Genomic DNA, 143,841 nt, shown 5'->3' on the forward strand with positions numbered 1-143,841 from the left:
CAAACAGGGGCCCTGGTGGCACAGCGGTTAAGTGCTCAGTTCCGAACTGAAAAGTTGGTGGTTTGAACCTATCAGCCACTCCATGGAAGAAAGATGTGGCAGTCTGCTTCTATAAAGATCACAGCTTTGGGAACCCTATGGGGCAGGTCTACTCTGTCCTGTTGGGTTACTATGAGTTGGAAATTGACTCGACAGCAGGGGATTTGGAATGTAACAAACAAATGTGATTTTCTGCCAAATGTCCAGGTTTCTTTGGACTTGGACACTGTGACAGAGAGAGAGAATTAACACAGGTCTGGGGCAAGACTGTGAACACATACTCTTGCCTATGCCTGGTGAATGCAAACTGCTCCAGATACCCCTTCCTGATAGATACTGAAAGAATGCATTTCCTAGATCAGGGGTCAATAAACTTCCTCGGTAAAGGGCCAGAGGATAAATATTTTAGGTTTTGTGAGCCATATAACTCTATCACAACTCTGCCAGTGTAGTACAAAAACACCTATAAACAAAAACAGGCATTCAGCCAAATTTGGCCTGTGGGCTATAGTTTGCTGAGCCTCATGGTGTATTAATAGCCTCATACCAACACAACCAGAAACCCTGGTGGCGTAGTGGTTAAGAGCTATGGCTGTTAACCAAAAGGTTGGCAGTTCGAATCCCCCAGGCACTCCCTAGAAATCATATGGGGGCAGTTCTTCTCTGTCCTGTGGGATCATTACGAGTTGGAATAGATTTGACAGAGGTGAGGTTTTATTATTATTATTTTTTTAACCTACATAACTAGCTGTTACTTTCTAGGAAAAAAAAAACACACACACACACATTCTGCACAGCACTGCAACTGGAACAACTAACTTAAGTTTATACCACTAATCTCTGCCAAATCCCCCAGAACAAAGTTTTCTTTTGCCATCTTGGCAAAGGTAGGGAGGGATGCAGTTCCAGGGGCTTTTACTTGGCCTTTCTGCCAACTGCCAAATATTTCCGTTCTGTTCGTACATTTGGAAACCAGGAAAATGAAATTTATCCAACAGTCCACAAGAAATGTGGGTATTCTTTCCCCAGTATTTGATTAACTGAGTAAATGGCTCTAGGTCGTTTTGGGGAAGGACAGGGAAATCACTATTTGTGAGGTGCAGAAAGCAATCTGGCCTTTGTTCTTGGTTCCTGAGAGCTGGACCACACCTGAGGCAAATGAGGACTGATCAGAACAAGAGGGACCACCTAGGGGCAGATGTTGACTTGCCTTAGGAGGGCATGACGTTATCTATCATGGCTTCGTGGAGAGATTGATAAGAGCCTGGAACTCTAAGGCTTGGAAGAGCTCCCTGGTTGGTGAAAGACATCCATACATGGTAGGGTAGTGCATTCCTTTTTTGGGACACTGAAGCTTCACACTGAAACTACTCCCAGATCTCACCCTATGTGTCTGTTTGTATCTTTTTTTGGTTGTAATAAAGTTGTCGTCCTAAGTATGGTATATTCTCTGTGAAAGTTTGTCCGTCATTCCAGCAAATTAATGAACCCACAGGGGCTGCGAAAGCCAGCAGGGGCTGGCGTCTGCCTGTTTGCCAGTCCGAAAGAAGGTGTTCTTCTGTGAGCCCTGACCCAGCTCCGGGTGGCTAGGGTCAGAGATGGAGTGCCACTTGGGTGGCTGGCAATAAGAATGTAAAAGCGGGAAGGTGAGGACTGGATCCATTTCTACACTTTGAGGGCTGATTCATGCTAATCCTTACCGCACAGTTGGGAACAATGGTGGGATTTACCCACTTTGTCCCTTACTTAGTACAGAACTCTATAGACTTGCCAGAGTGTTGGAAGATCCTCCTTCATGGGGAACTGATCCCTTTCAATTGACAGGTTATGGGTTAAGAACTGTCCACAGTGACTTTCCACTGAAGTTACTGACTTCACCCTTCTTTTCAACCATTCTTGATCTCCCTTAATTACATATAAGTCAGTGCCCTCACTGGCTGCCCATTTATCTTGCCCCTAGGACCACCCATGTTTATTAGCATTTCCACTTTGACTTTGCTATCCATTATGGAAAGTCACCCACCTTGCTTCCCAGAGTTAAGTGCTGCCACCTGGCCTCTGCTCTGCAGGATCCTATCATCCCCATTACTACTACGGAAACCAGTTCTTTAACATCTCCTTCCATCAGCCTCAACCTACAGAGGGCAGCCACTTCTGAACTTCTCAAAGATGCTGGTGATCCCTTCACCAGTGCATTTCTTATTCCCTTTATAAAAAAGTTTTCTCTGGGCCTTCCTAAGGAATAAGAAACATAATCAGTTGGTAGATTCTCCAGTATTATATAACAAATTTATTCTTACACGCCCACTTCCTCTGATCCTTCCCCCTATGGCCTGCCGTCTCAACTGTGGGCCATTATTTTTCCAAAGCTTCCAAATGCCATCTCAACAAAGTACTTGAACCATCTCCTGGAGCCCATACCAGGATGTAAAATCCCAAGTCATAAGAAAATTCTTCTATTATCATGAATTCTGTAAGAATTAAATTCTAAACTCATGAAATCATTAGTACAACCAAAAATTTGTTTTCTAACATCCAGAATTTGGGGACAAAGGGGCATTCCCTTTAAAGTTTGAGAGCAACATAAACATTTCACATACAGATCAAACTTAAGCTTTGTACTATTTTTAAGCACCAGAGAAGGCTAGAAAAATGCTAGAGATGTCTTCGCAGTGACACATTCTTGCTGAAGAAAAACTTCTCTAGAGGCAACCGTCACGTAGGAAAGACCTACAATTACAGGAATTCATCATTTTGGCTAGGAGCTATGGAGAGACTGAGGGCTCCAGAGCGGTGCTACTCAAAGGTAGTTCACAGACTTATGCAGTCTGTGAAGAGTTTTGTACTAGTTCACAACATGATGATTAAGAAATTGAGAGCGTTTAAAACCTTTTTAGCGTTTTCACACTGCTGTAATATCCAAGTGCATGATGCTTCTGAACAGGGTCTGTCAAACTTGTATGGTGGGTTGCATACAGTGACTGAGCACTAAGCATGGGCAACAGGAACACATATCAATACACAAAGGATCAGGTATTTAAAAAAAAAAGCTAGTCTTTCACCACAAATAGTTTGAGGACTGCCCTAGAGTGCCAAACTTCATCCCTCCTCAAGTTCTAGGATAATTCAAATACAGTGTTTTTGGAATAGGGAGCAACCTGAGATCAACTTGTCTGTGTTAAATCAGAATAAAAACAAGCGTCCTGGCAACAAAGCTAAAGCGAACTACAGCACCTATTTAGATTCCTGGAATGAGCCCTGGCCAGGCCAGTAGAAGTGAGAATTTGTAAAACAAACAAATAAAAAACCAAACACACTGCCAGGGCAGTAGGCAAAAGATTCAAGGGTCGGGGCCCTTTTGTTCTTCCCTCCTTCTCTCTTGTCCAGTGTTTGGCTGGAGTTGTTGAGGAGGAAATTTTGGCCATTCAGGCCTCATGACCATCATCACAAGTCTGCCTCTACTTTTTCTCATCTAGAGTGGTGGAGTCTCAGCTTCAGACCTGGGTTCTTCCATGCTCTGGTAAGTTACACTAGCTGGACCTTCCCAAGCAGCATGAAGCATCAACAGCATTCACTTCCTTGCTGATCCCACAGAACACATGAGATCTTCAGGGTATGAAATGCCTTAACCCAGGGGAAAGTGACATGTCAGGAGCTCAAAGTGGCTCAGATGATGTATGTGAATTTGCTCTGGCAACAGTTATTTTCTGAGTGCTGAACCAGGAGAGCCAGCTGGTCTGACCAGATTATTCACCAACATATGGCAGCCAAGGGCCACAGAAATCACTGGCTCCTACAAAGAAGGGCAAGGTCAGCTCAAAAAGAAACAATTTAGAAAACACGTTAACAATGCATTACCAATATCAGCAATAGTAATGTGATATGTTAAAATACAATATCTGAAGGGCGTCCCAGATGGAAATATTCAGAAAAGAAATGAGGACGGATGGATATCAAGTCTTCTTTGCCAAATGACGTGCAGACAGAGCTGGGAAGGGAGGGGGAAGGCTCCCCACCACAAGGCACCAGGAGCCAGGCACTGCAATTCTACGAAAAACTAGTCTGCCAACATTCCTCACTCTGCAGCTTACAGAAGCTGAGGAAGGTCAGAAAAAGACCCAGATGAAGAACAGGCCACACTCCCCACTCAGAATATTTATTAGACGCTGGCCCACGGAGCCTGCAGGAAAAGGTGCCCAGGTTGCACCCCCTCCCCTTACCCAAGCCACCTCCCAGAATCCAGGGACAGGATTCTAAGGGAGTCAGAAGTCTTAAATAAGACAGAATGTATCTGGGGCAGGTCATTCATTCCCAGACCTGACACTACTGTTGTATGTTTGCCAGGAGGAAGGGGACCACTGCAAGTGGTGGGTGGACTAGATGAGGGGAAACAGGATGGGTTCTTCTTTGTCATAGCTTAGGCTTGGGAATAAATAGGTATTTTAAAAAGAGAGGAGTTAAGACAAAAGGCAGGGGGCAAAAGAAGGTCAGGAGCTGAGTTCACCTAGATCACAAAGCACTGTAGAAAGAACTAGGGCAGCAATTTGAGTTCGCAGGCTGGACCAGGGAATTGGGGCTCAGCACCCAAAGAGAGGAGAATCCCAGGGCTTCTCTCCCAACCTTACTGTGATTAGATGCATTCAATTAGTACCTTTCCCACCACAGAATGCAGAACAGTCTGAAGGCGAGAGGGCATGATGATGGAACTGCAGCTCCAGCCCAGGATAAGTACCTCCTCATTCCCAAAGGTCCTTCCCAGGAGAACTGTAGAAAACAGAGTCCTGGGACTTTGTTCCTGTTCCCCAGGTCCAAGACAGGGAGTAGAGACAAGGCACGAAGACCCTGCTTGTAAAGGTGAACATCAGTGTGGCCATATAACTATTTTGAGAGGAAGAAGAAGGCACATGCCCCAAAAGGAATGCCTTCCTCTGCCTGGCAGGTAGCTGGGCTTTTGCTAGCAGCAGAAACCACAATGGAGTAGGGCTAACAGAAATGACCTGTGGAACAGGCCTTATTCCCAGAAAGACAGAGAAAAAGCCCCTGCTGGCATGGCACAGTCTTGGGTGGGACGGCAGAGGGCAGTGGGCAGATCGCTCCTGCAGACGACGCTCCTGCCTCAGCTCCCAATGGCTCTGCTGACTCCAGATGTTCCCCATGGCTGGGAATCAGGGAGGAAAACGTGTGGTATTTCACATGATCAGACACTGTTCACCACTGGCACCTGGTAGGCCCGACAGATTGAGGGCATCCAGGTCAAAGTTGAGGCCAGGAGGCTGGAGAAGAGATGAAGGGACTCAGACAACTGCTCATATTTAGGGTGAGACCTTCTGAAGGTCCATCCCCAATAGCCACAGTTATCACCTTAGATGGAATCACTAAAGGGTACAGAATTCTGGAAACTAGGGATCTGATTAAAATCTAGGAGGAGAAAACATACTCACCATCTCCCCAGCCAGCTCTTTTGGGGGATGACCCAAGTCCTGTAGCTGGAAAATAAGAGCAACATGAGATAGGAAAAAACCCAGAAAACAAGACAGCAGCCCAGAAGAGGAACCTGAGCTCTGATCTTCGGGGCTTTCTCCTGAGGACCATGCTATGTGGCCTCTCTTGTGCTCCCTCTTCTGCCCAGCTGTGGCAGTGTGGCATCCCTCCTAGATGCCTCCTCCACTGAACACCCAAGCCGACAGCACCAGAAGGCAGGTGGCCAACAGGAGGCCTTACCTGCTGCATGAGATCCAGCACCATCTCAAAACGAGCCTTTTGAGTGGCCTCGCTGTCTGTGGGGGTCTCTGCCTCAAACTGCTCACATATCTTGCCCATGACACTGTGCTGCTCCTGATATTTTTCAAACTGCTCTGGAGGTAGAGATTCCCGGTGACTCTGCAACCATTCTGGGTACTGAGAAAACAGAGAATGGGTAGTTAACAATTAAGTAAACAACGAATAGGGAAGGGCAATGAGAACAATACTTAAAATATGGAGAGGAGGGTAGCACTGAAGGAAAAAGCCAAATAACTTAGTTCAGCATGAGAGGTAGCACTGACTCCAACCAGAGCCCCTGGCTATGGTCTACAAACCATAAAAGTTTGGCAAACTTTTCATGTGAAGGGCCAGACAGCAGGTTTCATGGGCCACATACAGTCTCTGTCACATATTCTTCTTTGTTTTTTTTTTACAACACATAAAAATATAAAAGCTTTTTTAGCTTGGTTTGCCAACTTCTGGTCTATATTACTCATTCTGCACTTAACTGCATGTTGCTATCTGTCACTAAAAAACATCTAGGCCTATATTTTATCTCCAATAAAACTATAAGCTCTTTAACTACAGAGCTCATCATTTAAACTCTTTTTAAATCACTTACGGCACAAAGCCAGTGCTGAGAACCTATGCAGTATATTCTCACACGAATCACTGTTGGAGAAATAAACGAAGACACAAATGCAAAAAGAGGTCGATGAGACTATGACCCAGAGTCCTGAGCCGGTCTACAGAAAATGAGAGCTGAGGGGTTTCCCCTCTTACTCCAGAGATCCTCAGCATGGAAACTCTCATCTTTCAGAGACATAACTCCCCCAACCCTACACATTCCACATAAATGAAGGAGACAAAAAAAGCAGAGGGACTTGTGCATTCAAGTTAGTCTCTCTCTAGAGGCCCTGAGCACACAAAGTAGCCCATAAGAGTTGATACGAGGCAAGGGAGGAGGAAAAGCAGAAGCGGACTGACAAACCTTTTCTGTGATCTCCTTCAGTGACGGGTACAGCACATCCTTAGACAGTAGGTTCTGCATGATACTCTGCATGATGGGGAGGAAGCTCCCTTCCCCGCCCCCTTCGGCCAGGCCTAGCCCCTCCATGGCCTTGTTCAGCTCTTCCTCCGACATGCCTGAATTCTAGAGAGGACAGGAGAGACGGTGAGCATACTGCCTTCTCAGGATGGCTTACCACCCTTTCAGTTGGGAAAGTAGAAGCCCAGGGAAGAACGATTTAAACTTGACTGTTTCAAAACAATGAGGCAGGGACAGACTTGGGATGATACCCCAGAGTTTTTGTCTTTTGAGACTCTGGTCGTGAAGGTGTCCGGGAGTGGGCCCCATGTGGTCCCCTACCTCTAGCCTCTCACCTGAAGGTCAGTGGCATTTTTGGCTAGTCCACTTAGTGTCTCCTTTAGGCAAGAAGTGAATTCCTGTTGGGAGGTCGCATCACTGCCTAGGACAGACCAAAGAGCCAGGGTCATTTGGGGTTTTAACGGTCTGCCTGGCTAGACTAACACAGTTGTCAGCTTTGGTGAGGAGCATTTACCAGTGAATTGCTTATCATTCTAAAGCTTCAAAGTCTATGCTTATCTTCATGGTCATTTTCATAAATCCGTATGGACCATGCGTCAGTTTATTCTCCATGATGATACCCAGAATAACAGTGCAACCTTCGAAACGGTCAGTTTTGAATCATCTTTCCTATTACTTTCCAACCTATCTCATCTCTTTCATTAAGTAGGGTTCCCACCTCTCCTCCCATCTCCTCTCCTTATCTTTACCCCACAACAGTGACACTGTGATTGCTATCAACCTTACTAAGAATTCCAGTGTTCTCAAGCAGCATGACTTGAACATATTTTCAGCTGTCTGGGGTCCCCTCCTCACCCACTCTTCCAGCGGCCTCTGAGAGCTTTTGGAACTGTTCCACCAGGTGGGGCTCTTCCTCAGCCAACTCCTTCATTGCCTTCTCGAACTCCGCAGTGGCTTGGGAAGCCAACTCGCTGTCGAACAGTTCCTGGAAAAACTTCTCTTGGGAGGCAAAGAGAGCATCCTGCAGGAGAGGTTGGGCAAAATGTGTCTCTTACTTGGCACCTCACTGCACCTGGCCTGTGGCAGAAGCTACAGGCAGTGGCTTTGAGAAATGCAGTGCCTCCCTCCTACGTGCCTCCATTGGAAGTTCTAACTACGTCTCCCGATGAGGACATCAAGAAAGGCATTTGGCCACTGAAGGAAGGGTATAGACTGGCATACCAATCTAACCATTTAAACCTGCTCTTTTCTCAGAGAACGTCCTTGAGATCCCTCCACTCAACCTGAAGTTTGTTTTACAAAGACTGAGACTTGCAGGAGCACTCAGCAATGTGATGCCAAGGCACCCTTTCCCACTCCCCTCCGGCCCACAGGGGCCTGACCCACCTCGGTTCAGACCTGTATAGCCCTCCCCTCCCCCTCCCTTAATTGGGTAGAATTTATACTTTTGCAGTGTCTCCTGGAGATCTCTTCTGGGGCCCGGAAGCATCGGGGGCCAAGGTGGTAGGAGGGGCTGCTGGGGAGGGTTTGGCCTTATCAAAATCATCAAGAGCACCTTCAGAGACAAGAGACATGGTGTGTGTTGGGGATGGGTGATGGAGAAAGGCTGGATGGTTTCTGAGCATTAAAAGAACAATTTTTCAAATTGCCAACTTCTCTAAATTTTTCTCTTTCTGAGTCTCCACCTCCCAGTCCATCCCTCAATAAGCCTCCCACTTTTCCCCCATTACTTAATTTAATGTAATCAAAAAGGAAGAAATCTCTTAAGGTGAAACAAGCAAACCGGTCTCAGACCTGGGAGGAAAGGGTTAAAAGGGCAGAGGGCAAAGTACATCTCCATTTACATTATGCCTTCCTTGCCACGCCCTAATGATTCCCTGTAAAGCCTATAAAAATATCCAACAGGAGCAGGGAACATAGAATTCATTCTGGAGCCCTAAACGGAATGACCTTTGGCAAGAAAGCAGAATTCAAAAGATATCCCACCCAGCTTTCCTTTGGTCCTGGTGCTAGTACAAATTGAGGGGCTCCACGTTGCACTCCATGGGAGGACATTAAACCCTCTTCTCTTAGCCTCCAATTTAGCCTTCCCTCAGCAAAGCTTCTAGGGTTCCCTCTTGCCCCACCTCCGCAATTCACAAACAGTCGCCTGGCACTCCCAGTTTCTGTTCATTTTTCCACCTTCCCACATCTCTGTGACTGGGCAAGACAAAAAATTCACCTCTGGGTCTCCACCACCACTCTGCTTGCCAGGCCTAGGGGGAGGGCACTGGCCTCACTCTGGGCAAGAAACCAACACAGGGCCAAGGAAGAAAAGAACATCCACCGTTTTTCAGGAGAGTCAACTGGCTTGCTTTATAAGCCGGCTCACCCTCAATTTCTCAGGAAAAACAGGAAAGTAGTCCGCGTGAGCTACTGACGTGATGTAAGAACCGTAAAGGAGACTAGTGAGGGAAGGGTGATAGGACTAGGAGGAGGACAGAAGTGTCTTTTGCGTTAAGGATAAGACAGGGGCACTGAAGGACGCACTACGGGTTTTTGAAGAGTTAATGTTAGCAATCCATGACTGTCGGTTTCGTTGCCCACCGCGGACAGAATGCTGGGCTGGCGGGAAGTTAAGACTTCACGAACTTCTTAATCTAAAGCAAGAAGAGTTTGAGAGGAATCGAGGAATCCTGTTCTGTGGGTTACCGTTCCCCCTCCGGCAGGGAGATCAACTGTCTGGGCCATTAGGTCTGGGCCATTGGGGGCCAAAGATGAGCTCCTCAACTCCTGCCGCGAAGGTGACCCAGAGATCTTCTTCGGGGTCGCAGTTAGACCTCCGTCCCCGTCCAACCCTTGGAGACCCGCTCCCTCTCCGCCCCGGATATTTCAGGCTCATTTAAGCCCCGGAATGGGTCCTCACACCCGCCCCCTCCGGGCCTTTCCCATTACCGGGTCTTACTTTCCAGAAGCTCGTCCAATTCGCGATCAGCCTCGGCCCCAACTCCACAGTCTCCCTCCGCGGCGGCCATCTTGCTACCTCCGGCTTGCCGTAGGGGGCTGGGCTCTTCGGCACCGCCCACTCGCCCGCCCCCGTCCGCCTTGTGCAGCCAGTAGCATTGTTGGTAGGCCGGAGCCGCCATTTTTAAAGGGACAGGAAGCTTTGCATGGTCTCATGGGCTGGGAACTGCTGAACTAGCGCGAGGGCAATATATTGTGATCTTCTGCCAGGTTTCTTATTGGCCTGGCCTCCTCTACTTCAACTTCCCACATACCTAGAGAAGTGATCTTTCATTACTTCTTCCCAAGCTGTGGGTAGGCCAGATTAGGACAAGCTCCCTACACCTAACCAGAAGCTACCCATGTATCACCAAGAAGACAATTAGAGTGCATAGAAACCCACACTATTTTTCCCCTCACTTCCTTTGATATTTTACTCAACTGCCATTTCTCTGAGACCCCCTTCTGTGGCCTCATTGAATAAAATTGCAATCCCTCCTACACATACACATGTATACTTCTGGGTATATTTTTCTCCTTAAGACTGAGCACTATACCGAACCAAATACCAAACCTGTTGTCATCGAGTTAATTCCAACTCATAGCGACCCTATAGGACAGAGCAGAACTGCCCCATAGGGTTTTCCAAAGAGCGGTTGGTGGAGCAGCTCGTGTATATGAACTGCCGACCTTTTGGTTAGCAGCCTGAGCTAACCACTGTGCCACTAGGGCATATTATATATATACTTTTTATCTTGTTTATCGTCTCTTGCCTCCCACCACACTTGAATTTAAGCACCATGAAGGCAAGGATTTTTGTCCGTTGTCTTCTCTGCTGGATTCCCAGCTCCTAAAGTATTTAACAGGCATTCATTGGCCACTCTTTGCTCTCCCAGACCCTTAATTAGGCCGCTTCTGTGCCAAATCTAACGGACATCTCTTTTTCCTATTCTTCACTAGAACTGTTGGACTAACGGACACAAGGCCACGTGTAGTAATTCAAATGTAGTAAGAACTCAATGTTAGTTGAATCAGGCAGAAAAAGCAACTCTGGCATCTGAGACTGAGCAAAATGGCAATTCAAATGTAGTAGTAACAGACCTGATCTAGCCTCTCTGGCTTTCTCTGTCCTATCTCCTTTTCTCCATATGGAACCCAACTTCCAATGTAATTTTGAGTGCGGAGGGGAAAGCTCAGATAGAGATGATTCTGGGCAACTCCTATTCAGATCTGTCAGAATGCAACTCCCTCAGAGACGAAACTATTTTATAACTCAGTATCTACCATTGTTTAAAATCCTGTGCTGGGCACAGTGAAGGATATAGAGATAAATCAAGAACAGCTCCTGCCCTAAAGTAGCTGTCTGGGGATTGGGCTGAAGGCAGTAGTAAACATATACACAGTAAGTATGACACAAGGTGTCTTAAAAGCGATAAAGTTTATAAGGTGTTATAAAGGTTAAAAGAAGGGAAAAATCACATCTATGTTAAAAAAAAAAAAATCACATGTAACTCACTTCATCTCTTTGGCCCTTAGATTCCCAAACATTTGAGTACTGTGTGTACTTACCTTTTCCCTTCTCGGATATGGCACAGACTTGTTAAAGTCATACCCCTGCAAAACCTGTTTACTTCCAAGCAAGCAAGTGGTGTCATTTAGGAGAAAACATTCTAAACTAAGAGCCAGAAGACCTAAATTCTAGTCCCAACTCTGTCACTAAATCACTCTGTCCTTTTGAAAACGCTTCATTAATCTAGGACTCAGATTACGAATATCTAACATTGGAGTTGGTACTCTAACACCCTATTCAAACACCTGTCACATAATTGATTCCAGGCTAATTTTCTCATTCAACGCGGAACTGCTTATACATGTGTCTCTAATATGGCTTTATCAGGCATGTATGCTAAAAGTATAACATTTTGTCCAACTACAAGTTAGTACTCCCATTGTGGTAAGATAAGCACCTTAATATGGTAACTACTAGATGATAATTGAGAATTAAGAGACTCTAACAGCATGATTCTTCCTTTGCAGTATCTTTTAAGCTTGTTTCTGCTTTTCTATTTTACTGTTAAGATTCCTAACACCTCAGCTCAGTATTTACTCAACTCCTGGTTGCTCCTTCTTTCTAACATACAGTGAACAGTGTTACAAAACAATATTTTACAGCATTTCCTTGACATCACTCTTATTTAAGAACTGAATGACACTCCACTGTTTATTGGCCATCTTCAAATTTTCGTCGGGCATTCACAATTATTTCACTTACGTCCACTTTGTCTCCTCAGTTACATAAGCTTCAAGAACTGGGGTCTGTCAATTTTTTTCATACCCCTCAGTTTAGGCAAATGTTTATGTTCCGTGCAAAGTTAATTTTATAGTCATGCATTGCTTAACATCCATGAGACATTCTGTGAAACAGGATGTTAAGTGATTTGGATGTGGTACAAACATGCCTAAATTGCGAGCCATAGCATTTACTGATTTCCCACCTTCGTGTTGTTTAATGACTTTTGTTTTGCTTCCAAGTTGATACTTTTCCTTTGCCTGTTGCTGCTGCTATCGCTAGCACTGGTTTTGCTGCGTTTGGGAGCCATGATACACTTCACAGTAGTATTTTAGAAAGAAAATTAAATAGAGATAACGCTACAACACTCAAGAGATGCACAATACACGAGATTGGATGCTGCTGCCTCTGAGTCGAAGCATATGCTGTTATACCATCAACTTTTTATTTAAGTAGGGAAAATTCATGTTAAAATAACAACAGAAAGTAAAGTACAGTATATATGTAAGACAGTAACATAGACATTTATTATGGCTATTAAGGCATAATGTTATTATAGATTACATATGCACCGTACCATTATACCCTGGCAGCACATACACTTTGTATATAAAAGACATGAGATATACGTTACCTGCGGGAAGCTGTTGCGATCTGGTTACCACTACTACATCTTGTTCTCTGATCCAGACTTCTGAACTCTATTATAACCTCATGGGACCACGGATGTATATGCAGTCGGACGTTGCCTGAATGGATGTTATGCAGTGCATGACTGTAATTTAATTTTTAAACTTACAAAAAGGTGTCTTTTTTGACAAACGAACTTGCCTGTTTACAAAAAGAATGTTTATAACTTGAGAAAGTGTTATCAAAGTAGTATACAAAATTTTAAGAAGGCAGGGTTAGTTTGGGTGTGCTTTATATTAAGTGACTCTTAGTATAAAGGTAAAACATATAAAGACTTGTGTTCTTTGCGGAAATCCTGGTGGCGTCGTGGTCAAGGGCTATGTTTGCTAACCTAAAGGTCAGCAGCTCGAGTCCACCAGGCGCTCCTTGGAAACTATGGGGCAGTCCTCGTTTGTCCTATGGGGTTGCTACGAGTCAGAATCGACTCAACGGCAATGGGTCAGGTGCTCTTTGAAGGAAGAATTCCACTCTTAAGAGTTTATCTCCATGTATACTTCCCCCACTTGTACAATGTGTGTTCAGGTAATTCATCGCAGCACTGTTTATAACAGCAAAAGAATGGAAATGATTCCAATATCTACCAACGTAGGACAACTTACATAAATTATGGCATATCATATAATGTAACACTAGAAGAGTACAGCTCTCTAATATGCTGATATGGAAGAATCTCTAAAATATGCTAAGTGAAAAAACAGGGTGCAGAATTGTTAAATAGGATGCTTCCATTTGTACATAGAAGAAGGATAGGAAAGAGCATGTATCTGTTTGTATATATATAAGAAATCTCTGGAAGGGTATAAGCAAGCTAGTAACAGTGGTTACCTGTTTTGGGAAAGGTGAAAGGAACTAGGTGGCTGGAGGAAGGGGTGGGAGGAACAGCTGTCACAGTATAGCTTTTTACATTTACTGATATTTGAGCTATGCAAATGTATTGTTTATTAAAAACATTAAAAATTTAAAATGGACATATTTTAATCAAAGGCACAGAACATCACTATTTACTGAATTAGTCTCATTACTGGACAAGCAAAATACAATATTGCCAAAGTAAGCACCGTAATATATACGTGTACTACTAATGACTCTTACATATGCGTGTTACATATAAAACACCTAGAGCAGTAACAGGCACAACAAATAATGGCTGTAATTAGCATACCTGAAAGACCGCAGTGAAAAATGGAATAGAAAAGCTACCTGCTGCCTACCATTCTTAGCTTAGGTCTATACCTCACATACATCCTATGAACAATTTATGCTTCTTTTTTTTAAACAGTGGTATTAGTTGTTTTGTAATTAAAAATAACTATTGCAAGAAAGATATCTCCTTTAGTGAGGCAGCTGCATGGGGTGAGGAGAACCTGAGAGGGTCCAGGAAAGAAATGGCAAGCCAAGAAGCTCTTGTAGAAATCTATTTTATTTGGTATGAGAAACAAAATATGAGAACAATGGTTGTAAAGGACAAATCAACATAAAGGGGTATACACTTCTGGAAAATCAAATGGTTTCCTCTCAGACCTTAAATTTCTAGGCACACAGAGGGTACCTACTTGGGAGGTTCAATGCCCAAGAAAATGGGAGAATGGCTAAGAGTTTGGGAGAGTTGAGTAAAAAAATCATATCTTATTACATTCCACTCCTTTCTAGCAAACAGGATACAAAGATGCTGGGAAGGGGAGGGACAAATATTGAATGAATGAATTTACTAAATGAATGCTCATCACTGAATTTTCATTTGTTTCTTGAAAGACCTAAGCTGGGAGGGCCAGGCCAACTATGACCACAACTGTAGTCACCATGAGAAGATGAGAGGGCTTCATAGGCAAAGAAGTCAGTGTTAGACATTTTGATTAGCCATAATAAAAAAGAAAAGTGCACTGGGCTTTAGCATAGGGAAAGCCAAATGTCAATAATCTGAGGGGTAGTTGGGAGTAGGGGGACATTAGAAGGATGATAGAGGGGCATTCTCTGGAAGGAAAATATGATGACTCCCCTATGCACAAAAAGGGGACCCTAGCGAAACTGCAGAGGACTGATCCTTAGACCAATCACATCTTTGCCAATCTCTGTAACCTGTGGAAGAGGAAAGAGAGGGAAAAGTTAGGGATCTGTGAGGGTGGGAAGCCTAGAATGCTGATTCCCTCCACCCCTCAATGGACACCGTAGACAGGTGTTTGCTATTTATTGGTATGGGGTAGTGGCGAAGTTCTAGTTTTCTCCATTATCACTGCCTAAAGAAGCTAGGGCCAAATCCAGGAGAAAAGACCACCATGCTTCTTTGTTTTTCTCTTCCGAAATATCCTAGAGGCATTTCTTGAGGTCAGTACTTACTGTAGTCACCCTGCAGATTTGACCCTGGAACTCAGGGGAATAGCAGGCCCCACTGAGTGGACACTTCTCTACTGGCTTTCCACGGTAGATGGGCCGATAAGATGCAGCACAAATGTCAAAGGGGTTATGCATGTCATAATTGAGCTGGTAGGCATCCGTGGGGTTCTTCTCACATGCAGACAGGATTTTTCGGGTCTAGGACAGGGGAAGAGTATTTTATTAAAGAGGGCTGAAAGCTGTACACAACAACTCAAATGATCTCATCACTGTGGTTTAGCAATCGTACTATATGGGTACAGGCCCCACCCCCGGGAGGGATAGATCTAAAGGGATAACAATCGCTATTTCTGCTATATCCAGCTTTTCCCTTCTCAGTACCAAAGTGGCTCATGGACCTAGACCCACACTCTACTGAGTCTGGGTATTATCAGGGTCAGGTCCTAGAAAGGGTTAAAACTGGCTTCCATGCCCACTGCCATTTGGAGGGCATAAGAAATGGGATATTGTTATGGATTGCATTGTGTGTCCCCCCAAAATATGTGCTGTAAATCCTAAATCCCTATACCAGTGGATGTAATCCCATTTGGGAATAGGGCTTTCTTTGTTATATTATTGGATCATGTCACTGTAGGGTATATCACAAGCCCATCACCTTTGAGATATAAAAAGAGAAGGAACTGAGGAACAGAAGCTAAAAAGAGACAAGGACCTTTCCCCAAAGCCAACACAGAGAGAAAGCCTTTCCCTAGAGCTGACATCATGAATTCAGACCTCTACCCTCCTAAACTGTGAGAAAATACATTTCTGTTTGTTAAAGACACCCACTTGTGGTATTTCTGTGAGAGCAGCACTAGGGAACTAAGACATGTATGTGGAGATCAGTGGCGAATGGGACATCTGAAGCTGGAGGACAGATTGGGGTTTTTTCAGATGCAGTGGAGCTACTCTATGTTTCGGGTGACTCTCACACTGGTGCCACGTCTGAGTAAGTTATTAATTCAGTTTCTAGGAATAAAAGGAGGCATCAGGTCAATAACTAGACGATGGTGTTCTGGTGGCTTTTTCGTTGACTGTTGTGCCTTGTTTCAGAGGCAAGGACCTTGGTTTCTGCTCCCTCCATGTAAGAACAGATCTGGTTCCCCTAGGGTCACTGAAGGAATACCTGTTGAGCCACCTCGGGCTTGGGCCCAAGCTCCAGCAGGCGCCGAGCAAAGGTGGCAGCTGTCTTGAAGTTCTTCAGTTTGAAAAAGAGGTTGAGGGCTGTGCGCAGCACCAGGATCATGTGCACAGGCTGCAGGTTTGAGTGAGTGAAATAGGCTGCCATCTGGTGGACAGAAAGAGGAACACATGCCAGGTTGATAAAACAGCTGGGATAGATCTCTTACAAGATGCTACACATGCATTTAAAAAACAAAAACCAGGACTGGCTATAAAACGGTTCTCCCAGATAAAGAGCACTGATAGGATGATGAAGCAGGGTAAAAAAAAATGCAGCCCCGCTCAAGGAAACAGGCCCACACTCTCTGCTCCAGACTGAGTTTGGAATTACGAAATTCAGACCTAACAGAGGGTGAAGGGGAAGATGTCTCGGTAGTGCTCAGAGGCCCACAGCTGTTACCTCACAAATGCGCTTCTGCTGTTCTAGAGTTTCCTTGGGCAGCTTTTTCCTTTCTATTTCCATGGACAAACCCACAATGTACTCACGACAAATGGTGATGAGCTGCTGGGCCTGGAGAGAGGGGTATAAGAAGGTCATGGTACAGAGGCAAGAATGTGGGGGTATCCAAACCTGGGACAAGTGCTAGCCCCTCCTACCTCTGCAATCTCCTGTTTGTTATCCACAACAAGGAGTGGCACACTTAGTAGAATGGAGCGGAATTTTTCCACAGCCTCCTCAAACTTGCCAACTGTGGTGAGCTGGTAGCACAGCTGCAACCGTTGGATGAGGTCATTAAGCTTCAGGCCTACAGCTGGAACACCATTTTTCAACCCTGCGTCTTTCCTGGCAAGGGAAAAGCAGGAAGAAGACAGAGGAGAGTAAGTAGCCAACTAGGATTCAACTTCGTTTTCAGGCAAATGTGATCACAACCCTCTACTGTGGAAGTAGCTGGGAAATGGGATGGAAGCAGGTATAAGCCAAACCTTATAGATGGTGAGCCAAAGATCTTTTCCTACTAGGAAACCCCAGCTCTGGGAGAATTTTAAATTTTGAGGCTACCTTCTGAAATATCTACATGACTTGGAAGAGACAGAAGCAAGGAGCAAGGGGCCTTACCAATTGCGATTAGGGTAGCCATACATGGAGGGCAGGCAGGGCAGAGCCTGATAAGTGGTACGGCCCCGGGCATATGTCTGCAGAAATAATTGCTTGTAGGGGGCAAACTGGGTTACTCCAACCTGGTCATGAAGGAGCTGGAACAAGAGGAAAGCAACAAAGATTTTGGTCCCACCGCTTAAAAACTGATTATGGGCAAGATATTTAAATTCTCTGTGCTTGTTTCCTAACCAGTAAAATATACTTAATTATAGGATTTACCTTGCTTAATAATACTTATAAAGCATTTAGGAAAGTGCTTGGCACACAGTAAACATTGTTGCAATTATTATTACTGCTATTACAGCACAGGGCTCTTAGTGTTCAAAACACACGTCTGTTCTGGAAGGGGTGCTGATCTCACCGACGTCAAGCCAGGAAGCTGGCTGTGTGGAAGACGGCTGGAAGGACCTGCCTGCAGAGATCACTAGGCCAAGTGGAACGCAAGTAAGAGGAAGGCCTGTGAGGCAAGTATATTTAGGCCAAGACCAAGGGCTTCCATGCTAAATACACACCTCCTGTGTATGTGTATCTGGTTAAGACGAGTTAACCACCTCCCTGGAACCCTCGGCTGAGCTAGGCATACTCAAGAGGAAGAGTCAAGTTCACTTTAAGAAACTCACCCGCATGGCTGTTTCAAAAGAGCCTGCCAGGATGTGATCAACTGGAAGCTGAGAGTTATTGCACCAGATCTAACAAGAAGCAGAAAAGCCAGCCCACGTGAAATTTTGTTCTCTCTCTTCCCAAACTATCCTACTGTACGCTCACAGTAGAAAGCTGACACTGTTGACACACAAATCAAGTATTAGCCAGCTCAAAAACGCTCATCCCCAGGGCTGTGTCTTCCTGCTTACCTGAGTTGGGCTGGTTCCCTTGGTGGGAGGCACAAAGAAGCCATCCTCAGCTCCACCACCTGCCCCAGTGGGTACGTCCTAGGGGGAAAAACCGAAAAATTGAGTCATTTTTTAAAGCTGTTCAAGCACTCAGTTCTGATGAATCCCAAACACAACCCATTGCCTTATTCGCGGCCTCCATCGTGGAGGCGGGTGGTAGTTATGGGAGAAGACCCTGAAAACAGGAACAGCCTCACCAGTAACAAAATGAGGTACAAAAGCTCCAATTCAACAAAAAAAAACCTGCTGCCTTTTCCTAAGCTGTCTCTGGTACAACCCTGATTATGTCATTTTTCTTTTTCTTTTTTGTAGCACCATTTACTGAGTACTTACGGTATGCCGCAGTGCTAAGCTGTTTATATACATTTTCTTCTCTGACTCCCTACAAATCTGGAAGGTAGGAACTATGAACACATTTTATGAAATACAACTCTAAGTTGCACAACTTGCCAAGTCACACAGCTAATGACCAGTAGAGTCAGAATTCAAACTCAGGGCTTCCTAACTCCTGAGACCACTGTTAGGTCAGTGCTTATCTAAAATAGTACTTGTCCTCTAGAATCTCATCTTTTAGCCAAGAGCATCCTTTTGAAAATTCATTAGTGTGTTTCAGAAGACGCAGTTTATCTGTTTGCTAGGCTAATAAAATCCAGCCTCATTAAATCTGGTAAAGTGAAAGGAAACAGGAAGGGGCAGTAGCAGAGAAGATGTCTGCTATGGCAGCGATGAGAAATGGATAATAATGTAGTTTCACAGCTTGGGTTACCAGACCAGGTAGGTGGAGAAGTGGCTCCAGATTCATTAAAATCACTGTGCCGGGCTTGTGACCGTCCACACACAGTTCTGAGGTGGCATGTTGCCCTTTAACAGGGTTATCTTCCCCACAACAGGTGCCCTTGATGTTAATTTCAACCACCTTTACCAGTATAAACACGTAGATGCACCTCTTCCAGGTTAACTCTCTTATATCAAATGATGCTGTATATTAAATTATCATCCCATTCCATCTACAACATCGCTGGGCAACAGAACTTCTTTTTCCAACTTTTTATAGGTGTCCAATTTATTGACAGCAATTATAATAATGCAGCCCTACCCTTAATCATGTGATATTTCCATCACTTTTAACACCCCCTTCCCCCCTGCCTCCTACCCCTGGTAACCACTAATAGACTTTGTCCTCTATACATTTGCCTTTTTGTCTTTTTATAGAAGTGAGTCATACAATTTTGTCCTTTTGTGATTACTTATTTCACTCAGCATGTCTTGAAGCTCCATTCATACTGTAGCATGTATCAGGATTTCATTTCTCCTACTGACTAAGTAGTATTCCTTTGTATGTATGTACCACATTTTGTTTATCCATTCATCTGCTGATGGGCATTTAGGTTACTTCCACCTTTTGGCTGTTGTGAATAGTGCTGCAATGAACACTGGTGTACAAGTCTCTGAGCCTCTGCTTTGAAGTCTTTTGAGTATATGCCTAGCGGTAGAATTGCTGGGTCATCTGGTCTGGAGACCTGGTGGTGCAGTGGTCAAGAGTTCAGCTGCTAATCAAAAGGCCGGCAGTTGGAATCCACCAGCCACTCTGTGGAAATCCTGTGGGGCAGTTCTGCTGTGTCCCATAGGCCGCTACAATCAGAACTGACTCAAAGACAATGGGTATGGAAGTTCTATTTTTAGTTATTTGAGGAACTGCCACATTGTTTTCCATAATGGCTATCCCATTTTGCATTGTCACCAGCAATGGATGAGGGTTCTAATTTCTCCACATGCTTACAAGGACTTTTTTTTTTTTTTTTTTAATCTTAGCCACCCTAGTAGGAGTGGAATGGTTATCTCATTGTGGTTTTGATTTGCATTTCTCTGATGACTAATGACACTGAGCATCTTTTCATGTGTTTGGTGGCCATCTGAACGTCCTCTTTGGTGAAACGTCTATTCACATTCTTTGCCCATTTTATGATTAGGTTATTTGTCTTTTTAACTTGTCAAAATTATATATATAGTTATTAGATTCTTGTCAGATATATGTTTTCTGAAGATATTCTCCCACTCGGTAGCTTGTCTTTGCCTTTTTGGTAAAGTCTTTTGGTGAACAAAAGTTTTTAATTTTTATGAAGTTCCATTTATTTATTTTGTCTTTTGCTCTTTGTGGTTTTGTGACTATATTAGATAATCCACTATGAAAAGTTAGGCCTGGCAGCATTGTCCCTGCTTTTTCTTCTAAGAATTTTATGGTTTTAGTTTGCACATTTAGGTCCTTAATCCGGTCTGAATTTGTTTTTGTGCAGGGTGTGAGGCATGGGTCCTACTTCATTTTTCTGCATGTGGAAATCCAATTTTCCCAGCATTTATTGTCGAGACTCTTTCCCCATCTAACAGACTTAGCACCCTTGTCAAAAGTCAGCTGACTGTAAATTTGTGGGTTTATTTCTGGATTCTCAATTCTCTTCCATTGGTCTATGTGTCTATTGTCATACCAGGCTATTTTGACTACTGTAGCTATGTAGTCTTATTTTTTCAATGGGAGATAAGCATCATAATAGAGGTAGGTCCTAGATCCCTTCCTCTCTGGGTAACTCAGGATACGTGGAGGTGAAAAGGCCACTAACCCTAACTTGTTTTTCCTTCTTTACAACAGGAGATAAGCACGAGATTAGAAAGAGGGTCTAGGTCCCCTCCCTATTAGGGGCCTCAAGATATTGGTAGGAGGTGGGGGGTGTAGGTAAGGCTACCTACTTCTAAAGGGAGAAGAAAGGGAGAGCTCACAAGGCTAAGAATTCCACATACCAGCTCAGGGGGAAGGTCCAGATCCTCTTCTACATCCCAACCACCTCCTTCTTCCTGTCCTTTGCCATCATCCCCCAAACCTTCTGTGGCCTCCACAAACCCATCTGTAAGGAAAATTCAGACTCAAAACAGCTTTGGACAGTGACACAATCTTAGCCAAAAGAAAGCAAACTCTTGGGATTCTTGTTGACTCCCAGGATCTGGAAGAGCTGCCCTACAACCCAGTCCCCATCCACGGAGTCCATCTCGCAAGAACAGCCCTAGAGAGCCGCACTCTTACCTTCATCCAGCTGCAGCTCTGCATCCTCTCCCCAGCCCTCAGTACCAACAGTGTCAATGTCAATGTCAGCAGCCAGTGCTCCCCCCTTCCCTACAGAGGGAGGAAACGGAGAGGAACTGGTTATCCCAGGCAAGTCTGAGATATAGCCTTCTCAGCAGGCAAGGTGTATCCTTTCAAAGGTGCCAAGGTAATGCCCACTGTTTTTATTATTTATTTTTGTGCTGTGCATGTGTAAGTGGGCCTGACGCTTGGAACTCTGGGAAGCTTTTATTATGCTAACTTGAAGTAGTTTCACAAATAGAAGTGAAATGGAAGCAAATGTCTTTCCTACTACTCAAAATCAGCTCTTAAACCATCTTTGATGCCCCAGCTTTTAGCTACTACCTCTTGGAATTTTTTTCTGATGTCTTTCCTAAGCTATCATCGCTACAGTGGTCCACTGTCTTTTACTTAGTTCTCAAGATCATCTTACCACCACACACTGACAGAGTGTATTACAAGTTATATAAGTTGTCATTAACATATTATTTCATTTCCACAACCACGACCTACAGAAGCTGACTGAGCAGGTAGTATTACCATGAAATTAAGGAAGTTGTCCAAGGAAATTCAGCTGGTAAAGCAATAAATCTGCAACTCAGATTTGGATCATCTAAGATTAACTCTAATAGTTTTGTCAGCATCATACTGCGTCTATGAAAAACATTAATTAGCATCCTTTTTAAAAATGCTTTGCAACTTTAACACATTATCCAGTTTTCGCTAAAAGTCCTTCTAATCCTTTCTTGATTATAATTCATGGTTTAATGCTTTGGAGTCATGCAAAACTGGGTTTGATCTAGCTCTACCATTCACTAGCTGGGGGGACTTGGGACAAATTACTTGCCTTACTTGCGGGGATTAAATGGGATAATGCTTACAATAAGTGAAATAAAATAAAATAGTAGCAAAGGCTTGGAATCTACAAGTATACAGTATATCTGCTCCTTCCCCACCTTCATTAAATCTGACTTCTTTCTAGGTTTCATTTCTAATCTTTTTATCCTTTCACAGTTCTCTGAGACTAATTTCAGGTTTTTGAGAAGGGAAAGAAGATAAAAGCTCCCTGCCACCTTTTATCTTTCTGTACATGTACCATACTGGAAAAGACTCTAGTTGGGTCAGAAGGGAAACCCACCCTCAAATCAAGATGTTGGGTTACAGTTGGTAGATTTTTTTTTTTTTTTTTGGTCTAAGGAGGTTAGGAAGAAACTTCTAAAAGATCTCTTATTGAGAGAGCCCTCAATACTTTATCACTTATCATTCAACCGTTTACTTGTTAGCTCTACTTCATCTAGTCCCAAAGAAAGATGAAAGGTGGCTTATCAGAAGAGGTCGGCAGTTCAAATCCGCCAGGCACTCCTTGGAAACTCTACGGGGCAGGTCTACTCTGTCCTGTAGGGTCGCTATGAGTTGGAATTGACTCGACGGCAGTGGGTTTGGTTTTGGTTTATCATAAATAAGGCTCAGATACAATGAAACTGAAATGACTAAACCACTGATAAAAAGACAAGTTAGGTATTTAAAAAAGGGTGGTGTTGGAGGAGGAAATGTAAATAATAATTATACTAGAAGGGCAGCTATATTTAAGGTGCTTGGCCAAAAAAAACATCAGAAACAGACTGTCTCCCCACCCCCACCAACACCCCCCACCCCTGCTTTTCTTGACTTCTATGGATTCAGGTTTCTGTGTGTGTGGTGGGGTGGAGTACACAGGGCATGAGGACACAGGTAGGTGGGAGGGGACGGAGGGAAGAGCAAGACTGGGACTAAAATCCCCGAGGGTCTGTGTAGGCCCTTACTTAGGAGAAATAACTAGTAGACATATCCAAGAAAACAGGACGAGAGGAAAACAGGAGGTGGTGGACGGTGGTAGCACGCATCATTTGTGGCAGCTGAATTTGCACCGTAAGACTGAATGCCATGAGTGATAAAACACTGAATGCAGAGTATGACTACATCTATGGTAAAACCTAAGGAAGTGCACCAAAATGTTAACAGTGGTGGTTAGAGGCATGGACTAAGAGGCTGTCCCCTCTATTTCCCCCTGCTCCAAATTTTCTTTAACGATTTCAAAATGCTATTATTTAGTTTTTAAAGGACTGTGCCATGACTCGTTGACATGTCAGTGCTCCATGAGGCTTCACACAGAGAAAAAGACAGATGAAGTGAAAAGCTAATGGTACCCAATGGGACAGTTCATCCAAAAACAAATCACAAAAACAACAACAACAACAACAAAGCTATGAGAGAAATGGGTACTCACCTTTGCTGGCAATGGAGCCTTCAAAGAATCCTTTGGACACAGTCAACAGCGGCCAATTGGTATCCAATGGCATGATAGGTGCAGGTGGCTGGAGCAGCTTAGCATTAGGGTCGATGTCTGGGATCTGAAAGGTAGAAGAAGAAATGAGGGTAAAAGTAAACAGCTCCTAGGATTCATGTAGAGGAAGATTATGGACCTTCTTTTGATCTCTTTTGTTTCTCTGCCTTTCCCAGTAACCAGGTGGGAGGGTGAAACTGTCCCAAGATCTGAGTCATTCCCACAATCAGAGACACTCCCACAATCAGAGACACTCATGTAAGCAAAGACTCACTGTCTCCTTCTCTGGATCAAATGTCTCCTTCAGGCTCTCAGCTTCTTCATCTAAGCCATGGGTAGCCGCTGTGAGATACGCTAGTGACTCTGCAGAGAAAACAGACTTTGTGGCATAGGCAGATACATTTCCAAGAGAATGCTGCTGTGATAGGCAGCCTCTGAGTGATCCCTGCCTCCTGGCATTCATGTCCTTGCATTATCTCCTCTCCATGAGTACAGGCTGGACTTACAGACTAGCTTGTAATGAATAGAATATGGCAGAAGTAGTAGGATGTGACTCCCAAGATTAAGTTACAAAGACTATGGCTTCCACCTTCAGTACATTCTCTTGCTCATTTACTCTAAGGGAAAACAGCTGCCATGTTGTAAACTGTCCTATGGAGAGGTCCACATGGCAAGAAGCTAATGTCTCCCAGCCAAAGCCAGTGAGGACCTGAGGCCTGCCAACAGCCATGTGAAGGGGCTTAGAAGTGGATCTTCACTCAGGTGAGCTTTGAGATGACTGTGGCCCCAACCAACACTTTGACTACAGTCTTATGAGAGACAATGAGGCAGAGGCACCCAGCTAAGCCATTCCCAAAACTGTGAGATAATATACGTTTGTTGTTCTAAAGTCACTAAGTTTTGGGGTAATTTGTTCACAGTAACAGAAAACTATTACAGGTGCTTATCCTTAAGTTCTATCATCAGTGTTGATGAGAACCTTGGAATCATCCTTGACTTCTCTTTCACATTACACATCCAGTCCTTCAATAAATTATGTTGACTCTACCTTCAAAATATATCCATTGCTCAGCTCCACATGCTAGCACCTCAGGCCAAACCACATCTTTCACCTTTCTTGTTCCCTGATATATCTCATATGCTAGTATAATGCATGATATCTAGTGGATTCTCAAAAAATATCCCTAGAATACGTAAATGAATAAATGAGTAAATGAGTGAAACCTCCAGATTTGAAGTAAAGGAATAAAATTAGAATGGTACCTAACCAACTACATTTACTAGATCATCTGCTCCAGGACCTTATAAAATTTCCTATCTACCATAACCATTAACTATTTTCCTAAAGAGTCTTGGCAAGACTGAATATTCCGGCAGCACCACCATTTGGCTTTGAAGAAAGTCTTCTGAGCACGGCAGGAACGTGCTCTCTTGAAAACAATGCACAAGGAAAATCCTTTACCACTACACATGAAAAACTCAACATGAAGAGAAAAACACTACCTAAGGCCCCAAAGAGGCTGGTCAATCCTGATTAGATACTCACTCTGCCCACAATTCTTCAGGATCCGCACTCGCTCTGACACATCGCCCAGGTACAGGGCATTCTGATAATGACCGCTCATGTCCTTTCGAATCTCAGCTGTACGAAGTCAATAAGAGACAACCAGTTATGTCTTCTCTCTTAAGCTCTTTCTTCTGTTCACCTCCCTCCTTCCCCTAAGCATCTCTCTTTTCCCATCCTTTGTTTCAGAGGCCTCACCAATCTTCATCATTTTGCGAAGTTTCTCTAGGTTGCCGGTAATAAGGTACAGGAAGGAAAGTTTGTCAAAATTTTTCGTGCGCTGGTAGCACATTTCAACAATCTGGTGGTTCCCCTGTAGTAGGGCCACTTCTCCCAGCTTTTCCCAGCAGTTTTTATCATCCAGTGCTTTGGCAGCTTCCAGAGCAATCTAAAAAATACCCAGGATCAGAGTTAACAGGTTGGAAGATACTATGACTCAAAACCAGGAGTTCTGAAGTCACAGCAATTGCCTCTAAATAAAACTCCCAAGGAATTCCCTAAACTTTTAATCACTCTTTGCTTTTAGTCTAATTCAGTCTATTAAAAATCCTCTCAATAAAAAGTCACTTTACAAATCAATAGAAGGACACAGATGCAGAACTGAATCAATGGGAGACAGAATCAGCAAAATAGAGCACAAAACCCTTGACACCAATTTATTTACAGAAAAATCAGGAAAAAGAATGAAGAAAGCCTAAGAATTATGTGGGACATTATCAAGAGAAAAATTTTACCTGTGATCAGAACTCCAGGAGGATTTAAAAAACAAAAAAAAAAAAACCCCACATACAGAAAGATTTGTTAAAGATTTGCTAGTAGAAAACTACCCTAATATCATGAAAGATAAGAATATATACATCCAAGAAGCTCGATGAACCCCATACAGGATAGATTCCAAAAGAAAGTCACCAAAACATATCATAATCAAATTTGGCAAAACCAAAGACAATGAAAGAATCCTTGGAGCAGCTCAGGAAAAACAAAAGGTCACGTACAAAGGGGAACCAATTAAGACTAAACTATGCTTACTGGCAGAAACCATGCAGGCAAGAAGGCAATGGGATAACATATATAAAATCTTAACAGAAAAAAATTGCCAACCAAAAATTATACACCCAGTGCCGCCGAGTCGATTAAATACGATGGCGACATTAAGACATTTCCAAATAAACAAAAATTAAGGGAATTTGCAAAAACCAGACCAAACTTACAAGAAATATTAAAGGAAGTCCTCCAGACAGAAAACCAAAAACATCACACAACAACCTGAGACTAAGACACAGGGCAGCATCAGCCAGATATCAACTCAGAAAAATAATTCTTAAAAATAAAAAAAAAAGCTAAGAGACTGAAAACAGGGAACTGGAGAAGTCAATCTGTAAATGACGACACCAAAACAAAAAGGAGTAATAAGTAGTGTAGTTATAGAACTTTCATATGGAAAGGAAGTCAAGGAGATATCAAGAAATAAAAGACTGCTTTAAACTTAGGAAGGTAAAGGTAAATTTCAAGGTAAACACAAAGAAAGTTAACACATCTACTCATCAAAATTAAAAAAAGACAAAACAAAAAAACAGAGACTCAGTAAACACAAAATCAAGAACAATAAAAGAAAAGAAAATTCACAAAGAACTCAACACAGAAATTAAGTGGAACGAAGAAACTGTCAACACTACACACACACACACACACAAACTCATACCTATCGATAATCACACTGAATGTAAATGCTTTAAATGCACCAGTAGAGAGACAGAGTGGCAGAACGGATTAAAACAACACGACCCATCAATATGCTGTCTACAAGAGATATACCTTAGACACAAATACAAGAAACTGAAAGAACTGAAACCCAAAGAACTGAAAGAAAATACATGAAGCAAACAATAACCAAAAGAAGCAGGAGTGGCAATATTAATCTCTGATAAAATAGGCTTTAAGCAAAATTCACCACAAAACGTAAGGGAGAATTAAAGGGTCAATCCACCAAGAGGACATGAACACAATAAATATATGCACCCAATGACAGGGTTCCAAAATACATTAAAAAAAAAACCTAACAGCACTCTAATAGGAATAGACAGTTCCACAATAATAGTAGGAGACTTCAAATCACCACTTCCACTGAAAGACAGAACAACTAGACAGAAAGTCAAAGATACAGAAGATCTAGAGGCCACAATCAGCCAACTTGACCTAACAGACATACATAACACTGCATCAACGACAGCAAAGTATACATTCTTTTCCAACACACATGGATCATTCCCCAGAATAGACCACAATTTAGGCCACAGAGCAAGCCTCCATAAAATCCAGACCATCAAAATAACACAAAGACTTTTCTCTGGTCATAACGATATAAAGGCAGAAATCAGTAACGGGATCATTGAGGGAAAAAAAAAGAATCAAGTACATGGAAACGGAATAACATCTTGCTTAAAAACCACTGGGTAACAGAAGAAATCAAAGATGAAATAAAAAATTCCTAGAATTAAACAGGATTGAAAATACAACATACAAAAACCTTTGACACACAGCAAAAGCTCAGAGGTCAATTTATAGCAATAAACGCACACACCAAAAAAGGGCCAAAATCAAAACATTAAACCTACAACTTGAACAAACAGAAACAGAGCAACAAAAGAAGCCCACAGTCACCAGAAGGATGGAAATAATAAAGATTAGAGCAGAAATAAATGAAACAACGAACAGGAAACCAATAGTAAGAATCAATAAGACCAGATATTAGTTCTTTGAAAAGATCGATAAAATCAACAAAGTACTCACCAAATTGACAAAAGAAAAGCAGAAGAAGCAAATAATTCAAATAATGAATGAGCTGGGTGACATTACAATGGAACCAATTGAAATAAAAAGGACCATAACAGAATACTATGAAAAACTGTACTCCAACAAACTTGAAAACCTAGAGGAAATGGACAAATTTCTAGAAACATACTACCTACTCTGAACTAACACAAACTGAGGTAGAAATATTGAACAGACCCATAACAACAACAACAAAAAAATCCTGGCCCAAACGGCTTCACAGAGAATTCTGCCAAACACTCAGAAACGATCTCACACCAAGAGTGCTCAAACTATTTCGGAGCATAGAGAAGGAAGGAATACTCTGAATTCATTCTATGAAGCCAGTATAACCCTGATACCAAAGCCAGGCAAAGACACCACCACAACAACAACAAAAAAAGAAAACTACAGATCAATGTACCTCATGAATATAGAAGCAGAACTTCTCAAAAAAATTCTAACCAACAGAATTCAACAGCATCTAAAAAAAAATAATGCATCATGACCAGGTATGCAAGGATGGTTTGACATTCAAAAATCAATGAACGTTATTCACCACATAAATAAAACAAAAGAAAAGAATCACATGATCCTCTCAATCGACACAAAAAAGGCACTGAGTAAGTATCACACCCATTTCTGATAAAAACTCTCAGCAAAATAGGAATACAAGGGAAATTCCACAACATAATAAACACCGTTTCTACAAAACCAACAGCTTACATTCTCAACAGAGACAAGCTAAAAGCATTCACTTGACAATGGGAACCAGGCAATGATGCCCTTTGTCAATACTTATTCAACACTGTGCTGAAAGTCCTAGCTAGATCAATAAGGCAAGAAAAGGAAATAAAGCGCATTCAAATTGGTAAGGAAGAAGTACAACTATTCCTATTCGCAGATTATGTGATCCTATACACAGAAAATCCCAAAGATTCCACCAGAAAGCTACTGGAACTAATAGAGGAATTCAGCAAGGTAGGAGGATATATGGTCAACATACAAAAATCAGTTGGATTCCTGTACATCAACAATGAGAACTTTAAAAGGGAAATCAGAAAAACAATACCATTTATAATAGCTCCCCAAAAGATAAAACACTTAGGAATAAATCTAACCAGAGATGTAAAACACATTTACAAACTACAAAACACTATTGCAAGAGACCTAACATATATGAGAAAATATACCATGCTCAAGGACAAGAAGACTTAACATTGTAAAAACGTCAATGCTACCCAAAGCAATCTATAGATATAATGCAATCCTGATCCAAATTCCAACAGCATCCTTTAATGAGATAAAAAAACTAATCACCAATTTCATATGGACAGCAAAGAGGCCCCAGATAAGTAAACCATTATTAAAGAATTACAACAAAGTAGGAGGCCTCACACTACCTGATCTGAGAACCTACTGTATGGTCACGGTAGTCAAAACAGCCTGGTAGTCCAAAGGACTAATGGACCACAGTTACCATGGCCTCCACCAGTCTGAGTCCAGTACAACTAGATGGCGCTCAGCTACCACACTGACTGCCCTGACAGGGATGATAATAGAGTGTCCTGGACAGAGCTGGAGAAAAATATAGAACAAAATTTTAACTCACGAAAAAAGACCAGAATTACTGGCCTGACAGAGACTGGAGAAATTCAAAAGTATGGCCCCTGGACACCCTTTTAGCTCAGTAATGAAGTCACTCCTGAGGGTCACCCTCCATCCAAAGGTTGGACAGGTCCATAAAACAAAATGAAACTAAAGGGGCACACCAGCCCAGGGGCAAGGACTAGAAGGCAGGAGGGCTAATAACAGGGAACCCAAGGTCGAGAAGCGAGAGTGTTGACGTGTCATGGGGCTGTTAACCAATGTCATAAAATAATATGTGTAGTAACTGTTTAATGAGAAGCTAGTTTGTTCTGTAAACCTTCATCTAAAGTATGATCTAAAAACAAAGGAACAGCCTGGTACTGGTACGACAGACACAGACCAATGGAACAGAATTAAGACCCCAGATGTAAATCCATTCAAGTATGGAAAGCTCATCTTCAAGAATGGGTCAAAGTCCATTAAAAGGGGAAGTGACAGTCTCTTTAACAAATGGTGCTGGCAAAGCTGGATGTCTATCTGTAGAAAAATGAAAATAGGACCAATATCTCACACCATATACCAAAACTAACTCAAAATCAACCAAAGACCTATAAAACTATAAAGATTATGGAAGTAAAAAATAGGGACAATGCTAGGGACCCTACTATATGGTGTAAATAGAATACCAAACATAACTAAAAATGCACAAACGGCAGAAGACTGTGACCTTCTAAAAATTAGACACTCATGCTCATCAAAAGACTTTGCCAAAAGAATAAAAAGAGAACCTATGGACTGGGAAAAAAATTTTGGCTATAAACCATCCAACAACAGTCTAATCTCTAAAATTCATATAAGACTTCAATACCTCAACAACAAAAAGACAAATAATTCAATTAAAAAATGGGCAAAGGATATAAGAATACACTTCACCAAAGAAGACATTCAAGCAGCGAACAAACGCATGAAGAAATGCTCATGTTCATTAGCCATTAAAACAAAACAAAACCATTGCTATGGAGTCGATTCTGACTCATAGCAACCCTAAAGCACAGAATAGAACTGTCCCATATGGTTTCCAAGGAGTAGCTGGTGGATTCAAACTGCTGACCTTTTGGTTAATAGTCAAGCTCTTAACCACTGCACCACCAGAGCTCAATAAGCCATTAGAGAGATCCAAATCAAAACTACAATGAGAGAACATCTCACTTCGACTACACCGGTACTAATTTAAAAAAATTGTTGGCGAGGCTGGGGAGGCTAAACTCTTATACGCTGATTGCAGGAATGTAAAATGGTACAACCACTATGGAAAAGATAAGGCGATTCCTTAAAAATCTAGAAATAGAATTACCATATGATCTAGCAATCCCACTCCTAGGTATCATACCCTAAAGAAATAAGAGCGGTGCCACGAAAAGACATGTGCATACCCATGTTCATTACAGCTTTAGTCACAATAGCAAAAAGATGCAAACAACCTAAGTGCCCACCAATGGATGGATGAATAAACAAACTGTGGTACACACACTATGGACTACTACTATGCAATGATAAAGAATAAGGACGAATCCACAAAACATCTCACAATATGGATGAATTTGGAGGACAATACACTGTGTGAAATAAGTCAATCACAAAAAGAGAAATATTATATGAGACCACTATTACAAAAAAACAAGAAAAGGTTTACAAACAGAAAAAAAAATTCTTTGATGGTTACCTAGGATGGGAAGGGCAGGGAGGGAAAACTACTAACTAGACAGAAGACATGTGTTAATAACAGTGAAAAACCAAACCAAACCTGTTGCCGTCAAGTTGATTCCGACTCATAGTGACCCTATAGGACAGAGTAGGACTGCCTGATAGAATTTTCAAGGAATGCCTGGTGGATTCAAACCGCTGACCTTTTGGTTAGCAGCCGTAGCACTTAACCACTACACCACCAGGATTTCCAATAATGGTGAAGGGAAAGGTAATACACAATATGGGAGAAGTCAGCACAACACGACCAAGGCAAAGAAACACACTGAGAGAAGCTCAAGAATAAAGGGCAACTGCTATAATTACTATGACATACAATCCTGCAACAACAGTATTAACAAACAACAATCTAGAAATGGATACATAGGTAGATAGGTATGATAAAGGTGTGTGGGAGGGTGTAAGGGAGCACACCCACATGCAGATATCAGTTTGACTGTGGATATTTCTACATACATAATTGTAGGTGCTGCATGTATATTAGCACAGGCAATAGAGCACACAAGAGGCACAGTCATGGAAACTTCTTAGACATAACCCAAAACCTTGAGGTTCCTAGATAAGAAGGCAAAGAACCATACTCTCCAGGGACATCTACGTCAATTGGCACAACACTGTACATAACAACAATGTTCAGCATGCTACTTTAGTGATTAGCATCTGGGGTTTTAAAAGCTTGCGAGCAGTCATTTGAAATACAACTATTGGTCTCTTCCCATCCAGAGCAAAGGAGAGTGAAGAAAACCAAAGACTCAAGGGAGCAATTAGTCCAAATGACTAATGGACCACATGAAACCACAGCCTACACAACCCCTAGACCAGAAGAACTAGGTGGTGTTCAGTTACCACTATAGACTGCTCTGGCTGGGATCACGACAGAGGGTCCTGGACAGAGTAGGAGAAAAATGTAGAATAAAAAATCAAATTCACAAAAATGAGCAGACTTACTCGTCTAACAGAGACTGGAGGAACCCCCAAGACTATGTCCCTAAGACACCCTTCTGATCTGGAACTGAAGCCATTCCCAGAAACCACCTTTCAGCCAAACAATAAAATACAATAAACAGTAATACCCAAGAGGAACATGTTCCTTAGAACAATCAATTACACGAGATCAAATGGACAACATTTGCCCAAAAGCAAAGATGAGAAGGCAGGAAGGGGTAGAAAAACCAAGGTAAAAATGGGGAGAGTGCTGGCACATTGTGGGGAATGTAACCAATGTCATGGAACCCTTTATGTACAAACTATTGAATGGGAAACTAGTTTGCTTTATAAGCTTTCACCAAAAAACACAATTAAAAAGTTTAAAAATATGTAAAATTAAAATTAATAAAAGAATATATAAAAAGTCACTTTAGATCCATGAATAGAAGAATCATATCACATTATCCTCTACCTCAAAAATTTACTACTACTACAATATTACCTCCTAAAAAAAAATTCCACAGGGTCAGTTCTTGCTTAGCTACCTTATTTCCTACTTGCCAGGTTTGAAAATCCAAAGAAGTTTTAGGAAAGATGGAAGAAATAGTGAAAGAAGGGTGTTCAGAACTAGAAATTTAATTTTAGGAAGCCCTCTCCCCATTTAAAAGTAATGCCTATAGACTCCGGCCGGACCCCAATGAATAAGTACCCCACCACCTAAGTAGTCAGCAAGATCAAGTGGCAAGGAAGTAAATGGAATTTTTCAAATTCCATGATATCTTTCTTCTATCTCAGAAGTTACTGAATCCATTCATTACTAACAGTAGTGGAAACACTGTGGCAAAGCAAAGACAGAAAAGGCAGAGTTAGACAAAGTAACAAGAAAATGGCACAATTTAACAATCTAAAAAATTTCAAATTCTATTATACTGGCTAAAGAAGCAAACTCAGGATAATGCCTTCTCAATGACACCCTAATCACTCTCAAAACAACACAGGGCTTGTGACCATATTTCTCTCACCTCAATGTTTCCACACTCCAGTGCCAGGCTAAAGCGAGTTTTCTCATCCTTGACGAAGTGCAGTGCCACTTCAGGATAGCCCTTCTTCTGGAGATAAGCAATGATGGACTGGCCTACCAGTTTGGCATTCCTCACCATGTGCAGCACCTAGAAATTTGCGGTAGGGCAGTGAGTAGAGATCACTGAGGAAAAAAAAAAAGCAAGTGCTGCCCCTCTCAATACTCCTGGCATGCTTCCACACTTCATACCTCATCATATTTCCTGTTGATCAGGGCCAATTTGAACTTGAACTCAGTGGGATCAATGGTGAGTACCCGAGGACGACACTCCCTGTCTAGGCAATATACATTGTTGCCCTTCACCCGTGTGACGTAGATGGGTAAATCCAGAGTTCGGATGATCCCGTGGTCCCTAAGAACAGGGTGTAAAGGGCACAACTTGCCGTAAATGAAGGGAGAGGGCTAGAACCTGTGGAAAATCCAGCCTGTAAAGAAATGGAACAAGTCTAGGGCATAGCCTTTTATCTTCTCATTACCCTCTTGTCAAGTGCCATATGAACAACGGTACAGATAAGAAGTGACTCAGAAAAGAGCAGAACTAAATGCTAATTTTATTTATTTTATTCATTTGCATAAAGTGTGGAAAATCCAGCAAATGATATGATCCTTCTTCATAACTGACTACTATAGGAGCTGAGTAACAGACATGGGCCTAAGAGTTAAATCCTAAGTTTTGATATACAATCAGTAGGCCACTGCAGATAGTTAACTCCTTCCTTGCAGGCTATAATTAAAGCAGAAGAGGGGTAGATGTGAAGAATTCTGACATATAAAGAAATCGTGGAAAGCAGAAAATATTCTGAACTAAGTGATGACAAAAATATTGCAAATTAAAACTAATGGGTATAGCCAATGGGTATACTTGATAATTTATAGCCTTGTCCACGTGTACTGTATTAAAAGAAATACTGCAAATTAATGGGCTCTGTTTTTTTTTATCTGCATATATTAGGAGAAAGAATAAAATTTAATGAGCATCTATCTCAATTAATTTTACTATTCCTTTTAAAGTCAACCAAAGAAAGTACTTAGAAGGAAACTGCAGTCAATAACAGAAATCAATGAAACAGAAAACAAAACGTAATAGAGAAGTTCAATAAAGCCAAAAGTCAGATAAAATTAATAAACCTCTCATGAGGCTGATTAAGAAGGTAATAACAGAAATGAAAAGGGTAATATTAATATAGACTCTGTAGAACAAGAATATGAATAACTTTAACTGTTCAACTTCCCTGAAAAATAAAATTTACTACCATTGACTCAAAAAGAAAAGAAACCTTCTACAGTCTTATAAAGGAGCCCTGGATGCACAATGGTTAAGCACTTGGCTGCTAAGCCAAAGGTCAGCAGTTCGAACCCACCAGCTGCTCCATGGGAGAAAAGACCTGGCAATCTACTCCTGCAAAGATGGCAATCTCGGAAACCCTAAGAGGCAGTTCTACTCTGTCACACAGGGTTGCTATGAGCTGGAATTGACTTGACGGCACACAACAGTCCTATGACCACTAAATAAAATAAATTAAATCAGATGAAAATCCTCCCTCAAAGAAAGCCCTAGGCCTGGGCAGCTTTGCTGGCAAATTCTATCCAATATTCAAGGAAGAATTAATTGCAACCTCATACAAATTCATTGAGAGAAAAGAGAAAAACAAGGTACACTAATTAGCACAACCAAAACCAGATTAAGGACAGAAAGAGAATGGAAATCACAGGGCAATCTCACTTCTCAACACAGGTGCAGAAATTCTGAACAAAATTTTAGCAAACTGAAACTAGCCACACTTAAAAAGGGTAAAATATCATGATAAAGTTAGGTTTGTATTAGGAATACTATGTTGGTTTATATTAGACAAAAATCAATATAATTCATCACATTAATCAAAGAAAGAAAAAAATCATATGATTTCCTCAATAGATGTGGAAGAGGTGGCTGATAAAATTCAATGTTCATTCAAGATAAAAACTCAGCGAGCTAGAAATAATAGCAAGGAAATTTCTTCTTTTCTAAATTTTATTTTGTTGTTGTTGAGAATATACACAGCAGAACACACGTCAATTCAACCGTTTCCACATGTACAATTTACTGACATTGATTACACTCTTTCAGTGGTGCAACATTCTCGCCCTCCTTTTCTGAGTTGTTCCTCACTCATTAACGTAAACACACTGCCCCCTAAGGATCCCATCTTATCTTCTGAGTTGCTGTTGTCAATTTGGAGCCCTGGTGGCGCAGTGATTAAGAGATCGTCTGCTACCCAAAAGGTCGGCATTTTGAATCCACTAGCCACTCCTTGGAAATCCTACAGAGCAGTTCTACTCTGTCCTATAGGGTCACTATGAGTTGGAATCCAGTCAATGACAATGGGGTTGACAATCTGATACCATATGGACAGCTCATAAAAAAGTATAATGCAAAACTGCGGTTCAGAACTCAAATTCACCTAATAAGACCAGACTTAATGGTCTGACTGAGGCTGGAGGAACCCCCGAAGCCATGGCTCCTGGAAGCTCTGTTAACCCAGAACTAAAACCATTTCCAAGCCCACTCTTCAGACAAAGATCAGAGTGGACTATAAAACATAAAATAATCATCCTGAAAAACATGCTTCTTAGTTCAAGCAGACACACGAGACCAAATGGGCACTTCTATCTGGAGACAGGATGAAAAGGCAGGAATGGACAGCAACTGGTTCGATGGGCACAAGAAACTCAGAGTGGAAAGGGGGAGTATGCTGTCAAACAACAGAGATTGCAACTAATGTCACATAACAATGTGTATAAGTTTTTGTATGAGAAATTAACTTGAGCTGTAAACTTTCACCTAAAGCATGATTTAAAAAAAAAGAGTATAATTCTCAACCCCACCCCACCCCCTTCAAAAAAGCCATTGCCTTCCAGTTGATTCCAACTCATAGTGACCCTGTAGGACAGAACAGGACTGCCCCATAGGGTTTCTAAGGAGTGGCTGGTGGATTTGAACTGCTGACCTTTTAGTTAGCAGCTGATCGTTTAACCACTGTGTCACTAACCCAAAAAAACTCAGTGCCGTCAAGTTGATTCCGACTCATAGCAACCCTATAGAACAAAGTAGAACTGCCCCATGGAGTTTCCCAGGAGCTCCTGGCTGATTCGAACTGCTGGCCCTTTGGTTAGCAGCCGTAGCACTTAACCACTATGCCACCAGGGTTTCCACTGTGCCACTAGGGCTCCTTAATGCTCAAGACAGACCTTTTTTCCTAGTTAAGCTATTCTTCGGTTTTAAGATGACTTCAGGGAATATTTTTGGTTTACTGTTTAAAGATTATCTCAGGGCAATAGTTTCAGGGGTTCATCCAGCCTTCACGGCTCCAGAAAGTCTAGAGTCCATTTGAATTAGAAATTCCATTCTGCACTTCGCTCCTTTTGATGACGAGTCTTCTATGGAATCCTTGGTCAGTAATGGTAGCTGGGCACCATCCAGTTCTTCTGGTTTCAAAGCAAAGGAGGCCACTGTTCATGGAGGCAATCAGCCACACATTCCATGTCCTCCTCCTATTCCTGACTCTCCTTCTTCCTCTGTTCCTCCAGGTGAATACAGACCAATTGCTGTGCCTTAGATGGCTGCTTGCAAGCTTTTAAGACCCCATGCACTATGCAACAAACTAGGAGGTAGAACAAACGCACTAAACATGTTACTAGGCCAATTAACTAGATATCCCATGAAACCGTGACCCTCAACTTCCAAAACAAGGAAGCAAATGTCATGAAGTGTGTGGTTGTACATAAGCAGCCTCAGCAGCTACTCTTTTTTTTTGGTAGTTGTATACATATTACAACACAATTTTTGCCAATTCAACTTCTTGCAAATGTACACCTTAATGACAGTATTTACAACAATCTGCTGTGCAACCCTACCCTTAATCAATGTCATTTTTCCATCATTGTTAACCCTCCTTCTCCCCCGCCCTCCTGCCCCTGGTAACCACTAATAAAACTTTGGTCTGTTTGCATTTGTCTTTTCTTGTCTTTTTAGGCAAATAAGGTAACATAGTATTTGTCCTTTTCTGACCGGCTTATTTCGCTCAGCATAACGTCTTCAAGGTCCATCCATAGTGCAGTATGCATCAAGACTTCATTTCTCCTACTAGCTGAGGAGTAGTATTCCATTGTATATATGTACCACATTTTCTTTACCAATTTACCTGTTGATGGGTATTTGGGTTGTTTCCACCTTTTGGCTATTATGAATACTGTTGCAATGAACACTGGTGTACAAGTCTCTTTTTGAGTCTCCACTTTCAAGTCAATTCTCCCACATCCTCATCAACATTTATTATTTTCTGTTTTTCTCTTTTTAATCTTAGCCATCCTAATAAAAAAAAACAAAAACAAAACATTGATACCCATTGCCCTCCAGTTGATTCTGACTCATGGTGACTCTACAGGACAGGGTAGAACTACCCCATAGGGTTTCCAAGGAGTGGCTGGTGGATTCGAACTGCTGACCTTTTGGTTAGCACCTGAGCTCTTAACCACTGCGCCACCAGAGCTCCTCAACCATCCTAGTGGGAGTGAAATGGTATCTCATTGTGGTTTTGATTTGCATCTCTCTGATGGTTAATGATGCTGAGCATCTTTTTATGTGTTTGGTGGCCATCCCCTTTGGTGAAATGTCTATTCAAGTCCTTTGCCCAATTTTATGATTAGGCTATTTGTCTTTCTAAGTTGTCAAAATTTTATATTTTTGGTTATTAGATTCTCATTGGATATGTGGTTTCTGAAGATACTCTACCAGTCGGTAGCTTGTCTTTTCATTTTTTTTTTTGGTAAAGTCTTTTGATGAACAAAAGTTTTTAATTTTTACGTCTTTTGCTGTTTGTGCTTTTGTTATTATATTAGATAATCCACTCTTGAAAGCTGGGCCTGACAATGTTGTCCATTTTTCCATCAAAAATTTTACAGTTTTAGTTTGTTTATGTAAGTCCTTAATCCATTTTGAATTTGTTTTTGTGTGGGGTATGAGGCATGGATCCTGTTTCATTTTCTGCGTTTGGAAATTCAATTCTCCCAGCACCATTCCTTAAAGAGACTCTTTCCCCATCAAGCAGGCTTAGCACCCTTGTCAAAAATCAGTTGACCACAGACATATGGGTTTACTTCTAGACTCTCAATTCTATTCCATTGGTCTATGTGTCTACTGTTATACCAGTACTAGACTGTTTTGATTACTGTAACTATACAGTATGCTTTAAAATCAGGGAGTGTGAGTCCTCATACTTTGTTCTTCTATTTCAATACACTTTTAGCTATTCGGGGCCTCCTGCCATTCCATATAAAGTTGAGGACTTTATTTTCTATTTTTTGTGAAGAAGGCTATTGGAATTTTGATCAGGATTGTGCTGAATCTATAGATTGCTTTGGGCAGTACTGACATCTTAACAATACTAAGTCTGCTAATCCATGAACATGGAACATCTTTCCATTTATTTAAGTCTTCTTTAATCTCTTTCAGCAGTGTTTTATAGTTCCTACTGTATAAATTCATGTCTCTGGTTAGATTTATTCCTAGGTATTTTATTCTCTTAGATGCTATTATAAAAGGAATTGTTTCCCTAATTTCTCTTTCACATGTCTCACTGCTGGTATATAGAAACCCAACTGATTTTTGTTTGTTGACCATGTACCATACAACTTTGCTAAATTTCTCTATTAACTCTAGAAATTTTCTTGTAGGATACTGGGAATTTTCTACATATAGGATCATATCATCCAGGATTAGAAATAATTTTACTTTTTCTTTTCCAATCTGGATACCTTTTCTTTTTCTTGTCTTATTGCTCTAGCTAGGATTTCTAATACCATAATGAATAGTTGTAGTGAGAACGAGCATGCTTGCATTCTTCCCGATTTCAAGGGGAAAGCTCTAGGTCTTTTTCCATTAAGAATAATGTTGGCTGTTGGCTTTTCATATATGCCCTAAATCAGACTGAGGAATTTCCCCCCCTCTATATCAATCTTCTTTAGGATTTTCATCAAGAAAGCATGTTGGATTTTATGAAATACTTTTTTCTGCATCCATTGTTGTTGTTAGGGGCCGTCGAGTCAGTTCCAACTTATAGCGACCCTACATAAAACAGAACGAAACACTGCCCAGGCCTGTGCTGTCTTCACAATCATTGTTATGCTTGAGTCCACTGTTGAAGCTACTTTGTCAGTCCATCTCATTGAGGGTCTTCCTCTTTTTCGCTGACCGTCTATTCTACCCAGCATGATGTCCTTCTCCAGGGAATGATCTCTCCTAATAACATGTCCAAAGTATGTGAGACATATAGTATCGTCATCCTCGCTTCGAATGAGGATTCTGGTTGTAGTTCTTCCAAGATGGATTTGTTTTGTTCTTTTGACAGTCCATGGTATGTTCGATATTCTTCGCCAACATCATAATTCAAAGGCATCATTTCTTTTTCAGTATTCCTTATTCATTGTCCACCTCCACATGCACACGCGGCGATTGAAAACACCATGGCTTGAGTCAGGCACACTTTAGTCCTTAAAGTGACATCTTTGCTTTTTAACACTTTAAAGAGATCTTTTGCAGCAATCTGTCCAATGCAATGTCTTACTTGATTTCTGCATCCACAGAGATGATTCTGTGGTTCTTTTCCTTTGTTTTACTGATGTGGTGTATTACGCTGATTGATTTTCTAATGTTGTACCATCCTGCATTCCTGGAATAAATTCCACGTGGTCACAGTGTATGACTCTTTTAATATGCTGTTGGATTCTGTTCACTAGCAATTTGTTGAGGATTTTTGTATCTACATTCATAAGAGATATTGGCCTGTAGTTTTCTACTTTTGTTGTTTCTTTGTCTAGTTTGACTATCAGGTTCACAGAATGAATTAGGGAGTATTCCTGCCTCCTCATATTTTGGAAGGGTTTAAACAGTATTAGTGTTAAATCCTATTTTACAGAATTCCCCAGTGAAGCCATCTGGTCCAGGACTTTTTTTTTGTCGGGAGGATTTTGATCACTGATTCGAGCTCTTCACTTGTTATGGGTCTGTTAGGACTTTCTATTTCCTCTCGAGACAGTTTGGGCAGGTTGTGTGCTTCTAAGAATTTGTCCATTTCATCTAGGTTATCCAGTTTGTTGCCATACAGTTGTTCACAATATTCTCTCATAATTCTCTTTATTTCTATCAGGTCAGCTATGATGTCCCCTCTTTCATTTTTTATTTCAGTTATTTGCATCTTTTCTCTGTCTAGCTAAAGGTTTGTCAGTTTTATTGATCTTTTCAAAGAACCCACTTCTAGTTTTATTGATTCTATTGTTTTTGTTTTTGATGTTATTTATTTCTACTCTGATCTTTGTTATTTCCTTTCTTCTGGTAGGTTTAGGCTTAGTTTGTTCTTCTTGTCCTAGTTCCTAGAGTTGTCAAGTTAGGCTGTTAATCTGAGATCTTTCCTCTTTTTGTACGTAGGCATTTATCGCTGTAAGTTTTCCTCTGAGTACTGCCTTTGCTGTACCCCATAAATTTTGGTATGTTGTGCTTTCACTTTCATTTACTCTAAGAAATTTGTGATTTCTCCACTGCCCTACAGGTAGTTTAATAGTATGTTATTTAATTTTCACATGTTTGAGTATTTTCCAAGTTTTTTTCTGTTACTGATTTCCAGCTTTACTCCCTTGTGGTCAGAGAAACTACTTTGTATGATTTCGATCTCTTTAAATTTATCGAAACTTGCTCTGTGACTTAAAACGTGGTATATCCTGGAGGATGATCCGTGTGCAATGGAGTAGAATGTATATTGTCCTGTTTTTCGGAGAAGTGCTCTATATATGTCTGGTAAGTCTAGTTGGTTTGTAGTGTCATTCAGGTCGTCTGTTTTCTTGTTGATCTTCCTTCTAGATGTTCTGTCCAAAATCAAAAGTGGTGAGCAAGGAAATTTCTTTATACAGGAGTATCTATAAAAAATCTAGAGCAAACCTACATAACAGCAATACACTAAAAGCTTGCCCTTTAAAACTGGGAACAAGAAAAAGGTGTTTGTTATTACAATGCTTACTCATCATTGTATTGTACCAGACAACCCAGTCAGTGCAGTAAGACAAAACAAGAAACAATATATACATAAATGCATGCATATATACATACACATACATATACATATATATTTTATATACACACACATATATATAAAAGTATTAGTCCTGGAAAAGAACAAAACTCTATTCACAGATACTATGATTTATGAAAAATACCCAAAAGAAAATACAAATAAATTAACTAGAATTAATAAAAGTTCAAGGTTCCTGATATAAAATCAATTTAAAAACTCTTGGTATTTCTAAATATCAGTACAATGAAATTTTTGACAAACTACTATTGTGAAACAAAAAATTAATAACAGATATCTTACTTTGATTTTAAGGAGTTTTTTCTTACCCACAAAATCAAATATTAACACTAAAAAAAGCCTAACCCCAAAAGCTGCTCTGCAGCATTGTAAATTTCTCTTTTCCGGGTAGAAAGGGGTAGTCAATAACAAAAACATTACATCCTGATTTAATCAAAAAGATGGTGGGCTTCTGTAATTTAAATTTCAAGATGCATAGCTGCAGGTGGGTGGGTGGAGCCCAAATCTTTTTTTTTTTTTGTCATTGTTGTTGAGAATATACATAGCAAAACATACACCAACTGAACATTTTCAAGTTGTACAATTCAGTGACACTGATTATGTTGTTGTTCGAGTTGTGCAACCATTCTTACCCTCCTTTTCTGAGTGGCTCCTCCCTCAATAACAAACTCACTGCCCCCTAAGGATCCTATCTAATCTTTGAGTTGCTGTTGTCAATTTAATTCCATATAGATAGTTCTTAAAAGAGCATGATGCTCAAGGCAGAGATTTTTGACTAGTTAAGCTGATAGTCTGGTTTTAAGGAAGCTTCAGGGGATATTTTTTAAGTTTAATGATTATCTCAGGGCAATATCTTCAGGGGTTCAGCCAGCCTCCATGGCTCCAGAAATGCTGGAGTCCATTTGAATGTGAAATTCTGTTCTGCATTTTCCCAGTTTTAACCAGGATTCTTCTACAGAAGCTTTGATCAAAATGTTCAGTAATGGTAGCTGGGAACCATCCAGTTCTTCTGTTCTCATGGCACAGGAAACAGTTGCTCATAGAGGCCATTAGCTACACATTCCATTTTCTTCCCCTAGTCCTGATTCTCCTTCTTCCTTTGTTGCTCCAGGTGAATAGAGACTAACTGTTGTGCCTTGGATGGCTGCTTGCAAGCTTTTAAGACCCCGGGCACTAGGCAATGAATTAGGAGGTAATTAAACACGTTATTAGGCCAGTTAACTGGGATGTCCCATGAAGCCATGACCTAAACCTCCAAACCATGAGGTGTTTGGCTGTATATAAGCAGCCTCAGCAGCTACTCCTTTTTTTTTTTTCTTTGCCAGTTCAATTTTCTACAAGTGTACAACTTACTGACAGTACTTAAAATAATTGGCTGTGCAACCCTATTCTTAATCGATTTAATCTTTCCATCATCGCAAACTGAAGCTCAGTAATCCGTAAGCAATACAGGCCAAACCTTCAGGAGTTACCTTTTTCATGCTAACTCTGTGACCATTAAGTACTTGGTCACTGTAGAAACTTGTATTCATTAAGAAAAAAATATTTCAAAGCTTCTGTGAAATCTCCAATCTTTAGGAGTTCTTTTTCATTTCCTACATGATGTAGGGAAACTCTCACTCCCCCAGTTTGCAAATTGTTCATTAAATTATAAAACAATCAAATATAATATTATAGTTTTGAGTTAATTCAAAGGTTTTTTTTTTAATTGTAACTGGCCTACTTTGAAACACTTGTTTTTAGAAGTGAAATGATCTCCCTGAACGCATACAGAATGCCTGCTTGGAATAAACCTTCTGCTTTCATGTCTTTGAGTCTGGATTAGTTTTAACACTATCCATTTACAAATAGCACCAAAACCTATCAAGCGCCGAGGAATAAATCTAACCAGAGAAATACAAGATCTCTATGGAGAAAACTATAAAACTTTACAGAAAGACATTTCAGAAGACCTAAATTAGTGAAGAGCTGCCATACCATGCTCACAGATTAGGAAATTTAATATTGTAAAGATGCAGTTTCCCTACATTGACATACAGTTCAATACAATCCCAAGTGAAATCACAACAGGTTTTTTTTTTTTTTTTTTGGTGTATAATTTTGGTGTGGAACAAGAATTTTATTTGGCCTTTTGTCTCTGGGTCCTGAAAATAACCTTGGAATTTACCAGCAATCAAGATGCGTTTGTTTTCCTAAATAGCTAGGTAACACTTAAACACATGCAAATATAGTATGAGCCCTGAGGACCAAAACAAGTAAACTGAGCCTGTTGCCACCAAGTCAATTCTGACTCCCAGCAACCCTACAGGACAGAGGAGAACTGCCTCACAGCTTTCAAAGCTGTAGTAGTGAGGGAAGCCGACTGCCACATCTTTCTCCTGCAGAGTGACTGGTGGTTTCAAACCGCTAACCTTTTGGTTAGCAGCTGAGCGCTTAACCACTGTACCACCAGGGCTCCTCCCCAGGACCACACCTGGGGAATAACTTTCGGAAGAGAGGGGGGCATGATACAATCAACAGCGTGCACTGATTCGATCAATCATGTAGATGTAATGAGACACCAATCATGTATATGCAGAGGCCCCAGTCCCTGAATAGGGAAGCAGTTAGGCTCTCTGGATTGGCAAGAGGAGAGGTGTGGCAGATCTCTGAGGACAATGGAAGTCTAGCACCTGGACCTCTCCCAGGGCCAGGCTTGTACATCTCATTTGTATCCTCTTGTGGCTCTAGAAAAAGGAGCCCTGGTGAAGCAGTGGTTAAGCTGCTAACTGAAAGGTTGGTGGTTCAAACCCACCACCTGCTCTGCAGCAGAAAGATATGGCAGTCTGCTTCCGTAAAACAGCCTTGGAAACCCTATGCAACAGTTCTACTCTGTCCTACAGGGATGCTAAGAGTGGGAATCAACAGTAGTGTGTTTAGTTTGGTGTTGGTGGTTATACAGAAAAAACTGTGAAAGCTGGAACCTGTGCAAGACAGAAACTATCAGAAAAGAAAAACTCAAATATTTTTCAGTAATAGAGAGTGATAGAAAAGCGATACGGCTGTACCCTGTCTAAGTCAGAAAACTTCTGAGACCCAGAAAAACAAAGCAGTCCTGTCGAGTTCAGGCTCTCACACGTTTCAATGTATTAAAGTTGTTATAATAAGTATAGACGATGCTCTATGAGTTCTATCAGTTGTTCTACTGAGTTATTGAACCCACTGGAGGCAATGAGAACCTGCAGAGACTGGCATCTGCCTATTGGCAGTCTGAAGGACAGACTCCTAACTTGTGTGTTTTGACCTGGTTCAGGGTGGTCAGCCATGAGGTCTGATCTAACTCTGGGTGTTTAGAGTCAGAGAAAAGTGCCAGGTAGGTGGTGTCAGAGATAAAGTGGTAAAGAGGGGATGCGAGTTATCTTTGCATTTTGGGAATCAGCCTTATGAGATTTTTATTAACATAATTTCACAAGTTGATTCTATAATTTATGTGACAGTGCAAAATTTAGGTAAAAATAGCCCAATAACTTTTGATGGATTACAACAAAGTGAGAAAGATGGGAGGATGTGTTTAACCAGATATGAAGATTTCTCATAAAGCTGTAATATTTGAGACAGTGTGGAATTAGAGCAAAGACAGACAAACAGACCAAAGAAACAGATCCCTGCATGTCTGGAAAAACTATTTACATAAGACAAAGGTAGCACACCAGAACAATGCAGAAAGGATATGCTTTTCAGTAAGTTATGCTGGGGCAACTGAGTGTCCTTCTGGGAAAAAGTGAAATTGGACCCCCTGTCTTATATCATACACAATAATCAACTTCAGATAGATTATAAACCTAGACATAAAAGATAAAACCATAAAGTTTTTACAAGAGAATATGGAAGAATACTTTTATGATCTTGCAGTCAATAAAGATTTCTTAAATAGGACACAAAAGCCAATATCCATTAAAAAAAAAAAAGATTCTTAAGTTCAACTACATTAAAATTAAAAACTTCTGTTCATCAAAGGGAATCATAAAGAAAATCAAAGACTTACTACAGAATGGAAGAAGATATTAATATTTACAACTCATAGCCCTGAAAGAAGACTGGTATCAAAATATATAAAGAATTCCTACACCCAAAGCCAACTCTTCAGACAAGGATTAGACTGAACTATAAGATAGAAAATGATACCGGTGAGGAGTGACCTTCTCGGATCAAGTAGACACATAAGACTATGTGGGCAGCTCCTGTCTGAAGGGAAGATGAGAAGGCAGAGGGGGACAGAAGCTGGCTGAATGGACATGAAAATACAGGGTGGAGAGGAGTGTGCTGTCTTAGGGGGAAAGCAACTAGGAGTATATAGCAAGATGTATATAAATTTTTATATGAGAGACTGACTTGACTTGTAAACTTTCACTTAAAGCACAATAAATATTAAACAAACAAAAAAGAATTCCTACAAATTAACAAGAAAAAGACAGATAATCTAATTTAAAAAGGAGGGGGAAGACAAACAGAATTCATAGAAGAAGAAATTCTGATGGATGGCCAAACGTTTCATGCGCTCAATCACATTAGATATGAGAGATAACAACGTAAAATTACAAGACAACATTACACATCTACTAAATGGACAAAATAAAAGTCTGATAAAGCCAAGTATTGGCAAGGACAATGAGCAATGAAACTTTTATACAATGCTGTGGGCATAGGAACTGGTACAACCACTTTGGAAAGCAGTTTCATGTGACTTAATAAATGTGAAGATGTGCAGTCTATGACACAGTTAATTCTACTCTGAGCATATACTCTAGAGATATGTATGAATATTTGTACAAAAATACATGTAAAACAATTTTTAAAAAGGCATTGGTCATCATTTTGATCAAAGATTCTATATAAGAATCTTGATTAAAAGGGAGAAAATGCAGAACAGAATTTTCTGGAGCCATGCAGGCTGGATAAACCACCAAAACTATTGCCCTGAGATAATTTTTAAAACTTAAACCAAAAATATCCCCTGAAATATACTTAAAACCAAGCAATAGTTTAGCTTAACTAGTAAAAAACATGTGCCTTGAACACTATGCTCTTTTAAGAACTATCTATATGGGATCAAACTGACAAAAAACCAATGCTAAACCTGCTGCCTTTGAGTGGATTCCAACTCACAGTGACTCCACAGGACAGAGCAGAACTGCTCAATAGGGATTCCAAGGAGTGGCTGGTAGACTCAAAATGCCGGCCTTTTGGTTACCAAAATCAAACCCAGTGCCACTGAGTCGATTCCGACTCATAGCGACCCTATAGGACAGAGTAGGGTCCTCATTTCCAAGGATTGCCTGGTGGATTCGAACTGCTGACTTTTTGGTTAGCAGCCATAGCGCTTAACCACTATGCCACCAGGGTTTCCGGCCTTTTTGGTTAGCAGCCATAAAGATTAGGTAGGAACCTTTTTTTAGGAACCTAAGAGGGCAGTGAGTTTATGTTAATGGAGGAGGAACAACTCAGAAAAGGAAGGTAAGGATGGTTGTGTAATCGTAACAATGTAATCAGCGTCACTGAATTGTACGTGTAGAAAATGTTGAGTTCCTGTCTGTTTTGCTGTGTATATTCTCAACAACAAAATTAAAATAAAAAAAAAAAGCATTTTTTATAATAAGCACTAGGAATCATTCAACTGTTCCTTAAGAGTAGACTGGATAAATAAACTATGGAATATAATGGGATACTATACAACGAAAATAAATAAATTGAAGCTACAATATGGATGAATCTTCTAAAACAAAACATTGAACAAAATACAAAATAATATACTCAGTGTGATTTCATTTGCATAAAGTTTAAAATCAGGCAAAACTAAGGTACATACTAGGCAGTGGGGTTTTTTGGTCAGAATAATGTTATCTTTGAGTAGAAGAGGGAGGGAGGGTTATAATTAATAAAGATCACACAGCAAGGGCTTCTGGGGTGCCAGAATTATTCTGTTTCTGACTTGAATGTTGTAACGGATAGAACTGCGTCCCCAAAAACTATGTATCAATTTGGCTGGGCCATGATTCCCAGTATTCTGTGGTTGTCCTCCATTTTGTGATTGTAATTTTAAGTTAAAAAGGATTAGAGTGGGATTGTAACACCACCCTTACTCAGGTCACCTCCCTGATCCAAGATAAAGGGAGTTTCCCTGGGGTGTGGCCTGTACCACCTTTTCTCTCTCAAGAGATAAAAGGAAAGGGAAGCAAGCAGAGAGTTGGGGACCTCAGACCACCAAGAAAGAAGCACCGGGAGCACATAGGGTCTTTTAGACCTGGGGTTCCTGCGCAAAGAAGCTCCTAGTCCAGGAGAAGACTGATGAGAAAGACCTTCCTCCAGAGCCAAGAGAGAGAGAAAGCCTTCCCCTGGAGCTGATGCCGTGAATTTGGACTTTGAGCCTACTTTCCTGTGAGAAAATAAATTTCTCTTTGTTAAAACCATCCACTTGTGGTATTTCTGTTATGGAAGCACTAGATGACTGAAACAAATGTCAAACAGATGTTTACTATATAACTCTTCAGTATATTGCATATTTATAATTTATGTACTTTTCTTTGCGTTATATTCACAATTTTAAAGGAGTTGAAAAGAGAATGTTTTGATGCCCCCTAGCGCATACATGCTAGACAAGGCTTTACCACAAAGAAAGCTAATGGAAGACTTCAGTTACATCTCTTGAGACAGGACGGAGATTTCAAGAAGCCATGTTCTCCCACTCAGTACCCCATGCCATTTAACTTACCCAGTGGTGACGGCATATTTGATGTGGTTGCTTGTGGTATAGATAAATACCCCACTCTCATCCCAGGCCCCACTCTTGACACGAATGTTCTCATGAATGTTACACAGAGCCTCCAGTTTGCGGTTACAGATCACAATGGCTGTAAGAGGCAAAGGGCATGAGTGCTCTGCTGGATAAGGTGAGTGCAGTAGGCTGGCAGGGGTGGGGGAGGGAGGGGCTAGTCTCTGAATCAGGGGGGATATAATGAAGGCTTACCATGTTTGGCCAGTAGTGCTACATGGGACATGTCTGCTGACCAGATCACATATTTCACCTTGGAAATCTTCACCGATGCCAGAGTTCTAGGATGGAGAGAAAAGGGCAAATATGAGTTGGCGTGATTCCCTTGTCCCTGGTTATGGCCTAACTACTTCTCATTTTTATAGTACTGGAAACTGTAGTTTTAAAAATAATTCTAAATAAACATTCCCTGTAGTCACTGACTCGCACTTTGTGGCTGGCACTTTGCCACTTTCCTCTTCCCCAACCCCTTGGCCCTCACAACCATGTATTAGGGGTTTGTGTGTGTCTGTTTTTATCACTGGACTGTAAGCTCCTTTAAGTGTAGAAATTAACTGTTATTCATCTCTGTGTCCCTCTCATTCTAAGTCCCAAAAGCATTTTTTATTCAGAGCAGGTGCCCTATAAACAGATATCAAGTCCCTCACTGTAATGCTATGTGTATGTGGAGATGAAGAGTGACCATGGAGGGAAAGAGTGGCCAGACAACGCCTTGGAGCTATAGCACAGGAAGTAGCCAAGTCACAAGGCAAACTCACTTGGGCAGGGACTGAGGGGAGGGATGAAGCTCCTAATCAAGATGTCCACTCTCCCCCACTGCATGCCTGTCTGCTCAGGGGCACCTGACCCATTACCGCTTCTGCTGTACATCAAAGAGTATAATGGAGTCCGCGTCTCGAAGCAGGAGGTTGCCTGTGCCAGCATAGAAGATCTCATCACAGTTGGGCACCTGTACCTTTTTGGTGATCTCGTTCTTTAGGTTCTTGATTAGAAGCTGAGATGAGTTTTAGAAGGTGGGGTTAAGAGAGGAAGGATGTGCATCAGATGGTGACAACTGACGCCATCCCTCAGCAATTGTTCCTCAGCTTCAATAAACTAAGTACTTTTTTTCCTGTCCGAGTCAGTCCCCATTCCAGGTTAGCCCACTCCAACCAAGATCCTCTCTAAGAGCCCCTGATATCACATTGTTTTTTTCCCTTCAATTCACACACCCTGAGAAATCCAACCAAAGCCTGGGTTCCTCGATCAACCAGAGAGAGAAAACAGTGTTTCTGAGGCTTACATTTTTGTTAAGTATTTTCTTGAGAGAGCCTTGCTTATCTTGTGCTGGAATCTATTACATTTCAAGTGCCAAAGGAGGTGGCAAGATAAGGAGGGGGAGGAGTAGGCATCTACTCCTCATCCAGCCCACCCCCGTATCAAACCCAATGCTTTTTTGGCTCCTGTGTGACTTTAGCTTGGTTCTTCAGCCCAGAGACACAGTGATTATCCTCCCAATCAAACCCATTTTGAAGCCTTTATTTGGAACAGAGATTGGGGTTAGGGGAGGGGTAGAGGTAGAAGCGCAGTATGGTTACAGCTGCCCAGGGCAGAGCAGGAAAAGAACCGGGCTCCTTATTCTGCAATACGTAGGCCACTGTCACTACATGAGCTAAATTAGATTCCCGGTTTAGTCTTAACTCACCGAATGCATCCGATCTAGGACAGCAAACCGATTTCGAGCAACCCAAACGGCTGTCAGGCCTGAGGATCGCTTCCCTTCAGGGGCTAAGGAAGAACAAAACCAAGGGGCGGGAGCATATGGTGAGCCACTGGCAGGTGACAGAGTCAGGTGCCATGGAGATGCCAGTCTTGCTGGCTGCCATCTTGGCTTTGCCAGTTCAGCTGCTTCCTAACTAATTCAGCCGTAACCTGAGGCTATTGTTGAGTGACTTTTCCCCACCAGTCCCTCCAAACTCCAACCCTCACCTCTGCCAAGCCTCTTTTCTCTAGGCCAAGTGTCTGCATTTCAGCCAACACCATGTACTGGCAGAAGGGCCGCCCATCTTGGGAGACAGCACTCTCAGTCAAGCTAACGAGCAGGGCCTCCCTGGCCAAGCTGCAGCACAGCAAGCTGCCTGCAGTGTCCTAGGGCCTCCTATCAATAGGCCTCTGAACAAGCTGGAGGAGACAGAGCCCCCTCCCCAGGACGCAGCTGCTCTGCTGCTTTTAACATGCAAATGGAGACCTCCTAGTAGAATGGGGTGGGACCGAGCCCTCCCAACTAAATCTTGACAGGGCCAGCTCAGTGTTGAACAGTATTTAGCACCAAGCTGTTGCTCCATAAACATCAATCAACCATTCTAATTATCCTGAAGCGAGTTATGAAATGTTCCTCAGTTCCCAAACATCTCACTGGCTGATCAGAATTGTGAAATGGACACTATTCTCTGGGAACATTCTAGAAGGCTAAACTAAAGAAGGCACTGAAATACTTTTATCTCAATATCTGCAGGCAATAGGACAGAACATGCTGACCAGCCTTGCCCAGTGCTCCTCTGGGACCTGGGGTAAAAGGCAATTTATGAAGCTAATTACAGTGAAACCTATGAGAGCCAGAACTCCACAGAACTGCCTTGTTTTTCTGGGTCTCACAAGTTTTCCACCTTTGATAAGGTGCAGTCTTACCACTTCTCTACCTCTCCTTTGAACTGAGAATATTTTGAGTTTTCCTTCTCTGACAGGTTTTCACCTCATACTGGTTCTGGCTTTCGCAGGTTTTACTGTATTATCACAACCAACGCGTCCATTTTCCACGGGCTGGGAAACCACACTACTCAAGCTTTTGCTTTGTCTCTCTTTTCTGCTGCCCATCTTTGGGCTACACTTTTACTAACTACCAAAACCAAAACCAAACCCACTACCACTGAGTAGATTCTGACCCATAGTGACCTTATAGGACAGAGTAGAACTGCCACACGGGGTTTCCAAGGAGCAGCTGATGGATTCAAACTGCGGACCTTTTGGTAAGCAGCCGAGCTCTTAAACACTGACCACTGCCTCAAAGGAGGGAGAAGGGAAAATAAAAGTGGTAATAAAGTAAACCTAAGGTATTTTAAACTCTATCAGTTGTAAACACATTTAGGGAAAAAGTAAAGGGGTGGGTGGGGAGGGACCAAACCACAAGATTTGGTCAGAGATGGCTTTAATTCATTAATTTATAGGAGAGACTTTGGGTTATGGATACCAAATACATACATATTTTCTCTCCTTCTTGTCACAATTAAAAAGAGAATGAACTGTATCAGGAGAAATAATGATACAGTGGCGCTCACAAAGAAGAAAGAGTCAACAAAATATCTGTCAGGATTTGTCGATGGGGTCTAACATATGAAACTATGCTATTAAGAAGGGGACCGGAAGGATAAACCTCTGGCCTGATGGTTTGTATAAACCCACTAGTAGAAGTGAGCTGAAAGAGTGTAAGAGTCCAATCTAGTCTGAGAATCCATTTTGTCAGCAAGTTCTGACAGTAACAAGGGACGGCGGTGATGGGGAGATAGGCAGGGGTCTCAGCTGGATCCGGGGGTCCCAGCTGGGGTTTGAGGCTGTTAGCAGCCTCGTCTTTCTGACACGCAAAAGGAAGCAAATCGGATCTGGATGCGGATGGGAGAGAATAAATCCCTAGTCACAGGATGAGACATTCCAGGATTGGAACCACATTTTTAAATAAATGAAACTACCAGGGTGAAAGTCATCTTGGCTGACAATAAACGAGGATAACATGCTGTGCTGAAAGAGAAAATGGAGAGTTTCTAATAACTAAATTATAAAATATATATATCTAGCTGGGGTAATAAAATGAGGGAGGAACATGAATATTTCACACCCTGGTCGCCTCTGATGCAATTGTCAGCAGCACCTGCCAAAAGACATGAGTGATGTGTCCATGGCCTGGGGATGGGATGTAAAAAACTTGAAGAGGAGTGATGATGTGGGTGAGGAGAGCGGGAAGCAGAGTGGGGTAGACAAAGAGAATGCCTACCATCAGGATTCTGGGAATCAGCATCCTTGGGGATGGTGTACAGGTCATAAGTGCTATTCTCTAAGTTGCTGGCTCTCTGTAGAGGAAAGGAGGAAATTAAATTGTTAGTGAAAGGCAGCCAAGACACCAGCTTATTTTGACAGACAAAACAGCTGCATTACAGAGACACCAATCTGAAGCTGTACTTTTCTCAACCTTCACTCAGAGGTCATTTGAATGTTTCCACATCTAAGAACTATAGGGCTGTTTGCCAAAGAACACAGCATTCATGTACTTTATTTATTCTCCAAAGACACTGGTATTTAGATGAAAACAAGGAGTGCTGTCAATCCCACAAATTAGTTGACTAAAACCCTGATATCCTGGCACCCCTCCGAGTATACGCATTGTTATGGATTGAACTGTGTCCTCCCAAAATGTATGTTGGAGTCCTAACACCTACACCTATGGATATAATTCCACTGGGGAGGGTTCCCTTTATTATGGTAATGAGGCCCTATCAATGTGGGGTTATGTCCTAAATTTACCACTTTTTGGATTATAAAAAGAGCAGATTAGATATAGAAGCAAGCACAAACTGGGGAAAATAGATGCTGTCTTAATTATCTAGCGCTGCTATAACAGAAATACCACAAGTAGATGGCTTTAACAAACAGAAATTTATTTTCTCACAGTTTAGGAGGCTAAAAGTCTGATCTCAGGATGCCAGCTTTAGGGGAAGGCTTTCTCTGTCAGCTCTGGAGGAAGGTCTTTGTCTCTTTTAGCTTCTGCTCCTGAGTGATTTTCATGTGGCTTGGCATCTCTCTTCCCCCATCTCTGCTTCTTTTGCTTGCTTGTTTAATCTTTTTTATATCTCAAAAGAGACTGACTCAAGATACAACCTACATGAATCCTGCTTCATTAACAAAACAAAGTCAACCCATTCCCAAAGGGGATTATAACCACAGGTAGAGAGGTTTTTTGGGGGGACATAATTCAATCCAAAACAGATGCCACGTAAAGATGGCCAAGGGACAGACAGACACAGGGGTTACAGAAGCTGATACAAAACAGGATCTTCCCCCAGAGCTGACAGAGAAAGCCTCCCCCTAAATCTGGTGCCCTGAATTTGAACTTCTAGTCTCCTGAACTGTGAGAAAATAAATTTCTGTTCTTTAAAGTCACCATTGTGGTATTTCTGTTACAGTAGCACTAGGAAACTAAGATACTCATCAACTTAAAAATCTGCTTGAAAGAAAAAAGACATCCAGTGGGTTTAATGAAAACTGCCAAGAGGAGAATATGGTACTCATAGATGCTGAAGGAGGACTGGGAGTAGACACTGGAGGTCAAATGGGGAAAGACAGGTTTTCGTTCTTGGCAGCCAGGGCACTAAAATTAGAATGCTATTTTCTTTTTTTTCCAATTTGTGTGGCAAGAACTAAGGAAGGCTACCTGATGATCCTAAAGGCAACTCCACTGAAAGGAACCTCCCCACCATGGCAGTTCTCCTATTTTTATCCAAATGGAGCAATAAAGACAAGCATCCCTCTTGCATAGAAGAGATACAGTCCTAAACATTCTCTCAAATCATTCTTAGTGATCTGGGTCATTCACCGCAATGTTCCATTAAGTTCAGAAGTTATTAGCCGTAACATGTTTATGACAACTGAAGCCTATCTGGTGTGAGCCTGAGTGTCTACTGTTAAAAAAAAAAAAAACTGTTAGCTCTCTCAAAATGACCATTAAACAGCTTCTAAGAAGTTATTACAGATTCACTAAGGGCATGAGAAAGAGACGACTCAAAAATGGAGAGATTTTAGGAAGACTCCATGGGTTACTTACCGTACACAGGAGAACTGCATTTTCTGCAGGATTGTATGACATATTGAACACTGGAAACTTGGAACCACTAGAGATATACAGAGAAAAAAAAGAAAACAGGGAAGGGGCATAAGGACAGAAGGAATATCCTCTATTTATCCTGCTCCTCCTACCTTTCCAATCTTTAGTCATATATACATCACTTCTATAATCAGGAATATAAATAAATATTGCATTTATACTCTTTCTTCCTTTACCTTGGAGACTTCCCTCTCTCAGCTATGAGTAAACAATAGTTTGAAAAGCCAACTCTATTACAACTCATTATTTAACAGGAGGTAAGGTTAGGATTCACTATAGTGAATCAGACTGGTTCTGCTTGGGTACAAATTCCTACACATAATTGCAGTGGACACCATAGGGCCGCATGATGTGATTTGTCTCTGGCTGGCTTGTCCTGCCCCTTGGAGTGCTCACATAAACCAATCTTTTATTGTAGTGATGCTGGAGGGTGGATAGCAAACCCTCATGCCAAAGTTTGCCACCATGAATGTTTTAGCACGCTGATGCAGCTGGCTTTCCAAGAGGACAGCTCCTTTTGCCAGGCATCCCAGAGGTTATCATCTCCTCAGAGTTAAGAGTTTCCAGAGACATATATTCTGGTTCAGAATTGTACACATGTTGTTGGAAAGCAAAGGAAGAGTTACAGAAAGTGATACCAAATAAAAGCAGAAAGCCTGTCACCAAGTTAGGCTGCTCTCTACCAGAACACTCTCCAGGTCTGTAAGAGACCTGGCAGACTATGGGGGTATGATTTCCTCTCCACAGGGTCACTAGCATTCTCAATTAGGGAATTCCCATTCTACTCATACCACCTACTTGCCCACCATGCTCTTAGGGTTTAAACTGAGCAGCCTTAGCTGTGGAGATCCCATCTGTGACGAGATTAGATTCAAAATGTTCTTAAAGAACAGATCCAGTTTGTGGGTATTGTACCATGGTGATGGATGAGAGGGTTTGGAGAGAAGAAGTTAATCAGATTTACCTCCGTAACTGCATAACAGCAACATCTTTGGAGCTATTGAAATCCAACTGACGCAAGAACCGGTCCTTGACATAATGCAGCATGTTGCCATGAACAGCATAGGCTGGCCGTTCCCGTTCCAGTTTAAACACAATCATGCCACCGTCGTGTCCTGGGGCGCAGGAAGGAGAGAGAGAGAAAAAAAAATAGCTGTAGGCAGGAAAGAAAGCTAGAAACAGGAGACATATGACGACTAAGCTTGGGCATGTATGCTAAAAACAAGACACTTGAACACATCCCTTATTGGCCATCTTTAGTCAAATTCGTAGAATCTAGTCAAATAAATCTAAATCATTTCCTAATACTACATCACACTGCCACAGTTAAAACATTCCCTCATGTGTTCTGTGTTCCCCTACCTCTTGGCACAAACCTGTATTATAGCACTTAGCACCTCGCACCTTGTTTAGGACTACCAGCCTCACTAGACTGTGAACTCCCTGGAAGCAGAAATTACAGTAACTCCCAGACCCCAGCACACAAGAGCATACAAAACATCTCCTGAATGAATGGATATTAGTTTAAAAAGCCTTTCTCGTTTTTTAAAAACGTTTTGCTTTTTCTCAACTAGTATCATCCATCCCCTAGAGAAACCTTCTGTCCTTGTCCTCCTGAAGTCCTGTCTCCATAGTAAGCCAGACTGCATCACGCCCCCGCTCAAAATCTTCTAATAGCTTTTCATCCATTCAAAATAAAATCCTAAGTCCAGACGACGGCTGGCAACACAATGCCCAGTCTAGGCATGGTCTCACCCCGTTACTTAGCCCCGTACCCGCTGTGCCCCAACTGGCCTCTGTGACGTTCCTCGGACACACTGAGCACCTCTCATATCACTGCCTCGTGTTTGCTGTTCCCGGTGGTTCCTTCCCCTTCACTTTCCTGACCACCTGATATGAAACCTCAGTCTCTACATTCATCCTTTTCTGTCCCCTACTTTTGATTAGTTATCTTTCATCGCACATCATTTTACATATTTATTATTTTATTGTCTATCTCCCTCCACTAGTAATAAAAGCTTACATAAAGATAGGACTTTGTTTAATGCACTGCTATTACACCAGCACCCAGAACAGGCCTGGCACTCAGCACGTATTTGCTAAATGAATGAATAAATCTCAGCTTCTAGTTCCCTCTAGTCTGAGAACTCCAAGTGTACAGTATCAGGCTCCCATGTCTCCCGGGAACCAATCACAGAGAACTGGCTTTATCGTTAATTGGATCTTGATGGAGAAGGGAACACTAAGAGAACACAACTCCAAGAAGATAAAGGGGAAAACAAGGAGAAAAGCTCCAACTAACTGGCTCTGAGAAGTCTACTTCTCATGCTAACCTGCTGTGCATTTACTGGAGACAAAGCTAATGGAGAATCATTCTTAAGTCTCATAAACTCTGAACTAAAGCAAAGGAAAAAAAAAAGGAAATGGCCCTTACCTGCAGCAAACAGGTTGAGGTTGGGGTGGGCAGCCAGGACCCAGAATCGATCATGATCCCTGCGGAAGGTCTGAACTCCAGTCCTAGAAAAGCAAAAGGTACACAGAGAAGAATATTCATTTCCTAGGAATCTTCAGCCTGTCACACACAGTAACACTGAGTGCTAAACTGGCAAGCTGATTAAATAATTAAACCAGGGACAGTAAATTTCACAGCCTAAGTAAATGTGTTATTATAGTTAGTTCCCACAGAATCAATTCAATTCTACCAAAGAACAGAAAGAGATGACTTTAAACGGGCCATACTGTTTTAATATTTCAATTTCCCCCATGCATCATGATTTTCTACTACGCTGTTTTGATTTCAGTTTACTTCTCTAGCTTCAGAATTAGAGGGAGGAGCGAAGGAGAAGAACATGCTTAAATTTAGAAATTTGAAGTGATCTAGATATCAGTCAACTTGACTAAAAATTTGTAAAAATGCTAGCTGGTCTCCAGGTCTCTTCAAGTTTTCAAAATATTTGATTTGATTTTTCTAGGCTTGATGATGAAGATTGATAAATAAAAATATACTAATCTCATTTAAAAAAAGAGAGTGAGAGAGAAAAATGGGTTCTCCGCTGGAGAACATCACACAACATCAGTAAGGTCCTTACCGCTTAGACATATCCCACACCCGGATACTCTTGTCCTCAGAATTGCTGAGGATCAACTCTTGGCGAGGGTGGAAGACAGCACAAGATACATTGTTGTAATGGCCTCGGCAGGTATCAACCTCCCATGCCTTTGATTCTGAAAGACGAAAGAGAATTAGGTCATCTGTAGGTATGACACCCTCTTTACTAAATGCTAGGTATGACTACAAAACGCTAAAATCAGTATCTTCTTTCTGACAGGGCAATCCTTTTCACTTAAGTCTCTTAACCTTCGCATAGTTCTTTTGTTTTTTATTCTGACCCTGCATTCTCCACCATCACCCCTCACACTGTTTTATTTGTCCTGAAAGCCTTAGTCCCTAGCTGCCATTCCAGAATAAATGTAAGCTCCGTTAGGCAGGGCCCTTGTCCGTGTTAGTCATTACTATATCTCCAGAGGCTTGAACAATGCCTATTACAAAGTAGGTGCTCAATAAAAATTTGTCAAATGAACAAATTAATTAATTCTTACCCTTAACCCTGCTCATATGCCTCAAAATCAGGATGTCATCAGAGGAAAAAAAGGGAAAGGGGGCAATTCTATGCTCCCAGGATTGGCATAAGATAACCACCTAAGGTAGGAAAATAGGTCAGAGTCCAAAAGACTTCATGAGTTCACCTTGCTGGCCAGAAGTCAATGTCTTAGACGCCGCGGTAATAATGTCACTGGTTCACTCACCGTTCATGCGCCAGATCTTCACTTGACGGTCATCTGCCCCAGATACAATAAGGGGCATAGTGGGGTGGAAAGCGGCCCAATTTACTCCACGATCATGGCCCTATGGAAAATCAGAAGTGTTTCTTCTAAAATGGCTTTACAGTTGCTGACTCAAAGCAAATCAATGAACCATGCTGGTGGCTCTAAAGATGTTGCTGATTTTTACTCTTTATGTGGAAGTCTCAAGGGACTACGCTGCTCTAAGATTCTGAACAGGAGAGTCTCCGTGTCAATCCATCCGATATTACCCTCCAAATTCTCATGGGAATTCCCAGCCCTTTCTATTCTCAAATTCAGCTTCATCTGCATTTGAGATACACTGGTTTTTTTTTTAAATTTTCTTTTAGTTTTTGGTGAAAACACACATCAACCCATGCTCCTATTTAACAATTTCTACATATAGTGTTTGGACGCTTTGTTTACATTCTTCACATTGTGCCAACATGTCTCCTTATTTCTGCTCTACTTGTTTCACCCCCACTCATTTAGACTCGCTGCCCCCCTAAACTTCTCATCCATGCTTTAGAGTTACTGCTGTCATCTTGTCATTTTTTCTTAAGCACAATAATTAAGGATGACATTATTCACTTTTTGAGCTAAACTGTTTTTTTGTTGTTGTTGTTAAAGATGACTTCAGGGGATGGGCTTGTTTCAAGGTTTGAAGTATACTACCTTATTTTATTACTGGTCTAAATTATATCTTATTTCTGCAACAAATTATTAACATCTCAAGAATAACAATTATTTTTTCTTTTTTTATTGTACTTTAGGTAAAGGTTTACAGAACTAGCTTCTCATTAAACAGTTAGTACACATATTGTTTTATGGCATTGGTTAACAACCCCACAACATATTGACACTCTCCCTTTTCAACCTTGGGTTTCCTATTACCAGCTTTCTTGTCCCCTCCTGCCTTCTAGTCCTTGCCGCTGGACTGGTGTGCCCCTTTAGTCTGGTTTTGTTTTATGGACCTGTCCGACTTTTGGCTGAAGGGTGAACTTCAGGAATGACTTCATTACTGAGCCAAAGGGGTGCCCAGGGGCCATGCTCTCAAGGTTTCTCCAGTCTCTGTGAGGCCAGCAAGTCTGGTCTTTCTTTTCTTTTTAGTTTTTATTGTGCTTTAAGTGAAAGTTTATAAATCAAGTCAGTCTCTCATATAAAAATTTATATACACCTTGCTATATACTCCTAGTTGCTCTCCCTCTAATGAGACAGCACACTCGTTCCCTCCACTCTCTATTTTTGTGTCCATTTGGCCAGCTTCTGATGCCCTCTGCCCTTTCATCTCCCCTCCAGACAGAAGCTGCCCACATAGTCTCATGTGTCTACTTAATCCAAGAAGCTCATTCTTCACCAGTATCATTTTCTATCCCATAGTCCAGTCCAATCCCTGTCTGAAAAGTAGGCTTTGGGAATGGTTCCAGTCTTGGGCTAACAGATGGTCTCCGGATCATGACCTCGGGGGTCATTCTAGTGTCAGTCAGACCATTAAGTCTGGTCTTTTTATGAGAATTTGAGGTCTGCATCCCACTGCTCTCCTGCTCCCTCAGGGGTTCTCTGTCGTAAAAACGGTATTTTTTATAATTTAAAGCAGCAATTCTCAAGTGTAGTATGCAAACCCCTAGGAAGTCCCCAGGACCTGTTAAGGTGGTTTGCAGAGTCAAAACTATTTTCATTGCAATACTAAGATTTTATTTGCTTTTTTCATTATTATTCTCTCATGAGTGTACAGCAGAGCTTCCCAGAGGCTACGTGACGTGCGATGATGTCATCGCTGTCAACTAATGGAACGTGCGCTCATGTTTCATGTTTTAAAAAGTTCTTAGTTTTACTTCTAATATGGTAAAAATTAAAAACAAAAACTCTTTGGGGTCCTCAATAAATTTTTAAAGTATAAAGAGGTCTTAAGACCAAAAAGTTTAAGAACTGCTGATTTTAAGACACTCTATATCATATAGTTATACTCTACTCTGACAGAATCACAGGTAAGGTAGTTTTGAACCAGTAGTTTTTTGGTTTTTTTTTTAACAACATTTTATTGTGTTTTTGGTGAGAGTTTACACAGCAAGTTAGGTTCCCACTTGACAATTTTAGCACAAAACCCAGCACTATTTTTGAGAGGTATCATGGTGTGCTGAAAAGCACCAGGGTTTTGGAGTCAGGCAGACTCAAGTTCAAATCCCAGTTCTTCCATTTGCTAGGTATATGTGGACTTAGGCAAACCGCTTAATTTTTCTAAATTTCTCTCTCTCTCTTTTTTTAATCTGCAGAATGGGGTTAAGAATACCTACTTCTGTGGATAGCTGTGAGGATAAAATTAGGTAATATAAAATATAGTTTCTTTTCCTTATGTCTATTTTCCCACCATGCAGCAAGTTACCCACACATGGTTGGTTCTCAATAACTTTGATTAAATTAATTCTTCCTCTCACAAGGGGCTTGAGAATGGGCTCTACTTTCAGATGGTGATAGGGCCTACAACCAGCTTTCTCTCTCTCCCCATTCGTTTATAACGTAATACGACTCTCTCTCAGGTTGCATGGAAGCTTCATTTTTCTGCTGACTCACTCATCACTCCATCTCTAGTGCCTAGAGCAGTGCCAAAGGCTTCATAAGCACTCCATAGATCCGTAGTGAAGGAATGAGGAAATGAGCAGCATGCTGTCACTGTTGCCCTAGAGAAGAGCCCACATCCAGCACTGGGTGTAGCGATAAGTACCTCCAGCACATGCTTCACCACTGCGTCCGTAGTTCCAAACAGATCGACCCCAGTTATTCCTCTCACATCTGACTCCACTGCACCAGGGGACAAGTTTTTTTTCCTTAGACCTTTGAAGGGTAAGGAATGGGATGAAAAATGCAAACAAAATGTCATCAAAAAGGGTACAGTAGCAGAAGCACAGGAAAGTACAGTCACAGACTAACATTAAAGAAGAAGAGGGGAAAAAGAAATAGAAAGAAACTAAAGAAAAAAGGAAAAAAGAGACTCAAGAGCTCCTACCTCTTTCTTAAAATGTTCGAAACATTAAAAGTACATTCACTTCTCTTTTGCTCCCCTAACACCAGCTTAACAGACCTACTACTGGTCCTTCTGGAAAAGGCCACCCCAACTTCTGAATCAGCCAACCTCAAGAGGTATCTACTTCAGATAATGCCTATTTTCCAAACTCTCCAATGTTCTCGAGATGTGGCCTCAAATGGTAAACATTCAAGCCTTACTTTCAACTTCATAAAATCTAAACAACTTTTCTTCCACCATTTCAAAAATTTTTAAAGAAAAGCTGTCATCTCGGAAGCGCTACGCCTCAGTGCTTCTCAAACTGAAAGTCTTGTAGGTAACTCATGGGAAGTTCCAAATAGATTATGAAAACTGGACCTATGAAGGACAGAACAGCTACTTGGTAGAAGATACACAGAACTATGGGCTACATACAAAGTATACTCATACCTTCTATTTGACTTCCAGGCTGGGTATAAGTCTGACTACATGTATTCTGCCATTAAAACTTATGGAGGCTGTTCTCTCTTAAGAGAAATCAGCCCATAATTTTAAAACATATGGAAAAAAGACACCGGAAGGAAAAGAGTCTTATCTGTATAAGGCCCACGCTAACGGCTCAAATACATCCATCTTTCAAAGCTATTTGTGCTATAGTCAGAACCAAAACTATGACAACAATGCTACCGCCTTACATTTGAAAAACTCTTCGTAATTTTCAAAGCATTCTTACACATGTTATGTGATTTGACCCTGATAATCCTTTGAGGCAGGTAAGCCAGGTATAATTATACCAGTTTACAGATGAGGAAAGAAAAGAACTGGGACTAAAATCCTATCTTTTGAAGTGTTTTTGAGAAAAAGTGGGAGGTTAAACTACCTTACACTAGTAAAAACAATTACCTCTAATAGGGAGAAAATAAAACCTATCACTGAGAATAAAACCTAAATAGCTTCAAACCTAAAACTTGCCATCTATAAAACAATACGAGAACCTCAACGATCGCATTAAAAGATTGTTTTAAAGTTACCATGTTCCTTCTGTTACAGCAGTGCCTAAACATCAGCAGGGGAGGAGCAAGAGCTTAAAAAGCCACGGCAGTTCTCATTCTCAGTCCAAAAGGGGCATTTATGCAATAGGTGGGAAGAAATAAAAGCTGGTGCTTAAAAAAAGCACTCTCACAAGACTTCATAAATACATAATCACAAGGATGCCTCCTTTTACTTATTTTGCTTGTCTCTTTAATGGGACCTGTCAACTTGTTCTAATGAGTCTGGTTTATGAAACTGATTCAAAGGAAGACAAAATGACAGACAGCTGTGAGGAACTTCACCTCCGATAAGCTTCAACAAACACATTAAAAGGGAAAGCTGTATGACAGAATGAAAGCCTTTGTTGCACTTGCGTGTAATGATCCAGGAAAAGAGGAAGGGCAAAAACAGACAGATGAATAGTGACAGGCAGTGAAAAGATACTTAGGGAAGAAATATTTGCGCCTTCGACAAGCCACTCACGAGGGCTGAACGACAGATGGAAAATTTCTACAGCAGCTACCCAAATCCAGAGGGAAGAGAAGACACTCTCAGAACGGACCAGTTTGATGCACACCTCCCAATGGGGACCAGAGGAAGCAATAAAAAGAAAGGGATGAGGACAGGATTTGGCAGCAAATTAATACGTTTTTAGTAGCTGTTTCAAAGATTGAGCCTGAATTACATGGGCTTAGCATGCAAAGGTATAAGCACATTAAAATAACTGTCAGCTTACTTGGAAACTCAAGCTAAAGAAATAACCTGTCTTATCTACCTAGGTTGTAAACATATTTCCTTTGAAACAAATAACTTTTGCCAGGCTAACACAAAAGATTACGGTCAAGCTAAGCCTCACTGACATGATCTTCACAAGGGAGGTATCATGGGACAGGCTTTCCTTTAAAGATTTCTATATTTTCTTGTTTACCTAGCTCCGAGTGTGCCCTTTCTAAGAGAGACACTCAGAAAAATTAAAATTTTCACCCATAGTCTAAATTTGGGGTATTCATTCTTTTACTCAGAACCAACTTTCTCCCTCTTGGAAATATCAGCTCTGGTCTCTGACAGGCCTGAAAACTAATCCCTCCTCCTGTGTTCAGCACTTATTTGAACTCAAGCAAAAACAACTATGCTGAAAAGAGTATGCTGACTACTAGAAAAGGAAAGAAAAAGTGCAAAAGTTAACCCCAAAAGCTCCTTCCACTTCGTTAAATACCAAAGCATCTCCTTCCACTCTGGTTAAGGGGTTACTGGAAGTCAAGAGAGCTGGAGGAAGAGAAGAACACTTAGAAATATTAAAAGAGAGCACTGATATTAGTACAGCAAGTTAGCATGAAATTCTCACTACCACATATACTAAGCATAGCAATTACAATGTTATTATACAGTAATCCATGCATTTCACACATTCAAGAGCAAGTATAAACCCCACTGGGGTCACACTCTCTCCCTCTCTTCTCCGATCTAGGGCCCTTAATTCTGATGCAAAAATAATTTCTGCCCGTAAAAGGTGAAGAATAGAGTTTCTTGCCTTGGGCATTTCACGGTCACAGACAAGAAACCTTCCACCTGATTGTCCCAACTTGCTTTAGCTATGCCACAGGGAACACGCTGTGCTAGTACCAGGTGGCACAAGCAGCACTTTTAGAGGGGAACAGAGTAAGGCCCTTCTGAATCTGATATTCTGGAGAACAGTTAAAGCCCTAATGCCCAAAAGCAGTGGTTTAGGTATGTAATCAATTAGCTTCTCTGCTATGATCTAGAACGGCATTACCTACGGTATACTACTCCTGGAAGAGCTGAAAAGAGTCAAAGTATTTTCTGTAGGGCTTAATTCTCTCACAGAATCTCAGCTGAGAAAGGCTATTTTAAAAAATTGCCCCAGATCAGCTAGAGTAGCATCAGCCAGGATCCAACTCCACCAGGCTCCTATATCCTGAGACAGAGAGGGTGCTCTGAATGTGTGCACAGTAAAAACTGTAGAGAACCATATCTAGGTAACTGTGAGAGTGGATGCTAAGATCCCTGGGACTGGCAGTGAGGAGAGGCCACAGACCCACCGTGCCTGTGCCTAGCTCCTCCTGCTGGCATGACTGGTCACATCTGGGTGTACTTCAAAAAGCCTAGTTAGTTTGACGAAAAACTGCAATGGCAAAAACCCTAGAAGACAGTATAATTGTCCTATCACCGATGCAATCTTGCTCACACTAAAACAAAACTAAACCTGTTGCCATCAAGTCAATTCTGACTCACGCAGACCCTACAGGACAGAGTACAACTGCCCCACACAGGGTTTCCAAGGCTATAATTCTTTACAGATGCAGACTGACACATCTTTCTCCCACGGAGCGGCTGGTAGGTTCGAACTGCCCACCTTTAGGTTGGCAGACCAGCACTTAACCACTATGCCACCAGGGCTCCTTCTTTTTACACTAAACCAAACCCAAACCCACTGCCGTCAAGTCAATTCTGACTCATAGCGACCCTACGGGACAGAGTAGAACTGCCCCGTAGAGTTTCCAAGGAGAGCCTGGTGGATTCAAACTGCCGGCCTTATGGTTAACTGCTGATGCACTTAACCACTACGCCTCCCTTCTAATTCTGAGCCTGCAAAAATGGCAACGACAACATGATCAGAGATTCTGCTCTCCCATTGTCCCATCTCCCCTTGGCTTATTTTTATGCTACGTGAATCTTAAACAACTGCTGTCACAACATCCCAAACGCTGCATCTGGGAATCTAGCTTTTTCTGCCTGCTGTTGATTAATGGCTTAGAAGAACGGCAAATGCTACACTGCCCCTGCCTACCAGGCCACAAGATATCTGGGAGAAGTCATCACCTTACTTGTACAAGGCAGAAAGGTTGCTGTTTTCTTACCATTACAAACCAGCAAGGACCTATGAAGTGGCCTTCTTTTTATAGAATGAAAACAGTTTTGTAGTCTAGCCACTAACCTTTCAGAGAACCCAATCTCCAAGAATTTCTAAGGCAAAAAAAAAAAAAAAAAGACTAGAAAGAGACAATTCAGCAAGTGACAAGTAAATGTCCCCGATTCTCATTTCCCTATTCCAACACTTGACAAAGCACTCCCATTTATCCAGCATGCCTATTTCATAAGCACATTCCTTTCTCTGCATTTAAATTCTCCACTTAGATCTTTTTAGATCTCTCCTATACAGCACTGAACGTTTAAATCATTACCTTGAAATCAGATACAAAGACTGTAAAAGGAGGAATTACCCCAACTATCCAAAATCTGTAAATTACTTAATTTCCAGTCCTAGAAGTCTGCCTACTCTATTACTCTAAAAGCCTGTCCATTAAAAGGTATTCTGGATGCAAAAATCCGCACAAGCGCACCATGCTCCTCCGTGAGGCAGTAGGATCCACGAGTCTTGCTTCCCTGCACTAATCTAGCCTCAAAATTCATTTTCGTTAAATGTGTCTTTTTTCTTATGTTAGAAAAAAGCTTTATTCTTAATCAAACACACCCAACAGTATACACACTTTAACTAAAAACTGATCTGAAAAGTGAAAATTTCTGCAACTCGAATGAATTTTTCAGAGCAACAGCCTCTCTTAGTGAATACCTCTAACATAAAGAACCACCAAAGCAGATTCAATACCCTCAAAAACAAAGATGCTGTTATGCTGGAACAGAATACTCTAAATATTCCTGTTCTAAGCCAACTACCCTATTTTAGGCAATTGCAGTTTTTCGCCAGACATGACTAGGTTACCCCTGAACTTGAGTAGCTCACCAGAAATATCCCAAACGCGTACAGTCTGGTCCAGGCTGGCTGATACAACCAGGTCTTCGGAGGGGTGGAACTGAGCACACATTACATAATGGTTGTGCCCCGTTAACACGCTGCAAGAAGAAAAAAGAAAGACAATACCAAATTACAAACAGCCATCGATGACTCCTACGCTAAACAGCGCCCTTCATAGTCAACAGATGTTTATCCAGTTACACTTTCACAAAGGTAAAGGCTGGTCGCACTAACAACCCCGCACTAACAGCCATGGTCAGCTCTTTCAACGATAACTCTTTTCTTGGCTCTAATGCTTCAGTGTTCAACCATTACTACCTTCAGGGGGGAGTTTCTAGGTGGCACAGATAGTCAAGCACTCAACTACTAGCTGAAAGGTTAGCTATGTAAACCCACTCAGAGTTGCCTCAGAAGCAAGGCCTTGTTAACTCTACGAAGCAGTTCTACTCCGAACCCCTGGGGTCACCATGAGTCAGAACCAACTCAACGGCAACTAGTAACAACAGCAACGACGTCAGGAGAACTGGGGTCACGCAGCTCTCCTTTCAGATTAAAGCTATTAAAATATCAAAAGAAATGGAATCTTAGTAATTCATCTTGGAAATTTTCTGTAAGATTTTAGAGGGGTATCCATCCCTCTTACAGGGCATCGTTTTAAATGGTCCTTACTTCACCGTGGAAAGGTTGATTTAGAACCCCAGGCCCAGACACAAAGGTGGACAGGGGTCTAGGCCTTGACTCAGGATTTATGGGAATGGAATTGAAACTCAGCTAAAAGTTCTTGCTCTAAACACCTAGCTATGACCTCCTTTCCCTGGTAAGGAGCAATTACAAAAACCTAGATTCATACATTATTGATGAGATGCCCTCCACATTTACCATTTTGTACCTAAAAGCATCTTACAATCAGTAACTGATCAGCAGACATAGCCTTGGGACAGGAGATGACTGCTCTGAAGAGAAGCTGATTATGAAAAAACTAGCAAGAACTAATCTTCCCTTTGAGCCCTCTGCCTCCTCTTTACCAGACACAGGTCCTAGACTGCCAGTTCCACACTCGGATGGTCTGATCGTCTGAGGCACTCAGAATCCAAGGATATTCCTGAAAGATATTCCAGACAAACGGGCTGAACGTTAGACAAACTTATTCTGCCAGGCTCCTATAACCATTTCTGCCTTTTAGGGAGGATCATTCTATTGCCTAATGTCTCAGCTATTATCAGCAAGGAGGCTGCTGCTTCTGAAGTCAGGCTAGTTGGCTTCTTGCCACCATTCTACCAGCTTTTTCCAACTTGGGCACTATGAACTAGAAGATTTAAGAATGGAAGCCACAAAGGCATAATAGATTCTCAGACACAACAGAGAGTATAACATACATTTGTGTTTACTTTTGTATATAGGCGTGTGTCGTATGTGTACTTATATATGATCTTATAAATTATAATCTATATATACCGATTAAATATACGTATATACAAAATACAATATATAAGTTAGGAACCCATGGAAGAATCTTCTTTAACTCTCTAGGATGGAAATATTGCTTTACAGTCTGACTTTTTCCTGTTAGGCCATTCAGTTTCAAAAAATTCCCAATCAAGGCAGAAAGCAACACATAACGACGACTTAGCCTTTCTGAAGTCTATAAACTTATTGAAAAAGAAAATATTTTCTTATTTGCAGCTGTAGCCCCAGTATTTAGCACACAGCTTAGCAAGTACAATGCACATACATACTTACTGAACTGAAAAAAAATTATAGAAAATAAGGTTTTTCCTCACTTTCTAGCTAGATGGCAACTTGTAGGCAAGGGTCTTCAACGAGTCCTTTATGGCAATGACAAACAGTTCCTATCTAATAGATTATCCTGAGTGGCTATTATTTTCCAATGTTACAGGTGTAATTTTCTCAATCATCCTACCCTACTCCTTCAGTATATCATCCTTTTCAAATAGGTAAATTATTCCAGAAAGACAGGTCTCCCTTTTAAATTTTAAAAGAGGAAAAATTAAGTACACTCTGCTAGGAAATTCTTTATTTCATTATATTCTTTCTAATGTAATTCAAAAGACTTCTTTTACTGAGAGTCAAAAAATAGTCCAAGTCAAGTCTAATAACATAAAATGATAAGGCAATCCAGCCAGGCTGGGACTGAATTAAGAAGTTAAGAGCTAGCATCTAAGTCTACTATGATACCTGACACATCAGAGAAGGTAGAAAGCCTGGCTAGGGGAACAGCCTCTACCAGATCCCAAAATCCTGGATAGAACATGACTGTTAATAGTTCAAAAAATTTATTAGTTCATCAAAATAACAACATAGCTTGACTTTCCTCCAGATACACCTACTATTTACTAATATTCTTCATGGGGTTAGCCTGCAAACTTTTATTTGCTAGCTCAGCAAACTCTCCCCACTATTCTCTATAGAAAAACAAGGGCTTTCTCACAGAACCCTGTGAACTCAGTTAAATTTATTTTAACCAGGGCTCTTCTTTTGAAGAAGGAAACAAAGCAAAAAGGTCAACACCACACAAATTCTAGAAGAAGCACTCCAATAACAATTCTGTTACCAGCATAGATCCTTGAGGACAAAGTAAAAGACTCCTATGGGGTCACCATGGCTACTTACATGATGAAAAAACGTGGTGCGGATATAATCTAAGTGCCCAAGCAATGTGAAAAGACAGCGTCGAAGCTTGTAATTCCAAACCTGCAAAGAGAGATATCCAACTGAGGAAGAGAACATGAGGGTCTTGGGCTTCTCAAAGGCTCAGGTTTCTCAATGAACAAGTATGGACTCATATTTTAGCATTTCTAAGTCAGTCTAGAAACCTTGGTAGGAAGTCTTGATTAAGGCTGGAGGCAAGAGGACGAAGGATGAAAATGCAGGCCAGCTAAAAAACCTGGGTGGCGGGGAAGAAGATGGCAAGACCAGAGAAAAGCTAAAGACAAAACTACAGAAAGGTTTTCCCTTTCTTCGAGGAGAAACCATCTCTAGTTAACAGCACAAGACAAGGTGCTTATCCCGAGCTTAACTTGAAACTTTTCTTTCTACCCTTTAATTGTGTTCTCCTCAGACTGAACATAATTAGTGCTTTACCTATCACCTTAGCTCAGGGCAAAACAGAACAAAACAACAAAACAGGACAGGTACCCTAACTCTAAAGGAAGCAGTAACGTAGCGTATGGATCATCTCAGAGCCCTAACTTGTGGCAAATGATGCCCATACATTCATAGCGTGTACTCGCTATCGTGCCAACAAACTTTAACTCATTGCTATGAAAACACTACGCTGCTCAGTTAGGCTGAGCTAAGCAGAGAAAAAAATATTCAGATATGAAGCTGAGTCAATCACCAAAGCACCAGGCATCAGTGGACACAATTGAAGAGGGTGCTAAAATCAGGACCATAAATGTAGATTGCTCATCCTGCTCAACCAAAAAAACACCCAAAAAAGTGCAAAAATGAGAAGTCAGATGCTTCCCCCCCACTTTTAAACATTTTTATTTGTTTATAATCTATCTGGGCCAGTTTCTTATTAATCTTTTTTTTTTTTAACTTAAAAAATTTTTAATTTTCTTTTGTAAATTAAAGAAGTAACACCAGTTCCTGTAACAAATCCAAACAACCCACAAGTATGATTTTCTAAACAAGTATGTAAGCTGCTCAAAGACTGGGTCCTTGTCCATTATGCTCAACAGGAGCACCTAGAACAGTGGCTGACACTTAGGAGATACTTAGCACGTATATGCAGAAATGAGAAAAATAACATAAAAAGTCCACCCCCATTTGTTCATTCATCTATATACAAATACACGTGTAAGCAGAGGAATTATACTAAAAAATCAGATCCTACCACAAATACTATTCTGTACCTGGCCTTTTTTTCCCCTTTATAGAGTTCAGTGCCTTAAATTTTCATATTTCTAAGCTTCAAACTGTGTTAACTCCTTAAATGTCCTCTATCAAGCTCCAGAACTATAAATCCTGAAGGACCCATAGGGTCCTTAGACCATTAATTTGGCCCTTTGCTTGGCCTCCTGTCTTATTTGGTATTATATTAATCACATCAATGCTGTATTTATCTGGCTATATCAAGTGACATGATCCACAGACATGCCTTTTCTGGACATTCCCCCATTTTATAAAAAAGTTTTCAGCTTTATTAGTCATCAAGAGAAACATAACTGACAGCACAACTGGACTAAACCAAAAGCAGTTTCCTGAATAAACCAAATGCTTCAAAGGCCAGAGTAGCAGGGGTGGGGGTCTGGGGACCACGGTTTCAGGGGAAATCTAGGTCAACTGGCATAATAAAATCTATTAAGAAAACATTGGTGAGTAGCATCTGGGGTCTTAAACGCTAGCGTGTGGCCATCTAAGATGCAGTCTCAACTCACCTGGAACAAAGAAGAATGAAGAACACTAAAGACACAACGTAATTATGAACCCAAGAGACAGAAAAGGCCACATAAACCAGAGACTATATCAGCCTGAGACCAGAAGAACTAGATAGTGCCTGGCCACAAACGATGAGTGCCCTGACAGGGAACACAACAGGGAACCCAACAGGGAACCCCTGAGGGAGCAGGAGAGCAGTGGGATGAAGACCTCAAGTTCTCATAAAAAGACCAGACTTAATGGTCTGACTGAGACTAGAATGACCCCGGAGGTCATGGTCCCCAGAGCTTCTGTTAGCCCACGACTGGAACCATTCCCAAAGCCAACTCTTCAGACAGGGATTGGACTAGACCATAAGACAAAAAATGATACTGGTGAGGAGTGAGCAACTTTGCTCAAGTAGACACATGAGACTATATGGGCAGCTCCTGTCTAGAGGGGAGATGAGAAGGCAGAGGGGGACAGAAGCTGGCTGAATGGACAAGGGAATACAGGGTGGAGAGAAGGGGTGTGCTGTCTCATTAGGGGGAGAGCAACTAATAGTACACAGCAAGGTGTATATCAATTTTTGTATGAGAGACTGATTTGATTTGTAAACTTCCACTTAAAGCACAATCAAAAAAAAAAAAGAAATGTACATGAAAACCATGCCCTAACACTACACAACATTACACATTCGACCACTACAGGAATTAATAATTTATTTTTTTCAGTACGCTTTAAAAACAAAAAAAAAGCTTTACTGAGATATAATTCACAACCCATACAATTTACTCACTTAAAGTGTAGAATTCAATGGTTTTCAATATAGTCACAGTTGTTCAACCATTACCACAATCAATTTCAGAATATTTTCATCACTCCAAAAAGAAACCCTATCCATAAGCAGTCACACTCTAGTTCCCCCAACTTTCCCAGGCCTACTTTCTGTCTCTAGATTTGCCTATTCTGGACATTTCATATAAATGGAAGATAATCGCTTTTTTAAAATATTAATTATTTTGGGGGGGGGAATTTTTTTTCTTAAATGTTACCCAGTTCTTTCCTTTCTCAAGCAGATAATAAGAAACCTAATTTAACCATTCTTGATAGTCGATGGCCACACTATAAATAACAAATACTTTACTAGAAATATTATAATAAAGTTCTATCTGTAGGGTATTCTGAGGTCTATCAGGTAGTTTGACCTTACACTAACTGCTCCTAGGATGCAATGCCTAAAAACTAGGGAAGAGAAAAGAACTGTCCTTCCTATAATTCTAAATGCCTGTTTTTTCCACAAGCAGCTGTCATTTCTTACTCCTGTCACCTAAATTCTACTGTATAATCTGCAACATATAACTATCTGAGATAGCACCCGTAGAAGACTTTACTTTTTCTATGAAGTAAATTTCACTACTGGGTTTAATTTCACTGGTTTAGTTGGATACATACACTTAATGAAAATAACTTGTGGAAGTAAATAGGACAAAATTTGATTATTTTTATAGGTTCTAGCCTCTGGCTTAGCTCTTGCCTATCACACAGTCAATTTTCTTCAAAGAACTGCCTCTACTCTGTGTCTGTTTCCTTACTTCATATTAAAGTGCTAAGATCATTAATGTTCTCCTCATAAAGCAATACAAAGGTAACTTCTCACTCTAATTTTGACCAATTTTTCCTACCCAAAATCCTCTCCTTTCGTGGCTTCTAAGAGCTCCTGCTTTTCTCCTCTTGGTTCATCTCCAACTTTTCAAATCATTCCTTCCCATATTAACTCTACTTCCTTTACCTCTTAAATGATGGTTTGTCTTCTCATCCAACACACTCCCTGTGCAATCTCTTCCATTACCTCTGCTTTGACTCCCTCTTTCTTAATGGCAATTCACAAATATATTTCTAGTACAAATCTGTTCCTCTGCTAGACCGTCCCCTAAGGGCCAAAATGGAACTCATTATCCCAAATCTTCCACCTCCAGAAAACTGTTCTTCCTCTTGTATTCCCTTCCCTGGTTATTGACAGTCCTTCTACCCAGTGATCTAAACTAGAAGCCCAAAAGTCGTCTCTTTCGTTTCCCCTTATTGACCCTCCAACATCCATCCAACAGGGTTACGGATTCATTTCCTTATGCTCTCACATCTATCTCTTTCTCTCCATTTCGAATGCCACTGCCTCAGCTCAGGCTCTGTTCATCTCTCATATGGCCTTATACGACAGTCTCCTAATTGGTTTGTCTGTCTCCAGTCTGGCCAAACTCATCCTATCTATTCTTTACACTACCACCCAAGCGAGCTTTTAAAAAAAAATATGTATATCTGGTATCACTGGTTTGTTTAAGATCCTTTAATTGCTCCTTGTTGTCTGCACGATAACATCCCAACTCCTCGGCACTGCAACAGGTACTCCATGATCTGGACCCTCTCATCTTCTCCCTTTCTCTCACCTTTTCCCCATGCTTTATCCATAGAAAACTAATTAGTTTCTCAAATGGGCCCTGTCTTTTTGTTTCTGTACCTGGGTCGCCCTCCTCTACTTCACTTGGAATATCTATTATGTCACTCAGCAAACCGTACGTGCTGTTATTCAGGCACATTTATCTCCTCTATTACAATAAAAGCTGCTTGAGAACAGAAACCATTTGTTATTTATTTTCAATACTTAACAACAACAAAAAAAAGTTTCCTAGATGAATGCTTTTATCAAAAGCCTGAGTTCTGTATGAATGAGATATCCTCTTAGTTCCTTCCACAACCCCCAAACCTTCCACATCCTTCTGTTCTGTTCTTCCAGTCACGCCAGAGCCTCTATACCTTAATCTTATAGTCATCTCCTCCAGAGACAAACAGTGGTTGCTGCTTATGGAAGTCAATGCCTCGTACTGGACCTGGGGAGAAGGCAGGCAAAGTACATTAAAGACACGTATTGTTTCTGATCTCTAAGATGGTTTCTATTAAGAATTTTCCAATTCTATCCCTTCCACATTCTTTAATCCTAAAGAAATTAATATCAAGCAAGGCTTAAACCAAGCCAGAAGATAATACTTACACTTCCTTTAACTTCGTCACAGAAATTGGTATCTTACCATCATGTTCATCAAATTTGTCAATGAGGGTACACATCCGATAGTCCCATAGCTGGATGACCCCATTGTGCAAACTGGTCAGGATCCAGGGTCTTTTGGGGTGAAAACTGAGCCCTGGAAAAAAACAGAATGATGTAACGAGCTATGTCCCATAATGTCACCTCCAATCAATTCTGATAAGAAAAAGGAACACCTAGGTTCATTCATACATTCAACATGCCTGATACTTTTTTATCGGACCCCACATACTGTAAATTTTATGTTGTTAGGACTAGATTTTTGTTATATTCCTTTAAATATTGCTGGGCTTTGTTTTAGGATGCAGTCACTTGGAATCAGTCTGATCCTTTTGAGGCTTGCTTGTAAGCTTTGTTTGTTAGAGTGGGTACACAGCAGCCCTTCAAACCAAAACCAAACCGGCTGCTGTCAATTCCAACTCATGTTGTTACGTGCCGTCGAGTTGGTTCCAACTCACAGCAACCACACGTACCACATAAGGAAAACTGCCCGGTCCTGCGCCATCCTCACATTTGTTATGCTTGAGCCCACTACTGCAGCGACTATGTCAATCTATCTCATTGAAGGTCTTTGTCTTTTTCGCTGACCCTCTACTTTACCAAGCATGATGTCTTTCTCCAATGACTGATCCCTTCAGACATGTCCAAAGTATGTGAGATGCAGTCTCACCATCCTTGCTTCCAAGGAGCATTCTGGTTATACTTCTTCCAAGGCAGATTTGTTTGTTCTTTGGCAAGACAGAGTAGAACTGCCTCATAGGGTTTCCAAGGGGTGGCTGGTGGATTTGAACTGCCAACCTTTTGGTTAGCAGCCAAGTTCTTAGTCTAGGTCTATTTTGGCATCACTATGAGTCAGAATCGACTTGACAGCAACAGGTTTGGTTTTTGGATTAAGGCAATGAGGAGGCCTGGGGGTGCAGTGGTTAAGCACCAGGCTGTTAACCGAAAAGCGGCCAGTTTGAACCTACCAGCTGCTCCACAGAAGAAGATGTGGCAGTCTGCTTCCGTAAAGATTTACAGCCTTAGAAACCCTGTGGGGCAGTTCTATTCTGTCCTATAGGGTCACTGTGAGTCGGAAGTGACTCAACGGCAACAGGTTTGGGTTATTAAGCAAACAAACAGAGTCCCTGGGTGGCAAAATGGTTAAGCGCTTGGCTATTAACCAAAAGACTTGCGGTTCAAACCCACCCAGAGGCACTGTGGAAGAAGGGCCTGACAATCTGCTTCCAAATGGTCACAGCCATAAAAAGCTTTGTGGAGCACAGTTCTGCTCTGCAACACTTGGGGTTCCATGAGTCAGAATCACCTCGACGGCAACTGGTTTGTACATTTTTATTAAGACGACAGAGACCCTGGCTGGCACAGTTAATGCTCTCGGCTGCTAACTGAAAGGTTGGAGGTTCGAGTTCACTCAAAGGCACCTTGAAACGAAGCCCTGACAATCTGCCTCAGAAAAATCAGCAAATGAAAACCCTACGGAGCGCAGTTCTACTCTGACATACGTGGGGTTGCCAAAAGTCAGAATCGACTCAATGGCTACTGGTACCCGGTGGTATTAATGCAACACCCCTCTGACGCCTCTGCATGGTGCCCTGTATATCAGGACCTTTCTACTCTGGCTCATAGAAACAAACTATTCCAAGCCCTGTGTGAGCTCCACAGACTGTTCTGCTTTTTACTTTCCAGTGGTTCTTGCCCAGGCCCTGAATAGTTTCCTCACATGCACATGCAAGGAGTCCTCAGTCAAAGACCCAAGGGGACCCCATGCAGATCTCCAGTCATCTCTGTGCAACTCTCTCCACTGGTACTTTGTCCAGCAAATTCTAGCCACCTTGGCTTCCCTGAACACTAAACTCTTGTGTGTTCAACTCAGCGAGACCACAGGGCTCTTCCTCCTTCCTGCTACTGTGGCCTGGAAATTCTCTTCAGGCAGCAAGCTAAAACAATCATAGGACTCACCTCCTTTATCTCCCTTCTCTCAAGGATCACTCTCCTGCACTGCGTGTTGTCCAGTGTTTGAAAAGCTTTGTTTCATACATTTTGTCCGGTTGTGTAGATATTTAAGGTTGGAAGATAAATCTGGCCCCTGTCACTCTACCATGACTAGAAGTGGAAGTCCCCAAAGGTAACTACTATTAACAGTTTGGAGTATTCCTTTTCAGATTTTTAATGTAGTTACATACAAACGTAGATCTTATTCATTGTATGAAAATGGGGATCACATTATAATTTTCTGCAAAATTCTTTTCTCATGTGGCTATATATCATAGATCTCATTCTGTTTAAGTACACATAAACATAATCTCACTCTTTAAGTGTACTGTACAAATGCATCACATTTTTAAATTATTTTACTGATGGGCATTTAAGTTTTTTCCTCCACTTTTTGGCTATCAAAAAACAGGACCTAATAAAAAACGACAACAATAAAACAGGACCTAATGAAGATACGAGGAGCCTGTGGCCTCAGTGGTTAAGTGCTCGGCTGTTAAGCAAAAGGTCAGCACTTCAAACCCACCGGCCACTCTGTAGGAGAAAGATGTGGTAGTCTGCTTCCGTAAAGATTACAGCCTTGGAAACCCTATGGAGCAGTTCTACTTTGTCCTAGAGAGTCACTCTAAGTTGGGATCAACCCCACTGCAACAGGTTTGGTTTTTGTAATGAAGATACTCGCCATGAGTCTGAATGGACTACATGACAACTAATAACAACAAAGACACTTTCACATATAACGTAGCCTATCTGCACTATCACTGTTTTAGGCTAAAGACCTGGAAATGGAATTGATTGCTCAAGAATAGGGTATGTGCATTCAAAATTCTGATGATGGTTGTTGTTAGCTGCACTGAATCTGAACCAACTCACGGCAACCACATGCAAGAAACACTGTTTAAATGCAAAAAGGGTGGATCAGTATAGACTCTCACCAAGTTTATAAAGGTACCTGTTTCACCGGACTTTGGACAACATAAGATGTTATCCGTTATTTGCTGTTTTGTTAACCTAAGACAAAAAAATGTTTTTGTTTTTTTGCATTTCTTTAATTAGTGAGGTGTGGCATATTTTCATTTGTTTATTAAACAATTACATTCCTAATTCTAAATTTTTCATTCTATTTTTCCATTGGGTTGCTCACTTTTTACCTTTATGATATACCTCGTTATCTGGTGCCACGGAGCCAGTTTTGACTCATGCCATCAACCCGTTCCCCGGGATTCGATTCCAACTCACAGTGATCCTACAGGACAGAGCAGAACTGCCCTATAGGGTTTCCAAGGCTGTAAATCTTTACATGCCACATCTTTCTCCCACAGAACGAGTGGCTGGTGAGTTTGAACCACTGACTTTTCAGTTAGCAGCTGAGGGCTTTAACCACTGCACCTCTGGGGCGCATTCTCTCTCTATAAGAGAATAGTAACTATTCACATTTTACAGATGAGGAAACAAATTTAGAGATGTTAAGTACGTCGCCCAAGGTCACATACAGCTTGTTAGTGACTATTTCGGGATACTGAAGCAAGTTCATCTCATTCCAAATACCAAGTTCCAAACCACTTTGCTATGCTGCATCTTATCAAATACTGCTGCTTTAATTTCTTTTCCAGTTCTCAGCAGACCTGACTTCCTTGCCTTTGCCATTAAAACACTCTAAAAGACTACTGCTGCGATTTCAGCCATTTGCCCCCAACTCCACCCCTCTCTTCTACACACTCAAGCTCTAGGGTTGCCATATTTAGCAAATAAAAATACAGGAAATGCCCAGTCAAATTTGAAGTCCAGATAAACAAAGAACGATACTAAAAAATTATTCGTTGTTAATCTCAATTCAAATTTAACTGAACGTCCGGTATTTTACCTGACAATCCTGCAAAGCTCAGATTTTACTGAGAGCTACAGACCTCAAAGTCCTGTTTTCCGGTAAGAAACAGACCCTAGTGGAAGCACTGGGTGGTGATATGACGCAGCCAAGGCTTCCTTAAATGAGGTAGCCAGTGCTCGTCTCCAACAAAGCTACTGACTCGGGTGCCTGTGACAGATGGAGACTCAATCCCCAAGACCACTCCCCACAACACGATCAGCAAAAAGACAAGAGGTTACAAGACCTTACCGGCAGAAGAAAGTCGCGGCCACAGCCCCCAGGAGCATGAGAGGGGAAAGAACAGGGAACTGACCTAAGGGATTGCGGGGCTGGAAACCACTCTGCAGGTAAATCAGGGCCCGAGGACACACCAAAGAGGAGACTGGAGAACGGCCCTCCAGGCCTAACTTCCCTCCCTCCCGTCCTCCTCAGGGTCCGTCGATGGGCCAAACTCAGCCAGCATGTCTACTCCCTTTCTTCCCCCGTGACAGCGCCGCCCGTGACATCCAGCCTCCGTGCTCCCCCTTTTCTTCTCCAATACCTTTGACCCGCGCGCTCTTGGTCTCGAATTTGGTTAGCATCCTCCCGACCTCCGGTTCCGAGGTCCTACTCCGAGGCCCGCCACTCCCTGCTGCCCTTTGGTTGCCTCCACGTCAGCGTCCCTCCGCAGTAGCCACCGGAAGCGCCTCAAGACACGAACTTCCGGTCTCTGGAGCTCTGGGCCACAGAGATGACGCCAGTGGTGGCCTAGAGAGGCCGCTACCAGACTGAAGGGGAACCGAGGCTTCCGCTCAACTGAGAGGCAAGATGGCTACGGCTGCGGGCGGCTGTGAGGTTGTACGGGGAAGTCAGGGTCTTCTTCACCTTCTGTCTTTCTGCGTCCTATTGGCAGGTGAGGCCTCCCATGCCCGTGAGCTTCGCTCTGTAAGAACCCTCCGGATCGGCCCAGCAGCTAGCGCCGCCGTCTCCCTTTCTGGTCCACTGCCCCTCTGTCCCCCCGCCCTCTAAATCCTTTTTCTCTTTCGTTCCCGCGACAGAAGTTCCCCCCTTTTCCTGGACCTGAAGGCCCTTCTCCCTTCGGCACATTGTGCCGCTCTCTTCCTACTTCCAGGCCTCTTCCTGGACTTCCTGCCCGGCTATCTCCCAGTTTGTCCGAATGCTGATTTTTTCGCACGGCCCCAGCCACCCTATCCACAATCAAAAGAGACAGGTGTCGGTGTTCAGCTTCCTTCCCAGAACGTTTTGACTTTTTAAGATGAAACCAGGCTCGTTTTGTGGGTTCAGGGCTTAGGAAGGTAGATTCCTCGTTTCTTCCTCTGTTGGTTTCACTGTAAACCCCTGGCCCTCTGCCTTGCCGCAGTTTCTTTCATCTGTAAAGTGAGACTTCTGATATGGGTATTCTTAACTGTTTAGACCCTGAAGTAATGATCCAAGGAACTTTATGAATTTGTGGTGTGCAAAAGTGTTTGCTTACTTGTATTTATTTTTTGATACATGATTTTCTACTTGTTGGAGCCTTAAAATGCAAATATGCCTGTATGTAACCATGACTGTGCCTTCCTCCAAATTCGTATTGTGTTTAAAGATCCCAAATGAGAAATTCTAGCTGCCCCCCACTCTGGGCACACACAAACCACCAATTGGCGCTTTTGGTGTAGTTGGTGAAGAGTTGATTAACTCTGACAGGTGTGTGTGTGGCATAAAGTGTCTCCCAACTCTGTTCCTGTTGAATATACCATGGCCTGCCAGAGGAACGAACAAATCAGCCTTGGAAGAAATGCAGCCAAAATGCTCCTTAGATTCGTAGATAGCAAGACTTCATCTTGTTTTCGACATGTCATCAGGAAAGACCAATTGCCAGTAAAGGGCAACATGTTTGGTAGAGAGTCAGTGAGAGCAAGGGGAACCCTCAATGAGATGGATCGACACAACAGCCTCAACAGTGTGCTCAAACATGTCAAAGATCACGGAGATGGCTCAGGACCAGGCATGGTTTTGTTCTTTTGTTCCACTGCACATAAGGTCACCATGAGTCAGCCAACTCGAAAGCGCCGAACACCAACAACAAGGTCTATTCAGGCTCTTGGAAAAGTATCTCAGAAAGTTTTTGTTTTTGTAATCTGTACCCCATTATTAACTAATTATTAATATACATACAGGACAGAAAAGTAGACATATGATCAACCACGCAGCCAGAAGCTGACACAGCTGAGGCCAAATGTGCCTTTTCTTTGACAAATCAAGTTTTCTCTCTTTTAGCTTCAGAATCAGCTTCTCTGTGTGGAAATTGTAATAACCCTCTGAAGCACTAGTTGAGTGCTTTGTAGAGCATGTATCTGCTTTAATAATGTGCCCAAAAAGTGAGAGGAATGGATATTCTTCCCATTTTAGAAAATGTGATATTGAGTGACTTAATGCAGTAAACTCATGACATAGCAGAGGCTAATATCAACGTCTCACAATTTCTTCTAACACTTTCTGTTTTCTCAGGTTTGTGCAGGGGAAATTCAGTGGAGAGGAAGATCTACATCCCCTTAAATAAAACAGCTCCCTGTGTCCGTCTGCTCAATGCCACTCATCAGATTGGCTGCCAGTGTGAGTTGGGGTTGGGATTTGTGTTTGTGGCCAATGATATTTTAGTCTGTGCCCTAGATATAAATTAAGATCCATATCCTGCTTGGGAGACTCGGCACTCAAATTAAACTGTGTGGGCAGGAAGTGATAGAGAACCATCTTGCAAACCAGGCAAGGTAATTAATGAGAGCTAACACTTAGTAAGTGCTACATACCCAGCTTTTTACATGAATGTCTTATTTGACCCTCATAACAACTCCATGAGGTAGGTCTTATTATTTTAAATAAAGATCATGAAAGCAAGGCTTAGAGAAGTTGAGTAACTTTCCTAAGGTCATGCTAATAATAAGTGATGAAGCCAGGATTTACACTGTAGTGGTCCAAGGTCAAGGAGTCCTGGTGATGCAGTGGTTAAAACGCTTGACTGCTAACTGAAAGGTCAGCAGCTCAAACTCACCAGCCGCTGCGCAGGAGCAAGATGTGGCAGCCTGCTTCTGTAAAAATTTACAGCCTTGGAAACCCTATGGGCAGTTCTACTCTGTCCTGTAGTTGGAATCAACTCAACAGCGGTGAGTTTGTTTTTGGGTCTGAGTTCTAAGCCAAGACTTAATCATCCTACTATACTGCCTTCTAAGTAGAAGTCTCATATCCTGTGGAGCCTAGTCATCCTCTGCCCTCTGAATGATCTTTTTGGAACCAAAATGGGCTTCTTAAAAACAGTGAACTGAGAAGAAGGCATTAAGAATGCCAAATAGTTGTCAGGAAGAATTAGTAAAACGTTCAGACTTGTCTTTATGCTTTGTGACTGTGTTCCAAAACCGTGGCAACATGGTTCTAAAAATTATAGACATCACAGAGGGAAAAAAAGGTGTGATGTGAAGGCCAAACCCCAGTTCCTCTGCTGCTTAACCTGCTGTCTTTAGATTTTGTTCTTTCACGGCCAGTGAGTGTAGTTTCACAGATAGGCAGGAAACTCAGGGCCCTATCTTGCTTCTTCATCATCAAAAAAATTGAATTTACACCTATAAAAATGGCTAGACTAGTCCTGCACAAAGCTGAAAATCAGAGTACCTTTTATAGGTGTTTATACAAACCCTGGGAAGTGTCTGTGTATACACTATACGCTATTTGTCCCATGTCCCTGTACAGAAAGTACTGGGACTGAATTGACTGGTTCCAAACCACCCCAAACAGAACTTCTGTTGGACTTAGTTCCTTAACTGCATTTGCAGGTGGAAAAGAGCCAGGTCCAGTATAGACTGAGATCAGACTGCTGGTCTTGCTAGAACCTCACTGTAAGTATCAGAGGCCAGGAGTCCATCCTCCTGGATCTGGGCTCTAAGAAATCCCCTCTGGGAACAGTAATGCACAGAAGTGTTTGCTTATATGTATTTGTTTTCGAAAATACAACTTTATAGTTGGTGGAAGCCTAAAATGCAAACATGCATTTCCTAGCGTGTTCTTGGAGCAACTCTGTGGGAAGAAAGCAATAGCCTTTAGAGAGAAAGCCAAGTTCCAGTACAGAGGAATGAAAGGGAAGGGCTGGACTCTGGCCATTCCCTCATTAAAGCCTTATTTCCTGTTTCAGCCTACTTATCTGTAAGTCTTACCTCATCATATCTGTCCATTCTGAATAGGCTACAGCTTCTTTAATTAGAGTTTTAAGCATGATAAAGCTAAAGAAAAATAGTTTGATTTTTTTGGTTATAATAGCCATTCTTTTAGGCTCTTTTCTTTAAGATGTTCAAAGTTCTCTATGTAGATTCTTTTTTTTTTATATCTCTCCTCACAGTATGAGATGACTAGAGAGTTGAAAAGCTTCTCCCCAGAGAAAGTAAGCAAGTTAGTTAAGATTATGTAGTCACTGATTGGAACCCAGAATAGAATACAGGTTTTTTTTCAGCGCAGCGTCATAGCTTGTTCTAGTTCTTTCTAGAGCTGAAGTTATATATTTTTTATTTGCTAGACTATCTTTTCCTTGTCCCACGTTTCAAATGCTGTGGCAAGGGCTGTTGTCTTTTGGACTGGGCTTTAAACCAAACAGCTCGAACCCCTGCTGAGAATTTGCATTTCTAACAAGTTCCCAGGCAATGTTAACGCTTCTGGTTAGGGACCAGTGGTTCTCAAAATTTGTTATACGTGACAATCACCTGGGGATCTTGTTAAACTGCAGATTCTTATTCAGTATATCTGGGGCCGAAATGCAAATTCTCAGCAGTGGTTCAAACCAGAACGAACTGTTCAAAGCCCTGCTTTTGGGGTACTTAGAACTGCCATTGGTATCTAGGTCCTTACTAAAGTTATTCCAGACTCTGATATTCTTCCGTGTTTCATCATTATCACCACCGACGTGAATTTATGAAGTATTTACTATATGTAAGATATAGTTGAATGTTGGCGACCCTGCCTCTGTATCTAGATTTTACCAGATCCAATGGGAGAAAAATTTTGCTCATCTGGCAGTCCACAAGTGCTTACGGGTTTTGTCTCATTCCCGTTGCAAGTATTTCAGTGCCTTGGTGTAGAACCATAGTTCTCATGGCCGGCTATATTTAATGAAGAACCATATGTGGTATGTTTTAAATTGTGTTTACCTGGGCCCAACCTTTGGAGATTTGTGTGTAGTAGACCCGAGGTAAGGCCCGGGCATCTGTGTTTTTTTAAAACTCCAAAGTGATTCTCATCCACAGCCAGGGTTGAGAACTGCTCTAAAATAATTTTTGAATAATCCACCTAGTTATGTCTCTGCATGGATCACAAGGGACCTGAGGCATGTCACTACGCAGAACTCAAGGCTTCCTGCACTTGAGATCACCCATCCTCTAAAGCAGTGCATACTTGTCTTTGTACACCACAAGACACATAGAAAACATTTGGATGGCACCCTGGTAGATAAATGGGCGATATTTGTAGGGCACCCTGGCGTAAACGGATGAGTCTTTTCTTGGCTGGAGGTGACCAGCCTATGCACTTTGGAAACCCCAGGCCCCCAGCCTTCCCAAGGACTGAGGGGAATCAATATCAGCATATTTTTTATCCATTCAAGTCTCAGAACTGGGGAGCTCTGCTCTGGAGACCACGACCTTCTTGATTAACCTCACCTAAAACTGACCAAAAACAAGTAAAGTCATTCCCAAATAGGGCAAAAGGAATGGAGATCCAGGAAGGCTGCTGAGGCAAAGCCAATCTACTCATATGTTTTCACAAAGGAAGGTTCACAGATAGAACTCCAAGAGATCTAGAGCCTGCCATTTCCTAGAGAAAATACAGGTTTGGAAACTTTGGCATCAACTGTTTAGAATCATGTGGCTCTGGCTAAATGAGGTTGAGGGAAGAGGGCAAGCAAATGGAGATCACCGTTCCTTTCTGACATTTAGTGGACAAGGCTACGCTGATGAGTAGTCCTCTTGGGCTCTTTTGTCTTCCATTTCCTCCTGGTAACCTTCAGCCTTCAGTTGGAGCCAGGGCGATTCAACTGTTCAGTTCGAGTTCAGAGGTAGCTCCGTTAACACAAATGTGCTGTGACATCTTTGGCAAATAAATGCCTGGCCAGTCAGTGAGGCAGTCAGAATTGTCAACTGTGGGAGATGTAATCTGACCCATTCTGTCCTGGCAGCTTCCATTAGTGGGGACACAGGGGTTATCCATGTAGTAGAGAAAGAAGAGGACCTGCAGTGGGTGTTGACCGATGGCCCCAACCCACCTTACATGGTTCTGCTGGAGGGCAAGCTCTTTAACAGGTAAGAACTAGGTGTACCTACCGGAAAAAACGCATCCAGAGAGGGCAAGATTCAGGGAACATTCCCCACACCTGTGGGTGAAAACGTCCCTTAGCTGCCCTGCTCTGATCAGAGCAGGGGGTGGTGGTGGTCCTCAGGGGACATATGTACATTTTAAAGGAGTTATCTCAGTGATCCCGTAAGTAGAGCTCTACTGAGTGAGGACCCCAGGGAGGAAGGGGCATGGTACCCAGGATCATTCTCAAACAGTTAGATATCAGTCCCTAAGCCCAAGCTGGTTCATAGTCCTGACTCAGAAGTTAGAGAGCAAAACGGGTCAACAGCTTTGATTTCCCTAACTCCACATTTGTTTCCATCAGCGGGATTGGGGGTGGAATTAGAGGATATTGGGCTTTGTGGTACCTTTGTGGCCTCCCTCCTTGTTGCAGGACTATAATGGAGAAGCTGAAAGGGAGAACCGGGCGAATTGCGGGTCTTGCAGTGTCATTGGCCAAGCCCACACCCCCCGCTGGCTTCTCTCCTAGTGTGCAGTGCCCCAATGATGGATTTGGTAAGAGCCCCAAAGGACCAGGGAGCCTGCTATTACCCAAAGTAGCTTGTTGCTTAGGTGGTGTTGGCTAGATACTTACGGCTTCAGTAATATCTTTGATGTGGTATGTGTTCTTTAGGTGAGTTTGAGTGAGTATATGTATGTGGTGTGAGCAATTGACTCCCAAACAGAAGATAGTGTTACTTTGTCACTCATTCCTCTCCTCTCCCGCTTCCCTTCTTCCACTTCCTCTCTATCCTTTCTTCTTGACACATGCTCAGATCCCTAATCTGCCAGCCTAGGGCTCCCTGATGCCAGTGTGTCTGTCTTATACTGTGGTACTGGTAGATTGGTGCCCACTCCTTTGAGCGATCCCCTCCTTTTGAACTCTGTCCCAACCCTGTGATATCCTAACCTTCCTCCCTCACCTCATCCTGAAGCCTATGCCCCAAAAACCTTCCCCCATTCTCCCCTTCAGGTGTTTACTCCAACTCCTATGGGGCAGAGTTTGCTCACTGTAAAGATGTGCTATGGAACCCTCTGGGTGATGGCTTGGCATATGAAGACTTTAGCTTCCCCATCTTTCTTCTTGAAGACGAAAATGAAACCAATGTCATCAAGCAGGTAATGCTTCTGCCAGCTCCTAGCAATTCCGGTTAGAGATAGGGTGGAGAAGGGGATCAAGAATGTTTTTTTTAGGCTCTCCTGTTTGGAGGGAGGCTCATTTTGTCTGTGCACCCTGTGGAAGACAGTTCTTCCAAGAAAGAGCCAAGAAGTGTATTTGTCTCACATCCTGTCTCTTGGTTCCTACTGCTGCCTAATATCACAGCATTAAACGCTCTTAGACTAGAAAAAAATATAACGAATATTTAATACGAAACAAGGTATACAGCCCTGGTTAAGAGCTAGACCAAAACCAAACTGAACCCTTTGCTGCCGAGTTGGTTCTGACTCATAGCAACCCTACAGGACAGAGTAGAACTGCCCCATAGAGTTTCCAAGGAGCGCCTGGTAGATTCAAACCACTGACCTTTTGGTTAGCAGCTGTAGCACTTAACTACTATGCTACCATGGTTTCCACTAGTATGGTAAAAAGAACACTGGAATAGGAATTGAGGGATTTATTTTGGTATTTTCTGAAGTTCTTTTTAGTTCTAATATTCAGTACTTCTAGTCCAGCTTCTTCTTTTTGACACATAGAGCAGTTAAGAGATGTGTCCAAAGTTACATGGTGAGTTGATGTCCAGGCTCTCTTGAACCTGGCCTTTTGATCTCCAGTTTGGTGTACTTTACATCTAATTTCATGAGTTACAGTGGCCAAAGATCCAAATTGGGGCCATTGAGGTGGGGTAATTACATTTGCCCCAACTAAGCCATGGAGTCTGTGTCCTTTGGCACCTCTTTGACACTCTGGATCCTGTGGTTGTGCCAGGACAACCATAGCTCAAGGACAGGTACAAGAGTGGCCTCAGGATGGAACCAGGCTGTCCTCGTTCTGGGCAGTGTGGCAGTGACACACTTCCTGTTCCAGTGCTATCGAGATCACAACCTGAGTCAGAAGGGCTCTGCACCCGCCTTCCCGCTGTGCGCCATGCAGCTCTTCTCTCACATGCACGCCGTCCTCAGCACTGTCACCTGCATGCGACGCAGCTCCATCCAGAGCACCGTCAGCATCAACCCAGGTAGGACAGGCCCAAGGCCTGCTAGGTGTGCTGGAGCTAGGGGGTCCCGGGCCAGGGAATGTTGGAGAGACCAGGGTAGGGAAGGAGCGGGCATAGGCAGTGAATCCTGGGTGGGAGAAATAGAACCAGCACCAAACAGGTGAAGTGACTTGTCCCTGAAGGGAATGGTGGCAGAGAAACCAACCTGGAGCCCTTGGAGGGAGTGAAAATGACTGACAGAGCCCACGGGGCACTCGTCAGAGAAGTCGTCCGTGCCTTCTTTGTAGCCACCCTCTCCCTCTCTCCTGCTGATCTCTCACTGTTTCTGTCCTACCCAGAAATTGTCTGTGACCCCCTGTCCGACTACAACGTGTGGAGCATGCTTAAGCCTATAAATACATCTGGGACATTAGAGCCTGATGATAGGGTCGTGGTGGCTGCCACCCGGGTGAGTGTTGGCCGTTGAATCAAGGTGGGCAGGCCTCTTGGGCATATCAAATTTCAGGGTTATCACATTGGGGAGCCTCGGATGGAGAGCGACCTGGGCTTCAGGCTCCCAGGTTCTAGCCATTGCCCCAGGACCTGTGTATTTTCTTGACTGGAACAGGAGATAGGGCTTGGGGGCCTGGTTCTAATTTCCCATTTTAAAGTGTGCCTCCCCTGCCTCTTCCACTGCTGTACGCAGCTGGACAGCCGGTCCTTTTTCTGGAATGTGGCCCCAGGGGCTGAAAGTGCCGTTGCCTCCTTCGTCACCCAGCTGGCTGCAGCTGAAGCTTTGCAAAAGGCACCTGATGTGACTCTCCTGCCCCGGAATGTCATGTTTGTCTTTTTCCAAGGGGTAAGTGCTCTAAGGTGACCTGGGGGGCAGGGAAGGAGGGAGACAGTGAAGGTGGGAGTGGCGGGTGCTTCTAAGCTACCAAGTCTGCGGGTTGGGAGGCGTGGGGTCACAGTACTTGGCCTAAACTGTCTGTCAGCAGAACGCTTCTGGATGTGTCTACGTGTGTCTCCCCTCAGATCCCCAGCTTTAGGAAGCCTTCGTACCCTGACCTGGAATTGGTATACTATTCATCCCCCACATCCTCTCTGATAGGATCAATTTGAGGTGTCCTGCCACATTTGTTCTCTGAGGCCCCTGCCTCTTCCTACTGGCAACACAGCCTGGCCCTAGAGCAAGGGAACAGCAGCTGAGGTTGAACCAGTGCGGGTAGGGGAGTCAGGAAGCAGGCACACAACAGCTGACGTTCACCTCGGGCCTTTGCTGAGGCTACTTCCCCCAGATCTGGGCTCGGGAAGTCCTGTGATACGTACATGTGAGGGATGGTCACAGCTGGAGGTGGGGTGGGAAGGAGGGCAAAGTCACATGACTGTAAAGATAACACGAGACAGTAGGCTTCTTGTCTGCAGCGTTGCTGATCTGGCCTTCCTTGAGGCTGCCCTGACTCTTGGAATTGCCATTCTCTTTCCTACCCGTCCCCACGCTTCAGGAAACCTTTGACTACATTGGCAGCTCACGAATGGTCTACGATATGGAAAAGGGCAAGTTTCCTGTGAAGTTAGAGAACATCGACTCGTTCGTGGAACTGGGACAGGTGTGCAGCACGTGCCCCCCACCCCTCTACTTTCCTCCTTAAAGCATCTCCCCCCATCATTCTGTTGTCCTCACTGCAGGTAGCACCACCTCTTCCCTTGACTCCTCTTCTGGTCCTGCTCTCTCTCCCAGGTCTGGGCCAGAGCAGGATACTGATGGTAGGTGTTGCTTCCTCATCCTCCCCCAGGTGGCCTTAAGGACTTCACTAGAGCTCTGGATGCACACAGACCCCATGTCTCAAAAAAATGAGTCTGTACGGAACCAGGTAACCTGAGCATCCCTCCTCACTTCCTGTCCATCAGCCCTGTCACCTGCTGCCCCCAGGACCTATGAGACCAGACCTTAGGTTGGATATTGGCTGGAGGATGCATACTACAGCTGTTATTTCTCCCTGGGAAGACTCATCAGCTCAGTTACACAGCACTGGTTTGCTGGGATGATTAGATCATTTACTGCCCAGCAAACTGTCGCTGCTCGTTAAGGGCTAGTTCAGTGAGTGACTGGTTCCCCTCTTTCCTTGCTGCCCACATATCTAGTTGTCAAGGCTGCCCTGCCCGATTCCTGGTGGTACCAGACTCCCTACTCAAATTGTCTTCACTACTTGTTCAAGACCCTTGCTCCCTTCAAGGTCCTAGTCAGCCTACTTTTTCCACAAGGTTCTCTTCAGCCTTCATGTCATCCCTGCTGTGGACTCCTGTAGCACTTACAGAAGGGTTACCTTTTAGGCCTCCAACACGCTGTTCTGTATTATTGTTTGTCCCTCCAATTCTGTACAAGTAATAAATGAGTGTCCACTGAGCCTTAGGCAGAGTACTGAGAAAGTGGACTGACTTAAAAATCTGAAGAAAACCCAGGTCTGTTCCTTCTTTGTGCCCTAATTTTCTACTCTAAAAAGGATGGTGAAGGGCTACAGGAAATTCTGAGAACCATGATCCCAAAAAAATTCTGAGAACCATGATCCCAAAAAGCTGCAGGAATTTAGATCCATGAGGCATTATCTTTGCTTCCCAGCAGACTTTGGGCAGCTCCCCAAGCAGGGAGCTTGAAGTGTAGAGCATCTCAGGCCTGAAAGAACCCCCTGGGGTCCTGCTCCCCAGCTTCCCATGAGTTCCTCCCTCGTCTCCCCAGGTGGAGGGCCTCCTGACCACACTGGAGAGCAGTGGAGCCGAAGTCCCTGCTGTCGTCCTCAGGAGGCTGAGCCAGTCCCAGCCCCTCCCACCGTCTTCTCTGCAGCGATTTCTTCGAGCTCGGAACATCTCTGGTGTGGTTCTTGCTGACCACTCTGCTGCCTTTCATAATAAGTAAGAGTCACTGGGCCCTCCACGCTCTTCGTCCTTGAAGAGAGGCTAGTCTGTAGTCTGGGATTGATAGAGAAAGAAATGTCTTTTGTGTCAGAAAGGATTACCACTCTCTGCTCTCCCCACATCTCCCACTCTAGACCCTCAGCATAGTTTGTGCTCTTTGCTGATAGCCTGCTCACATCTGACCTGGTCCCCACATTTGACTTGAAGACAGTCCTCACTTTTAGCCGTTTCCTAGCACAGCCATCCTCTGTTAGGGTTCCACTCCTCCCAAGCTCTTGAAGGGCCTGAGTTCCCCAGGGCTGCCGGCAGAGGGCATCATCTCCAACAAGAGCCCTTGAAAGGCTGATGGGGTGCTTCAGCTGGAGGACAGAAGGAGCAAGTTACTGGGGCCCACCCAAAGGGCCCACGGACGATACTCTGGGGAATGTAACGCATTCCTGTTGCCATGCTGGTCCAGTGTGAAAGTAAAAGTGTCCGCTACCACTGAGGTGGCTCCAGGATAAGAAGCGAGGCCTTGTTAATCCCTTCTTTCCTAGCCTTGGACATCCTTAAACTGTCCCTACCCTGAAGCCTGGAGTAACAAGAGACTTCTTATCTCAGGTGGATCGCTAAGCTCCCAGCCTCCTTTCCACTTGGCCAGATGAGTTTCTGAGTGCAGATGTTTAAGCTCTAGTTCTCTGAGCCCAGCCAAGTATCACGGCATTTGTTTAGGGAGGCAACGATTTTGGTCGATAGGGTCAGCTCTCCTCTCCAGATCTTTCCTCTCTACTACTTTGGGGTGAGTGATGATTCATTTGAGTACACCTTTTGGCTGACTTGATTCTTTGTGGGGTGGGCATTTATATGGTGAAGCTGGGAGCTCTCTTCTCTTAATCTGTTGTCTTAGTCGTCTAGTGCTGCTATAACAGAAATACCACAAGTAGATGGTTTTAACACAGAGAATTTATTCTCTCACAGTTCAAGAGGCTAGAAGTCTAAATTCAGGGCACCAGCTCTAAGGGAAGGCTTTCTCTCTCTTTTAGCTCTGGGGGAAGGTCCTTGTCATCAATCTTCCCCTGGTCTAGGAGCTTCTCAGCACAGTGACCCTGGGTCCAAAGGACACGCTCTGCTCCCAACTCTTTCTTGGTGGTAGGAGGTCCCTCTCCTCTCTGCTCAGTTCTCTCTTTTATATCTCAAAAGAGAATGACCCAAGATACAAGCTAATCCTGTAGGTTGAGTTCTGCCTCGTTAACATAACTGCCTCTAGTCCTCCCTCAGTAACGTAGAGGTTAGGATTTATATCACAGAGGATAAGCGCGTCAGATCACAAAATGATGGACAACCACACAATACTGGGAATCATGGGCTAGCCAAGTTGACATACATTTTGGAGGGATACAATTCAATCCGTAACACTCCTCTTCTAAGATCTGTCTCCTTGGGGCTCCCCAAGGAGCTTCATGGTGATTTGACTCAGTATGTTATTAAATATATGTGAGCCTGCCTGGTCCTAATGCTTGCTAACCTTTCCTTCTACTCCCAGTCACTCTCAGTGTAGGTGCTTATGGGAACAATCATAGAATTATGTGGTGCTCTAGTGACCTGAGACTCTTTAATTCTGGCAGGGTTCTCTGGAGGTTGTCTTAACCGTTCTCCTATATCCCCTGTCCAAACCATATAGAAGTGTCTCTTGCAATTAAAGATCTCCTAGGAAGCAAAGATTTCTGCATCCGGATCTCATTCACCTTTTCTTCCTTGTCTGTCAGGAAATTCTTTGTATTTAACTCACCATTCCCACCCTCACTCCCATCTCCCCATTCTTCACACGTTCAACTCATGATCCATTGCCATGTGGTCGATTCTGACTCATAATGACCCTTCAGGACAGAGTAGAACTGCCCCATAGGGATTCCAAGGAGCAGCTAGTGAATTCGAACTGCTGACCTTTTGGTTAGCAGCCGTGACTCTTAACCACTGCGCCACCAGGGCTCCACACCTTCGGCAGGGGATCCTAATTTTCTGTCTCCCTTTTTCCCTGGATGATGAAAAATAAGGTACCCAGTTCTGCATAAGAGACTCTTGTGGGTGGAGAGGGGCAGGGCCTTGGCTGAGTGTAGCCAAGAAGGGCTCACATGGCCTTTCCTGGCAGCTATTACCAGAGCATTTATGACACTGCCGAGAACATTAATGTGAGCTACCCTGAACAGCTGAGCCCTGAAGAGGAGCTGAACTTTGTGACAGACACCGCCAAGGTAGCGATGACCTGGGCTGGGGTGGGAGCATGGGGAACCCAGAGAAGATGGTTAGCATGTTAGTGTTTGAGGATGGCAGAGGGAGCCATCTGCTGCCTCCTCTCCTCCCATAGGCCCTGGCAGATGTGGCCACGGTGCTGGGACGTGCACTATACCAGCTTGCAGGAGGAACCACCTTCACTGACAGGATTCAGGCTGATCCCCAAACGGTAAGAGCGGATGGGTGCTAGCTTCTTCCTGGCTTTGTTTACACAGCAGGCTGCCTGCAGATCTGTCTCTGGTCAGACAGCATCCTTTAGGTCCCTTGCCTGGGAGCAAACCCTGGAATCCAGCACACCCCTGCCTGCCAGTGAGAGCTCCTGTGTAGGCCTCACCTAGATGCTTGTGAGCCACCGCTGTCGCCCACCCTGGAGTGTCTCCTGCCCCGTGTCTGGGTCTCCACTGATAACCCTTCTCCTGGGCTCCACGTCACAGGGCTCGCTCTTTTCCCTATTCCACTCCTAGGTTACCCACCTGCTCTATGGGTTCCTGGTTAGAGCCAACAACTCCTGGTTCCAGTCTATCATCAGGCAGGACCTGAGGGCCTACCTGGGTAAGCATTTGGTATGCGAACGGGACCTTGAAGCCAAGGAAAGGGAAAGAGAAAAAGTTGTCATTTTGGTTTAATCTTTACTCTTATTCTTTTTCCTTCTGTATTCTTCTTCCCCTATTTTCCTTTCTTGGTATCTGTTGGATCCTTTCCTCTGAACCTCCTCTTTTCTGGCTCCTGCTAACCTTGGGCTCTTCCTATTTCTGCACCCTCTCCGCTCCACTTTCAGCGCACCAAATCCTCCCTTCTCTCATGGTCTCCAATCAGGTGACGGGCCTCTTCAACATTACATCGCTGTCTCCAGCCCCACCAACACCACTTACGTAGTACAGTACGCCTTGGCAAATTTGACTGGCATGGTGATCAACCTTACCCGAGAACAATGCCAGGATCCAAGTAAAGTTCCAAATGAAAACAAAGATGTGAGTGGTAGTGGATGTTGGAGGTGCCCTGAGGGTCCCCTTCCCCTTGGGAGAATTGGATGTTTTCCTAGGCCGCACTGGACTCAGGGGATTGGAATGGAGAGGTGGAGGGATGCGTCCTTTGAACTCGAGTGTTGAAGAGGCAGTACCCTGGGTCTGCAGGGTGAAGGGAGTGAGTGCAAAGAGGGTCACCTCAGCAGTGCGCTGTGTCCCGTCTTCCCATGCAGCTATATGACTATTCATGGGTTCAAGGCCCTTTGAATGCCAACGAGACAGACCGCCTCCCCCGCTGCGTCCGTTCCACGGCACGACTGGCCAGGGCCTTGTCACCTGCCTTTGAACTGAGGCAGTGGAGCTCTACTGAATACTCCACATGGACTGAGAGCCGCTGGAAAGATATCCGTGCCCGGATATTTCTGATAGCCAGCAAGGAACTTGAGGTAAGCTGTGGGTAAGAAAGCAGCAAAGATCTGTTTAACCTGTTTGAGTTGCCTCTTGTCTCATACCCCCTTCCGTCTCCTAAGCAGCAAAAACCTGCAGATCTGTCTCTGGTCAGCCAGCATGTCTCATCAGGAAACTTTTTGTCACTGATAGTTTGAGTTATGTGTTCATGCTGGACATATGCTCCCATGAGACCCAAGGAGATACTCCTTATCCTGTGGATCCCAGGTAGCCCCTCCACAGTTGTAACTCGCATCTTGCATTTCCTGTCTGTCACAGTTGGTGCATTAGTTTCTTGTGGCTGCTATAACAAATTACCACCACCACCAACATGGTGGCTTCAGTAACAGAAATTTCTTCTCTTATTCTTCTGGAGAGTAGAAGTCCAAAATCAAGGTGTCCGAAGGGCCATGCTCTCTCTGAAAGCTGTAGGGGAGGATCCCTCCTTGTCTCTTCCAGCTTCCCATAGTTGTCAGCAATCCTTGCCGTTCCTTGGCTTATGACAGCGTAACTCCAATCTCTGCCTCCATCATCACATGGCATTCTTCCTGTTTGTCTGCGTCCAAATTTGGCACAGTGGTTAAGCCTTTGGCTACTAACCAAAAGGTCGGCGGTTGGAATCCACCAGCTGCTCCTTGGAAACCCTATGGGGCAGTTCTACTCGGCCCTAGAGGGTCGCTATGAGTCGGAATTGACTCAACAGCAGCAGGTTTGTTTGGGGGTTTTTTTTTGGTTTTTATAGACACCAGTCATCGGATTAGGACCCACACTAATCCAGTAGAAATCTTAACTTGATTATATCTGCAAGGATCCTGTTTTCCAAGTAAGGTCACGCTCACAGGTATTTCCTCCTCAGTATACTTTTTAGGGGGACACAATTCAACCCACAAAAGTTGGGGCAAATCGGTCTAACATTTAATGAGCAGCTGTCACAAATAAGTTGGTAATGTCAGTGCTATGAGAGAATCAAAGCCATGGGTCCCACCTTCAAGATGCTTAAAATCCAAGTAGTACAAGACAGAAGCAAGATAATTTACTCTTCAAATGAGGAGATTAAGTCTCAGATTGGGGATATTGCCATGACGGTGAAGTAGTTGGTGCTTGGAGCCAGAACCAGAATCCTGATGGCCTGGCTCTGAGCCCCAAACAATTATCCCAAACTGCACTGAGTGCTGAGAACACCTTTCTCCTTCCCTGTTCCCCACCCACCCTGCAGTTTATCACCCTGATGGTGGGCTTCGGCATCCTTGTCTTCTCTCTCGTCGCCACGTACTGCATCAACGCCAAAGCTGATGTCCTCTTCATTACTCCGCGGGAGCAAGGAGCCGTGTCTTACTGAGGAGGACCCTAGCTGTTCCTGCCAGCTCTGCAGCTCATTTCCTCTACTCTTTGTCCCACTGGGACACAAGCCACTAGTCTGTCACTGGAACTTCTTTGGGCCTGGCTCAGACTGAGGGTAACATAAAGAAATGGAACTGTCCAGAAGAGACAGTAAGAGAGAAACAAGCCCCCACCCCTCCAGCTTCCCTTCACCGTCTCCTCCGCTTCCCCATCTCCTCTTCCTCACTGCCTTCTTTCTTGCCCCTGCTGGATCCTGGGACTACAAATAGAGGTTTCTTGTTCCTGTTTTACTCCCTAGGTGCCTGCCTTAACTTCCCTTCTTCAGGATCCCTTTTGTGCTCTTTCCATTCTGCCCCATACCGTCCTCAACTCCTCACCCACCCCACTACCCGCACCAACCACCTTCTTGTCTGGGAAGAAGGACACGGAGGGTTGAATGCCAGGATCAAACTACAAGGCACCTCTGAGGAGGACCGGGGCCATTTCTGGGCTGTGCCTGACGTCTCCTCCCTGTCGCCCTTCAGGCCCTCAGGTGGTACATTAGGGTGGGCGTGCTGCTGGGTGGGTATCCCACCCCGAGCCCACAGTGGTCAGTTGTACTTTTTATCAAGCTGTAATATCTATTTTTTGTTGTTGTTGGGTTTTTTTTTTTTTTGTAAATATATAAATAGCCAGTTTCATTAAAACAGATTATCCCATACAACTTGTACCATTACCTGTCATTCTTCCCAGGCCCTTTGTTCAGTGACCCTGGAAGTCATGAGATTGTTACCTCATGTGCTACCTTCTGAGTCTCCAGGGGGCCCTAGAGGAAGTCTCTGTCACAAACAGCTGAGGTCCTGAAGGAAGGGTTGTTTGCAGAGTCCTGGTTCCCTCTGATAAGAACAATGTTAACAAAGTTTCTTCCTACTTTCTATTCAACAGACATTTATTCACTGAAACACTAGGGCCCAGAGATGGAGAGACTCCTACCCTCCAATGGCTCACAGGCTCAAAGGAGAGAGACATATTCACAGCTAGGTGTCATTGCAGTGTATCCAGAGTGTGCTGGGAGCACGTGGAGGGATTCATGGGAATGGAGGTGGCGTGTAGAAACACTGCACAGAGGGAGAAGCATCTGGGCAGAGATCCGGGGAGCTCACCAGATGTGGAAGCACAGAGCTGAGGAAAGGCACAGGTTACGTTTGGAAATGGTGGCTTTTGGAGTGTGCCTGGGCCCTAAGGATCAGCAGGAGATGAAGCCGAGCCACATCATGAAGGCCCTTGACAGCATGCCAAGGAGTTTGGGCTTTCTGTAGATGGTGGGCTTTTTGTAGAGCAAGACTGGAGTGGTTCTGGACTGTTTTAGAAAGAGAAACTCAGCTGTGTTAGAGGGTAAATTGGAGAGAGCTTAACTGCTGGGATCTTCGTGGAGGCAACATTCTGGAGCAGAGGAGAACTGCTGAATGATTGTGGGCAGTCAGCTGAGGGGTGGAAGAGGATCCACAGAGTGGGAGCCTAAGCCCAGCCTTTTCCCCTCGCTGCTGGCCGAGAGGCTGTCTGACACATGCCTGAAGACTAGCAGTGATGGAAATGCATCAGCCGTTTTCGCAGGGTCCCATGCACTCTTCTCAGTTCCCTGACTGGGCTGTTTACTTCTGGGAATCCTGCTGAGCAGAGGGGATTTTTCCCCCAGGTTTCTCCCCAAGTCACCCCAGGGGGCATGTTTGGGGTTCTGGGATATGGATATATAGACCCTGCTGGTTCCCTCACCCCAGCCCTCCCAGCTTTGGGCTGGAGAAGCTGCTGTGCTGGCGGGAGTCGAGCACAGCTGCCACCATCATCTGGGCCGGCTCCACTCCTCCCTCGGCCAACAGGTCTCCCAGGGGACAGCAGTAAGCTCCCTCATCCTGCTGGCTGCTTCAGGAAGCAGAGAAGTGGCTGAGTATCAGTGAGGGGGCTGAACAGGGATGCTGATCAGTGAGGGTTGGGTGAGAAAAGGGACAAGATGTCAGTCCTTCAATACCCCAATCTTCTCTGCCTAGGGAAGAATCCTGAACACGAGCTTGTGATGCTTCTATTCCTCCTCCCAACCCCCCCCCCAAAAAAAAAACTGGCTCCTCTTTCCATGTTCTTGGAGAGGCCAGCCCCCTGAGGAGCAGAGATGCCTACGTGACCCACTGGGGCTCCCAAACACCCTTCTACCACCACCCTCCCTTTCTGAGACCACGGTTCTGACTCCTCACCAGGTACCTCCTGTGCACCAAAGACCACATGGGTGGCAGCATCTTAAGGGCCACAGACTTCTCAACTCCTTAGCCTCCCTCTCCCCACTTGGTCTAGGCCTTGTTCACCTCTGTGCCTTCTGAATCTGTTTTTTCACATCCACTCCCTTACCCCTAGGGCTTCCTTCCCTCCCAATAGCCCTGCCCTTTGCATGTTCACACTGCACTTTCTCTCCCTCCCAATCTGTACATATAGTTGAATAACTGACCACCCCTGCCCCAGGACCCCACCTGTTTCTACTTGTGACACCTTATGTCTTAAGACCAACACCGAGGGCTTTCCCACCAGCTAGTGTCTCTCCCCCAGCTATTTTGGTAAAGGTGGTTACCAGAGGGTCATGGCTGGGTCACTGCCTGAAAAGGCACATCCAGAGAGGGGTGTTTTCACTCAGAGTCTGGTGTTCTGTACTGAGATCCCACCTTATTCAGTAGGGCTTTGTTTCTTTGAGGGAACATGTAATATCTTAGAAATTACATGTATGGCCTAACTCATTTCATAGATGGGGGAGATGGTAGCCCAGAAGAGTGGCATGGCTTGCCCAGCATCACTCAGCAAATTAGAGACAGAGCTGGGACGAGAACTTTTCTTTATCTGCGCTGGCAGCCACAACAGTCATAAACATTTATTGAGTATGGCTATAGGCAAGGCACTCTATCCTGGCATCGTAAAAGGGTATGAGCTATGGGCCTCTTCCTTAGAGACAGGATCCAGAGTCTTGATGGCAGGGTGGAACATGACACACAATAAATAACTAGGCGAGGCAGCATATTCTCCATGCAAAACCAGTGCTAAAAACTGGTTCTATCTGAATTTAGTAGAGGGTTTACTTTGAACATGAACAGTAAGGAGGAGCTTCACGTTGTGGGAAGCTATCAGGACCAAATTTTGTGGTCTGCCACTAATGTTCTCTCTGACCTTGGAAAGGGCATTCCACCTCTGTGGGCCTCAGGGTTCTCATCTGTAAAATATAGAGTTAGACAAGGGACTGTCTGAGTTCCCTCCTGACGGCCAGTCTGGTTCTGTGAAGAGAAGGCTGGAGTTGTAGATATCTGCCTCCGCAGTGTCTCCCTTTCCTCTTTAAACTTCTCAGGTGGGCATCAATTTTGAAAGGTTGATCGACTCATGAGCTCTCTAAGGTAGCACTGGGGTCAGTTCTAGAGAGGGAGGCCTGAGGGGCACTATTGTTCTCCATCTCAGTGACTGTGGGGATTTGGAGATATTGTGACATGTGTGATGGAAAAGAGACCCTGTCCCTTAGCATCCCATCCTCAAAGAAAGTTTGGCAGGAGCTACTGAAGTTGAGCTTGAGAGAGGCAGCGACCCTGGAAGGTCAGGGACAGATGAGGCCTCAGATTAGCCTTGTATTCTTTCCTGAACCCCAGACTCAGGAGGTACAGGAGCTCCCATGCTCCTGTGGTGGGGAAGGGCAGCTACACCCCTGTCCCCAACCAGGGAAAGCTTAGAGCAGGAGTGGAAGGGTCATCTCAGGAGGCTTAAGGAGAAGTCATTAGTTTGAGATGATGCAATTGTGAGTAAGTGTTACCAGCCTCTGGTTGTTTGCTCAGGGGCTGGGGGCTAGGACCCTAGAGTCCTCCATCTCTTCCCGTACTTTGAACTGTGGAGGAGTTGGAGAAACTGAGGAGAAGAAAGAAAAAGATGGGAGAGGATATCAGAAAGACTAGTGAAGAGAAACTAAGGCAGTAGGAAATCCTAGTGGGGCTGAAAGAGGAAGAGGAGGTTGAGTGTGGGGAGGGAACTGAGCCTGAGGGGAGAAAGACCAGGCAGGCGTGGCCAGGAGGGGAGTGGGCCCAGAGCTGGTGGTGACAGATGGATGGACACAAAGAGGAGAGCTGAGGGGAAGACAGATGGATGGGGGAGGGAGGAAAAGAGGCTGTGGGGGGGGGGGGGCGGTGTACGGTGGTCAGAGGCCATAATGAGATTGAAGATGGGCTCTGGGCTAAGAAGAGGTGAGTGGAGAGGAAAGAAGAAAGGGGGGCTGCCTTAGGAGACAAAAGCAATAAGGCCTAGGGGGCCAGGCCTGAGAGAGGGCTCAGAGGCTGGGCACTGAAAAGGGGGGGGCTTCCAGCCAGGGCGACAGATTGTGCAGTGAGCCAGAGTGGAGACCCGCTGTCACCTTCTAGAGGCACAGAGAGGTAGAGACAGAGACCGGCAGAAGCAGAGAAAGACAGACTGACAAAGACCACGTGGAAACAGACAAGGAGAGAAACCCAAAAAGGGAAGATCCGAGACCTGCTGCTATTTCCCAGAAACACAACCGCTCTGGCCCCAGGCTCCTCTGGCTGCCCTGCTCCTCTGACTCAGACCCCATCAGTATCTTATAAAATAACACCCCCAGCCAAGGGCTACTCCTGGGCAGGGTCAGGCGGCATGGCATATTGAGGGTTAACGCCGTCTACTCTCCCTGCCAGCCGCTTGCCTGGTTGGGTCCCCAGGGCTCCCCACATATGTCACCCCCTCTCCTGCCAAACCCACTGCTTACCGGCTCCTCCAGGCCCTCCCCCCACCCTCAAGGACTAGGCCCAGGCCTGGGTATCTTCCCATACCAACCTCCCTCCACCAACAACCCACCTCTCACACTGTGTGAGGGTAAAAAGAGATTCGTAAACAAACAGCCTGAAAAATGAATGTCTATAAAATGCTAACTTAACAACAAACCATGTAGCCCTAATCATACTTCATCCCCAGGCCCTGCTTGCTCCTCCTGTCCTCCTTACAAAGACTCCCACACCACAGCAGGGGTTGGCCTCCCCTCGGGGCCTGGGGTTACCGAGAACCTGAGCTGACCTCAGCGCCCTCCCAGGCTTCTCAATCATGATGCCTCATCCACACGTGTGCATGACACTTCCGTGTGCACACATGTAGGGACTGGAGGGAGCCCTTTACAGTTTACCTACCATTTTCCAATGCATTCAGTGTAGAAGCAGCCCCATGAGGAAGACAACATTGTATCCATTTCACATATGACAGAATAGATGTGGTCAAGGTTAAGTGGCTTGTCCAAGGTTACCAGGACTTCGACCCATGTGTACTGGCCCCGAGTTCAAAGCCTTTCCACCAATTCATGGTTTTAAGTATGCTCTTTGTCATATGAGAATGAAACACTGAATCCCTGGGTGAAGACTGAGGCTGGGGTCCCAGAGCCCAGGACCCAGGGGTGACAGGTGCAAAGGAGGAGGTGGTCCCCAGACTCACCCTCCTTCACCAGCGAACCTCAGCTTTCCCTGGGGACAGTGTGGCCTGGGTGCTTCAAGGACGAAGTATCTGGCCAAACAGCTTAAAACAGGAGGGAGGCTGGGGTTGGGTTTAGTTTCTTCCTCACGTTCTCCTCCTGGCTCTTTTCTGCTTCTAGGGTCTCTGTTTTTCTCAATGTCTTTTCTTTGTCAATGTCCGGCCTCCCCATTTAAGTAACAGTCCCTCATCTCCATAGTGCTGTTTATCATGTCTCTCTACCTTCTCTCTTTGTCTCCAGTGTTTGTTTTTTTCTGTGTCTTCATAACTGTCTGCTCTCCGCCTCCCCCATGTATATGTGTCGCCACCCTGTCTTTGGGCCTCCCTCAGGACTCTGTCTCCCAGTATGAGTATCTGTATATCCACAGATATCTGTGTTTTCTCCATGCCTATATTTTCACCCAGGTCTTTGTCACCCTAACAAGTCTGTCCCAAGGTCTCTATTTCCCCTGTACCTTGCATCTTTGGGTCTTCCACAAAGCCTTGGCAACATGGCCATTCTGCCCCCATTCTCTCTTTCCTATCTCTCTGTCTCCCCATGTCTCCCTCTGTAACTGTGTCTCCCCATTTCGCTCTGTCTTCCCAATGACTGTTTTCCTTTTTTTTCCTCCCCCTAGGTCTCAGTATCTCCCCTCATGTCCCCCTCTTCATTTTCCCCTGCTTCCCCTGTCTCCCTCTCTGTCTCCCATTCTTTCTGTATCTCTCATCTCCCCCGTGGCACTCTCTCCTGAGTCTCTCTGTCTCCCAATTTCTTGGATGGGGTGGAGGGCAGGAGGATGGGGGGAGGTAGGCTTGTTGCTGGGGGCTCATTAGGTAGAGATTGGTTTTTAATCAGCACCATGGCAATGATGATGCAAGAACTGAGATGCCACCTGATCCCCTGCTCCCCCAACCCCCCTCTTCAAACCTCCTTTCTCCTCCAGCTCAGCCCATCTGCTGGGGCCTGGGCACCTGTCTGGGCCTGCCCAGGTGGGAGTTGGTGCCTCCCAAACCTGGGGGTGGGGAGGGGTGGCAGAGCTGGGGGAGGAATTATGGGACTCCCCCTAGGGAACGCCTCACTCTGTAGAAAGCCCAGAGAAGATCGATCGGCAACAGAGAAATGGCAAATTGCTCCAACAACCTGAAAGTGGGGTGTACTCCTACTGAGGTACAGGCCCTTGACATGCATTAGCTCAAGCTCCACGGCAACCTAAGAAGAAGCTATCATTAACCCCATTTTACAGAAAAGGATGTTGAGACTCAAGAGGTTACCTGTCCAAGGTCACATGGCCGAAAGCTTTTTTCATTGCACCACACTACCTTTAGCGTCCTCTCCAACCACAGCTCATTTTGGATACCTGACGAAGGGTCCATGAAGACGTTCAATAGCTGAGTTGGGGAGAGAACTTCAGACACTGAAATCCAGCCCACTGCCTCTCTGTGCTTCCCTTGGTCCCAGCACGCTGCTCCCTTCCTACCACCGTGCATGACACACACACACACACACACACACACACACACACACTGGAGGCGGCTGATCTATCGATGTGAGCTTAATCAATGTTCATTTGCATATAATTTTGTAACTAGTTTCCTTATCGCACATTTGATGCCCCAGCATACACAAAGCCTGCCCTGCTCTCCCAGTGTCCTTCTAACCCTGGTTCTTCCTCTCCTGGCATGCCTCCACTCCTCTCCTTTAAGCCCTTACTCCTCCCCTCTTAGGAGCCCCTCATTCCCAAGGGGTCAGCCTGGGCTGGCCAGCCTAGAAAAACTCCTCATAGAGTCTGTGTCAAGAATCTGACCCCACTCCTCCCCTGATGATGGGGTAGGTAGGGGGCTGGTGGCTGGGGTAGGAGGGTATGGGGGTGATTGAGTCCCAGGGTGGTGAGGGCAGGAGCCTGATCAGTAGCTACTGGCAGCTTTAGGAAGGTGGGTACCAGCTTTAGGAAGGAAGAGAGCTTAGTGAGGGTGAGGAGTCTTAGGTCCTCTTCTGTGTTTCAGTGTGGCCCACTTGCTCCTTTCCCTGTTAGTCCTTTGGACAGCCTTCTTCCCCTGGGAAAAGGAGACGTGGAAAAGGGGCTGTCAAAGTCAGTCTGGGACTCAGAATGGGACCATGGCTTCCTCCGGGCTTTGCCCCTGCCACCTCTGATGTGAGAGGCTGAGGGGTTCGTCTGTGATCCTGCCCTGGCTCTGGCCCCAGCCCCACCCCTTCCCCAGCTCTCCATTTCTTGCTTATGAAATATGCATGGAGAACAGATGTCCCTGCTCCCCCACTCCCGCCCCCCCAGGGCCAGCCCCCGCCCCCAGCTCCCGGGGGGGTTCCCAGATCCTTCTGCCAATGGCTGCCTGGCCTGGCTATTTAATATTGATGAGGGGGGTGCCTGGGCCAGCCAATGGTGAGCTAGGGGTGTGTGTGTGTATCTCCATATATATACATAGGGCTGGGCCAGCTCAGGTGTGTATGTGTCTGTGAGTGTGTGTGTGGGTGGTCCCAGTACCTGGCCAAGCCCACCCCCTCCACCTGGGCCCTATCTCCCCACCATGTACACCCCTCTCAGCTGCCCTGGAGCCCGAATGGCCATACTACGCTGCCCCCGAGAGCTCTAGGACACTGGTCACTAACTTTGCAGACGGATGAGCCCAGAGCAGCCAGAGGATACTGGGGCTGTCAGCGCTGCCCCCTGTCCAGCCGGATCCCCTGACAGGGTCCTCCTAGGTAAAGGGGAAACCACGGGCTGGGAGGATGGGCGTGTCCCTCCCACTCTGTGGCTCAAGTGCCCTCCCAGATCCTCCCCCTAGCTCTTCTCTCCGGTGTTGTGTCTTCCTCTGTCTCTCATCACCCTCTTTCCCCCTTCTGCCTTTGACTCTTTGTGCCTCTCTTTCCCCATTCGGGTTGGGGTTGGCAGAGTGGGGCGGGAACTCCTATTTTGGATGCTGGAATTGCTGCTCTCCCTGATCCTTGGAGCCTGGAACTTTGAGAACAGAAGTGGATTTTGGGGTGAGGACTTGATGGGTACAGAGGCTGCGGCCAGGACTGGGGCTGGGGAAAGCAGTGGGGCCAGGTGGAGGTGGGACTGCGACTAGACTGAGGAGCAGAGAAAGGGGAAAGGAAAGCATGGCAAAGTGATCAGGGAGGAAGGGACCCGGAGACAGGGCAGAGGGAGACTCGGGCTTTGATGAATGTGCTAGAACCCCACAGCTGAGCCCCTGGTCCCAACCCAAGTATGGAGGTGGGGAGAGGCAGTGAGAGTGGGGCCTCTAAGCATGTACTGGGAGGTGCTGACTTTGGGGCTTCCCACACTGTTCCTGTCCCCCCTTGCTCCCTTAGACCCCAGAGTATGGGGCACCGACCACCTCCTGCTCTGTTATGGTTGTGTGCGTTCTGTCTTCCCCACCTCAGATGTTGGTGACCTTGCATCCCCCCAGAGCTCGGTAACTGTTTGTTGACTTTATTTGAGCCTGTCTTCTAGGTGGTGGGGTAGGGCAAGGGGTCCTGACCTCTGTGAGGTCTCTGTCAAGCAGGCAAGCCAGGGCTGGGGAGGAGGGTAGATGGTGACTGTGAAGCAGCCTCCATGCTTCCATTTCTGGCCGCTAAGTAAGGCTGAGCTCGCCGCAAGTGGCCAACTGTCGCCCTCAATGTTCCCCCAGAGTGAAGCCCTTTCTCCAGAGGAAAGCCCTTTCCCCAGCCTCTCTAGTGCCCAGGCCATGCTCCTGCAGCCTCCCCCTGACCTCCTGTGATCCTGGGGACAAGCAAACCTTAGCCAAGCCCCATGACGGTGGCCCCAAGAAACTGCCATGTCTTCCTCTGCAGCCCGTATCTGAAGCCACTCTGGGCTATGGGAGAGTACAGGTGGAAAGCTGACCATGTTCCCTTCCCTCATTCTGCCTGCAGAGTGGCCAAGGGCTCAGGGAACGGCAAGGGCTGAGGCTGTTGAGGGCAGAGCTGGGGGAAGTGGCTGGTCTGGGCAGGGGGCTTGTGGCTAGAGGAGGTGTCTTTCTCTGGGTCTAGTGGGAAGGATGGTAGGATCTGATGACTGTGATGGTCATGTTAAGAGGACTGAGGGACTGGAGGGGCTGAGCTGGGGCAGCTGTGCCAAGCTCCATATGTCCCAGTCCACTCTACAATGGGCAACTTGCGCCTTTATTCCTCCTCCCACCCCCAGAAGCAGCAAGAGTGGAGATTGGACCCTGAGAGGGAGGGCATGCAGGGCCATGGCTGGTACTTCTCCCCTCACAACTGGGGAAGCTCCAGTGTCACAGCCTGCCCTCTCTTGGACCTGGCTGCAGTCTTGCTCGGTTTTATCCCGTTCTGTGTCCTCCTTCTCATCACTTTTCCTTCTCCCTTCCTGCTGCTCACTTTCTGGAATCTCTCCCCTCTTACCACCTGTCCACCCCTCCTTTCTACCATATCCCCTGCTGCCTCCCACCCCCACACCACCTTTCTGCTTGTCTTCCCTAAGGTCATCAGTACCTTCCCGTTTCCAGCTGGTGGCAAGCCCTCCTCACCCTCCTCCATCTCCTGGCTGCCCCTTCTTCCTCCCTCTGCTCCTGTCAGCTCTCCTCCTTCTCTCTTCCAGGCTCCAGACTGGAAGAGGCTCTGGCCATGGAGCCCTGAAGTGCCCCTTCTTCCTCCCTCTGCTCCTGTCAGCTCTCCTCCTTCTCTCTTCCAGGCTCCAGACTGGAAGGGGCTCTGGCCATGGAGCCCTGAAGTGGCTCTGACTTCCAGAGCTCAGTGGCAGGCCCCACTACCCTGGGCCCTTCCTGCCCCTCCCACAACCGGCTTTCAAGTCCCCAAAGGGAGGGGTGGGGAGGGGATCCTGACCTCCCAGGGCAGCCGACTTCCAACATGATGCTCAACTCAGACACTATGGAGCTGGACCTGCCTCCCACCCACTCGGAGACCGAGTCTGGCTTCAGCGACTGTGGGGGAGGGGCGGGGCCTGATGGTGCCGGGCCCGGGGGTCCTGGAGGGGGCCAAGCCCGGGGTTCGGAGCTGGGAGAGCCTGGCCGGAAAGACCTGCAGCACCTGAGCCGAGAGGAGCGGCGGCGCCGGCGCCGAGCCACGGCCAAGTACCGCACGGCCCACGCCACGAGGGAGCGCATCCGCGTGGAAGCCTTCAACCTGGCCTTCGCCGAGCTGCGCAAGCTGCTGCCCACGCTGCCCCCCGACAAGAAGCTCTCCAAGATTGAGATCCTGCGCCTAGCCATCTGCTACATCTCCTACCTGAACCACGTGCTCGACGTCTGAACTCAATGTCTCCTCCACCAGGGATGCTCCCCTCCTCCCGGGCCTCTCCAGGGTCCCTTCTCACTGCTCAACGCTTAGAACGGCCATCTCCTCCCTGAGACCCTGATTCTTGCCATGGAGTCCCAAAGGCCCTGGGCCTTTCTTTTACTGACCCAGGGACCGTGACGGCTATTCTCATGGGTTCCCGGTGGGTTTGCGGCCAGGGCCCAGCTGATGAGAAATGTTTGCTAGCCCAGTCGGTATAGCGTCCTCGGTGTAGTCACTAGGCTGGTCACACTTGGAGCCTCCCCCAGCTCTCTCATGGGCTGCTGTATTTCCTACCCCCGTCCAAATTTTCAGAGACTTCAGACCCTGACTCTGTTTCCCGTTAGCTTCCCATCCTGTTCTACCTTCTCTGCCCGTAGTTGGGGGAGGCATCAGAGCAGGAAATGGAAGGCCGGGGTTAGGGCGGGGGCTGGGCTTCTTCCTCTGAGATCTGTCTAGCCAGGCGTGGGGGCGGGGCAGGCCCTTGGGAAGCAGGGGGATGGGTGAGGTGACTCCTATGAGGGAAATCTCTGTAGCCGGGAATTATGGAAACCCTTCCTATTGTCCCTCTTGTTCCTGAGGCCTAGCGCGTGCAGACCTGGGATCTTACTTGCTAGTGAGTGAGTGCCTTGCCCTCTCTGAGCTATTCGGCCACCTCCCTGCCCCTCCTTTTCCAATTTTCTTCCCCTTGTGTGCAGCTAGAGGGAGGGAACCCAGATCTTGGGGTAGGGGATGATGTCCCCAAACTCAGCCCAGGTAGCTGCAGAAGGCCCAGGCAGTGGGTGAACCAGATCTCACTTCTTCCTCCATCCCAGCCAACCTTGGAAATGTGCAAAACCCACACCAGATCCTCCCTCGGGGGTGGGGTGGGGTGGGGGGGTGTTCCCCAATGCCCTCTGGGAATGCCCAGGTTTCTTACATTTGACGGAACCTTTTTCTCCTCCCTTGTACGGCTGTCAACAAGGGAAGAGACCCCACCCCTACCCCGCCTTCTGGCTCTCTGTGGCCCCCCCCCCCCCCCCCCCCCGCGTAGGCCCAGTTGCTGAGCCCGCCAGCTCACGGTAGCCCCAGGGGCCACAGGGCAATGAAAGGCCTTGGGAACTCTGTAGAAGAAATAGACTCTCTGCACCCCTGCGTTCCCTCCTCCCTCACACCGAACTCTTAGTTCTACAAGGATATTATTTATGTATTTATTTATTCATCTATTTATTTATTTATTTATAAATACTACTATTTATTGCCGAGTTGTGCACTTTGGGGTAGAGCCAGGGGGGATTCTGGCAGCTGTCACCGGCTCTCTCTTGCTTTCTCCCTGGTTACCCCTTTCCCTTTCTTGCTCCTGCAACTCCAGGTGTGTGTGGGGTTTCCCTTTTCTCACCACACCCCCATATCTTCCTGAGAACCATCTGTCCTACACCCTCATCCTCTGGGATGGTGCCCCTCCTCCAGCCCTGGGGCTCCTGGATGTCCTTCCTCAGCTCCCTCCATCCCCAGACAATCCCACCCCAGTCCCACCTGCCACTTTTCTCTCTCCAGTCCCCCCATGACCCTCACTTCTTCCTAATACCCCCACAGTGAGCCCCTAGGGTCTGCGTCCTATGCCCTGTGTGTCATTCCTATTGCATTCTGATTTCATACAAAAAAAAAAAAAATTAAAGAGACCTCGTTCTAGCACCAGGCATGGCTGTGATTCATTCAAGGGGGTTGGGGAAGCTGGCATGCAGGTTATGGTAGGGCGGGCATTGAAGAGCCTTGGCTTTGAAGGCTCCTTGAATGGAGAAGGGGCTACAGGGTGAAGAGGTGCTGGGGAGAGTGGAGCACTGTTCCCAGACTTCCCCACCTGAAGACCCATTACCCCCATCTTGACATTCATTCAATGATATTCTGATCCCTCTGGTGTTGTGTTTCTTCTCCTGTTCTCTGTGGGTCTGAGAAGGATCTGAGTGTCCCAGTAGAACCCAAGTCTGAGTTCATGTTGCTGGAAAAAGCTATGGCATGAAACTAAGACATAGCCTTTCCCATTATTGTCTCTGATCTTGGTCAGAATCCCTTACAATCTCAGTTTGAGACCCCCCTTGTGTTCTCCAGCCTTAGAATACTGAGGAGAATACAAAGAAGAACCTGAGACTGACAAAGGAATGAAGAGGTTAAAAGGGAGTGCTGAAGGAACAGTGAGAGAATCCTGGGAGGGACCCTAAGATCAATTTATAGATGAAGACACTGAGGCCCAGACAGAGGAAGGGCTGTGCCCAAGGTCACACACTTGTGGGCAGAGCTAAGTCTCAAACCCAGGTTCTTCATGCCCTATGTTGCCAGCTCCCCTCTCTCTTCCTGAGACGACCAGCCTGGCAGGTGGTGCTCATTTCTGAACCTCATAGTTCAGCAGGAACACTGACAAACTAGAGAATATCCAGAATTGTATGGCCCAGAAGCACTTCGTAGGAGGAATAGTTGAAAAACTGAGGATAAAGGTCTTTACAAGACTGGGTGTAAGGGCAATATGATACCAATCTTCAAAATATGAAGACATTCTGTGTGGCCCCGGGAGGCAGAACCAGGACCAGTGAGGGAAAGTTATAGGAAAGCAGATTTTTAACTCCAGGAAAAACTCCAACATCTGGAGCTGTCCAGCAATGGAAGAGCCTGCCTCAGGAAAAACCAAAACCAAACCAAGCCTGTTGCTGTAGAGTTGATTCCGACTCATAGTGACCCTATAAGACAGAGTAGAACTGCCCCATAGTGTTTCCGAGGAGCAGCTGGTGGATGTGAACTGCTCTTAACCACTGCGCCGCCAGGGCTCCTTCCTCAAGAAAGAGGAGTCCAAATAGTTGTTGTTAGTCTCCATCAAGTCCACTCTGACTAATGTCTTCTGAAGTGTGAGTGGGCTCAAGCAACCAACCTTTGGGCCAGTAGTCAAGCGCTTAATCATTTGCACCACCCAGGGAAAGGGTGAATAATCAACAATTTGCAGAAATACCAGACAGAGAGAACACATCCCTGCTCAAATGGAAGATGGGCTAGGTGAACTCAACAATCTTTTCCAAACTGAAGGCAAAAAGTGATGGGGAAATGCCAAGACAGCTTTCAGTCTCTGACATGAGCAGCAAGAGGGGCTTGAGTTAGACTTAGAGAGGAATTCCCATATAGGAAGGATTTGACATCTTCCCTTCTCTACCTGAGCTGGATCCGCCCAAAAGCCTGGCAAGAGGCAGGGCTAAGCTGAGACCAGGGAAAATCCAAGGACTACAAAATGCATGAATTCGGAAGGGACCACAGAATCACCTAAGCCAACACCTTTGCCTAAAAGGCAGGTAAGCTATGGTCCAGGAAGGTAATGTGACTCACCCATGATGAGACACTGGGTCTAGAGTCTCCCATTCCTGGCCCCATGCTCAGCAGCCACAGTTCCCTGAGTTCCTGGCCTCCCTCTCTCATCTCTTCGGCCCACTGGAGAGCAGAAGGGGTTACTGGGCCCCTCCCCTCAGGGATCCCTCAGGGCCTGGGGGTGGCAAGAAGGGGCAGCTGCAGCTGTTTGACTGCTAGCTCCGAATTTCTTCAGATAATCAATTGGCCTCGCTGCGCTCTGCTCTGCAGGACAGGAGAAGAAGGAGGGGACAGCACGTGCAGGGGACTATGGGAGGAGAGCCTACAGGGAGATGGAAGTCCCCAGGCTGAGGGGAAAGTGAGGGCTCTGGGCTAGCAGACAGGGAGGAGGGAAGAAAGGGCCCTCATTTCCCATCCCTCCAAAACACAGCACGTGTGCCAGTGGGGTGGAGGTGGGAGGTTTTGGGGGCACCAGTCGAGTGGGGCTTTTTCAGCCCCCCCCCCAGCCAACCCCCTTCCCTAGTGTCCCATCCGTGGCCACTTCCAGCTGTCCCTGCCCTCTCCCTCCGTAGTTACCACGGACCCCTGACCCTGCAGTCCTGTCTGTTATAATTGCTCCCTTCTGCCCTCTTTCTCAGCAAACCCCACCCCCAGTGACAAAGCAGACGGCAGGGCCCCAGGGGTTTGAGAGTGGGAGGCAAGGGGGGACTCTGCTCCTAGCCACTCCCCCCAACACACACATTGTCATAGGCTGCCAGGCATATGGCCCCTTTGTGCCCACACAATGGAGGCCCTGCCTGTGCCCCTTTTCCAGTCTGGGCACAGGGGCGCCTCTCATTTCACCCGCTTCCCTTCTCCATCTCCTTTCTCCCTTCCTTCTCCATCCCCAATGCAGTGCCCGCCTTCTGCGCCTTCTCTTCCTCCGTCTGGAAGTCTCCTTATATCACTCCCTTTCTTTATTTTTCTGCTTCTTTCTCACTTTCTTGTGTCCTTTTCTGAGCTCTTGAAATCTGACCAGGTGAGCGTTGTGGGCAGAAGAAAGAGGCTAGCAGGAGGATCCCTGTCACAGAATGTTAGTGCTGGGAGAGAAGGAAGCAAGCAGAGAAGCCAGGCGTGAGGCTGAGAAGGAGTGGGGACGGCAGCTGAGACATTGTGCTAGAGAGGAAGAGAACCCATACCTGGCAGCCAGAGGACCTGAGTTCCCATTCCATGTTCACCTTTATTCTTTGAGCCACAATGAGCAAATCACATGCCCTCCCTGGGTCTCAGTGTTCTCATCTTGAAAACGGGGGAAGGTAATAAGACCAGCCTCACAGGGATGTTACAAAGACAAACGGGATCACTGTAATAGAGCTAGCATGATAAGCACTTATTCGATGGTACCATGGGGGCAGACAGCAGTGAGGCCAACTTACACAGTTGTGCAGTTTATGCACTGCACAAGGCGCCAGGGCAGGGGAGTGGAGGTGTCTGACATCATTCCCTGCTCTGTGCACCACTGAATGGGTTCCTCTTCCTATTTTCCACAAAGGTAATGGCTAGTGGTGGCCCTGGAAGTCAAGCCCCCCATGCCTGTTCCTGAGCACCAGTCAGGAGTCCAAATGAAAACTCAGGAGTCCTAACCACCTTGGAAACCAAGATAGAGTGGGAGGGGACAAGAGACTATGAGAAGCCAGAGTGAGAGATCCCTGTGCTCAGTCTCTCCAGGGAGTTGGGAATAGTCAACTGGCTAAGTGCTTGGCTGCTAACCGAAAGGTTGGCCGTTCAAACCCACCCAGTGGCTCCGTGGGAGAAACACCTGTCAATCTACTCTTGTAAATATTACAGCCTGGAAAACCCTATGGGGCCATTGTACTCTGTTACATAGGGTTGCTATGAGTCGAAATTGACCCAGTGGCATACACAACAACAACAAGAAACTGAGGATGGAGAAACTGAAGCTGAGAGAAAACGGGGGCCAAAGATGCAGAAAAGGAGAGAGACTTGGGTTGAGAGGTATGATCCAAGCAATATGTTGGTTTTAAGAACCTCGCTCCGTTAAGCAAGCAGCTGAGCTGGATCTGATCATTACTTGTTGAACACTGCCCTCTGCTGGCCACAGGCAGAGAGGCTTCCACTCTTTCCCATCACCAGCTAGGAAGTTAGCTAAGAAACTGGGAAAGAGAAGACCAGGCTGGTGACATAGGGTGAAGGAGACACGGTGGGACCTGCAATCCAAAATTCTGTTCTTGTCAGAAGTTCCTGGAAGGTAAAGGAAGGTTGATTCATGACTAAGAATAAATGGAGACTAACGTTCACAGGTGTTTCATGTACATACATTAATCCCCCCCCCCAAAAAAACCCAAACCCAATGCAATTGAGCTGATTCTGACTCATAACAACCATATAGGACAGATTAGAACTGCCCCATAGGGTTTCCAAGGAGTGGCTGGTGGATTTGAACTGCCGACCTTTTGGTTAGCAGCCGAGCGCTGCTACATATATTAGTAGTCTATAATTTTCAGATCAATTTTTTCCAGCCTGTGCCTGTTTCATTTGTTGCACGTCAGTGTATGTTCTGTATTTGGGGGTCTGTGTGCTTGCTTTTGAGCCCTTTGTTATGTAGGGATCTGTCAGGTATGGGGCAGAGGCAAGAAGCTATTTAAAACTTTCCTTCCTTTTAGGTTTCTGTCTCTGCCTTCCAGTCCCATCAGCCACATGGCTATTTCCAGGGCACAGTCTTTTGCTGGGTCCAGCCCCACTTTGGACATTCTAAACTCAGAGCCTGCTCCACTCTAACCTGGGACTCTTCCAGCTTGGCTCCCAGGTGAATTGAGAGGAGAGGGAGAGCCCTGAGTTCAGAGCCTGCTGCCATCTCTCTCCCTTTTATCCTTATCAGTATTTAGGCTCTAGCCTTCTCCTTTTATAGACCTATAGTGTCCTCCTTCATTGGTCAATGCCACTCGATTCAATCAACCTACATTTATTGAATAGCCAGCGTGTGCCAGGCACTGTTCTAGGTTCTGAAATACAGGCTCAAGTTCTCCTCACCACCTACTGGGGAGGAAGAGTGGAGAGACAGACATGTAAACTTATCTATTTCACAAAGGTGAAAAGATATGCAAGGAATAGAAGTTGTGCAAGAAAATGAGTGATTAACTCAGAGGGGAGTGTCAGTCAGGGAGGGAGCAGGTAACATTTGAGCTGGGTTGTGGTGGTTGTAGTGAATACCGTGGTGTGCTGCCCAGACTCCCTTTCACAGATTTCCCCCTTCACAGGACAGAGGCACTCACTTCCCCAGCTACCAGGAGTATTGACTCACAGCTGAGTGCCTCTCCAGGAATTTCTTTTGGAGGAAGGAAGCTGCCTTATCTAAGGTTACACTCCCCCCTGGGGCAGTCTGCACCCAAGGACTAGTTGATGAGAGGCTAGGAAGTCCCAGTCCAGGGACATCTATGAAGGCTATCCCAGGGAGAGAGCTCCTATGGGATCGACAGCAGATTTGGATGCAATTGCCTTAAACTTCAACTTTTCTCTCTGCTCCCTCCTGCTTTCTCTGCACCTAACAGGGGCTCCCCAGAGCATGCCTGAAAGGCTCACCCTGCATATGACCTCAGAGTTAAAGAACCTACTTCCCAGGGAGCCCTACCTAAGACAGTGCTACTCCGGGGAGAAGGCACTATGTGGGTATGAAGGCACGGAGGCCTGAGAAGGTTTAGTGAGCCAGAGTACACTACAAGCAGTTTAGTATTGTTACATCATAAAATGCAAGGGGCTGGGGAGGCAGGAACAGGAGAGTGATGGAGAATGGTGTGGAGCAGAAAGCAGGGGTCAGATCAGGAGAAGCTTTCTATATAATGCTAAGAGATGGTTGTACTTTACCACATGGTGATGGGAAACCAGTGGATGCTCTTTAAAAAAAAAAAAAAAAGTTGCTGTCTAGTTGATTCCAACTCATGGCAACTCCATGTGTGTCAGAGTAGAACTGTGCTCCATAAGGTTTTCAATGGCTTGTTTTTCCAAAGTAGGTTAGCAGGTCTTTCTTCGTGGGCACCTCTGGATGTATTCAAACCTCCAACTTCTGCTTAGCAGCTGAGCATGCTGACTGTTAGTCACCACCCAGGGACTTCAGATGTTCTTAAGTAGGGTAGATAAACACGATCAGATTTACATTTTAGAAAGATCACTTTAAGGACAATTCTGAAGACAGACTGAGGCAGAGGCAAGATCTCTGTGGGGAACAGTTTTAGGAGGTTACTGCAGCTGAGAGAAGATTGCTGTTGATATTGTTAAGTGCTGTCAAGTGGGTTCTGACTTAGAGCGACCCTACGCACAACAGAAAGAAATACTGCCTGGTCCTGAGCCATCCTTACGATCGTTATGCTTAAGCCCATCATTGCAGCCACTGTGTCAATCCATCTCATTGAGGGTCTTCCTCTTTTCCCCTGATCCTGTACTTTACCAAGCATCATGTCCTTCTCCTGCAACTGATCCCTCCTGACAACATGTCCAAAGTATGTGAGATGTAGTCTCACCATCCTTGCTTCTAAGGAGCATCCTGGTTGTACTTCTTTCAAGACAGATTTGTTAGTTCTTTTGGCAGTCCATGGTATATTCAATATTGTTCTCCAACACCGCAATTCAAAGGCATCAATTGTTCTTTGGTCTTCCTTATTCATTGTCCAGCTTTCACATGCATATGAGGTGATTGAAAATACCATGACTTGGGTCAGGCACACCTTAGTCTTCAAGGTGACATCTTTGCTCTTCAACACTTTAAAGAGATCCTTTGCAGCAGATTTGGCCAATATGATGCATCTTTTGATTTCTTGACTGCTGCTTCCATGGCAGTTATTGTAGATCCAAGTAAAATGAAATCCTTGACAACAACACGCAAGCCCCCAAAGCACGACAAACTGACAGACATGCGGGGAGAGAGAAGAGGAGGGTCTGTATTTAGGTTGTGGCAGTGGGATGGAGAAGAGAGGACAAATTTAGGAGAGCTATTTGAATGGTAGAGTCAACAGGCCTGGGGGATTTATTAAATGTGACAGGCGAGAAGAGGACTCCCAGCCTTCTGGCTTGGGAACCTGGATGAGCAGTGGTGCCACCTTCCCAAATAGACCATATAGGAGGAGAACCTCTGTGGGGGTGGGGATGGTGGGAGTAACGGTGATGTAATATGGACAAGTTGAACAAGAGCTGTCTGGAGAGCCTTCTCGAGGAGCTGTCCAGAAGGAAGTCGGCTCTCTGGGTCTGTAATTGAAAAGAGGAGCCTCTTTACTAGCATCTCTCTCTGAAATCTTCAACTCCACATGCCCCAAACTGACCTCTTTATCTTCTCCACCCTTTCAACCCTCTTCTTCTCTTGGTTCCACACATCAGTATAAGGCACCATCAGAGTTCAATTGCTCTATTATGCCTTCATTTCTCTCTGCATCCACCTTCAGTTCATCATCAATATCTATTCATTTTACTTTCTAAACATGACTTGAAATTGTTCTGTATTTCCACCTCTACTTTCTTCTGCTGGGATTATTGCAGCTGCCTAGCTGGTTTCTCTGCTTCGTGGCTTCCTCCCTCAAATCTAGCCTCCAAACTGCCATCAGGTTGCCCTTTCCAAAATGCAAATCTAATCAGGACACTTCCATACTTCTTGCTGTTATTGTCAGTTGCCCTCAAGTCAGCTCCAACTCATGGTGATCCCGTGTGTAACAAAACAAAATGTTGTCTGGTCCTGCGTCATTTTCACGATTGCTGGTACGCTGGGCTCTACCGTTGCAGCCACTGTGTATTTTGAGTAGTTTCCAAACTGACACTCATCTTCCAGCACTATATCAAGCAATATTCTATTGTGATCCATAGGGCTTTCATTGGCTAATCTTCAGAAGTAAATTGCCAGGCCTTTCTTCCTAATCTTAGTCTGGAAGTTCTGCTGAAACCTGTCTACCATGGGTGACCCTGCTGGTAGTTGAAATACTGGTGACATAGCTTCCAGCATCATAGCAACACTCTAGCCGCTACAGTATGACAAGCTGACCAATGGGTGATGACTTCCATACTTAAAGCTTTTTAATGGCTCTCCATTATTTCCATGGTGTTTTCAATCACCTCATACGCATGTGAAAGCTGGACAATGAATATGGAAGACCGAAGAAGAATTGATGCCTTTGAATCATGGCGTTGATGAAGAATATTGAATATAACGTGGACTGCCAAAAGAGTGAACAAATCTGTCTTGGAAGAAGTACAGCCAGAATGCTCCTTAGAAGCCATGATGGCGAGATTGCATATCACATACTTTGGACATGTTGTCAGGAGGGATCAGTCTCTGGCGAAGGACATCATGCTTGGTAAAGTAGAGTGGACAGTGAAAAAGAGGAAGACCCTCAATGAGCTGGATTGACACACTGGCTGCAACAATGGGCTCAAGGATAACAAAAATTGTGAGGATGGCACAGGACCGGGCAGTGATTTGTGCTGTTGTACATAGGGTCACTATGAGTTGGAGGCAACTTGATGGCACCTAACAACAAAAACAACCATTATTTCCAGAATAAAGTTCAAATTCTTCAACATGGCATGAAAGGCCCTTCATGATCCAGCTCCTGCTAGCCTGCCCAGCCTTGCTTGCCAGTCCATCCTTCCTGCTTCATTCTCTAACAGTTTTTTGGAGCTTAAAGAGCTCTAGCCTTCTCCATATTGTTCCCTTCCTCTGTGCTTTTATTCATGCAATTCTTCCTCTTATTTCTTTCCCCTTATTTCAGGTGTATACACTTAAGTCCTACTCATCCTTCATGACAATGCAGTAGTCCTTTCCAGAAAACCTTCCCACCATGGTGGGCCCTTCCTCTCCCACGCCTCAAGCTTGGCTTCCCCTGCGCTTTCTTGGCTTTCAATGGTTGCACTTGCCACTTTGAATTTTACTGAAATCATCTATCCACTATCACCTGGGCTTCAGTGTGACCTTGGGTGAATTACTTAAATTCCCCGAACATCTGTTTCCTCATCAAAGATAACATGTGAAGCTCTTAGCCCAGTGCCTAGTGCAAAACAAAACTCCATAAATGGTGGTTATACTAGATAAATTATTGCTTTTATTATTATCTCCCGTTTTAGTTGACCGAGTTGCCCCAAAATCTACCTCTTGTCGTTCGCCTTGAGAATATGAATTTGTTCAAATATTCCACATCCATTTGGCATTTCAGATGGAGTTCTTATAAGTTAATTCCCTCCAGGACCTGTGCTTTTTCTTTTCGGTTCCCTGGAAGCCACAGAACTACTCATTAAAAAAAAAAATTTTTTTTATTAAATTACAAAAATAATACATCCTTATTGTAACAAATTCAAACAATACTGAAGTATGAGGAGTAATGTATGGGATTATGTAAATTTATGACCCCTAGGTGCCAATCACACATTCTTTCTGCCAAAATAATTCCTATTAGCAGTTTGGTCTGTACCCTTCCAGACTTTCCATTTTATAGCTATAGATAAAATATAAATGTATGTATTTAAAATTGCATTGCAGAAGCAAATAACCCAAATAAGAAATGAGATGGGTGATATTACAACAGACCCAACTGAAATTAAAAGAATCATATCAGATTACTATGAAAAACTATATTCAAACAAATTTGAAAACCTAGAAGAAATGGATGAATTCCTAGAAACACGCTACCTACCTAAACTAACACAAACTGAGGTAGAACAACTAAATAGACCCATAACAAAAGAAGAGATTGAAAAGGTAATCAAAAAGCTCCCAACAAAAAAAAGCCCTGGTCCGGAAAGCTTCACTGCAGAGTTCTACCAAACTTTCAGAGAAGAGTTAACACTACTACTACTACTAAAGGTATTTCAGAGCATAGAAAAGGATGGAATACTAGCAAACTCATTCTATGAAGCCACCATATCCCTGATACCAAAACCAGGTAAAGACACCACAAGAAAAGAAAATTATAGACCTATATTCCTCATGAATGTAGATACAAAAATCCTCAACAAAATTCTAGCCTAAAGAATTCAACAACATATCAAAAAAATAATACACCATGACCAAGTGGGATTCATACCAGGTATGCAGGGATGGTTCAACATTAGAAAAACAATTAATGTAATCCACCACATAAATAAAAAAAGACATGAATCACAAGATTTTATCATTTGATGCAGAAAAGGCATTTGACAAAGTTCAACACTCATTCATGATAAAAACTCTCAGCAAAATAGGAATATAAGGAAAATTCCTCAACAAAATAAAGGGCATTTATACAAAGCCAACAGCCAACATCACCCTAAATGGAGAGAGCCTGAAAACATTCCCACTGAGATTGGGAACCAGACAAGGATGCCCTTTATCACCGCTCTTATTCAACATTGTGCTGGAAGTCCTAGCCAGAGCAATTAGGCTAGATAAAGAAAAAAGGGCATTCAGATTGGCAAGGAAGAAGTAAAAGTACCTCTATTTGCAGGTAACATGATCTTATACACAGAAAACCCTAAGGAATCCTCCAGAAAACTACTGAAACTAATAGAAGAGTTCAGCAGAGTATCAGGATACAAGATAAACATACAAAAATCCTCTACACCAACAAAAAGAACATCGAAGAGGAAATCACCAAATCAATTCCATTTACAGTAGCCCCCAAGAAGATAAAATACTTAGGAATAAATCTTACCAGAGATGTAGAAGACTTATACTAAGAAAACTACAAAACACTTCTGAAAGAAACCAAAAGAGACTTACATAAGTGGAAGAACATACGTTGCTCGTGGATAGGCAGACTTAACATCATAAAAATGTCTATTCTACCAAAAGCGATCTATACATTTAATGCAATTCCAATCCAAATCCCAAGGACATTCTTTAATGAGATGGAGAAACAAATCGCCAATTTCATATGGAAGGGAAAGAGGCATTACTGAAAAAGAAGAACAGAGTGGGAGGCCTTACTTTACCTGATTTTAGAACCTATTATACCACCACAGTAGTCAAAACAGCCTGGTACTGGTACAACAACAGATACATGGACCAATGGAACAGAATTGGGAATCCAGACAGAAATCCATCCACATATGAGCAGTTGATATTTGACAAAGGCCCCAAAACAGTGAAACGGGGAAAAGACAGTCTTTTTAACAAATGGTGCTGGCCTAACTAGATATCCACCTGCAAAAAAATGAAACAAGGCCCATACCTCACTCCATGCACAAAAACTAAATCAAAATGGACCAAAGACCTAAATATAAAATCTAAAATGATAAAGATCATGGAAGAAAAAATAGGGACAACGTTAGGAGCCTTAATACACGGCATAAACAGTATACAAAACATTACAGAGAATGTAGGAAAAAAACTAGATAACTGGGAGCTCTTAAAAATCAAACACTTAAACACTCATTCAAAGACTTCACCAAAAGAGTAAAAAGACTACCTACGAACTGGGAAAAAGTTTTTAGCTATGACATTTCTGATCAGCGCCTGATCTCTAAAATCTAAATGATACTGCAAAAACTGAACTGCAAAAAGACAACCCAATTAAAAAATGGGCAAAAGATATGAATAGACACTTCACTCAAGAAGACACTCAGGTAGCTAACAGATGTATATATGAGGAAATGTTCACGATCATTAGCCATTAGAGAAATCCAGATTAAAACTACAATGAGATTTCATCTCACTCCAACAAGGCTGGAATTAATCCAAAAAACACAAAAGAATAAATGTTGGAGAGGCCGTGGAGAGATTGGAACACTTATACACTGCTGGTGGGAATGTCAAATGGTACAACCACTTTGGAAATCGGTTTGGCGCTTCCTTAAAAAGTTAGAAATAGAACTACCATGCGATCTAGCAATCTCACTCCTTGGAATATATCCTAGAGAAATAAGAGCTTTTACAGGAACAAATATATGCACACCCATGTTTATTGCAGCACTGTTTACAATAGCAAAAAGATGGAAGCAGCCAAGGTGCCCATCAACGGATGAATGGATAAATAAATTATGGTATATTCACACAACGGAATGCTACGCGTCGATAAAGAACAGTGAGGAATCTGTGAAACATTTCATAACATGGAGGAACCTGGAAGGCATTATGCTGAGTGAAATTAGTCAGTTGCAAAAGGACAAATATTGTATAAGACCACTATTATAAGAACTTGAGAAATAGTTTAAACTGAGAAGAAAACATTCCTTTGAGGTTGTGAGAGGGGGTAGGGAGGGAGGGAGGGAGAGGGGTATTCACTAATTAGACAGTAGATAAGAACTACTTTGGGTGAAAGGAAAGACAGCACACAATACAGGGGAGGTCAGCACAATTGGACTAAACCAAAAGGAAAGAAGTTACCTGAATAAACTGAATGCTTCGAAGTCCAGAGTAGCAGGGGCAGGGATCTGAGGACCATGGTTTCAGGGGACATCTAAGTCAATTGGCATAATAAAATCTATTAAGAAAACATTCTGCATCCCATTTTGAAGAGTGGCGTCTGGGGTTTTAAATGCTAGCAAGAGGCCATCTAAGATGCATCAATTGGTCTCAATCTACCTGGATCAAAGGAGAATGAAGAACACCAAGGACACAAGGTGATTACGAGCCCAAGAGACAGAAAGGACCACATGAACCAGTGACTACATCATCTTGAGACCAGAAGAACTAGATGGTGCCCAGCTACAACCGATGACTTCCCTGACAGGAAACACAACAAAGAACCCCTGAGGGAGCAGGAGAGCAGTGGGATGCATACCCCAAATGCTCGTAAGACCAGACTTAATGGTCTGACTGAGACTAGAAGGACCCCGGTGGTCATGGCCCCCAGACCTTCTGTTGGCCCAGGACAGGAACCATTCTCGAAGCCAGCTCTTCAGACATGGATTGGACTGGACAATGTGTTGGAGAGGGATGCTGGTGAGGAGTGAGCTTCTTGGATCAGGTGGACACTTGAGACTATGCTGGCATCTCCTGCCTGGAGGGGAGATGAGAGGGTAGAGGGGATTAGAAACTGAAGAAATGGACACAAAAAGAGAGAGTGGAGGGAGAGAGCGGGCTGTCTCATTAGGGAGAGAGTAATTGGGAGTGTGTAGCAAGGTGTATATGGGTTTTTGTGTGAGAGACTGACTTGATTTGTAAACTTTCACTTAAAGCACAATAAAAATTATTTAAAAAAATTGTATTGCAAATATACTGTTAGACTTTTTTTCTACTTAATATAAAATCATACTTTACTTGAACTGCAACTGACTTTGTCACTTGACTATACATTATAAACATCTTTCTGTACTTGTACATGTAGGCTAACTTCACTTTTTAAACTTCTGCCTAGGACATATGTACCATAATTCATTTAGCCATTCCCCTGCTGACGGGTGTTTAGGTGGCCTTCAGTCTTCTGTTACTAACAATGCTACAGGGCATGTTCTCCCGTGTGTATTTTTGTACACTTATGTGGTGTCCTGGCCAGGCTCTCAGCGTTTTGGGGGGGGGTGTCATTGTTAGCTGCTGTCCCGTGGGCCCCTGGCTCATGGTGACATCACGCACGATGGAATGAAACACTGCCCAGACCTGCACCATCCCCATGATTGGTGATGGTTTGAATATTGTGATCCATAGGATTTTTATTGGCTGATTTTCAGAAGCAGATCACCAGGCCTTTCTTCCTAGTCTGTCTTAGCTCCACTTTTCAGCATCACAGCAACCCTCAAGCCTCCACTGCAGACAGATAGTGGCTGTCCATGAGATGCACTGGCTGAGAGTCGAACTGGGCCTCCCACGTGGAAGGCCAGGATTTTACCACTGAGCCACCGTTGTCTCCATTTGGGAGGACAGAGTCCTTGAAATGGAATTGCTAGAGTGAAGACAACGCACATTTCAAATTTTGGTGGGTGCTTCCAGGTTGCCCTCCAAAAAGGCTTTACCAGCATACACTGCTTCCAATCACATGTGAGAGTCTACATTTTTCTATACCTTGATAACATGGACCATTATCGATCTTTATTTTTGCCAATTTGATGGGCAAAAGGAAATATCAAATTTTTCTTTTATTTGAATTTTCCTTATTTTTTGAGGTTGATGGTATTTTCATATGATTATTAGATATTTGCATTTCTTGTGTGAATTGTCTGTTCCTATATTTGGCCTATTGAAAAAAGTCGTTTCATTCCTTTTTGCATTTCGTGTGATAGTATTTCTATTTTTTTTCTAATTTTAGTAACACATTTAAATTAGTATATCCAGTATAGTGGTTAAGAGCACGGCTGCTAACCAAGAGGTCGGTAGTTTGAATCCACCTGCTACTCCTTTTTATTGTTGCTGTCGTTCTAAATCTTCATAATCTGGTATGTATTTCACACTTACTAGCCACATGTGACTTTTGTTAGCTGCTGTTGAGTTGGCCCCCGGCTCATGCACAACGGGATTGGACCGTCGTAAGCCATGGGATTTTCATTGTCTGATTTTCGGAAGTAGACTGCCAGGCCTTTTTTCCTAGTCTGTCTTATTCTGGAAGCCTCACTGACCATTGTTCAACATCACATATGTGATAGTATTTCTATTAAAAAAAAATACTATTTATTCTAAGTAAAATAAAAACATTTTGGTTCTTCAAAACATTGAACTGCTATAATCAATTGTATTTCTCAGTTTGTGGCACACAAATAAATAATTGGTCCACACCTGACCTCTTTTTTTGTTGCTTGTTCTTTTCCCGTTCCCATCTCTTTGGCGCTCCACCCTTAGCCCATTTATTTACTGCAGATGCTGAGATCCATCTTTCACTCCTTCGTTTAAACACACGTGTACCCATGATCAATACATTATATTACTTTGTGTGTTTACATTTCAGAATAGCATTATGATACATTTTATTCTGGTCCTTGTTTCTTTCTTTTCTTCCCTCCCTCTCTTCCTTCCTTTCTCGGTAACTATTGTGTTTTTAAATTATAGCCTGATTTTTATTTATGATTTATGAAATGGAATTTAAAATCACAGTATATGGCCACCTAGTTCATTCTTTTTATCTACATATGGTGGTGTTTGTTGTTAGCTGTGGTGGAGTCGACTCCAACTCATGGTGATCTTATGCACAACAGGATGAAATGTTGTGTGGTCCAGTGTCATCCTCACAATCGCTGGCATGTTCAAGCCCATTGTTGCGACTGGTGTGCCAACCCACCTCACTGAGGATCTCCCTTGCCCTCTGCTTCACCACACATGATGTCCTCCTTCAACGACTGATCCCTCCTGAGGACATGTCCAAAACAAGCGAGTTGGACAATGTCCCATTGTGATCCATCAAGCTTTCATTGGCTAATTTCCAGACGTAAATCACCAGGCCTTTCTTCCTAGTCTGGCATTTGAAATAGCAGTGACATAGCTTCCAGCATTATAGTAATATGCAAGCCACCACAGTATGACAAACTGACAGATGGATGGTGGTTATCTACATGTACCATAGTGGCTAAGAGCATGGCTGCTAGCCAAAAGGTCGGTAGTTTGAATCCACCTGCTGCTTGCTCCTTGTAAACCCTAAGGAGCAGTTCTACTTTGTCCTGTAGGGTCGATTGTGACTCACAGCGACCCTATAGGACAGAGTAGAACTGCCCCATAGAGTTTCCAAGGAGCGCCTGGTAGATCTGAACTGCCTACCTTTTGGTTAGCAGCCATAGCTCCTAACCACTGTGCCACCAGGGTTTCCTATTCTGTGATATCATATGCTCTTTCCCCAGTTTTTTGGATGTAATTTGGAAAAATTGCAGCAATATCCAGCATGTCATTTTGCATATTTTTGCAGGATTTATTTGGGTACTGTATACCTAGGAATGGAAGTGGATTACAGAATATACATATTTTCAATTTTATTAGACACTACCAAATTGCTGTACCAATTTCTACTCACACCAGCATCTCCTCATGATCTGTTTTCCACCACCTCACTAGCACTGGATGTTATCCAAATTTTTGAATTTTGTAGGTCAGGTAGATGTGAAGTGGCAGGTATTTTTCTCCTGTTTTCTGCTGGGTTGTTTGGAATTTTCCAAATGATTGTAGGACCTTTGTTTATTATGGATTGTAACTCATCATGAAGAATTTTTACATTTTTTATTTACTCAAATTTATAATCTTTTATTTTATGTCTTCTGCATTTTGTGCCTTGGCATTCTCTGTTCCAAAATCATAAAATAAACAAACAAAAAAATGCCACCGCTTTCTTCTTGTACATATATCATTATAGCTTTTGAGGTGTTGCTGTTTTATCTTTTACTCTTTGATCTATCTGGATTTCATTAAACCTCCATTGCCGTCAAGTCAATTCTGACTCATAGCAACCCTATAAGATAGAGTAGAACAACCCCATAGGGTAGTTGGAATATGGAATGTATGAAGTATGAATCTAGGAAAATTGGAAATCATGAAAAATGAAATGGAACACATAAACATCAATGTCCTAGGCATTAGTGAGTTGAAATGGACTGGTGTTGGCCATTTTGAATCAGGCAATCATATGGTCTACTATGCTGGGAATGACAACTTTTTTAAGAGGAATGGCATTGCACTTCACGATCTATCCTGAAGTACAGTGCTCTCAGTAATAGGGTAATATCCACACCCCTACAAGGAATACCTGATATTACCAACTATTATTCAAATTTACACACCAACCACTAAGGCCAAAGATAACGGAATTGAAGATTTTTACCAGCTTCTGCAGTCTGAAATAGAACATGCAGTCAGGATGCATTGATAATTACTGGTGATTGGAACGCAAAAGTTAGAAACAAAGGAGAAAGGATTGGTAGTTGGAAAATACGGCCTTGGTGATAGAAACGATGCTGGAAGTTGCTTGACAGAATTTGTAAGATCAATGACTTCTTCATTGCAAATACCTTTTTCAACAATACAAACAACGACTATACACATAGACCTTGCCAGATGGAATACACAGGAATCAAATCGACTACATCTGTGCAAAGAGACAACGGAGAAGCTCAATATCATCAGTCAGAACAAGGCCAGGGGCTGCCTTTGGAAGAGACCAGCAACTGCTCATAATGCAAGTTCCAGTTGAAGCTGAAGAAAGTTAGAACAAGTCCATGAGAGCCAAAGTATGACCTTGAGTATATTCCACCTGAATTTAGAGACCATCTCAAGAACAGATTTGATGGGTTAAACACTAATGACTGAAGACTAGACAAGTTGTGAAATAACACCAAGGACATCATCCGTGAAGAAAGCAAGAGGTCATTAAAAAGACAAGAAATAAAGAAAAGGCCAAAATGGATGTCAGAAAGACTCTGAAATATGTCTTGAACATTCAGTAGCTAAAGTGAAATGAAGAAATGATGAAAAGAGTTGAACAGAAGATTTCAAAGGGTGACTTGAGGAGACAAAGTAGAGTATTGTAAGGACATGTGCAAAGGCCTGGAGTTAGAAAAACAAAAGGGAAGAATGCACTTGGCATTTCTGAAGCTGAAAGAGCTGAAGAAAAAATTCAAGTCTTGAATTGCAATATTGAAGGAGTCTATGGTGAAAATATTAAATGACTCAGGAAGCATCAGAAGAAGATGGAAGGAATACAGAGAGTCACAATTATGAAAAGAATTTGTTGATGTTCAGTCATTTCAGGAGGTAGCATATCATCAAGAACCGATGATACTGAAGGAAGGAGTCCAAGCTGCACCGAAAGTAATGGTGAAAAACAAGGCTTCAGGAATTGACAGAATACCAATTAGTTGTTTCAACAAACGGATGCAGAGCTGGAAGTGCTCACTCGTCTATGCCCAGAAATTTGGAAGACAGCTACCTGGCCAACCGAATGGAAGAGATTCATATTTATGTCTATTCCCTCCCTGCCCCGCCAAAAAAAATGATTCAACTGAATGCAGAAATTATCAAACAATATCACACACAAGTAAAATTTTGCTGAAGATCATTCAAAAGTGGCTGTAGCAGTACATCAACCGTGAACTGGCAGAAATTCAAGCCAGATTCAGAAGAGGATGTGGAATGAGGGAAACCATTGTCAATGTTAGATGGATCTTGGCTTAAAGTAGAGAATACCAGGAAGATGTTTACCTGTGTTTTATTGACTATGCAAAGGCATTCGACTGTGTGGATCATAACAAATTATGGATAACATTTCAAAGAATGGGAATTCCAGAACACTTGATTGTGCTCATGAAGAACCTGTACATAGATCAAGAGGCGGTCCATCTAACAGAACAGGGGAATACTGCATGGCTTAAAGTCAGGAAGGGTGTGCATCAGGGTTGTATCTTTTCACCATACCTATTCAATCTGTTGGAATTGACTCGACGGCAGTGGGTTGGTGGGTTTATTCAATCTGTATGCTGAGCAAATAATCTGAGATGCTGGACTACATGAAGGAGAATGTTGCATCAGGACTGCAGGAAGACTCATTAACAACCTGCGTTATGCAGATGACACAACCTTGCTTGCTGAAAGTGAAGAGGACTTGAAGTACTTACTGATGAAGAACAAAGACTACAGCCTTCAGTATGGATTATACATCAACATAAAGAAAACAAAAATCCTCACAACTGGACCAATAAGCAATATCATGATAAACAGAGAAAAGATGGAAGTTGTCAAGGATTTCATTTTATTTGCATCTACAATCAACAGCCATGGAAGCAGCAGTCAAGAAATCAAAAGTTTTGTGTTGGGAAAATCTGCTACAAAAGACCTTTTTAAAGTGTTGAAAAGCAAAGATGTTACCTTGAAGACTAATGTGTGCTCTTGACCCAAGCCATGGTGTTTTCAATCCCCTCATATGCATAGAAAAGTTGGACAATGAATAAGGAAAGCTGAAGAAGAATTGACATCTTTGAATTACGGTGTTTGCGAAGAATACTGAATATACCAAAAGATCGAACAAAGCTATCTTGGAAGAAGTACAACCAGAATGCTTCTTAGAAGCAAGGAGGATAAGACTATATCTCACATACTTTGGACATGTTATCAGAGTGGATCAGTGCCTGGAGATGGACATCATGCTTGATAAAGTAGAGGGTCGGAGAAAAAGAGGAAGACCCTCAAAGAAATGAATTGATTCAGTGACTGTAACAATGGGCTCAAGCACAACAACGATTGTGAGGATGGCGCAGGACCGGGCAGTGTTTAGTTCTGTTGTATATGGGGTTGCTATGAGTTGGAACCAACTCGATGGCACCTAAGAACAACAACAATATATATTTATATACTTTACTGGTTTGATTCTCTGGAAAACCCAGTCTAAGACATTTGGTACCAGGAGTGGTTCTAGAGAAACAAAATTGTAAGGATAAGTTTTATAAATTGATTCTCAAGTGTGGTTAGTCTTAAAGATGTTGGTGACTCAGCTTCCAGTAATAAATAGGGCACTGCTAATACATGGCATGAGGTGGCAACAGAAATACGTGAAGAATCACCACCTATAGATTAGGTACTGGGGAGAGGTGAGGCTCTGGGAGATCGGATGTATGATACCTCTTTACAAATTTCTCATAATGAGAAGTTTAAGGAAGCTAGTTGTTTGGTCCTACTTTCACTGGACAAGGTGGTAAAAGAGATGAGCTCAGACCTTCAGAGCCAAGCTCAAATGCCACACAAAAAACTTCGAAGTTTCCACTTGCGCCTTGAAAGGAAGCCTTATATTTATTATTATTTTTGGCTTTAACAAAGAGAAATTTATTTCTTCACAGTAAAGTAGGCTAAAAGTCCAAATTCAGAGTGTCAACTCTAGTGGAATTCTTTCTCTCTCCGTCGGCCTTCTCATCAATCTTAACCTGGACTAGGAGCTTCTCTGCACAGGGACCCCAAGTCCAAAGGATGTGCTCTGCTCCTGGCACTGCTCTCTTGGTGGTACGAGGTCCCCTGTATCTCTGCTCACTTCTCTTTTATATCTCAAGAGATTGCCTCAAGACACAATCCAATCTTGTAGATTGAGTCCTGCCACACTAACACAACTGCCGCCCATTCTCCCTCATTAACATCATAGAGGTAAGACTTACAACATGTAGGAAAATCACACAACACCGGGAATTATGGCCCAGGCAAATTGATACACACATTTTGGGGGGGACATAATTCAATTCATGACATTCCACCCTTTGGCCCCTCAAAAATCACATTTTTGCAACATACAAAACTTATTCACCCCATCATATCATAGCAAAAGTCTTAACTCCAAGTCCAAAATCCAAAATTCCTTTTCATCTGTGAAATCTAGAATACAAGTTATCTGCCTCCAAAGGTACAATGGCACAACAGGCACAAGCTAGATGTTTCCATTACAAATGGGAGAAACTGGAGGAAAAGGAGGGATAACAGGCATCAAGCAAGTCAACAGAACACATTACATTAGCTCTCAAGGCTTTGAAAATAACTCTCTGTTCTCTGAGACAATTTACACAATGGCCCTGCCCTCCAGAGCCTAGGTATTGGTCACACTCTCTAGATTCGGAATGGAGGCCCCTCGGCTCTGGGCTTCAGCTCAGTATTCCAGGCCCACTGTGACAGCAACTCTGCTCCCTCAGCTTCAGGCACATCGTTCTCCTAGTCCATCTGAGTGGTGACTCCACCCTTAGAAACACCAGAGGCCATGGCCCCACGCTTTGAAACCACTGAGGTCATGGCCATACCTTTTGAGACTGAGACAGCTCAACTTCTTATGTTCCTTGGCACTTCAGCTTCTGCTTCCTGGTTTCTTGGCCTCTCAGCTCTCAGGCCTCGTGCCCACTTCTGCCCTGATGGAGCAAATGTTCCAAATCTCCGTAGCTCCACCATGATAAATGCCTGGAGGCACCCCCACTTCACCAGGAAGCCTCCTGCGTTGCACACAGGCACTCAGCTCTCTCACTCCGTAGGTCAGCTCTAGCACCATCTTGCACTGTTCTCCTGGCTCTGCTGCTGCTACTCTCTCGGTACCAAATCTGTCTTAGTCATCTAGTGCTGCTATAACAGAAATACCACAAGTGGATGGAAGCCTTATTATTTTTTTTAAATGTTACTATTTTATTATAATAAATCCAAATATCCAATTCTAGAGATAAGAGGTATATTTGTTAGAATAAATGAATTATAGACAATAACATTGGTATAGAATTCCTGCTAGTTTTTAAAAGATTACATAATTTTTTTTTTTTCTACTGTACTTTAGGTGAAGGTTTACAGAGCAGAACAGTTTCTCATTAAAGAATACACACTGTGACATTGGTTGCCGACCCTACAACATGTCAGCTCTCTCCCCTACTCGACCTTAGGTTTCGCATTACCAGCTTTCCTGTTCCCTAAAGCCTTCTTGTCTTTGCCCCTGTTTTATGGGCCTGTCTAAGCTTTGTCTGAAGCGTGAACTTCAGGAGCGACTTCATTACTGATATATAAACGTGTCTGGAGGCCACACTCTCGGAGTTTCTCCAGGCTCTGTTAGACCAAGAAGTCTGGTCTTCTTCTTCCTTTTTTTTTTTTTTTTTTTTGTGAGCTAGAACTTTGTTCTACATTTTTCTCCACATCTGTTCAGGACCCTCTATTGTGATCCCTGTCAGAGCAATTTGTGGTGGTAGCCAGGCACCATCTAACTGTGCTAGATTCAGTCTGGTTGAGGCTGTGGTAGATGTGGTCCATTAGTCCTTTGGACTAATCAGAAAGCCTTATTTCTTGTAGTAACAGAGCTGATATTGCTGAAAATCAAGCCCAGAGTCTTATCATAAGAGTAGCTGAAGTATAATACCAACTTCAAGAGGTGTCTGACATTAAAGCGAGGGCATTGATTGGGAAGAAATGGGATCCTGAAACTTGGGATGGGAACACATGAGCAGATAATCAGAAAGCTGTAGAAGCTGAGCCCCTAAATTCTGTTGAATCACTCCTGCCAACAGAACCAGCCCTCTCACTCTCATCTGTGGAGATTACTCCATCTTTGTCTACTAAGCCACACTCCCCAGTAAAACCATTAGCTCCTCCACCCCTATCTAACAAGATTAACCCAGCTGTGTCTGAACAGCTTATGTCTGAGTCATTGTGTGGGGTACTGCCTGAGGCAGATGCCTCACAAGACAATGCTGAATATTCTCAAAACACATCCCCGCCAACCTGTTTTGACTTTGAGACCTATAACTAGACTTAAGTCCCAGCAAGCCCCAAAAGGTGAAGTACAAAATGTGACCCAGAAGGAGGTATGCTACACCCCAAAAGAACTGCTTGGCTTTTCTAATATGTACAAACAGAAATCTGGGGAATATGTGTGGGAATGGCTATCAAGGGTGTGGGATAATTGTGCAAGGAACATAAATATGGATCAGCCTGAGTTTATTGATATTTGGGTCCACTAAGCACAGAGTCTTCATTCAATAACTCAGCTTGAGAGGTTAGGAAAGGGTCTAATAGGTTGCTTGGTTGGGCTGCTAAAGCATGGATTATGAGATGGCCTACACTAAATCAAATTGAAGTACCAGACCTGACTTGGTCTACTATAGAAGAAGGTATCCAAAGACTTAGGACAATTGTCATGTTAGAGTGGATTTATCAGGTTAGACCCACAGATCCACACATGAAGTGCCCAGAGGACATACCTTTTACCATAACTGTGAGAAACAAATTTTGAAGGGAGCCCCAGCATCCTTAAAGGCTGCTGTGATTGCTATTTTATGTAAGTCAGATTTGACAGTGGCAACTGCCCTACCTGAATTAAGACACCTAACTACAATGGGGTTGATTAGACGCTGTGGTGGTAGGGGCCAAGTGGTGGCACTCAGTCGACAAAGACAAGGTGGGTGTGCTTACCATAATGGGCAGTGGAGTCAAAGCAGTAAACAGAATAGTCTAGTGGATAAGATGATGCCTTCTGTGGAAGCCAGTCATCCTCTTTCCCCAGCTAATCCTGTCATTGCTCAATGGGCTCACCAACAAAGTGACCATGGTGGCAGGGATGGAGGTTATGCATGGGCTTAGCAACGTGGACTTCCACTCACCAAAGCTGACTTGGCTACAGTCACTGCTGAGTGCCCAGTCTACCAGTAGGAGAGACCAACACTGAATCCCTGATGTGGCATCATCCCTCGAGGTGATCAGCCAGCAACCTGGTGGCAAATTGATTATATTGGACCACTTGCATCATGGAAAGGGCAGGATTTTGTTCCTACTGGAACTGATACTCTGGATATGGATTTGCCTTCCCTGCAGGCAATTTCTGCCAAAACTACCATCTGTGAGTTTACAGAATGCCTTATCCATCATCCTGGTATCCCACACACCATGTTCCCCATCATCCTGAAGCAGCTGGATGGATAGAATGAAGAATGACGTTCTAAAGACACAATTATGGTGCCAGCTAGGTGGCAATACCTTGCAAGTTTGGAGCAATGTTCTCCAGGAAGCTGTATATGCTCTGCTTGAGTAGCCAATCAATTGAAAGGGAGTTTCCTTGGGGGTGTGGCCTCCATTGAATATAAGTAAACTTTCAGGCTAGGCTTGTGGGTTTTGCTAGCTCTGGATCCTGCAGCTGGCTCCTGTTTGTATGATCTCTGGTTCTTAGAACTTGAGCTAGCAGCTTACCTGCCATCTTGCCTGCCAATCTTGAGATTCATTGATCTTCGAAGCCTGTGAGCAAGAGCTCTGCTGTCTGACCTGCCGATCTTGGGTTTGCCCGCCCCCGTGCTTATGTAAATCAGGAGAAGCCTCCAGCCTGACCCACGAACTGTGATGTTCTAGCCTCTACAACCATGTGAGCCATTTCCTTGATATAAATATATCCTTGTATATATTTATATGCTTTACTGGTTTTGCTTCTCTAGAGAATCCAGCCTAAGACACCATCAAAGATTGTTTTTTTCTGCGTGTAAACCTTTTCTTGAGTTTTTATAATACTGGTCTCATACAATATTTGTCCTTTTGTGATTGACTTATTTCACTCAGCTTAATGCCCTCCAGATTCATTCAGGTTGTGAGCTGTTTCACAGATTCATAATTGTTCTTTATGGTTGCATAGTATTCCGTTGTGTGTATGTACCATAATTTGATTATGCAGTCATCTGTTGATGGGCGCTTAGGTTGTTTCCATCTTTTTGCTATTGTGAATAATGCTGCAATGAACATGGGTGTGCATATGTCTATTCATGTGATGGCTCTTATTTGTCCAGGGTATATTCTTAGGAGTAGAATCTTGGGTTCGCCAGCCCCTGCAGCTATGTGAGTCAGGAGAAGCCTCCAGCCTGACCCATAGACTTGGGAATTTCCAGGCTTTACAATCTCATGGGCCATTTCCTTGATATAAATCTCTCTCTCTCTCTCTATGGTTCTGCTTCTCTGGATAACCCAGCCTACGACATTCCTCTCCTGCTTTTCTTTTGTCAGTTTGGCCAGTGGTTTGTTCATTTTGTTGATCCTCTGAAAGAACCATCTTCTGGTCTCGTTGATTCTTTCTGGTGTTCTTCTGTTTTCCATTTCATTTATTTCTGCTCTGATCTTTATTATTTTCTTTCTTTCGGTTATTGTGGGCTTCTTTTGCTGTTTTCTTTCTATTTGCTTGAGTTGTAGGGCTAATGTTTTGATTTTGGCCTGTTTTTCTTTTTTGATGTGTGTGTTTATTGCTATAAATTGACCTCTGAGCATTGCCTTTGCTGTATCCCAAAGGTTTCGATATAATGTGTTTTCATTCTCATTTGAATCCAGGAATTTGTTGTCTGTAAGCAAGGTGTTATTCAATTTCCATGTATTTGATTTTATTCCCCTTGGTTTTCCTTTTTATTAAAAAAAAAAAATTTATTTTTTTATTTTTATGGCATTGCAATCAGAGAGAATGCTTTGTATTTCAATATTTTGGATTTTATTGAGGGCAGCTTTGTGGCCTCAAATGTGGTCTATTCTGGAGAATGTTTCATGTGTGTTTGAAAAGAATATATACTTTGCTACTGTTGAGTAGACTGTTCTACATATGCCTATGAGACCAAATTTGTTGATTGTGGCCTTTAGATCTTCTATATCTTTGTTGAATTTCTTTCTAGATGTTCTGCTCTTTTCCAAAAACAGTGTGTTGAAGTCTCCTACTATTATCGTAGAACTATTTCTCTTTTCAATGCTGTTAGAGTTGTTTTATGTATTTCAGAGCCTTGTTGTTCAGCATGTAGATATTAATGTTATGTCTTCTTGGCAAATTGATCCTTTAATCATTGTATAATGTCTTTCCTTGTCTTTTATAGTTGGTTTTGCCTCGAAGTATATTCTATCTGAGATTAGTATTGCCACTTCTCTTTTTTGATAACTCGTTGATATATTTTTTCCATTGTTTGATTTTTAATATATATGCATCTTTGTGTCTAAGGTGTATTTCTTATAGACAGTATATTGATGGGTCATTTAAAAAAAAATCCATTCTGCCATTTTCTGTCTCTTTATGTGTGCATCCAAGCCATTTACATTCAGTATGATTGTCGACAGGCATGATTTTATTACCGTCATATTGTTTTGTGTGTATGTGGTGCTGTTTTCTTTATTCTTCTTACTTCCTGTGGTGAGTGCCTTTTGTTTGTGAATTTTCTTTTCATTTCTTTTGCTATTATAGATTTTGTGTTTACCAAGTTTTTATGCTTTTCTTCTTTTTTATTTTGATGAGTAGGTTTATTAACTTTTTTTGTGGTTACCTTGAAATTTACCCTTACCTGCCATCAGGATGACTGAGTGGTCTAAGGCTCTGCTTTCAGGTCATAGTCTCCCCTGGAGTTGTGGGTTCTACTCCCACTCCAACAAGACAACCTTTGGAAACCCTGGTGGTGTAGTGGTTAAGAGTTTGGCTGCTAACCAGGTGCTCCTTGGAAACCCTATGGGGCAGTTCTATTCTGTCTTATAGGGTCACAATGAGTTGGAATTGATTCTATGACAATGGGCTTGGTTTGGTTTTCCTTCTAAGTTACAACCAGTCTTTTATTACATGCTATTACCTTGACTTCCTTTCCATTTGAAAGTTCTATACCTATGTTGTTTACTCCCTCTTTTATTGTTTTGATATTGTCATCATTTACAGACTGACGTCTCTGGTTTCCTGTTTTAAGTCTTTTAGTTTTGTTTCATTATTCAAAGTTCTTTACCTAGGATGGTATCTGGCTGATGCTGTCTTGTGTCCCAGACTCAGGTTGTTGTGTGATGTTGTTGATTCTCTAACCAAAGGACTTCCTTTAGTATTTCTTGTAAGTTTTGTTTTGTTTTTACAAATTTCCTTAATTCCTGTTCATCTGGAAATGTCCTAGTTTTGCCATCGTATTTGAGAGAGTTTTGCAGGGTATATTACTCATGGTTGGCAGTTGTTTTTCTTTCAAGGTTTTATATATGTCATTCTTGCTTGTTTACTTTCGGCTGAGTAATTGGGGTTTAGTTTTATTTTTTCCCCTTTTTAAGTGACTTTCTTTTTGAGCTGTTGTCAGGATTCTTCCTTAATTCCTGGCTTTGGCAAGTGTGATTACGATATGTCTTGGTGAGTTTCTTTTGGGGATCAGTCATGGATTGAATTATGTCCCCCCCAAAATGTATCAATTTGGCTAGGCCATGATTCCCAGTATTGTGTGGTTGTCCTCCATTTTATGGCTGTAATTTTATGTTAAAGAGGATTAGGATGGGATTGTAACACCCTTACTAAGGTCACATCCCTGATCCAATGTAAAGGGAGTTTCCCTGGGGTGTGGCCTGCACCACCTTTTGTCTCTCAAGAGATAAAAAGGAAAGAGAAGCTAGCGGTGGGGGTGGGGGGACTTCATACTACCAAGAAAGCAGTGCCAGGGGCAGAGCGTGTCCTTTGGACCTGGGGTCCCTGTGCAGAGAAGCTCCTAGTCTGGGGAAACATTGATGAGAAGGCCAGCAGAGAAAGCCTTCCCCTGGAGCTGACGCCGTGAATTTGGACTTTTAGCCTACTTTACTGTGAGGAAATAAATTTCTCTTCGTTAAAGCCATTCACTTGTGGTATTTCTGTTACAGCAGCACTGGATGACTAAGACAGAATTTATCCTATATGGGGGTTCCTTGAGCTTCTTGCATGGTCAGCTTTTTGTCTTTCATGATGTTTGGGAAGTTTGTGGCCAGCAAATCTTCATTGATCTTGTTGAACAATGTGCTTCCCAATTTTCCTGTTGTTCTAGAACACCAATCACATGCAAATTTTTGCTCTTGATTCTGTCCCACATAATTCGCAGGTATTCATTATTTTTCTTCGTTTTTTTCTCTGAGTTTTCCTCAAAGTGGTGCCCATGGATTTGTCTTCAATCTCACTTATTCTGCCTTCCATTGCTTCAAATTTGCCCCCAAAACCTCCTTTTGGATTCTCCACTTCTGAAATTTTGCTGTTCACGTTTTGGGTTTCTAGTTGCTGTCTTTGTATGATTCTAATTGTTCATTTATTTGACGTTTTATTCGTGATTATTTTCCTGATTTCTTTATTGCTTTGTCTGTGTTTACCTTGGTTTTGGCTATGCTTTCATGGATTTTCTCTGTGTTTTCCATGATTTTGTGTATTTTTTCCTTGGTTTTGTTTGTGTTTTTCTTGATCTCTTTTCTAGTCTCTTGGAGAGAGACCTAAATATTAGACTTTTGAATTCCATATCAGGAAGTTCCACTGTCTTTTCTTGTACCAGAAGGTCATCTGATTCTTTATTTTGGTCACTTTCTGGAGCCATCTTGTCCTGCTTTTTAATATGTTTTTGTATTTTCTGCTGTCTCCAACACATTAAGGTATTATTTTCTATATTTATTGATCGCTTGTTCATTTGTTGCATCCTGCTTTTTTGTTTTGTGTTGGTATGTCAGGGTGGGCAGGCCAGGCATGCTTTGCTGCATGCTTGTCTGTGAGCACAGTAACTCTCTGTACCTTATCCAGGTGGGCAGGACAGCAACAGTCAGGGAGAATCTGCTTTGCCATATACTGTTTTGACGATGTGGCTGAGGGCTACCTGAGTGGGTGCTGTCTGCCTCCTGGTGTTTGTCTAGTAGTGTGGGAGCATTCACAGCCCCTCACCAGATAGGCAGGGGTGTCAGATGCGGGCTGGTACTGGCTCACCTCCCACTGTTCAAAAGCTGGTCGAGTGGCAGGAGTGGGCCCGGCGTGGTGGAGGGCCTGAGTGTCAGGGGCCCTGTAGCCATGATGGGACAGCGGGGGTTAGCAGGAAGGTGGAGGGGTGGCATACAGGGCTAGGTGGGAAGGAGGAAGAAAAGAGAGAGAAAGAAAAAAAGGGGGTGGCATGGCAGAACTTGCAGGTGGGCGGGGGAGTATTGGGGCCTGTCAGGAAGAGAGTGGAAATGGTGTACTGGATTAGGTGGGAGGGAAAAAGAAAATAAATAAATAGAAAAAAAATGACTAGTGGTTGGGGGTGGAGTGGACCCACGGCAGCGGCAGTATGGCGGGAGCCAGAGAGAAGTGGGGGAGATGGTGTATGTGGAAATGTGGGAGGGAGAAAGAAAGAAAATAATGGTGGTGAGGTGGGGGCTGGTGAATGGGGGTGGGGCTGGCCTGGGGGCCAAGGGAAAGGAAGAGAAGGTGGTGCACAGGGCTAGATGGGAGTGAGAAAGAAAAAAAATCCATGTGGGCAGGAAGGAGTAGGGCAGACCTGGTGGTGGGGCTTGTATTGTGGACCCTGGTGGAGGGGGCTGCTGGGATGAGAGCCTTCTTTCTTTTACTCACTAGAAGGGTGAGGGGTGGGAAAGCATGTTTCTCTGTTTACTGGGTGCTCAGTCTCCTGTTGTGGGCTCCGTGAAGTTGCCTTCCTGTACTCCCTGTCCAGGGTGGTTGCTGGCTATCTTTCAAGATGTCCAGGTTGTGTGGTGTTAGCTTTCAGGGGACTTCCACTTCGTATCTCTCTTTGTTCTCCATTTTCCATCAGTTTCTTCTTCCATTTGGTGTTTGGTCTAGTTCTAATTCCTTCATTTGGTGCTCAGGATTCCAAGAATGACATTTGTATCAGTTTTAGTTTTTCAGGTCTTTGCTGCAGTGGGATGGTGTGGTGCATCTATCTATAGTGCCATGCTGGCTCCACTCTCTGTTTTCAGTTTTTTGATATTGCAAATAAAGCTTCTATGAACACTCATGCACAGGTCTTTATATGAACGTATGTTTTCACTTCTGCTAGGTAAATACTTAGGCATGGCATGTCTGGATCATATGATATTTGTTTGATTAATATTTTAAGGAACTGCCAACATGGGAGTACCATTAACTGTATATGAGAGCCCAGTTAGTCCACATTCTTTCTAATACTTGGTATGGTCAGTCTTTTGAATTTTAGTCATTTTTTTTTTTTAATTTTTATTGTGCTTTAAGTGAAAGTTTACAAATCAAGTCAGTCTCTCATACAAAAATTTGTGTACACCTTGCTATATACTTCTAGTTGCTCTCCCCCTAATGCTCTCCCCCTCCTTTACTCCACTCTCTCTTTTTGTGTCCATTCGGCCAGCTTCTGACCCCCTCTGCCTTCTCATCTCCCCTCCAGACAGGAGCTGCCCACGTAGTCTTGTGTGTCTACTCGATCCAAGAAGCTCACTCTACACCAGCATCATTTTATATCCCATAGTCCAGACCAGCCCCTGACTGAAGAGTTATCTTTGAGAATGGTTCCTGTCTTGGGCTAACAGAAGATCTGGGGACCATGACCGCCGGGTCCTTCTAGACTCTGTCAGACCATTAAGTCTGGTGTTTTTACAAGAACTTGAGGTCTTCATCCCACTGCTCTTCCGATCTCTCAGGGGTTCTTTGTTGTGTTCCCTGTCAGGGCAGTCCTCAGTTGTAGCTGGGCACCATCTAGTTCTTCTGGTCTCAGGCTGATGTAGTCTCTGTGGCCCTTTCTATCTCTTGGGCTTATAATTAGCTTGTGTCTTTAGTGTTCTTCATTCTCCTTTGCTCCAGGTGAGTTGAGACCAACTGATGTATATTAGATGGCCGCTTGCTAGCTTTTAAGACCCCAGACGCCACTCTCCAAAGTGGGATTCAGAATGTTTTCTCAATAGATTTTATTATGCCAATTGACTTAAATGTCTCCTGAAACCATGGTCCCCAAACCCCTGCCCCTGCTACGCTGGCCTTCAAAGTGTTCAGTTTATTCAGGAAACTTCTTTGTTTTTGGTTTAGTCCAGTTGTGCTAACCTCTCCTGTATTGTGTGTTGTCTTTCCGTTCACCAAAAATAGTTCTTATCTCCTATCTAATTACTGAAAACCGCTTTTCCTCCCTCCCCACTCTCATAACCATCAAAGAATATTTTCTTCTCTGTTTAAACCATTTTTCGAGTTCTTACAACAGTGGTCTCACACAACATTTGTCCTTTTGCAACTAATTTCACTCAGCATGATACCTTCCAGATTCCTCCTTGTTATGAAATGTTTCACGGATTCATCATTGTTCTTTATTGTTGCATAGTATTCCATAGTGTGAATATACCATAATTTATTTATTCGATCCATTGATGGGCGCCTTGGTTGCGTCCATCTTTTTGCTATTGTAAACATTGCTGCAATGAACATGCATGTGCGTATATCTGTTCTTGTAAAGGCTCTTATTTCTCTAGGATATATTCCAAGGAGTGGGATTGCTGGATCACATGGTAGTTCTATTTCTAGCTTTTTAAGGAAGAGCCAAACCGATTTCCAAAGTGGTTGTACCATTTGACATTCCCACCAGCAATGTATAAGAGTTCCAATCTCTCCACAACCTCTCCAACATTTATTATTTTGTGTTTTTTGGATTAATGCCAGCCTTGTTGGAGTGAGATGGAATCTCATTGTAGTTTTGATTTGCATTTCTCTAATGGCTAATGATCTTGAGCATTTCCTCATGTATCTGTTACTACCTGAATGCCTTCTTTAGTGAACTGCCTGTCCATATCCTTTTCCCATTTTTTAATTGGGTTATTTGTCTTTTTGTAGATGAGTTTTTGCAGTATCATGTAGATTTTAGAGCTCAGATGCTGTTTGGAAATGTCATTGCTAAAACCTTTTTCCCAGTCTGTAGGTAATCTTTTTACTCTTTTGGTGAAGTCTTTGGATGAGCATAGGTGTTTGATTTTTAGGAGCTCCCAGTTATCTCGTTTCTCTTCTGCATTGTTAGTAATGTTTTGTATACTGTTTATGCCATGTATTAGGGCTCCTAGCATTGTCCTTATTTTTTCTTCCACGATATTTATCGTTTTAGGTTTTATATTAGGTCTTTGATCCATTTTGAGTTAGTTTTTGTACATGGTGTGAGGTATGGGTCTTGTTTCATTTTTTTGTAGATGGATACCCTGTTATGCCAGCACCATTTGTTAAAGAGACTGTCTTTTCCCCATTTAACAGACTTTGAGCCTTTGTCAAATATCAACTGCTCATATGTGGATGGATTTATGCCTGGATTCTCAATTCTGTTCCATTGGTCTATGTGTCTGTTGTTGTACCAGTACCAGGTTGTTTTGACTACTGTGGCAGTGTAACAGGTTTTAAAATCAGGTAGAGTGAAGCCTCCCACTTTGTTCTTCTTTTTCAGTAATGCTTTACTTACAGGGCCTCTTTCCCTTCCACATGAAGTTGGTAATTTGTTTCTCCATTTCATCAAAAAATGTCATTGGAATTTGAATCAGAATTGCATTGTATCTATAGATAGCTTTTGGAAGAATAGAAATTTTTACAATGTTGAGTTTTCCTATCCATGAGCAAGGTATGTTTTTCCACTTACGTAGGTCTCTTTTGGTTTCTTGCAGTAGTGTCCTGTAGTTTTCTTTGTATAGGTCTTTTAAGTCTCTGGTAAGATTTATTCCTAAGTATTTTATCTTCTTGGGGGCTACTGTAAATGGTATTGATTTGGTGATTTCCTCTTTGATGTTCTTTTTGTTGGTGTAGAGGAATCCAACTGATTTTTGTATGTTTATTTTGTATCCTGATACTCCGCTGGACTCTTCTGTTAGCTTCAGTAGTTTTCTTGAGCTTTCCTTGTTTTCTGTGTATGAGAAGTCATCTGCAAATAGAGATACTTTTACTTCTTCCTTACCAAACTGGATGGCTTTTATTTCTTTGTCTAGCCTAATTGCTCTGGCTAGTACCTCCAGCACAATGTTGAACAGAGTGGTGATAAAGGGCATCCTTGTCTGTTTCCCAATCTCAAGGGGAACACTTTCAGACTCTCTCCATTTAGGATGATGTTGGCTGTTGGCTTTATACAAACGTCCTTTATTACATTAAGAAATTTTCCTTCTATTCGTATTTTGCTGAGACTTTTTATCATCAATTGGTGCTGAACTTTGTCAAATGCCTTTTCTGCATCAGTTGGTTAGATCATGTGGTTCTTGTCTTTTGTTTTATTTATATGATGGGTACATTAATTGTTTTCTAATGTTGAACCATCCCTGCATACCTGGTATGAATCCCACTTGCTCACGGTGAATTATTTTTTTGATATGTTGTTGAATTCTATTGGCTAGAATTTTGTTGAGGATTTTTGCGTCTAAGTTCATGAGGGATATAAGTCTGTAATTTTTTTGTGGTGTCTTTACCTGGTTTTTGTATCAGGGTTATGCTGGCTTCATAGAATGAGTTTGGAAGTATTCCGTCCTTTTCTGTGCTGTGAAATACCTTTAGTAGTAGTGGTGTTAACTCTTCTATGAAAAGTTTGATAAAACTCTGCAGTGAAGCCATCTGGGCCAGGGCTTTTTTGTTGTTGTTGTTGGGAGTTTTTTGATTACCTTGTCAATCTCTTCTTTTGTTATGGGTTTATTTAGTTGTTCTACCTCTGCATTAGTTTAGGTAGGTAATGTGTTTCTAGAAATTCACCCATTTCTTCTAGGTTTTCAAATTTGTTGGAGTTCAGTTTTTCATAGTAATCTGATATGATTCTTTTAATTTCAGTTGGGCCTGTTGTAACATCGCTTATCTCATTTCTTATTTGCTTCCTCTCCTGCTTTTGTCAGTTTGCCCAATGGTTTATCAATTTTGTTAATTTTTTCAAAGAACCAGCTTCTGGTCTTATTAACTCTTTCAATTGTTTTTCTGTTCTCTATTTCATTTAACTCTGCTCTGATTTTTATTACTTGCTTTCTTCTGGTGCCTGAGGGTTTCTTTTGTTGCTCTCTCTCTATTTGTTCAAGTTGTAGGGATAATTTTTTGATTTTGGCCCTTTCTTCTTTTTGAATGTGTGCATTTATTGATATAAATTGACCTCTGAGCACTGCTTTAACTGTGTCTCAAAGGTTCTGATAGGAAGTGTTTTCATTCTCATTGGAATCTATGAATTTCTTTCTTTCATCCTTAATGTCTTCTATAACCCAGTCATTTATGAGGAGAGTATTGTTCAGTTTCCAAGTGTTTGATTTCTTTTCCCTGTTTTTCCTGTTATTGATTTCTACTTTTATGGCCTTATGGTCAGAGAAGATGCTTTGTAATATTTTGATGTTTTGGATTCTACTAAGGCTTGCTTTATGACCTAGTATGTGGTCTATACTAAAGAATGTTCTATGTGCGTTGGGAAAGAAAGTATACTTGGCTGCTGTTGGGTGGAGTATTCTGTACATGTTTATGAGGTCAGCTTGGTTGATTGTGGCATTTAGATCTTCCTTGTCTTTATTGAGCTTCTTTCTGGATGTTCTGTCCTTCACTGAAAGTGGTGTGTTGAAGTCTCCTACTATAACTGTGGAGTGGTCTATCTCACTTTTCAATGCTGTTTTGAGTTTATGTATCTTGCCACCCTGTCATTGGGTGCATAAATATTTAATATGGTTATATCCTCCTGGTATATTGTCCCTTTAATCATTATATACTGTCCTTCCTTATCCTTTGTGGTGGGTTTAACTTTAAAGTCTATTTTGTCAGAAATTAGTATTGCCACTCCTGCTCTTTTTCGATTGTTGTTTGCTTGATATATTTTTTCCCATCCTTTGAGTTTTAGTTTGTTTGTGTCCCTAAGTCTAAGGTGTGTCTCTTGTAGGCAGCATATAGAAGGATTTTGTTTTTTTATCCATCCTGCCACTGTTTGTTTTGATGCATTTAGTCCATTTACATTCAGCGTAATTATGGATCTGTATGAGTTTAGTGCTGTCATTTTGTTGTCTTTTTTTTATGTGTTGTTGACAGTTTCTTTTTCCCACTTAATATTTTGTGCTGAGTAGTTTATGTATTGTCTTTTTCTCTTTTTAGTTGCAGTTGATTTTGTTTCTGCTGAGTCTCTATTTTTTTCTTGTATGTTATTTTGATGAGTAGGATTGTTAGTCTCATTTGTGGTTACCTGAATATTTACCACTATTTTTTCTAAGTTTAAACCTAACTTTTATTTCTTTATATCACCTTGACTTCCTCTCCATATGAAAGATCTATGACTACGTTTCTTAGTCCCTCTTTATTATTTTAATGTTGTCTTCTTGTACATAATGACATCGCTGTTTCCCTGTTTTGAGTGTTTTTTAAATCTTGATTTATTTTTGTGATCTCCCTATCTGGGTTGATACCTGGTTGCTCTGTCCAGTGTTCTAGTCTTGGGTTGATACCTGATATTATTGATTTTCTAACCAAAGAACTCCTTTTAGTATTTCTTGTAGTTTTGGTTTCGTTTTTACGTTTTCCCTAAGCTTCTGTTTATCTGGAAATGCCCTAATTTCACCTTCATATTTGAGAGACAGTTTTGCTGGATATATGATTCGTGGCTGGCAATTTTTTTCCTTCAGTGTTTTATGTATGTCATCCCGTTGTCTTCTTGCCTGCATGGTTTCTGCCGAGTAGTCTAAGTTTATTCTTATTGACTCTTCTTTGTAGGTGACTTTTCATTTATCCCTAGCTGCTGTTAAAATTCTCTCTTTATCTTTGGTTTTGGCAAGTTAGATTATAATATGCCTTGGTGACTTTTTTTTAAAGATCTACCTTATGTGGAGTTCAATGAACATCTTGGATAGCTATCATCTCATCTTTCACGATATCAGGGAAGTTTCCTACCAACAAATTTTCAACAATTCTCTCTGCATTTTCTGTTTTCCCTCCCTGTTTTGGTACTCCAATCACTCGGAGGTTGTTTCTCTTGATAGAGCCCCACATGATTCTTAGTATTTCTTCTCTTTTTAAAGTTGTTTTATCTGATTTTTCTTCAAATATATTAGTGCCAAGTGCTTTATCTTCAGTCTCACCAATTCTGCCTTCCACTTGCTCAATTCTGCTCCTCTGGCTTTCTATTGAATTGTCTAATTCTGTAATTTTATTGTTAATCTTCTGAATTTCTGATCGCTGTCTCTCTATGGATTCTTGCCCCTTATTAAATTTTTCAATACGTTCTTGAATAGCCTTTTCAATTTCTTCAACTGCTTTATTTGTGTTTCCTTGGCTTGTTCTTAATATTGTCCAATCTCCATCATGAAGTCTTGAAGAGTTCTGTATATTAATCCTTTGTATTCTGCATGTAGTAATTCAAGGAAGACATCTTCATCCAGAAGATCACTTGATTCTTTTTTTGAGAGCTTGTTGAAGAGATCATGATCTGCTTCTTTATGTGATTTGATATTGACTGTTGCCTCCAAGTCATCTATAAGTTATTAGATTAGTTTATTTTATGTTTGCTTACTGTATCCCACTTTCTTGCTTTGTTTTGTTTTGATATGCCCAGATGGGTTGCTTGAGTTAGCTAGCTTGATTATTTTTGCCTTTGAAGTTTTAACATCCTATCACCAGGTGGCTAGAGCTGTTATCAGGTATACGGCCTAGGAGTCCATTCACTTTTCTTGTATCAATTCAGCTCAGGTGTCCAGGTAGCTGATCATCAAGTGTGTGGTAGAGGTTCTGTCCTACAGTCTTAGAGGGACAGAGATGTTTGGTGTAGGTACTGGTATCTGATTGCAGTGGGAGGTAAAGCTCTGAACAAGGCAGGGGGCTGACAATTGTCCCCCAAGTGTCTGTCATGAAAGCACATCCCTGTTCCCTAGACTGCACAGGTGGATGAGTTCTGCAGAGAGACCATGGGCACCCAGTGCTTTTGTTTGTAAGGACTGGGAGGTACCAGTTATCCTTGGACACCTGTCAGGAGTGGCTAGGTGACCTGAGTGGAGCCACCAGTCTTTAGGCCCCTCATGTGGGTAGGTGAGGACCCTTTAATAGGCAAAGTCGTGTCAAACCTCAAACACACAGCTCTCCACCACACAGCTGAAATAGTTGCAGTCTGCCAACAATGGCCTCTTCTCCTGAAATAGGCCCACACAGTTCCATGCAGGGGGGAAAGATATTCAAAGTCCAAGGACCATTTATGCCTGGACAGGAGCTGCTTTTGTCCTGAGGTCCCCAGGTTAGTGGATCTGGCAGATTATCTTTTCCCCCACTTGCGAATTTATTCCTTCTCCAAGGCTGGGAGAATGGCTCAGGACACGCAGCAGGACCTGTCTCAGGCCCAGGAAAATCAACAGCCATCAAAGCTGGCTTGGGGGCTGGGGGGACAGTAAAATATACGCAAGTACTTAGCTTTTGCCAAGAGTGTCGTTCTTCTCTGGTTCTGGAGTTGTGAGTAGGCTGTGCATCTGGCTGCTTCTCCCTGAGGAAACTGCGGCTGAACGCTGGCACCAGCCTGCTGCAGTTGCTCCTGGGAATGGTGCCTGAGGATTCCTGGAGATTCACGTCTGGCAACTCCTCTCCACTTCTGAACTGTCTCTTCCTCTACCTGCTGCTCAGTCCAGTTTCTAACTTTGCCTTTGATGTTCAGGGCTCCTAGCTTGTCATATATATAATCGTTTCACTTGTTTTTTTTGGTCTTTGTTGTAAGAGGGATCACCGGAAGCATCTGATTACTCTACCATCTTGGCCCCGCCTCACTCAATTTTAGTCATTCTAATAATGGATAATTTTAATTAATCATTGTGATTTTCATTTATATTTTCCTAATGATTAATCTTTTCATGTCCTTATTTGCCACTCACGTATCTTTCTTGGTGAAATGTCTGTTCACACCTTTTGCTCTTTTAAAAATATTGGCTGTTCATTTCTTATTTTTGAGTTTTGAGAGTTTTTTAAAAAATATAATCTGGGTATAAGTCTTTTATCCAATATGTGATTTGAAAATAAGTTCCCCCAGTCTATGCTTGTCTTCTCCTCTCTTAAGGGTCATTAGAAAAGTAGAAGTTCTTAATTTTGGCGATGCCCAATTTGTCATTCTTTCTTTTATGGATTATGCTTTTGGTGTCACATCTAAGAAATCTTTGCCTAACACAAAATCACAGAGATTTTCTTCTGGAAGTTTTATAGCTTTAGGTTTTACATTTAGATCTATGATTAATTTTGATTTAATTTTTGTGTATGATGAAATGTATGTATTGAAGTTCTCTTTTTTTTCCATGTGGGTATCCAAGCGTTCTTTATTGAAAAGATTACCCTTTCTCTACTATACTGCCTTTGAACTTTTGTAAAAAAAACCAGGTGACCATATATATACGGATCTACTTATGAACTCTCTATTCTATTCTATTGATGTATTTTTCCATCTTTATGCTTATATCAGTCTTTCTTAATTACTGTATCTTTACGATAAATCTTGAATTTATGTAGGGTAAGTCTTCCAACATTCCCTCCCACCCCAAAGTTGTTTTGGTTCTTCTACATCCTTTGCATTTCCATGTGAAGTTTAGAATCACTTATCAATTTCTATTAAAAATTGCTGGGATTTTGTTTGTGAATACATTGAACCTATAGATTAATTTTGGGAGAATTGAAATCTTAACAATATTGAGTTTTCCTATCCATAAGCAATGCATTTATTTCCATTTAGTTAGGTCTTTAAAAAATTTCTCTGTGCAATATTTTGTAGTTTTCAGTGTATAGGTCTTGCACATCTTTTGTCAGTTTTACCCTTTGGTATTTTATATTTTTTACTGATATTATAAATGGAATCATTTTCTTATTTTCATTTTTGGATTGTTCATTGCAAGTCTATAAAAATAGAAATGATTTTTGTATATTAATCCTGTATCCTGAAATCTTGCTGAACTTATTTATTAGTTCTAGTAGTTTTTTAGTGGATTCCTTGGGATTTTCTGTATACAAGATTGTGCCATCTGCAAATAGAGATAG

General features: G+C 43.3%; 4 protein-coding genes across 5 annotated transcripts; 2 read left to right on the forward strand and 2 right to left on the reverse strand.

The window, feature by feature from the left end:
• Positions 1 to 4,179: 4,179 nt before the first annotated feature.
• On the reverse strand, positions 4,180 to 9,881 carry PEX19 (peroxisomal biogenesis factor 19). The gene is made up of 8 exons (XM_049880969.1): positions 9,774 to 9,881; positions 8,275 to 8,384; positions 7,685 to 7,850; positions 7,165 to 7,250; positions 6,773 to 6,934; positions 5,761 to 5,937; positions 5,481 to 5,525; positions 4,180 to 5,312 (listed from the first exon to the last, which is right to left on the reverse strand). The coding sequence occupies exons 1-8, from the start codon at positions 9,841 to 9,843 to the stop codon at positions 5,229 to 5,231; spliced, it is 900 nt and encodes a 299-aa protein (XP_049736926.1). The 5' UTR covers positions 9,844 to 9,881; the 3' UTR covers positions 4,180 to 5,228.
• Positions 9,882 to 14,193: 4,312 nt separating this feature from the next.
• COPA (COPI coat complex subunit alpha) lies at positions 14,194 to 78,044 on the reverse strand. Of its 2 annotated transcripts, none has more exons than XM_049880973.1 (33): positions 77,875 to 78,044; positions 73,458 to 73,571; positions 73,186 to 73,259; positions 68,623 to 68,703; positions 67,017 to 67,093; positions 65,980 to 66,089; positions 60,906 to 61,015; positions 58,148 to 58,247; positions 57,430 to 57,565; positions 56,775 to 56,857; positions 55,305 to 55,455; positions 54,281 to 54,347; positions 52,457 to 52,532; positions 50,117 to 50,199; positions 49,287 to 49,426; positions 48,628 to 48,713; positions 48,373 to 48,538; positions 33,694 to 33,856; positions 33,446 to 33,592; positions 25,530 to 25,719; positions 25,314 to 25,409; positions 24,042 to 24,130; positions 23,711 to 23,834; positions 21,406 to 21,495; positions 21,126 to 21,229; positions 18,294 to 18,371; positions 18,063 to 18,131; positions 17,401 to 17,537; positions 16,941 to 17,127; positions 16,744 to 16,854; positions 16,288 to 16,449; positions 15,126 to 15,320; positions 14,194 to 14,867 (listed from the first exon to the last, which is right to left on the reverse strand). In XM_049880973.1, exons 1-33 carry the CDS (start codon positions 77,912 to 77,914, stop codon positions 14,808 to 14,810), a joined length of 3,696 nt encoding a protein of 1,231 aa, XP_049736930.1. In that variant the 5' UTR covers positions 77,915 to 78,044; the 3' UTR covers positions 14,194 to 14,807. The 2 variants fall into 2 exon arrangements, with proteins under 2 accessions (XP_049736930.1, XP_049736931.1); XM_049880974.1 differs by having other exon boundaries at positions 48,373 to 48,511; positions 77,875 to 78,041.
• A 25-nt stretch (positions 78,045 to 78,069) lies between these two features.
• Positions 78,070 to 94,458, forward strand: NCSTN (nicastrin). Its single transcript, XM_049880975.1, has 17 exons — positions 78,070 to 78,225; positions 79,824 to 79,928; positions 83,524 to 83,647; positions 84,076 to 84,197; positions 84,655 to 84,800; positions 85,708 to 85,858; positions 86,176 to 86,285; positions 86,523 to 86,675; positions 87,322 to 87,426; positions 87,613 to 87,690; positions 88,554 to 88,726; positions 90,858 to 90,960; positions 91,074 to 91,169; positions 91,465 to 91,552; positions 91,817 to 91,971; positions 92,199 to 92,411; positions 93,629 to 94,458. The coding sequence occupies exons 1-17, from the start codon at positions 78,141 to 78,143 to the stop codon at positions 93,749 to 93,751; spliced, it is 2,130 nt and encodes a 709-aa protein (XP_049736932.1). The 5' UTR covers positions 78,070 to 78,140; the 3' UTR covers positions 93,752 to 94,458.
• A 9,637-nt stretch (positions 94,459 to 104,095) lies between these two features.
• Positions 104,096 to 104,497, forward strand: NHLH1 (nescient helix-loop-helix 1). The gene has a single exon (XM_049876034.1). The coding sequence runs from the start codon at positions 104,096 to 104,098 to the stop codon at positions 104,495 to 104,497; it is 402 nt and encodes a 133-aa protein (XP_049731991.1).
• The last annotated feature ends 39,344 nt before the right edge of the window (positions 104,498 to 143,841 follow it).

This window comes from Elephas maximus, chromosome 3 (assembly GCF_024166365.1).
Source record: "Elephas maximus indicus isolate mEleMax1 chromosome 3, mEleMax1 primary haplotype, whole genome shotgun sequence".
In the NCBI taxonomy this organism is placed as follows: domain Eukaryota; kingdom Metazoa; phylum Chordata; class Mammalia; order Proboscidea; family Elephantidae; genus Elephas; species Elephas maximus.

What these genes read in the sequence shown, in the direction of transcription:
- NCSTN (XM_049880975.1), top strand. Translation starts at nt 78,141, where the DNA reads ATGGCTACGGCTGCGGGCGGCTGTGAGGTTGTACGGGGAAGTCAGGGT. An exon ending in GTGCCCCAATGATGGATTTG is followed by an intron (nt 84,198 to 84,654) that starts GTAAGAGCCCCA and finishes TCTCCCCTTCAG; the next exon opens with GTGTTTACTCCAACTCCTAT. An exon ending in CGTTCGTGGAACTGGGACAG is followed by an intron (nt 87,427 to 87,612) that starts GTGTGCAGCACG and finishes ATCCTCCCCCAG; the next exon opens with GTGGCCTTAAGGACTTCACT.
- COPA (XM_049880973.1), bottom strand. Translation starts at nt 77,914, where the DNA reads ATGCTAACCAAATTCGAGACCAAGAGCGCGCGGGTCAAAG. An exon ending in TCAACAGGAAATATGATGAG is followed by an intron (nt 33,593 to 33,693) that starts GTATGAAGTGTG and finishes GCAAATTTCTAG; the next exon opens with GTGCTGCACATGGTGAGGAA. An exon ending in AGAGCTGCAGCTGGATGAAG is followed by an intron (nt 21,230 to 21,405) that starts GTAAGAGTGCGG and finishes TTTTCCTTACAG; the next exon opens with ATGGGTTTGTGGAGGCCACA.
- PEX19 (XM_049880969.1), bottom strand. Translation starts at nt 9,843, where the DNA reads ATGGCCGCCGCGGAGGGAGACTGTGGAGTTGGGGCCGAGGCTGATCGC. An exon ending in TGAAGGAGATCACAGAAAAG is followed by an intron (nt 5,938 to 6,772) that starts GTTTGTCAGTCC and finishes CTGTTTTCTCAG; the next exon opens with TACCCAGAATGGTTGCAGAG. An exon ending in TGCTGGATCTCATGCAGCAG is followed by an intron (nt 5,526 to 5,760) that starts GTAAGGCCTCCT and finishes CTTATTTTCCAG; the next exon opens with CTACAGGACTTGGGTCATCC.
- NHLH1 (XM_049876034.1), top strand. Translation starts at nt 104,096, where the DNA reads ATGATGCTCAACTCAGACACTATGGAGCTGGACCTGCCTCCCACCCAC.